We start from the raw sequence: 144,179 nt of genomic DNA, 5'->3' as shown, positions 1-144,179 counted from the left end.
ACGTGTAGCATCGGTTTAGTTTCCCTAGGTCAGTTTAGACATTCTGTGAAATAATTTTTTGTGCGTGTGTTTGGATTATTCCACCCTGTCCAAGAAATGATAAAAATGACATAGTATGAATTTTTTTTACCCTGATGCACCGTAGTAATTTGCACTTAAGCGAAAACAAAACCTGCGGGGCGAGCTAGTACTGTAATGTGCGAATGGTCATTCGTGGTATTACGGTTTTCATCAATAGTTTCTGTTTGAAAGTACTCTAATCTGTTTAAGGGAATACATCCTCAACTAGCAGGGGGAGGGGTGGTGACAGGCATGGAAAACGTAGGTTCAAGGACATGTAATATGAAAGCATATGCCGTTTTTAATCCTGGACATTTCATTCCGTAAACAAATACTGCTAAACCCACCCTCTAAATATTATCCTAAAGCTTGGTCATTTCAGCAACACATCAATAACCAAGGCGTGTTGCATTAACCTAAGTCATTTAATTTATATTCTGTTTCAGGGCGTTCCATCACCTAAGTGGTATATAAATGTGTTTCGTTTTTTGATCCACTTGGAAGACAGTATATTTTGGGTGAGGGGTCTATACAAACTGCTTGCAAAAGGGTGGTCAGAACCAAGTTTGTGAATGTGCTGCCACTGTGGGCTTGAATTAGCTGAGCAAAACGTTTTTTATTAGTGTCACTAGTATATTGCACTGCCAAATTAGGTAACTGAGATAGATGGAGTGTTTGGGATACCACAATCAAATGTTAAGATTGTACTGTGAATAAACTATTGTATCAACCAAGAGGGGAGTAATACAGTGTTGGAAATCCTGTTTTCCCATTGTTTAGATATGTGTAGTTTATATATTATTTTTGCCAAACCATGGCTCTTTCTGTAAATTATTAAATAGGTTGTTTTTGTGTTTGATTCATTTAGGGCACAAGTGCTGAGCAGGACAATCGCTTCAGCAACAAGCAGAAGAAACTGTTGAAGCAGCTGAAATTTGCAGAATGTCTGGAAAAGAAGGTACTTCATTTTAAAATCTCCACTCTTTGTATAAATTGTTTTATTTTATATAGTGTTGTAAAAGTGCAGGCCTACTAACCAATTCATATTTATTTCAGGTGGATATGACCAAGGTGAACCTGGAAGTAATCAAGCCATGGATAACCCAGAGAGTGACAGAAATCTTAGGATTCGAGGATGACGTCGTCATTGAATTTATTTTCAACCAGCTTGAGGAAAAGGTAATAACATTGAATCCAGTTTTTCAGACGCATTCTTTTTTTATTTTTTTTTATTTTTATAAAGCAAATAAAGTTGTTTGAGGGGTGGGGGGAGAGGGTGGGAGGTGTTTATTAAACATGGCAGGTCTTTTTTTATTTCTAACTTCGCACTACTTGTAAAATAATATTAAAACAAATTTAAATGATTGGCAAAGGTGCTTTTTCTTCCAACTGCTGAGGTGAAAGCAAATCAAGCTACAGCATTTGTTTGATTATATATAAAATGTTGCTATTATATGTAACAAAGTGCCTTTGACAGCAGTTTTCTAATGATGATGTGATTTATGATTTAAAAGGCTTGAACCAATATGGATGTTATTCCTTGCGTCTGAAGTATAGCACCATCACCTAATTAGGTCACACCAGAGTGAGTGTCCAAAGTCGCTCTGACCCAACTCCCTCGATGATGCAGTGTGTGTTTGGAGGTGAGTTGTGTAAAGTGACCAAAAATTCCAGTGAAGAGCACTTGGATAAGTCTTTACACTGCTCTTTAGTTAAAGAAAAAGGTTATTTGTACCTCCCTGGATAGGTTTTGAAAAAGCAGTATACCCTTTTTGAAACCATTCTTTTTCTTTGTGGGTCAGATATTTGTCTGACACGTTAAGTAGTCTTTCTTTGGTGTAAAAAGAGATACTGCTGTTGCATTGTTTCTAGTTCTGTTTTATTTTGTAGTATTTTGGCCTGAAAGAGAGGATTTTGACTTTCCCTTCCACATATCAATGAAATAAAGTAAAAATTGCATTTCTATTAAGTTTAAAATGCTGTTCAGTTCTATATTAATCAGATGTTTACATTTTGAAAGCTGTCTGTCCCACAAATTTGTATTAGCAGAGGATTAGTAAGACTTGCTCTGTTACTGTGGGCATGCATATTTTCTGTTTGACCATTGACCTTTCCTTTAAAAGGTAGACATTGATGTCTGACCCACGTACAGGTATCCATCTAAGATTACAGCTTGTATGTTAGAGTAACAGATCAGATTTATTTGATGGCTAATATATATGCTTAACATTTAGCTTAAAATCAGATTCATGTATCAGTATTGGGACCTGGGTATAATAAATGCAGAACATGTATTCCAAATGTATCGAGTTATGGGCATTATGTATTCTGTTAATTTGTTTGGCTCTCGTACTCCTGCATTACATTTACAAAAAATTAAAAGGCAATTTTTTTTAGAGCAATTAAAAAAAAAAAAAAACAAAAACTTCTTATTTCTTTGTGGCTGTGTACTCATTATTGCTTGTTCGTCTTTTGCAATTTAGATAAATGATATAACATTAAACTCAAGGTGGTTGAGTTGCAGTAGGGAGTCGGAAGCAAGCCAAGGGAACACCTCTCTCTGCAGGAGACTTGGCCGTTCCATTACCAAGGGTTCCACGGAGAAAGAAGACGTCAGGACTCTGTGCTTGCGTTGTTGATGCACTTGATTTTATGGATCTTGTTGCTTGACCAAGAATGACATTCAAGATTAACAACAAACTTTTATAGGCACTGGCTGTGAGACTCTTGGTCACTTAACCCTTTGAAGACGATATACGGCTGACCTTTTACATCCTGAATGTTTAGTTTAGGGTTTCGGTGTATTAGTGATTTGCAGTCTAATGCATGCAGGAACATCATCTTGGTGGCATTTCTTCTAGACAAAAAACACTTTAAAATTAGTTTAGCCTCAAGTTTAATTTTGGGGAATTATATAGAATGTTTAGAGAATTAGAAGTGCTCTAGCACAGTTTCAGTCAACAAAGGGTTAAAGGACACTTGGATTTTATGGTAAGGTTAGCAGGATAATGCAACCAGGTTTAGAATGAAGAAAGAGAGCTAAAATTGGTCAAGGGTTTAAAAAAAAAAAAAAAAATGAAGTTTAGTTACCATTCATTTTTCTAATAGTTGTATATTCAAAGGAAGGTTTAGTTAGACTGAGATAGGTGGATGAAGATGCGTATGACTTTTCTTTCTCTGCTAAGTTACCTGTTTTTCTTCACCTTGTGTCTGTTGCAGAATCCAGACAGTAAAATGATGCAGATTAACCTGACTGGGTTCCTGAATGGGAAGAACGCCAGAGAGTTCATGGGAGAGCTGTGGCCCCTGCTTCTGAGTGCTCAAGAAAACATTGCTGGTATCCCCTCTGCTTTCCTGGAGCAGAAGAAAGAGGAGATTAAGCAGAGACAGGTATGATTGTTAGTCTCCTAAGTGGATAGATGGAAGGATAGATGAAGACAATTGCGGCTAAAATTCTGCTTGCAGGCGTAGACCTGAAGTTTAAAGCAGAATATCAAACATGGCCGACCTTGGTCTTGCAGGGTTTTTCTCACCTTTATCCTGTGTTGTCTACTAAATATGTTCTGAAAAATTGCAGCATAAGCCAGAGCGTCTAGCAATAATGGTTTTCAATCAGGATTTATAATTGACAATCAGGATATTGTGTATAGAAAGAGTTCTAACATGTTAACAAGTATGCAGAAGATCTTCCCTTTTCAACAGATGTTTCCAGCCAGATAACTGTCTGCAGTAAACAGTAAGCATACAAAAGCATGAAAGATTTAAAATGTCTGTTGTATGGTGCTTAGATTGACCATTCTGTTAGTTAAATGTTAGACTGGAGACCTTCCATGCATCCAAATCTGAGATTTAAAAAAAAAAAAAAAAAAAAAATACAAATGATTTCTTGTGGTAGCAGATCGAACAAGAAAAGATAGCCACTTTGAAGAAACAGGACGAAGAAAAGGAGAAGAAAGATAGGGAAGATAAAGAAAATAGAGACAAGGACAAATCCAAAAGTCCAAAAAGGTAAGTGCATACTTTTAAACCTGAACATGTAATTCACATTTAAGCACTGTTATATTAGGTGCAGGTAGCTGCTAGCAACAGGGGTGTATGCAGTAAGTCAGCTTTCTGAGACACAGGTGTCTGTCTGAGGCACTAAACTTACACGTGGAATAAAAACACAGCTATCCTTGCCCCTCCTGCAGGTATATCACGCTTGCTTTTTTAACATTTGCAAATAATGGGTGAAGGCTGTAGTTTACTTTTTCGTGGTACTGATGACACCAATGTTTTTCTTACAGCCATGAGGAGGGATGAATTCTTAACATACTTTCTAGCAACAATTAATCGATGCATTTTTATTGATCATCTGTACTTGCATTTCCTGAGGTTCAGTTACATGTTGGTGAATCGATGCACCAAATTAGAACCCAGTTTTGAAGTCACCTCTTGCCGGTTTGCATTAAAACCTAAGTGTGTGAGAACACGCTGCTTCTAGTGCTAGTACGGTAGATAAACAGTGTCAGAGTGTTGCTAGGATACACCCCGTGTAAAATGAGTTGAGTTGCTTCACTGGTGAGGTATGCATTTTCTTTGCACTAGTGTCAAGAACACAGCGTACCTTTTAAGTTATGCATTATCATTTCAAAAGAATTATATCTTATTTCAAAGCATGTTGTGTTTTGATTATATGGCAATATTATATAAATTAGCTGACATCTGACCAGACGCACGCATATCCCTTTTTTTTTTTATAATCAGAGGTGTTCTAATTTGAATGTTTTGTGCCTTTTTGTTTAACTATTATGCACAACAGTGTTGTTAGTTATTGGATCTTACGTTAGTTTTTTTTTCATTTTGAAAAATAAAACATCAGTGCATCAATTCATCGTTGATAAATGCCTGTACAATAATTGAATAAGAAATGAGGTTGCCGATTGCACCACTAATACTTTGTCTTTTTTTTTTTTTTTTTTACATCAGGAAAAAATCCCGGTCCTCTTCACCAAGACGACGCTCCCCTGTTAGACGTGACAGAAAGCGCAGTCATTCCCGGTCACCTCGTCGAAGGGCGAAGAGCCCCGCTGTTACACCCCCCTCTCCACCAAAAAACACAGAGCCGCTTCTGCCAGAGCCTGATCAATCAGTGACCGTGACAAACGACTTGCTCATTCAAGAAGCTTCTTCAACAAGGTAATTTCTTTATTTAACTTCTCATTTAAGTAGCACAATTCATTGTTTGGCTGCAATTTAACACTTAATACATTCAAGAATGAAGATGTTAAATGTAGGCTGCTGTTAGTATAGCTTAATAAGGTCTCTTTTTTTTTTTTTTTTTTTTGTAGTGATCTACTGAAGGAAGTCAAACCAGACTCTGTACTTGAAACAAAAGAAGCTTCTCCAGATGGGCCCCCAAAGGAGGAAAAACCGAAACCAAAAGAAAAGGAGAAAGATAGAAGAGAAAGAAACCGGCATAGATCTCGCTCCCCGTCTAAATCCCGGTCTCGCTCCCGCTCACATTCTCGCTCCAGAAGGCGACCCAGATCCCGATCCAGGTAAAGTCTGTTGATTTTTGTTTTTTTGCCAACTTGGATGGATTTATGCACACTGTCCTATGAGCATGCATTTTAACACTCCTCCACCAAACTCGTAGTATTTACAACTGGCACAACCTTGCTTTACAGATCCTACTCTCCTAGGAGGAGACCCAGCCCTAGACGGCGTCCCTCACCCCGCAGGAGGAGTCCACCAAGGCGCATGCCTCTCCCTCCAAGGCACAGGAGAAGCAGATCCCCAGTCAGAAGGTATGTCTGAGATCAGCCTGGTGTATAACTGGAAGACGTGGTTAATTTTATTATACACTTGATTTATTTGGAAAGTGCAGTTGACGTTTTGGCAGTATAGGTGCCTTCACAAACTTGTTAGTAAGACACATTTCTCGGCCTCAAAGGCAATATAGCTAAACTTTTGACAGCTAACCTTAAGTTCAGCATGGATAAAATCTAACCTGAGTCCTTTGCATTTGGAGAATAACAGGTATTGACTCGTTGTGGAGGCTTTGCATCCAGTGGCATTGTCTGTCTGTCTGTACAAACATCTGTCACATTAAAATTTTGAACATGTGCTGGATGTAGGTCCTGGTGACTTTAAAATGTTGTATTAAAGCAGGTCTGTGGAATGTGTGTTTCTAACCTAGTTTTGTTCTACTTTCTCCAGGAGGCGTTCTCCTTCACCCACTTCAGGTAGCAGCTCTTCCTCCTCCTCATCTCGATCACGGTCTCCCCCAAAGAAGCCAGTGAAGCGCATTTCCACAAGTCCACCCCGCAAGCCTCGCCGATCGTCTCCTTCAGCTAGTCCCCCCAGGAGGAGGCACAGGTCACCCCCACCTCCCAGCCCTCCTCCCAAGGGTCGCAGATCCTCCTCGCCTCAGCAGTCCAGCAGAGCAAGGAAGGGACGTGGTTCCCCTTCCCCTTCCAGAGCATCAGGTAAAATAACTTGCACAACCGTCTGCTTCCCAAATGTTGCTGAAATGACTAGCTTGGTAACATCGGGTCAACAGTACCTTGCATTTGATTTTTAAATAAGAATCCTATGCCATAGCAGTAAGACCAGTTTGACACAGCACCTTACTGCGCACAGCACTATTACTCCATACTTACTTCCATTTTCTTTTAAAGCTCCAAAACGCAAAGCTGGTCTAAAGGATGAATCTCCTGTCCCAAAACCCAGAAAATCAGAACAATCAGAATCCGGTTAGTTGTGTTTTTTTTTTTTTTTTTAATTTATTTATTTTATTTTTTAAAAAAGTTTTATTAATGTTGCCAATATGTTGTGGTCAAATTGCAATGTTTGGCTGAAGGGTGAGATTGTGTTTCTGTTTCAATCCCTGCTATGGCCTTTCCCCCACCACTTCCATTGATAATCTTTTAATTGCGCATCAATTTCATTCCGTGTTTTGAAGTACTTAATGACTTGCCAAATTGAAACCAAAAACAAAGCAGAATATTGGAATAGTTCTCTATGCCCTGTAGTCTATAAACAATGTTAAAAGTGTTATAAATGCTCAAGGACCAAATTCCTTTACATTACAGAAGATGATAAAGGTGGGAAGGGGGCTACAGCAGATTCTGTACAACAGAGACGTCAGTATCGCAGGCAGAATCGGCAGTCTTCATCAGGTTGTTATATTTCGGTTTCTCTTTAAATGTTTACTAATCCCTCATGTGTCATGCTAGACTACCCATTTAATTAAATTCTAGATCCTGGCCTGCTTTTGTTCCTTCAGGTTTTTGTTTTTAAGTACTCATTCACATCAATGCTTTGCTTTTGGTTGTACAAAGATTGTAATAAGCTGGGGACTAATGGATCCCCACCACCACCACCACTTGTTGTATCAAATTAGATTGTCGTGGAATTTACGTGTTTACCTGTTTGTGGCCATTTATTTTTTTCTGTAGGACCTGTTAAAGTAAAGCTTCTAATTTGCCAGATCTTTGTCGCTTCTTTAGACACTGGATCTTCTTCCTCTTCTGAAGATGAAAGGCCCAAAAGGTCAGCGGCGAGGAATGGAGAGATCAAAAAGCGGCACCCACGCTCGGCTTCAAGGAGTTTGTCTCCTTCGAGGAGACGACAGAGAGATATGTCTCCCAGGTAAATAGTTCCTTTTAAACCATTCCGGGTTTCTACTGCTGGGTTTACTGACATATGGCTACCAAAGAAGCGGTGTGCATCAAGTGGCTTCTTCAAACATGGGAATAATGGTTAATCCAGTTGGTCCCATATTCACAAAATCAGTCTCCTACTCTTGGGATCTGGATTATTTAAAGATTTTAGTTAGACACTTAGAAATCTTGCAAGATTAAAAAAACCTCAAATGGCTGACAGTGTTGTGCAATGGAAGCCTCATTTCCAGTGCTGTAATGCTGATAAATTGTAGTTGTGATAGACGGTTTTTCTTCTTTCTTGCTGCCAGGATGCCGCTTGGAAAGAGATGGCAGTCACCAGTTGCTAAAAGGTTGGTTAGATTATAGTGTGCTATTTATTTTTTAGAGATTATTACATTTGAGAAGCAACTGAAGTGTTTTGTGGGGCTCCCAAGTAATCCAATTTTTATGTATAGCCTACTGGGGAAGGAAAGTGACTGAAAGCTAAGGAGATAGGATCTTCGCTTGGCCTCCGTAAAAATGATTAAACAGAGCTTGACAGGAAAAGGCATGTTACAAATGTGCTGCACAATTATTTTTTCTTCCAAATTCTATAGGAATATTTACTTCAGCAGTTTTAGCTTGTTGTGTCTGAATGTGAAAGTTCAGCCGATTAGGCGTGTTCTAGGCAAGGCATTTTCTATGAACTAATACCAAAAGTAAATATGCTATTATAGTTACACTGAATATTTATAGATGCAGGGCATGAATTTTAAATGGTATGAATGTAGTCTGAATAGATGTGTGATTGTTCACCAGGCGAAGAAGAACCCCATCTCCTCCAGGCAGACGCCGCCCCCCTTCCCTTCCTAGACGACGAAGATCTCCTTCACCTCCACCCAGACGCAGGCAAGTTCTCATTTACAAACATGTGGCTTAGTTCATCAACACATTTAGACACTGGTTGAATATGTGACTGTACTGAGTCGGGAGCAATATAGAATCACAAGATTGCCAACCTGTAGCAGCACTTTTGTACTTGCAACAAATCTGTATAAATGATTATGTAATACTAATAGTTTTCTTTGGCAGCCAAGAGACTGTGCCATCTCTGGCTGAGCAGATTAATGAAACAGATTTATTGTTGCAATTCTTGCTTTCTAGGTCTCCATCACCCCCACCACGCAGGCGCTCTCCTTCTCCAAGACGATTCTCTCCCCCAATTCAGAGACGCTACTCTCCCTCTCCCCCTCCTAAGCGAAGAGGGTCAGCATCGCCACCCCCAAAACGCAGAGCATCTCCTTCCCCAGCACCCAAGCGCAGAACCTCCAGATCCCCCCCTCCCAAACGCAGGGGCTCTCCACCACCAAAGAGACATTCCCCCTCTCCTTCACGACACAGGAGAAGTCCTCCTGCTGGCAGAGCAAACAGAGACATGCGCTCCCCTCCTCTTCAAAGCAAGTGCCTCTCGCCATCACCTGCTCCGCGAGGCAGGACTTCACGGGGGTCAGTGAGCCCACCTCCACGCAGAGGGCCTTCCAGCACACCGCCACCTCCACCACCACCACCACAGCCACAGAGGCGCCAGCAGTCTCCATCCCCGAGCACTAGACCAATTAGGAGAGTGTCCAGGACCCCAGAACCTAAGAAGACAAAGAAGTAAGAGGATTTCTTTCTTGAAGAAATGAGTGCATGATTAGTAAACCAATGTGTCCTTTTAGCAACTTAAAGGACTTGTTTCATATTTGTTTATTTTAATAAATATTGAAAACCTCAACTCTGTAGAAGCTTCCTTTTTATATTAAAAAAAAAAAAAAACACCATGGTGCTCCTCGAGGCAACAGTTTGTTTGTATGAAATGTTTTAAAATGTTGCACCAATTATTTTGTATATTTTTGTATTTTGACCTTCCAGTAGTTAATTTGTATTTGTCCTGTGTTTTCATTTTCTAGGGCCTCACCAAGCCCTCAGCCTGTAAGGAGGGTGTCTTCAAGATCGGTTTCAGGATCTCCAGACCCTGCTCCAAAGAAGCACTCAGCTGCCCCATCAGCGTCCCGATCTCCGTCTCGCTCAGCTAGCGGAAGTCCACCCCCACCGGTCAAAAAGGTCAAGAGCGCGTCGCCCAGCCCATCTCCTGCAAAGGTATGTATATAAATCCTAACTCCATTTCTGTGTACATTTTTTTGAATAATGAAAAAAAGGATGTTTTGGGTCAAATATTTTATCTTCAAATCTTTTTTTCTCTCTACCCACCCACCCCTCCACCCCTCCCCCCCCCCAGAACTCTGACCAAGAAGCTGGTGGTAAAAAGAAAAAAAAGAAGAAAGATAAGAAACACAAGAAGGAGAAAAAACACAAGAAGCACAAGAAACACAAGAAAGAAAAAGCAGCAGCAACAACGACCGCTGCAGATGCAGAAACTACTGTCCCGGAACCTGAAGCAGAAGGGGATTCAGAGCCCAAAAAGGTGAGATCCTTCAAATGAGTCCGGGTTAAGGGGAGGGGGGGTAAATAATAGTTATGGTATCTGTTTGGACATAGCTTTTTTTTTTTTTTTTTTTTTTTTTTTTTAATATGCATACCAGAGGTGATGTACAAGGCTTAATCCCTTACGGTCCATTTATTAAATGCGCGTCAGGCACGCCAGGTCTAATTTATTTTCACACGCGCAGTTAATTTTAGACGCGCTGTTTAAAAGTATTTTTTTTCAGTCAAACGGGTTTAAATGGCCCTGCATATCAACAAAGCACTCGCTAGGCATCTCCAGCCCCGCCCCACCCTTTCGTTCGCTATAGCTTTCACCTATGTATTTATTATTATTTGTTTATTTAGCAGACGCCTTTATCCAAGGCGACTTACAGAGACAAGGGTGTGTGAACTATGCATCAGCTGCAGAGTCACTTACAATTACGTCTCACCCGAAAGACGGAGCACAAGGAGGTTAAGTGACTTGCTCAGGGTCACACAGTGAGTCAGTGGCTGAGGTGGGATTTCAACCGGGGACCTCCTGGTTACAAGCCCTTTTCTTTAACCACTGGACCACACAGCCGGTAAGAAATAAATATTAATAATAATAGTCGTACATACCGATCAATCATCTCCTGATCACTCGTTTTATCACCAAACTCCTCAATAATGCGATCCAAGTTCTCTGTGCAGGGACTCGCTATCAGCCAGCTTGTTTACTTATGACAGCCCCGTTATCTGATACCAGGGCCATGTATGACTATTCATGAGATACGCCTTTTTTTTTTTTTTTTACTTGTCTCGGCTCCTGCCGTTCCCACTCGGCCATTGAATGGTTTTCTCGACTTTTTTTCTGGAGAAAAAACGACTAAAACCTGTTTTTTGCGTTGCTATAATGATGTCGGACAGGGTCCGACAATGGACCTGATAGGAATAATTCCGACAATGGACCGCAAAGGGTTAATCTACAAATTTATTTGTAAACCTGTTAAATTCATACTTGCATAATTAAACTATGCATGCATAATTAAACTATATCACTATATACCAACCCTTGACACGGCTAAAGGCAGTTCTGCAGAGCCTGTGTTTGAAGGGGCTTTGCATTAAATGTAATAAATGCTATATCTTCTTTTAAGCATTCAGACAGTGAAGCCGAAGACAACCTTGATGATTTAGAGAAGCACCTAAGGGAGAAAGCACTGCGATCCATGCGGAAGGCTCAGACGTCCCCGTCCCCATCACCATCGCCGTCGCCGTCATGAAGGCCCTGGATGTTCCAGTGTATATTGAGTTTGTTTTGTTAACATGATTGATCTTTCGAATGTACTATTGTGATGTTCACTCCCAGAATTTAAAGTTTTGTCATGTTAATCTGATGAGACCAGAAAAATGTCAGCAGTGTACTGGTGACCTCTTCCTTGTAAAAGTGAAAGGAAACTGTCTTCCATAGATGGAGGTTAACACGTTTTTAGAAAACAATATCTTTAAAACCAGGAATGCATTACGTTACTGTTTTTTAGATGACGTCTTGTGCGAGATAGCATGCATGCATTCATTCATTCATTCATTCATACATACATACATACATACATACATACATACATACATACATACATACATACATACATACATACACCACTTCAATTACAAATATTTACTCCAAACCCAGCTAGTCACAGGTAATTTACTGTTAATGTGTTGAGGTGGTTTAGTTTAAGAAGCCATGAATTGTAACTTCGGGTACTCAAAGCCGTCTAAGTGGTTACACTTCTTAAACTCTCCCATTTGTAAGACCTCCTTACGATGTCTGCTCGCAGATTTGAATTGCAGTTCAAGAATTTACAGAAGGAATTTGAAGAGCACAAGAAAATGACAGTTTTGTATCACACAGACAGATAATAGCAGAGCAGTCCTATCAATGCACTGGATTGTGTATAGATGCAGCAATTCAGATAGGTCACTTGTGTTTTTGTTTATTTGGTGCTCCTTATTCTAAAATAGTTGACCCCTGAAGCTTTTAATCTGCTCCAGTAATTACTTTGATATCTGCCTCTCTGTTTGTTACCAAATTGATAAATAAATGTGTTACTTTATTAGGTACTCTACTATTGAGACATGGTAGGCAAAGTAATGCTGGTGCAGGTTACACCTTTATTATGAAACACATTGGCTGAGAACACTGGACCTTTTTATTTTATTTAAAATGTTTATGCTGGCATTTTTATATGAGGCTTTAATTGGGAGAGGAATATTGTTCCTTGGGAACCGTTTACTTTGTATGTTTGCTTTTGTAAAAACATCAATTGATAAATGCCAGTTAAGTATTTAGTTATTGCGATTGTTCCAACATCAACATTTTATTTTCAGTGCTGTTGCCTGTGGGAGTTTAATAGACCTGTAATTGAATATAATGCTCTTGTCATCTTTTGAACTTTAAAGGTTTTTTTTTTTTTATAAACATTGTGGTTTGAATGGAAATTAAATTTCTAAATTAAATAGAATGGGTCTTGCTTGCTTCCCCCCGTGTTTTGATTTTTGCCTGTCTTGCTTTATTTTAATTGAAAATGTAAAATGTTTATTAAGCTAATGGGCATTCCAGTTGTTTGTGTTGTGTATAATGCTAAATGGACTTGTCTACATCATAAAACAACCACATTAATTCTGTGTTGATAGACTAAATGGAGAATTAACCTCTTCTCTGCTGGTTTGTAAGAGGAGCAAGTACATCATTGCATTGTAATAAGGAACCTCCCCCCCTTTATTATCAGCTCCTGGCGTTTTACTTGCTCATTTGGTGCATGTGATGTGGAGGGATTGCTCTTGTGTATTTTACTCGAAGGATCATATCACAGTTTTGCATTTATTCCAGTAGATGGTGCTGTTTTCAGAATTGCAGGGCTGTGTTCGCTAGCCAGGAATTCTAAGGTACAGTAGTTCTAAACCTTCAAAGGTTCAACAGGCAGCAATCACACACATTTTTTCGCCCTGACTGAATACTATAAATCGCATTAAATGTCACTCGCATAAGAAATTCGTTCTTTTGATTACTATAATGCATATTGCCAAAACAGAAGTTGTGTTGTTAAAGTCCATTACCAAATCGTTATACGTAGCAACTCCCCCCTCCAGCTTGTGTTATCCAGAGACAGGCATGGCAAAAAGAAAAATGTCCCAGGTTATACCGTGCGGTTTGGCTGATGCATTTTTTTTTCTTCTCCTCATATGTCCTGCTGTGTTGTACACCTTTTAACAGAGAAGTTAAATGGTTCTATGCCTGTAAATGTGCTGACTTAACAACATAGCAACAAGAATGGAACTTGATCCATCACCTTGAAACACTAGCTGCTGTGTTCACTGACCCAGATTAGCATTAATCTTGGACTACCTTACCTAAAGTAAGATTAGATAGTGCAAGATTAGCTCTAATCGGGGTCTGAAACAGTGAGTAGATGTGCAACACTACCTGCATTCTGGATCTGATTTACAGTTCCTGTGTGTTTTTTATATGATGAAGCACCGGTGCTGTTACAAATCTTGTTCTGAAGAGATATTCTGGAGCTTCTCCAGATATCTGGAATGACATCAGTTGGAATGAATGAGTGTCCTCTGTGTAAATGAGCTGTTGTATGCTGACTAGAATTGCTGTACTGTTGGAACATCTCAGTTTGCTGACAAAACAAGCCTTGCAAAAAAAAAAAAAATAATCCACATTTAAATGATTTGATATTTCAGTATTTTATAAATACCCATTTTTTTTGTCTATAGGCTATTATGCTTCCATAAATGCATTTTTTTATGTATTAGTGTTTTTCTATATATAATATATATATTTACAAGTTTTAACACTGCATTACGAATACAGCACTTTTATGTATTTCAGTCACAGTGTAACTGGCAACTGTTTCCGATACGCTAGACTGCTTAAGAACTTATTTAAAAGCTTCCTGTTGCTTTTTCAGGGCAACTTCCTCTGGAATCTTTTAATACCAAGTAAGACAATGGACCTAATGTACAAAGAAAATGTAATCAAGCAGGAAGAAAACAAAGTGAGATGGGAAAGCCACGTGCCGAGGAAAAGATCTACATAATTTCCATGTTGTTAGCACCTGCTTGTGTGCCCCAGTATTAAACATTTTTACTTCCCACAAGTGGTTAACTGTATTCAGGAATTAACGTGTTGTTAAACTGCCCTGTCAGTCAATATTAAAGGTATATAACGTCCCTAACCTCTGTAGATGAAGTGTGTCAAGCTATCGTCTGCACATGCAACCAGCGAGTTCTGTAGCTGATTGTCGGAGCCAGGAGCCTCCGCTTTCAATGTCACTTATTCTCAGTCTGTTCTTTGTGTTGATCGGGAATAAAGTGTGAGTCTCCAGCTACTCCTTAACAAATAGCTCTTAAACAAACAGCATCACCATCTGTTACCACTAAATGGTTTGTTTTTTCCCAGCTATTTGACCATTCCTGGTTTCAGTGCGGGAACATTGTTCAGTTACCAATACAAGCCCAAATAAACCACAGAGTTTTTTAGAGTGATCCTTTTGTAAGAGGTTAGGAATGCTATGATAGTTTTCATGCATATTCATCTTTAGCGGTATTGCTTATTTACAAATGGGGGTATACAGATTACTTCCTCTTGTTCTAATAATACACAATAAGCAAATCTGCAGATGTTATCCGAGGAGCACATCTCCCACAACAGCATGTTTGTTTGGTAATAACCTGCACCTTCGATTCATGAGCTCAGGCACAACAAAACACGTGTCAATTTGTATATATCAAAGCTTTCACGAAAGTAAAAACATGGTAAAGACTGAGGAGATATTTACACAGTGTTGCAGTTACGTCCTTGTGACACTAACTTTTCAGCTGCTGACTGCCTGCTATAATATACTATTTTGAAAATAATTTAACAGGTTGTTTCAATGTCTAACTAGACATCAATATATTTAAATACAGCACAGAGAATTAAAAACAAAACACAGCAAACATTCAAATACTGTATAAATAAATATAAATATATAAACTACACTTATTTGTAAAACAGGATACCATACCCCATATGGCCTGCACCATGTGGGCTATTTATACATTTTTATAAACCTTATTGTTATATCACAAATTGAAAGTGCATTACGTCAGGAGACTTTAGATAATAAAGATGGAAGCCTTACACCTTGATTATATCAATTAAAAACGATGGCTATTTTGTACAAGTCTCTTTCCCCTGTGGCTACTGGGTACATGCAATCAACCCCTTTAGTTCATATGGGAAAGCACATGCTTCTCTGTCTCAGTTCATTATTTAAACTGAATGAGTTGACTGAATGTGTCGCTGTGAAGCAGTGAATGAGGTTGCTAGGTTGTGCTGGAATAGCAGTAAGACCCCTGGGCTTTCCTCTGGCGTTTCTATTGAGCACTGGCTGCAGCTCCTCTTCCCTGTGTTTAATTGCACAGGTGTTCTGCAGTGCAGGTGGAGAAGGGGAGATGAATGCAATCATCACAGAAAGTGCCTGAATCAGCAGGCTGCAAAAAAAGCTGAGGGATGGAGAAAGGGTTGGTTTAAAAAACACATTTCAAATATAAAGACCTATTTTAAATATGTACATGTAGATACGGTTTATGAATATTGAGGACTGGGTGCCACTATAAATAATTCATAGAGCACAGTTAATTATTTTTTTTGCATACAGTAACATTTCTGACAGCGCCATTTTATCACTTAAACACAACCAAGTATGCCTCAAGTGACAACTTACATCACATAGTCTAGTTGTGGTTGCAAGATGGTACGCCATATTTTTTCAACAATTATCCCTAATTAATCCCTAAAAATAATATATGTATTTATTACAGTATACAGTATTTCAGCCTGTTTGGTATTATACAATGGGCCCAGTCACTAATCATAATTTCATCCATCTCCATTCGTCCTCATCGCTGCATCTGATGCTATTAATATATTGTGTATATTGTACTACTGCTATAGTGAAGTGCTTTTTCCACTTCATTTCACACTGGTACTTAATAATAAGTCTGAAGTAGACCCAGGTTATTAAATAGGTGGAAAGCAATTGTTAGCAGAGTATCTCTGACCATAGATAATCATTTATGTATTCAGATTTAATAACAATTTCCCTTTGTATCAGATGACTAATGCCATTACAGACAGCTGGCAGCAGCCACAAGGAAATGTGTCATTAACATGCCAACATATTCAATAGCCATAGAAAGTCGTGCTCCCTTGTTCATCACTAAAGAATGTGTAACATTATTACAGTACTGGAGTATTATCCTTGCATCCAAATAAATCCTGCTCAAACCCATTAGCACATGTACTGTGATCGACAACACAATGACCCATTACACCTTGGTGCCCGAGAACATTTAAAACAGTCACGCAATTGAGGCAAAACTAAAAATAGACCGCTGTTTCAAGGATTTTTTTTGCATCAATAGAATGCTGTTAATTAGATGTTGGCATGTTGTGTGCTAACATTTTATTACGCTGTGCATAAAAAATACTTAAGTAGTTTACTTGTTCTGTGTTTTCTAAAACAGCTGTGGGGCCCTTGAAACGTGGTGTAAACATTGCAAACAGTTGCAACTGTTTTGTTTTTTGTTTTTTTCCCCCCCTCTACTTAGGTGCCAGCTTTCTACACTGGCACAGAGTTTTTAAAAGTGCCATTTGTTTAAACCATGAAAATGATGCAATCCAGTACTCTTTAGTAGCCTTGGCAGGGCTGCGTAATATAACTCATAAAAGTTTATCTAACGGCGAGGCGCGACCTCTATATGATGCTCCGAAATCTAAAATAAAAAAGCCGCTATGACGTGGCAAACGGCAGACATTATGTATTTCTATCAGTCTCTCGTCGCGGCTACTGCTGTGTCTAAAACCAACGCTGAATAAATTATTGGCCCAGACTTGTACATTTTTTGCACTGATGCCCAAAAAGAGCTTGTCTGATTTGCTGGACTCTCTTTTTTTTTTTTTACACTAACTGACTCTGACTTAATTTAGGGCCGCCCTCTTTTTTTTTGTCTCCTCAGGGAGCATGACATCAGAGCTTTAAATAATGCCCGTTGCTTTTTTTTCTCCTCACTACTGTGAGTTGTCCGCCCCTTAGTCAAAGGTTTTGTTCCAGACAGAGAAAGAGAAAGAGGGTTTGTGTTTCAGTCTTGCTGAAAATCCACACCCATTTCATTGCACTGTTTGAGAGGCAAAGTGTCATACTCGTGCTTCAGCACCGGAGTTCAATAACCTATCGGTAATACTTTATATACAGTGAATTATCTACTTAAAAAGGCGGCTGAAAAGCATCTGGGAATCAAAAAGGAAGCAAGGAAAGTCGTTCGTTGCGTGTGAAAAAAAAGGAAGGTTTTAAACGATTTTTTGTTTTTGTGTGTTGACTGAAGACAGTTACTTCAGCATGTCGCTTTCGGTACCTCACAACGGTGTAAAGGGAGACAATGAACCCGTGATCGAGCTTTTCGTAAAGGTAAGGATTTTTTTTTTTTTTTTTTTTGCACGAACCATTTAATAGTCATAACTAAATGTATTTATCAATTTGTGCACGCAGGCTTTGTGTGTGTGTGTGTGTGTGTGTGTGTGTGTGTGTGTGTGTGTATTGTATAATCTAGGGGCTTACCTTGTTTTAGATAAATACAATGCATGGAAATGTCGTGGGAAAAAAACAAACAAACAAAAAAAAACCATGCAACCAGATGTGAACACAATAGTGTTTTGTTACAGATTAAAAGGTCTGATGAAAGTGTATACTGTGAAAAACAACTGTTACAAAGTTCTGGTTTATATATAAATAAAATAAATAATAAATAAATAAAATAGGGAGTGTGTGTGAATGGAGTATTCTCGTGACTTTGTATCATTTAACCATTTTTTAACGATCATTTTTTAACAGTTAGAATAATTACCGTTAGTTTGAAATAACAGAGCGGAGAAAACTGCGCGTTCGTGGTTTGAAATTTAAAAAGAAGTTAAATTGTTGGAATGGTCTCGTTGGATTTGAAAACGATATTGGCACGAGATAATTCCGTTACCCGAGGAACACTCCGTAGAGAGCACCATGTGGGCTTGGCAGTCGCACAGCATGGGAGGATACGATGCCATATCGCATTTTTTTCTTTTTAGACAGAAGGCGAATATAAAAGCTGTGCTTTGATTGCAAGCTCAAAAAGTTGCAGGTGTCACTACCAGTGGCATTTTTACTGGCATTAAAGCAGCTGCTAACTTTACTAACCTTAATGCGAGTAAAATATAAATATTTCTCTTTCTTTTTCAGTGTTTTGAGGTACTGGTAATAAACCCCTGAAAAAGGCTGCTGTCAGTGGTTTTCTGCGAGCCCTAGTCACTCCTAATGCAAACACATTTTTAGTGTGGTAAACTTTTCCTATCATTCCTGCTAATAACAATTTAGAGTTAAAGCCTCAGGTTATTTTCACAAAAGTATCCTTTTATAATGAAACTGGTAACAGGGGAGACACTGTTTTAGTTTAAGAATAAAATAATGCTATTAAAATGACAAGAACTGACAGTAAGTGGCCTTGATATGTGAGTGTAGCAAATAGCTGCCCTTACAAAAACCCTGGCCTAAAAAGTAATTTCAAAAAACAAAAAAAACATGGGGGTTGGGTATTCTTAATTAGCTCTCCCAGTCACCAAGCCAAGTTTGATTGAAGCAAAAGTTTACAATAATCCTGCAGTCATTCAGTTCTGTAATTTACTGAAGTTGTGTCCTAAACCACTGAACTGAAAAAAACAAAAAACAAAACAGAGTCGATCAGGATTACATTGGCTTTATATAAGTTGTAACATGGCAGGGGTTTTACATGGGTGATTCTGGAAATCTCTGGTCTCCTGGCTGTTTTGATAACAACAAAACACAACCCTGGCATAGAAAGTGTGTTTATGCTTCAGCTTGCTCTGCGAAAGCATTCGAATCCAAATGGCCACTTCCTTCCACTATCAAAAGCATGCGGTCGATCCCAGTTGTATTACAGATGTGTACTGAACGAGGATCACATTAGGGTTTAAACACACTGTGCCCATAATGAAACATGCAAAAGGACAGGGAGTGAGGGAGGGGGAGAGGGGAGTTTGTTGGCGGAGAGATCCACTTGCTGCAGGTCTCGTTTAGAACATGAAACACTGAATATAGGTACATTTTGTTCAATTTCCAGTTACAACATTTGTCATGACATAATGATGGTGTGAATAGATTGCTCTGTGCTGTAGGTTGTAAGATACTATAAAACGATCCTTGACAATGAACAAAAAAAACATTTTGAAAGGCTTAAAAACGAATATGGGTTGTGAGTTGCTCAATTAACATACCAAATAATCATGTCCAATGATAACTTTTGGTTTAATGCCTGATCATTACATTCACTTTGATGAGAATTAAACCCATATCCCCATAGATATGTGAATTAATTTTGGTTAGTTAAGCTCATATTTATTTAGTTACAAGCATGTTTCACATTGATAACGGAGACACACACACACACAATGCAAATACTTGCAGAGATGCCCGCCGTTCCTTTCCAATCATATCAATAAAGGCAGACGAACAGGTTGCTGACCCCTGAACTACATCCTGAATGCCAAGAAATCACTCGTCCTTTCTTAATTGCCCCTTTTCCTGATAGATTACGGTATCTCTCCCAAACCTACACAGCTGTCTGCCCTGGGGTTTCTGCGTTACCACAGGCAGATATTTAAAGAGACATGTGTATGTGTGTGTGTATGTGTGTGTGTGTGTGTGTAGGGTTCTGCAGAGCTGATAAAAGACAAAGGGGGATCAGGGCTACAATAGGTTGTCTTAGTGGTGGCTGCCAGCATGTACACATCCATTATTGATAACCAGGAGTAGTCTTTCATTGTTTAACCCGGATCGTTTAAACAGGACCTTGTGGCGACTCAATGCAATATTACCTTGAGGTTCAGAGCTAGTGAGATTCACTCACACACATAGCCAGTGCTGGAGAAAACTGATAGCATTGTGCTGTTTGAAAATTTGTTAAAGGCGGTAACAGCATGCTGTAAAATACACTCTAGCTGCTGATTGTGGAGATTAAGGGTTTCTTGCTGCTGTAATCTTGAATGTTTGCAGAGAATAGAATGAAATATGCATGCATACATTTTAATGTAAAAGTAATAACCAGCACGCTATCAGCTAGGCATGGGAACGCCCAGCCAGAACGTTTTTGATTTGGCGAGGCGGGTCCGGAAAGGGTTTCAGTTTTCCTGGAGTGATACATGCCCATACCTTAATGATTACCGCCCCTTTGTTCAAGGTGGGGGTGGGAAATCTGCAGCGGAATGTGTTTTCCTAAACACAGAGAAATCACCTTGGATACTATTCCATTTCATTTACTGGTACCGTCTGGCTCATCTGGGCTGAGATTGACCAGGGATGCAATATGGTCAGTCTAGCTGTGAAGGCGTTTCCATCATTTACGGTTGATGATGATACATACACCACACGCGGTGGAGAAAGGGTTGGGGGAGGGCCACGTGGGTTATGACGTGCACAAAAAAGATGGGTTCAAAGGCTTCCCAATGAATTAATGTAAATGGTCTACTTACAAGCTTTGCTATCCAACCATTTATCATTTTATTTTACAAGGGCTAGACTTTGTACAAGAAATCTCCACTTTTCTACTTTAGACTACCTCTTCCGTTTTTATTGATCTAATCATTTTCCTTTCATTGTTGTCTGCCTTTGGTATCCTAACCCCACTCTTCCCTGAGCTAAGCTGAATAAAAATGAAAATGATTCATGTTGACAGAGGGTTGTAACAAAACCCCTGCAATGTTTAGATTTTACCCACGAGCCCTGAAAGTTTGCAAGGATCCTTGCAAGGCTCAGTAACAGTGTTTAAACCTTGTTGTACAGTAGATGCTATTTTGTTAACCCCCTTTCAGGCACAAGGCAGAAAGGAGAACATACATTGCTTGTGGCTCTGTTTTTCCATTGCCGGAATTTGATTTTACAGTAAAAATAAAAGCAAGCCATTTGCAGCAGCTTGGGCTTATTGATCACAGCTAAGGAGGTAATTCATTTTGGTGTCTCTTGACTGAGTACACATAGAAGAAAGACAAGTGCTGTAAAAATACCAGTATTTATGTACATCCTGAATGTTCATTGAGTACTATCATTTTTCCACGGTCCTGGTGGGTTGTCTGAAATAACCACAGCACATTATTCTGTTTTATATAAAAGGTGCATTGTATGTTAAACAAGGTGTGTTTAAACCTAACAGCTGGATTCTCAGAATTGCTTTCCTTAGGTCGAGCTCTGGTTCTGTATACACAGTGATTCCCCCTGGTTATTCTGTTGTTGGATTTGAATAAAATGCAAAATAGATTTTAGAATGAGACCTGGTTGTTTTTGCAACTAGAAAAATCAGTCTCATATATGTGCATGTCAGCACTGGTTAAAGGCTAAAACTATAAACTCCCATTGACCTTTGATACTTAGGATAATGGGGTGGAAAATTCTTGCACTCGAGACAGTTTCGCACCAGACCATGTTTACGGCTTGATAAGATTAAAAAGTTCAGTGAAGGACGTCACGACATGGCCAAGCAGCAAGAAAAATATCTTAGTGTCTCCAGCAAAGATACAATCATCAAAGAGGAAGGTCCTTCTACCAATCCCATTTCACAAGCACACTGTAACCTTGTGGAGTTGATAAGCTCCTTTAAGAACCAAAATGTCAGTGATTCCTTGACCTGCGTAACACAGCAAAGCATTATAATAACATCACGTGGATATTTATTGAACTTCTACAAGCGGCTGTGTCACAGGAACATTTCCTGTGCCCTCAAGACTGAACGATGTTCCTTTTACTAAAGTTGACTTCCATTTAATAAGTGAGATGGAAAGAACTGTGTCACTAGCGAGTAACACAACCGCCAAGAAAAGCCTTCCTTTCAAATATCAGAGTGATTTAATACAGCTATACAGCACAGTAATGCCATTAGGTCCTGCATACATCTTCTGAACTTCAAATTCTGTTTATGCTTTCCGATGTATTCTACTGCTTTGTACTCTCTTCTCTGAGGAGTGGTGGGTTTGGCACATGTCCAGTCTCATGGTACTGCATGAGGAGTTCTGTATTATTAAGCTGGTGTAATGTAAATTAGGTAATTATTTCTTGAAATGACTGCGAAAAACAAAGGATTACGTGTGGATTACTTTTGTGTGAGTGAAAGGAAATGACTGAAACTTTATTTATTTACGACATTAAAACACCATAAATGGTATCAAGTGAGAGCTGAAGAGTTTAGGAGAGTCTAAGGTTTGACTTAGCGGTCAGTTACTGTGGAGTACAGTCTAACAGCCTGCATACTGACAGCATGAGCTAGTGTTGTGTGTATGGACGATCTGCATGGGATTTGTGTGTTCTGAGCTAGTTGGTTTGTTTTGGCACTCGCAGTGTTGTGCAAATGGGTGTGTGCAAATGTTTTTTATTAATGGTTTAAAGAATTAACTCAAGAAAGCAAAACTACAAGTGCTATTTTTAGAGCCAGCTTACCTCATTGGCAAATATATTTTCATTTAAGTGACCTACCTTGCCATTCTGAAAATAGTTATTTTATATATAAGAGACTGCTATGACTGCTAAAAGCATCTTGTACCTTTTCATATACAATGACAGTTGAACAATTGATTTGCTAACTTCTTAGTATCATGAGCATGTTATCACTGGTCCCACTGTCATTAAGATGAAAAAAAAACAGTATTTTTTTTATTTTTTTTTACTTAATTCTGGAGGATAAAATTAAGTTAATTTTATCCCAAATAAAAGTAAAAATAAATAAATAGATAAAAAAAGCAAGCTAGCAAAGATCCAAGAGGCGTTAACACAAGAACAAGGAGGGTGGGGTAAATTATAAGGTTAATAGGGCTAATAAGAAGTAGGAGATCATGGATTTTAAAGCATTGGGCAACACTTTAGTGATTGAAAACAATGACAGGTGAGGATAACAATGCATAGCTTTGATGTAGCGCTGTCATGGAAATATGGACATCTATAGCATTGCAAAGACACATGAGTAAGGACAGGGTGTATAAATAGATCCTAACCACTGCTCTGTAAGAAAACTATTTCTATTACATTGGTACATTGCACTCTTCATTACAAAGGGATCATTGGTCTGCCATTGATTTCCATTCAGTGGCACTTGCCTTTGTCACACTTGAGTGCCTGAGTGACACTTTTCAATAGACAATGACCTCACACCTGGGCTGGCCACACATAAGATGGGAGTGAAGATCAGTCAGCAAATCCTCTTAGCAGATCAAAGGTTTCTGGTTACTACGGTAATGTTGCACGGGGAAGCCAAAGTGGCAACAACAGAAGAATAGAGAGCACATGATTCCTCAAATGTGTCGTGTGCTTTGAAGAGTAACCACAGTGGGGATATTAAAGACAGACTAAGCATTCCCCTTTAGCTTGTGTAGATTTCGTTTTTATTCCCTTTGCCCCCGGACTTTGAAGTAAATCAGCTGGTCCATCACTCATGAAGAGATAAAGCTAATCAGTCAACTAAGCCATTGTTTTTGCTTAATGAAAAAGGTAATATAGCCCCTGAAATATAACATCTCATATACAGTGTCCATAAGACAAACAGAAATAACACCATGGCAATTTGTTCTGCATCAAATAATCGATATATTTGAATAGTCATTGCTTGAAAAGTGTACTTCTTTCTTTAAAAGGTAATTTGACAGGGCATAGGGTATAATGAATATTCAAACATGAACATGAAAAAAAACACTGTAAAACAGCTCCAATATATTAGCTGGGAGATCAAGATTGTTGCAATGTGTACATATACTAACATACCATGTATTATTATAAATAAGAGAAGAGAATACTGTTTAAAATCCCTGAGTTAGATCCCAGGAGTTGTGTCTCTAAGGCTGTGGAAGCTGTGACCTTTCCTGCTGTCACTGAGACTGGTGGCACCTCAGCCCCAGTTTAAATTACTGCTAATTCTTCCACATGGAATGAAGGACTCATTAGGCAGAGTGTACAGTTCCTGTGACCATTCCAGTCATGTGACTCCCTCCAGGAGATTCATTGCTGACAGCACAGTGAGCAGCAATAGGGATGCAATCCCTTGAAGGACACTGCAGTTTAAAGTGATGCTAGGCCCCTAAACTCACTGTGTATTCTGAATGTTCTGCAGTGGTTTTTTATGAAGCCTTACAAGTAAAAAATATAGTTATCATTCCAAAAGAAAAGCAATACTGAATGTATTGAATATTCTCTAATGAAATGCACAGTAATTGTTTGGAGTATACCACACACCCTGTGTATAAAGACCACAACTGACAGCATTGGGTTGCATTGCATATAACATACACCCCTTCCATACAGCCCTGTCAAGAACCCTGTTCTTTATAGTCTGAAATACAAGGGTGAAACCCCAGGCCTGCTCACTCTACTCTAGTAGCAAGCTCATTTGCATTCATCTCAACACCTGTTAGAGCCATGACACCAAGCCTTCAACAGTAAATATAATTATAGTAAAAAACTTGCTCTATACATGGAGTGTCTCCCAATAAAAATACAGGTTGCAGTAGCGTACGCATAATCCACTGAAATTAGAACACATAAAACAGTGTGATTTAATGCCCATCATTGGCGTGTTAATGGAGAAAATGATGAGTGGAGTATGTGGGACGGGACTGGCAGGTATTTGTGTTTAAATAGCTTGCATGGCAAAAGATTCTTCCACCCATTCGTTTTGTGCAGTGTGCAGATTTCCAGAACAGAATAGTAGCTCATCAAATGCATGCCTTTATGTTTGATTCTGTTTTTGATTTGGTGTTGTTTGCTGGCCTGCTGGGAATTTGTGTAACAAAGCATCCCTGTGTGATTAGCAATGGCTGTGTTTAATTACTGTAATTACTGTACTTGCTGTGATGCGAATACAATATAGAGGATAAGTATGGGCTTTAGCACGCTGATTAATTGCAGCTTGACCTTGGAGTTCTGATCCAGTATTAGAATCCAGTGATAAAGAACCAGTCCAGTCTTTAATTAACATTTTTACTGTGTCAAATGCCATATGAATTGATTCTTTACATTTCCCTTATTATATAACTATATAGAAAGAGTAGGTGAGGCCAGCAGATTCGAAAGGGGCCAGTTTCACATGATTTTCCTGACTAATGAATGAGTGATCTTTATGAAGAGGTTTATTCAGATCTCAGACGGCTAGTGTTTATTATAGTGAACATTATCCCAAATATTAGCCCAGTATAAAAAAATATGGAGGGTTCGGGTAGCAATGCACTATTTAGGAACACAACGGGTAGCAGTGTGGAGTAGTGGTTAGGGCTCTGGACTCTTGACCGGTGGGTCGTGGGTTCAATCCCAGGTGGGGGACACTGACGCTGTACCCTTGAGCAATGTACTTTACCTAGATTGCCCCAGTAAAAACCCAACTATATAAATGGGTAATTGTATGTAAAAAATAATGTAATTGTATGTAAAAATAATGTGATATCTTGTAACAATTGTAAGTCGCCCTGGATAAGGGCGTCTGCTAAGAAATAATAATAATGTCTGAAATAAATGTAACAATGATTTGGCAAGGTTACTCTCATTCATGTACTTGTTCTTTTAAGTGACCTTGGACTATTTTTCCTACCTTATAAAGACATGCCGGGCCAGTACTGTAGCTATGAAACTTTAATAGCTATTTAATAGCTCAAAGCCAGCAATTTCTAGAGCTGTTAAACTGAAGCAACAATGTGATTATATAAGGAAGTTGAAGAATGGTTATAGTGCAAGCTTCATACTGTACTGCAGCCTTCACTGCATGTTGAATACAATGTGTTTGTTGATATAGACAGAGCAAATATTGGCCATCCACTGACAGGACGCCCTTGTTTTGCATTACCGTACAGATACAGTGGGGTAATTGATCTAAATGGTGGCGATCTAAATACCGCCACTGTTGAAATCATTAAAATATGGGGGCATTGAGAAAACCAACATCTCTAGCAGTGTGTGTTTGAGTTTCTTTAGTGTACTATAGTGTTTTCTTTTTTTTATTAATAATAAAATGGTGGTGTTATTTAGATCTGCCATGGTTTTGAACAATTGATTGGACCCCAGTGTGATCACAAGCCTTTCTTCATGGCATGATCTTTCCACTACATTGACCTCTGATGAGTAATGGATACCCCTGGCCAGCATTTGCAGCATTGCTAGCATAACACTTTGTCTGTTCATCACTTCTGCTTGTGGACTATAAAGAGAAACCTGCTGTTCAGTAATAAAGGAGATTGTTTTGTAACACTGGGGGTGTGAGGCTTGTGGAATTCCAATACAATACACTTAGGCAGGTGACCCCCTGTCTTACAGATGTGTGTCAAGTTTTGAACAACAGAAACTGAAGCTGCTTCTTTTTCCAAATATGAGTAACACTTGTTTGAGAAGGCCTATGACAATTGTCATTTTTGAATTGTTTTGCAAGAAGCAATTGATTTCAGCAGGCTAAAAATGAATTATTTTGCATGATACACTGGACAACCACCAATAGGTTGCTGGAGAAAGATGCTTAGTTTGTGCCCACAATGAATTACAGACAGTGATCTGAATGGTGAGCTGGTCTTTATATGGAGTTGGTGCAGGATTCAATTTAACATTCAACTCAGGCCAGTTTCCGGGAATGCATTTTGAATATCAAATGAATCATTCTGTCATCCATTTAGAATCCAATTTAAATATATATATAAAAAATGAAAGTAGCAATTTCGAAAGCCGTAGTGTAGTGGGGTCAATGGGGCCACAGTGCAGTGTTTTTGTGTTACTGTAGCTATGTAAAGAATTACTGTATATGTGACCTTGGAAATGTCAGCAGTTCAGTGATATCATCTCAGACCAGAGCAGCTGGAGAGAGAAATAGAGAGAGAACGAACACAGGCTGTGACTGTCAAAACCAGGAGCAGTGGAGCTGGGGTGTTGAGTCATCAGTCTGGACCTGAGATTACTCAGTGTTATGGCAACTGCCAGCTAGCCTGGGTGTGTTTCTCTTCTGAAAGGAGGGGAGAGAAACACTGCCGTTTCCAATCTCCATGCACTTTATTTATTTTACTGTATCATGCATTTTTGTACTACACCCTACGCCCCTGCCCACATTGGCAAAAGCAAAGCGTTTTTAATTATTTAATAGGTCAAGAATACCAGGAACAAATAAAAATCCCATTGAAAAGTGTTCCACTGTAAATCTGCACTGCAGTTTTGCAGGTTTACCATGAGGCGCTAGTATTGTAAAATGTACTGACCAATATTGACCATGCGTATATCTCCGTGCTTTACTATACATTTACTATACCATCCTACACTTCTTTAGGGTTTATACTTATTTTCCATCTTTTCAAGAATGCTGACGTTAAATAAAAAGAAAAAAAAAATGTAAGCACTAGCTCTTAAATAAAATGAGGCGGCCCCTATTGATTTTCTGTAAAGAAAGCCCTCATGGAGACAGTGAGAGTTCAGTAGAAACACATGTTTGTGCCTCAACCTTTGTACGTGCTTCTTTTGAATTATTGATGAAAGATGCATCTCCTGTATAATGTGGAGTGAAGCGAGGAGAATAGTGGGAATGGCTCATTTTGTGGTTATTTTCACAATTCATGTCAGGTCCTGAAGTCAAGCGTGACTAAGGGTATCAAAATTGACCTTTGGTTTTGGCCAAATGGCTCTCTTGACAAATCACTCATTTTTGTATGTCAATTGAATAATAGGCAGCAATATATTATCATAGAAAATAACAATTTGCTGCTTGGCTACAGCTCTTTCCTGTAGCTCTGGTGAGGCAATCTGGCTTTAATATTGGTTCTGTGGGGAACAATGGCAGGAGGTGTTCTCTGTGGATAACAGATATTGTTTTTTCATCAGCTTGTCCTGTTCTAACATGTACTTCAACACAAAAAAGTCTTTCCCCATTTCAGTATAGTAAAGTATCCTGTTTTTCCCCCATAAAATCAATGTTAAAGTCAGGTTTAAGCAAGTAAACTCTTTGGTGTGCTGCCACTATCTCTCATTACAGTTTCCAAAGCACCAACAAGGAAAGCAGAAGACATTATCTTCATATACCGACAAACTTTTACAACTAAAGCTTTAACGTGTAGAGGAAAGCAGAGTCACAGCACAGAACATGCGTTTTAATGGGTGGTCTTGAGAGATCTTTTAAACCATTAAAGCCACTTAGCTCACTCTATACAGTACAGCCTTTGTGTGGTAAGGTCCTATTCGTTCCGATCATTTACAGCAGGTGAGATCTCAAGAAGCGTGTCATTTTCTCCTCCCTGGGCTGGGGAGGTTACATGTTAGTGACAAATCCAAGTTGACAGCTGGAAATAGCAAAGTGATTTTTGACACTGCAACTGATTATTTGCTTAAGCATTTCACATTCTATCATACATCCATCTCCGCTTCAACCTGTCCCCACCCCAAACCTAAACTAAGCACCAAACACCTTATTTAGTATTAGTCATGCTAGATAAGGATACATGTCTGTAAGGACCTATATTTATATACAAAACTACATTCAGCAGCATTTAAAGCCTAACAACATAATGATGATGATTAAAATACAATGCATTCTGTAACTATAACAAAGTGCATTATAAGTGCATTTTTTAATATCCTGAAATAATAATCATTTGTCTTCTTCACATCGGCTAATCTATAAAAAAAAAAAAAAAAAATAGATTGTAAGTTTTTTCTTTTATGATTCACCTATTGAATTAAAGCACTTACGCAGTCAGTGCCGGAAGGAGATCATATTTTAAGTATCAACCCCAACATGCCAGTCACATAGAAGTCTGCCAGGTAATTCCACACTGTTAAACCTGAGCAATACATTTGCTAAGGCAAAAACAATAAAGAATAATAATAAAGATAAAAACTCATCTCATGAACGTGTTTGGAAATACGATACAGAGTGTATCCCAACAAGCTAAACACAAGGATCCTAGGCAGTCCAAACAGGACATTTTTTAAATAGTTTTGCATCTCGTATCTTTGCAGAGGCCCACGAAAGGGGGGTGAGTCTGCAGCTCGAAATGCTAATGGAGGCAGCTTGTCGGTCCACATGTCTGCCTGTTTTCTGGGCCTGTGTCTGAATGGAATGGAAAGGAAGGAAACAGCAGTTACAGGCTCCCCAGCCTGCATTCGAAAGTTATTCCCAAAGGAAGGAATAATCAAATGGCTGTTATTGGCACTCATTATTGAGAAGGGAGAGTGACTTACCGCGGGCAGATTTAAAGTCTTACAATTAAAGAACACTAAAGCACACAACTCCTTTCTGAAATTAACACCTGCTACATACTTATGCCACAGTAACTATACAGAGAATTTGACACTGTGGGTATACCAGGGGTTGGTCAAAAAATTGGAAATACCTGCAACCTGAAGCAAATTTCATCCCAAAGCTGCTTATTAGTCAAGACCACAGATCTTATATACTTTGATAGGCGATCAGTTGGGAATGGCTCAGATATCCAAAACTGATTAATGAGTCCTCCGAGATGCTCTGGAGAACATACATGAATTCCACCCGAACACTGAGGAATTAGAGGCTGTCTCTCACCAGTCACGGGGAAATAATTGCGTTTTCCTCCAGCAAAAGTGTCTACTATGTCTTTTGAAAATTCTTATTTTTTTTAGCAATCATATTTCGGAAGTGGGCTTGTTAAAAACATAAAATAATGAGAACACTTACTCATCGCAGATGCGCCATCAGATGCGTTGCTGTTCTAAAAATAAGGAATTGATCATTCACGATAAGGAGGAAATTACATAAGTATGAAACTGGTTACGGGTTGCTAAAACACACAGGGCACCATTTTCTGAGAGGAAAACCAGCAAGAATGACTTGGCTGCAACACAAGGCAGTCCAGTTACTGTTCTCTGTGGTTTGTTGCTTATTATAGACCAGTAAAATCATTCCTCATTCCTCTATGGAGAATTGTCTGGCCTTTGAAATCGGGCCCTTATTTATGAAAACTTTTTTTTTATCAGTTATTTATTTTTAATCTACGCTGTTCTACAATAGAGGTTAGGCCTACATCTTCAAGCTCAGTAAGCAGAACAGAAACAAAGGGTTCACTGTTTTTAATAAAAGCATATATGTCAATACAATATACAAGTACTCAGACACGATTTGAGAGATCTGTATAGTTTCGAACTTGAATAATGGATTTCACTCAGGTACTACTGAATCAATAAATAACATGACTTTTTTTTTTCTTCTTCTTTTAAATAAAATAAATAACCTTGTTGAGATTGCGTGGGGTGTTTCAAGTGATGCTTGCTAACCTATGCCCTCTAGTTTCCCTCGATAAAGATTTCTTATGTTTCATTAAAGCTAATTTAAAACACATTTTCCAGGGGCATTTGAAAGGCTATTTATTATTTATTTGAATGTAAATGCTTGTTCATCTCCACTCGAAGACCCTATGGAATACATATCTGCTGCACACATTGCCATGAGAACGGCAGTTGGATTGTAACGGAGTGAACAGTTTCTGTTTTTGTTGCTATTCCCAATAGGGGTACAGCTGCTTCTTCAAACTGTAATAATGCTAAAGCCTCTCGATCCCAGGGTGCTTTAGCATTAGTTGGTTGTGCCCTTATCTACATACATGTACCTTCTCTTTGATACTGTATACAGTATCAATTCCAACAATAACTGAATTATGTGGAACTCTTTAATTAAAATGAATCCACCTTTAAGGTAAATTCCGAATATGGTATTAAAGTCTGTTACAGTGGCATGAAGTTAACATTTAAGTTAACAATTTTGAGGAGTGTTTTTTTTTTTTTTAATCCGTACTAGGCTGCTATATAAGAGCTATAAAGAGTTCTCTAATTTGTCTCGATAAGCTTCATAATATTTTGTAGTTCCCACACGTGTGTTTCTTCACAATGTACCACACTGATGCCTTGTTCACAGGAAATGAAACTGAGCGACTGTGAAGAATAATCTAATAATAAATTATACATCGTTTTCTAAGATGAAGTCATTTTTGTGGTTGTGTAGAGGCCCGGCTTTAAAATCACGTATTGCCAAGACAAAAAGAAGATGCACTCACTGTAATATTTTATTCTTCCTATGTTTTTTATATGTTATGTGCATTCTTCAATAGTTTAACTTCACCCCGTGCTGAGTAATAACCTGCAGAATCTGTCCTTCCAGATGGCAGTACATATAAAGACCCCATTTACTTACATAATACGAAGTAACAGGACGTCTTCAAATATGAACAGAATTAGATGCTCCAAATGAATCTGAGGCTTAAAGAGTTATTATGCTCATCTGTCAAGTAGCTTGAGTGGTCCATGCAACTTGCCATCTCAAACTAGACACATTTTCAGAAAGACAGACAAATGCAGATTGTGCATTTTTTCACAACGTTTAGTGTAACTTGGTTGGTAGCTATCTTTGAGCACTAATGACAATCTATAACCCATGTCCTGTCGTCGTGTTGATTGAATGTAGAAAACGACTTTTCAGATACCAAGATTTCTTGATTGTCAGACTCGAACTCATTAACAGAAGAATATATACACCACCACCACCTGCTGGATAATTTAAACATACCAACTCATGGCAAATACTCATGGATAGTGACTGTAATTTTCTATTGGAAAAATAATATGAAGGTGTTATTATCACCCTTTGGGAATGCATATATCTGCTGGGGTATATAATAGAAGGAGGCGTACGTCAGATTTGCATCTATCAAGATAATCGCTTGTCTGATTGTTGTGAGGACCTTATTTAATAGTTATTGAGAGTATCAGAAAGTATACAGTGCATGTAGGTCATGGTGATCAGTGCTTTTCATGTTACGGATAGCTCCTATTTTTTGTGTTCCTGTTATTCCATTTGAAGTTAGTGAATTTGTAGGCCCTTATCAAGGGGTCTGTGGTAGCACTAGGACTGCTTCAGCTACTGTGTGAGCCGTTTATAGAAAGCTATTACTTTTGTAAAATATTTATATGTTGACATGCCATTGATATCATACAGATATGAACCAATGCACTGTAAAAGCACAGTACCATTCAGTACCTGTGAGCTACTCTATAAGGAGCTCTGTGGTGTATTTGTTATTTGTTACATGATGGTGTTTTGGGTCTGCTTGAGTTTTAATCATGATAATGCACCACAGCCCACAGTGAACATGCCAGGAAATCATTAAGATCTTGCAGCATATTGCTGTGAATATTAAACAATATAAAGATGCTTCAGTGAGTTTCAACATAGGGCTGCCAGACAGATTCCAAGAGAAAAGATATTGGAATTGAGAAACATCTGCGAATGCTTGAGTGTAATAATAAAAAAATAATAATAATAAAGGGGCATGTTTTGGAATGTCAGCATTGGTATTGCAGGAGTTAGTTTGTCCTGTTGTGTGCTTTACGCAGTGATAACTGCATGCAGTGCTCTGCAGTACTGCAATTCTAAGAGAGGAAGCTTAAAAGTTAATGTTGTATCTCAAAGTGTAACTGTGTAATATTTTCCTTTGCAGGCTGGTAGCGATGGAGAAAGCATTGGAAACTGCCCCTTCTCACAAAGACTGTTCATGATTTTGTGGCTAAAAGGAGTGGTCTTTAACGTCACTACAGTGGACCTCAAGAGGTAAGAGGCATTTTTACATGTACAATATAGTGAATATAGTGCAGTGTTGAAGACACCAGTTAAGGGAGGTCGACTCCAAGAACTTTCTTTCAACATTCTGTAGTTTATAAAAGATACTTCAAAACAAGCTATAATAGCCTATATTAGGGGTGTACAGGAAGTGAATGCTGTGGCTAAAAGCACCTCCCCTTTAATGTGATATTGAACACAGTGGCAGCCTGTGGTACAAATGCATTAAGGGAAAAATAATTGTTATGCTTATCACAAAGATAACAGTCCAGATTGGTTAAAACTCAGAAAGGGGCAGAAGATGTTGGGTTCATACTGCCAGCTATAAAACTGCAGCAAACAGGGCTGTCTACACTAGAGTAGTGATCTGTCCGGAGTGTTCCTTCTAAGTGTCAGGGAGCCACAGAATAATATCTGTTATTTTTAGTGAGCATACAGGACAGTTGATGGTGTTTATTTCCTACAGCCCAGAGTAATTAAGGGTTTAAAACACACACTCCTTGCTAATCATATGGAACACCCCACAGCTATAGCCATCCACTCTGACCCTCCCTGAACACTCCACACAGAAGCTCCTTTCTTCTCAGTTTCAAGCCATGTCTGTGTTGGTAGGCTCCTCCAGTCAAAACAAGGCAACACCAATAAAACTGATGATGTTCGGTTTGTTTACTAGGATTCCAAAAATGTTTTGCTCTATAACCTCCAGCTGTCACATATAAAGTGATCAGCAGGTCTGCTTTCTGAAAGAAAACAAAAGTAAAATGCACAAACTAAACAGAAAGACTACTGTGCAGCACACACACAGATTGTAGTGTAGAATTCAAAGTGATTGTGGAACACTGCTACTTTATATATAGACTATATTTCTACCAGGTTTCAGACCAGGTGCAATGTATATGGCTGCTCTTGGAAACCACCTTTATACTAAATTCAGTCATGAGTTAAGTTTGAATGAAGCGATGGGAACATATTCAATTATTTACTTTAACATGTGAAGTGGAGGATTTAAGTAGGAACTCTATCCTTATCTCTCACTAGCGGATCGACACTTGATATGGGAGGGACAGGTAAATTATATTTTATTTAAGGATTTGTAGACAATACATATAGAGGCTGCCTTACAGGAATGCATGTCTACACAGAGAATCTTGGGTTAGATGCAATACAATACAGGAATGCATTAAGGATATAATACAAAAAGTTTGAAAAGGAAATGCTGTAAGCAAGATTGGTACTTTTGACAAAATGTGTAACTGTTCTGTGATACGGGCTAATGTTATCCTTCCATATCAGGAGACGGTACAGTTTGAATAATCAAACATCACAAAGGCTCGTATTCACAGCACAACATGATTAACAGCAGGACTCAGAGTGGAAGTAGCACATAACTGTTTTAACATCCAGGACCTTAAAGGAAGAAAGTTCAAAGCATAATAGTCACAAAATAACTCGGTCACATCTAGTGTGTTTAGAGACACTTCTCTTTCGCAAATACAAAAACTTGACTTTGCCTCAGATTTGATCAAAATAGTTAGTGCTTAACTCAATATGAAATTACAGAGTTACCCACTATTCTCGTGACTGAGGACTGGATCTAAGGAGGCCTGGTAGTAGAACTAAAAAGCAATTCCTGTGATGGCTTTTCGAAAATTACCGACATTCTTAGAACAAAACAAACACATTTTCACGCCAGACTTCTGTAGTAAATCACTCCTCCACACTGTGTTCCTGCCGCACTTCCCCATCTCCCTTTGGTCCAGCTTCCTTCAGCAAACAGGCTCAGTGGTAACACACAGTCCTGTAGCTCACAGCGTAGCCGTGGAAGTATTAAATGCATCTCCCCAAGAGGAATGCAGCTTCCTTCCACCCCCATCTCCAACTCCACTGCTCACCCTCCCCCAGCTTGTAAAACAAACAAGGGTTATTAGGGAGTAATGCCAAAGCTGTGAAATCATTTCCTGTGCTTATAGTATTGACTTGATCTGCAGACCTGAGCTTCAGCTACATTGTGATGTGGCTGTCAGTGTTTGCACTCTGTGCAGTTTTGTAAATACTTGACCATTGAAGTAGCAGGCAGTAGAATTGCTTGTGGAGTAATCCCCCAGTTGATTTGTAAAGAATCGTCACGATTCACACTTGCAAAATATATTTTATGGAGAAGCCCTGTTAAAAATGTAAGTGAAAAGAGTATCTCTAGATGCAAAGGTTTAGTCAAGGTTTCACACACACACACACGCACACACACACACACACACACACACACACACACACACACACACACACAGAGTTTTTAAATCCATCTCAGCTAATTAAAAGGCCATATGAAGTGTCTACCCTATGCACTGTAAACAATCAACTGGCAATGCAATCTTTCACCTGTAGGGCAGGGGGTTTATTCACTCTGCAGTCAGACTGCTGCCTTCGTCCAGCTCCCCCCTGGCTGTATAGCTGGAAGATTAAGCTGCAAAGCCTGCACCCCCATGGGTCCCAAGAGGATTTCCATACATACAGGGAGGGAACTCATTCCGGTCAGCTACACTAGACTGAGTAAACCTGCACTTGGGTTTATTACTTTATAGTATGTCCACGTGCAAGAATCTCATCCAATTTGTTATCCATGACAATGTTAACGGCAAGTTGACCATAGTCATTTTGCACAACTTACAATGGTTTGGCCTTGTTTGCCCTTGCTTTGCCATATTATAACTAAATATATTCACGACAAACGTTACTACTTTGCAATCACATTTGCACTGCATGTCACAGCAACTTTTAAATAGGGTTTTGATCTGCAGAATGGTCTCCAAGTAAGCTTGGCTAACTTTAAATAAGCCAACACAGCAACATTTCAATGTACAGTATACAATGCATCAGTACAGTACTGGCTAGTTTGTACTAGAACTCTCTCACTTGATGTTTGCATTGTTCCAGGTTGTGAGTCCTCTTTCGATCAGAGTCCAGCTCCTGGCTCACAAACAGCTGGCGTCAGTGGGAGGAGTACAATGGTCAGGCCAGCTGAGAGGGTCAGTCTCTCTGCACTGAGAGAGAGAGAGAGAGGAGAGTTACTGATATAACTCAGGGCTTTCGCATGTTTTCAACCTTTTCAGTGCCACTGTTAATAAAACACTACAATTGGAGTGCTGATTGTTCTATTAAAACAGTCATAGTGTTGTCTGAAAGGCCCAGCCCAAAGTGTTATCCTAAACCTAGTTCACACAAAGAGGGGCCTGCCACAGTACATGCACAGTATTAGCCTGATTTCAGCATTGTGTTCTGCAGTCCGGATATGTTTCTGCAGCTTTTTTTGTTTCTTCTGTTTTGCTCCAGGAAACCAGCAGACCTGCAGAACCTGGCCCCAGGGACACATCCCCCATTCATCACCTTCAACGGAGATGTGAAGACAGACGTCAACAAGATAGAAGAGTTCCTGGAAGATGTGCTCAGCCCTCCTAAGTGAGTCAGCAAGAACTGCGGGAATGAATACCTGAAATAATACGATAAAGAGGATCCGGGGGAGCGTTTTGGATAGGGAACAAGGATTAATGGATCTTGTTACATATGAAATCCCATTGAAGTAAATGTCTGTTATTAAGTACATTGGTAATAATCATAGACCTATTAGCTAACGATCGCCATTCCTTTTGATCAAGGATTCCACCCTGGCTCAATTGTACATACACTATTTCACAAATAGATAAGGAAACAACACCTGGCAAAAAAAATGTCATTCAGTTACTTGCCCTTTTAAACTGCTTATTGGAAAAGCAATCTACCCTCTTTCCCCTTGTCGAGCAAAACTGCAGTTGTGTTTGTGTCTGTGGTCTAAGAACAGTTAAGAAATGAATACATAGGGTTAGTTATCTCTAAAATCATCTTTTTGGGTAAAGCACGTTTTGAAGTCTTTCAACAATTACTGGAAATAAAATGAGGGTCTAAGTGGTTTCAAAGCCAGACGCCACAGGATGGTCCTTGTAATGCAGTGAGATGGTATGAAATGAACAGCCTGTAGGACTGATCAGGATTTGGCACTGAATAACACTATTTCAGTAATTATTTAGATTATACAGTTTAAAGATAAGCATCATACAGAACATAGGAAGTTAAACAGGTAAGGGATCGCGCTGCTATCTCGCTGCTGTGAGTGGCATCACTGTTCCTCAGATTGCAGTGTCTGGCATGGCAAGCCAGCGCAAGATCGGGTGTGGAAAGCACTGCTTAGTGAATGCTGCAGGAGACACTCGAGCTCCTGACACCACCTTGACCCGCTCAGCTGTGGAATGCAGAGCATGCAAATATTAGCGCAGGGATTTTGAAAACTGAGCTGTAGTTATGCTTGGCTGCCTTTGCTTCGTGGATATCTGTGATTATATATCTGCTAAATAGCTTGGTGTTGCTAACTGAGAAACTTGTGCAATGTGTTTTTAGGTACATGAAACTCGCTGCCAGACACCCAGAATCCAACACTGCTGGGATGGACATCTTTGCCAAGTTTTCTGCCTTCATCAAGAACTCAAAACCAGATGCAAACGAAGGTAGGTTTCTTTGAAACCCAGCTGGTCCAGAGGTCACTAAGCCTTATGATCCACACAGAATAAGGGCAAGGAAAACTTTGCTCAGACTGTTCTTTCAGAAATGGGAATTTTCACGGGGAGCTGCATATTACATGGTAATGAGTACATTTCATGGAAAATTGTGAAATCTGGGAAAACTGTGAAATAAATACAGCCGTACATGGGGCAGGGCTGAGACACACAAGCAGTGGTTATTTTCTTCCCTGTGCAGAGCCGTACAAATCCGCACAGATCTAGTTTCTCTAATCCTCTGTGGAGTTTTAATAAACCACTTTTGTTTTTTTTAGCAGAGTACTGAACTGCTGGCTTGCAGTACACCAGCAGATGCTCTAATGATGGTTATCAAGGTCTGTTGGTACAGCTGAATTATGTCAGAAATGATGAGCTCATTGTCCAAAAAAAGGGTCACGGTGGCACGCAACCTGTAGGCCCTCGGATTCAATTACTCCTTGCAGCTAAGAGAATCCTGGTTGCTAAGCAACTCCCTGGAGTCTTATTAGAGCTGCCAGAGCAATTTCTAACACTGCGCCTTTTGTTGTGATTTCATCTTCTGGCTAATCGGGCTTGAAGGCCTATAGAGTCACTCAGTCTGTTTTTGCTCTTTTATTTCTGTAGGTCGTGCTTAGTCGGAGTTGAACTTAACTATCACACAGCGTTTAGTGGTGAAGATCAAGAGTGCTTTTGTTGAAATGAATTAACATGTCAGAGCCGACACACTTGCACGTAGAAGTGAGAATGTACATGGATTTACAGCGTTCAAACGTTTAACATGGTGTCAGCAATACAGTGTCTTCACCTGTGCCTTCTACTCGCTGTAACCAATGTACCACCGATTTGGGCCTTTGATTAGTTACCAAACTATAGACATACAGTGGACAAAATGATTTCAGCCCCATTTAAAAAAAATAACAGAAACGACTTGTTGATTCAAAACTAACATTAAACTGTGTTTTGTTTTAAGTCATGAACATTTTACAACTAAACACAAACATGTATACATTTCACTAAATCATAGGATCTGCAGTCCCCAAACAGCACTAAAATACAGTACAGAGGCGCTGGTGTGGATGCAAGTTAAAACATTTCCCAATATCCTTTACACTTACGTTTTGTTTTATTCACATTTTTCTTCCCTGGGAGGGCTCCAAAATATTTAGTGCCAACATGAAATTCGTGTTAAGCAAATTTGTATTATAAGAAGTAATTTACAATAAGTGACTGCTAAATTTTGCCGGGACATGGTAGAAAATTCGTACTATCAGGTAATTTGTCTAATCCGAGTTCATTTTAGGGAGAATTCACTGTATTCACTGGATAATCTCATTTTGATAACATTTGGGAGTTCCGAATTTTTTATCATTGATAATTTAAAACAAGATGTGTTTTTTTAGTTTTAGAATGTAGTTCATTTTAATTGTGTTGATGAATGAAATACGTAACACAGTACATTAGAGGTTATTCTATATCCATCACAAGAAGAGAGAGTTGAACTGATAATAGCTTGCCAGGTTACTGGAGCCATAGTAATTAAGCGTGAAAAGAATTCAGTGACGCACGTCATGTAACGTTTTTCCATTGCTTGCTTATGTTTTTCAAATGGTTATTAAACTCTAAGCAATAGCGTTACTCATGGGATATGATGACATTTGTTTTGGGACTTTCATGTTCCTGTGTGTGATAAGACTGACATTTGGTGTGATAATTTCCTAGCTCAGGCATTGAGGACTTCAAGCACTTAGAATATCTTATCACAGAACCGGGTTGCAAATTACATATAGTGTGCCAGCACAAAGTGATGCAGTTAAGTCTATTCTCGCATTACACAAAGCTATGTTTAGTAAAGATATTGGACAAACAGACAACTTGTATTGTGTGCGTTTGGTTTGCATTTTGTAAGTGAAATACTCCCTCTATTGGCCAGCTAACTGAAGTGATTCTTTAATGCAATTTGACCTTGTTCTTTCATTTTAGTGAAAAACAAACATTTCTTTGTTTATTTTTTTATTGGAATGATGTAAACTATGACTCTTGTTTTGAGAGAGATGTTTTTGTTTGTTTGTTTCATTAAATATTTTTTAGCAATTTAGGGAAAAGTGCGTTATTTATTTATTTGTATTTATTTTAAATCTTAGCATTAGTAATGTAATTTACCAAAAACGTACTTGTAGAATACACACACACACACGGCCGAATTGGGCACTGTAGTGACGCCTGAGAATAGATTTTTATGGAAGGCCACCTGGGTCAAAAACATGTTATTTAGTACACATATTGATTTGGACCAATCAGAATACATAAAACATAAATAATATGTGTTCTAAATAAATGTAAATGAACTACGCATTTTCTTCGCTTGTTTAAAATGACATATTAGTTACAGTGGGGTTACCACTGAATTTAAAGTGATTTTTAAGGCTCTGAAACCGCCAGACTTTATCCAATGCCAAGTCCATATACCGCTGCGAATTGGGCGGGAATGGCAGATTTTTAATTGGATGATTTAATTAAATCCTCTGCTCAAGTTCGACAGATCAGGTGTGTCGGCCTCACAGTAATCCTTAGACTGTAGCGTTTCGGATGTCTGTAGTCATACACAAACTCAGAAATGGTGCCAGAATTTCCTCATCTCTTTACTGTATTTGAGGTTTAAAGTACCAAAGGAACATGCTTTGAGCTCAAGCGTCCGTCACGTACACATCTAGATCCAATGCTGTGCCACGTCACAGAGTCATGTGTATTGATGGTGTCTCCCGCCCCTCTCCCAGCCCTGGAGCGGGGTTTACTGAAGACCCTGCAGAAGCTGGATGAGTACCTGCACTCCCCTCTCCCTGACGAGATTGATGAGAACAGCATGGAGGATATCAAAGTGTCCAGCCGCAAGTTCCTCGACGGAAACGACATGACACTGGCTGACTGCAACCTGCTGCCCAAGCTGCACATCGTCAAGGTAACCACACAGTACCTGTGTCTTAATCTCTTAATCTCTTTTTTTACCTTATAATAAATACTTTATTAACACTTCTTAGATGTTTAATATATATACAGTGTGTGTATATATAAGTGTAATAGACCGGTTATAAACACATTTACATACAAAATCACACTAATACATGCTTTGAAACAAAATGTTTGTCATTTTTTTGAGGATCTTTTTGCAGCATTTAATTGATTAATCGATGATTGATCACCATGGCTTTTATTTTGCCAGCCCTAATTAAACATTCAATAATCGATCAATCACTGTGATGCCCTATTTGGAGCCCCACACCTTACGTAGCTAAAAAACAAAACGTAGACAAATATTCTATTGAGATGAATCCTATATCAGAATGCCAATACTGAAGCGCTGCATATGGTGTCTGTTAAAAATAAAATAAGAATACAAAAGAAATTGACACGGGTGTGTAATTGTTCCCGTTTGCTTGCAGGTGGTGGCAAAGAAGTACCGCGGCTTTGTAATCCCGAGGGGCATGACTGCGATCTGGAAGTACCTGGCCAACGCCTACACCCGAGAGGAGTTCACCAACACCTGCCCGAGCGACACGGAGATCGAGATCGCCTACGAAGACGTGGCCAAGCGGCTCACCAAGTAACCAGCCCCAGACAAACCCCCAGCAACAACAGGACTGTTCACAGAGCGCGCGTTTCATTTACAACATTATACGTCTTTTCATTTACAACAATAAAACTGCATGATTAGATTTTTTACTTTTGCCGTTAACCGAAGTCACAGATAAAGTGCAGTAGAGAGTGGGCAATGCAATGGTGAAGTAATATGGGAGCTGCCAGCTGTTCAGATGAAGGAAATACATTCTGAAGGAATGTTGTTGTTATATCATAAGTCTCCACATGCTATGTAACTTCACAGCAGTGTCATCATACAGTCAGTGTGTTACAAATGAGATAGGGAGCGGAGAGGTGATTTTAAGAATGTTGGAATTGGAGAGGACTAATGAAGCAAAGCTGTAGGACCTCCAGCATGTCTTTTGACAACGAGAAGTTGCACGCAGCTTTAAAATAAATGATTAAACGGGCGAGGTAGCTCTGGCAGCGTGAGCTTGTGGTACAGAACTAAGCCTACTGGTCTTTTACATCACTGTATCAGAATCTGGATTAGACAGATAGGTCTTACTGACGAGAGCTGTCACATGAAAAAGCTAAAAGACGTAAAAAAATAAAGTTGAGATCATTTCAGAATGCTCGAGGCTTATAATTAACATTGTTGACAGACTAGAGTCACCTAACAGAATGTATAAAAGGGTCCTGAACTGCAATATAATTATTGAGGGGAGAGGCTGAAAATACAGCTCTAGTGGCCCACAACAAATTATAGATGTATTCCCCAATGTTTCTGAAACCCAACTGACACAATGAAGTTAATCACACTGGCAGTACAGTATTTCTTCACCTGTAGAAGTGCGGTTCACTTCAACTGAATGACTTTCTGTGGCACGAATATTTTTAGTATTATTTTCGAACATGTAAGGTATATCATTTGGATGTTTGACTTTGTTTTCTTTACTTTTAAAAAGGTGTTGACACACTGAGACACTAAGATGTGTTCATCAAGTTACTCTAAATATATTTGTACAGGTTTTACTGAATAGTAGTGCAGTGATTATCTAATAGGGATTTGATAGTTGGTATCAATGCACTCAGTACCGGAACTCTTCAAATTTGTACTCTTCATCCAAAATCTCAATTGGACTTTTTATTTTTTATAACTTAAAAAAAAAATCTTTATTACATTTTTATTCTTTTAATGCAAAAGAATTGTAAATATTTATCTCTAAATGTTATCATTTTGTACTGCGATGCTGTCCATTCAGTTTATTTGAAGGAAGCATACTTTCTGTATGTTTGGGGTTTTTGAAGGAAGCATGTACAGTGTCCAGTCACCAGTGTTTGCTTGATTTCTTGAGTAGTTTTCAATTAATCATTGCATTACTATCAGTGTATGTGTAATACTTTTAGATGCGGATTAGGGCCTGCATTTCAATCATATTGAAATGAAACTAAATTACGATACAACTGCAGATTTGCAGAAATCTTTGAAAGTTCTTCAAAATGATTCATGTGAGCGACTGAAATTGGGACGACTGTTGCCTTCAAAGCACGTTTTACAATATCGTTATCTGCCAAGCCATGACAATATATTGAATATATTGCTTAAAACACCTGCTACTCTTCCATTTACCTGACTAGTAACTTGTTCTGCATTTGCAAAATGTTTACTTTGTCACAATTCATGCATGTATTTGTGAAAATCAAACCCTGCATTTTAATTAAAGTACCTTTTGGAATTCAGTCTGATGTTGCTTTATACGTGCCTAGCAGAGGTGCAAGCAGTTTCCTAATTGAATACCGGACAGGTAATCATCATCAGTAATCCATGCATTGAGAAGAAGCAATGAAATGTGTAGACTCTGAAATGGCATCTGATTATATAGAGTAATAGAACACAGGTAGTGAGACAATGGTATTATTAAAAAGAAAGAAGCCCTATCATTTCCTTATGAAACGGAGGAACTTCAGTGTAGCAATGAAAGCATGTGATTCTGGGTTACTCGCTGCACAAGACTCTCAGATACCTTGGCGATTTCATTCATTATTGTTGTATCTCTAATGCATGGATCTTTGAAGATCTTCAAAAATTCAACACATTGTAAGAATTTCACTTCCCGGTTTACGAAAGCATCTATTTTGTTATTTATGATATTATTGCATGTAGGTTTTATCACGAAACAAAGGAAGACGTTTAAACTTAATATTCCTACGAATATCTTTATTTAATTAGTGATTTTATGGTCACCATGGTTTTTGGTAGATCTACATGAAAACACAAAAATGATTCAAAACCATGCTCGCAGCGCTGAAAGTGGTAAGCTGTTAAAAGTAACCATACATTCATATATATCCATTTTCAGAACTTGCATGAAGAAGAAATGTTTGTTGACTAATTTTTTTTTTTTTTTTTTTTAAATATACTTAATGTTGTTATTTCATTAATTGTTTTTAAGAATATTGTTTTGAGCATAGCCAGCTTAGTTTCCTGAAACATCTTGATATGTAGGAAATATGCCCGCGTGTTAATATGTGCCTTGAAATGTAGGAAAGGCAGGTTGCATTCAGTACAGTAGGGTTTACATCTTTCACTGTATATTGAACAACTTATGCAAATATACTAACTGCTGGCAGCTATTAATAAAATACAAATGTATATTTTCACTATTATAAATGTGTTTTCATTTCTTTCTGATGGTGAATGCAGATGACAGAACGGTTGTTTTGCCAACCTCTGAAATTACGTGAACTCTCAAATTATGTACAGTCAAAGAGACCGTTCCTGTGTTTTCCACTTGGTGGCACTAAAGGAACTTTTATACTGGCATCCTGCATAAATAGAGAAGGAAAGAGAAATGCAGGCGTGTAGTATATACTGCCCTCCAGCGGATATATTAAGAAGTGACTGTTCTTTTTGAATATTTTTTCATGATGTTACGGTCTCAAAAATAATACCAAAATTGGCAATTAAAGATGAAAATCTACAAAGATTGTGTTTGAGAATTATATATATATATATATATTTATATTTTAATGAGTCATTAAGCAGACGTTTTTATCCAAAGCGACTTACAGAGACTAGGGGGTGAACTATGTATCATCAATAACTGCTGCTGCAGAGTCACTTACAAACAATAGTTGGTTGTAGATGAAAATATGAAATAAAAGGCAGCACATGAATGACTTAATGAATATTTCTATAACAAATACAATTGTAGACAACGTAAATAGATATTAATAGTCATGTTGAATTTTGGCATCAAAATAATTCTGCTTCTGTAGAAAGAGATTGACAAAGACTTCTTGTCAATAAGATATTGTAATGTTCTAAATATTATTATATTTCATCCAAAATTACATTTTGTACTTCAATATAAAAATCCTAGAGATGTATAATTATTTACATTTTGTTTATCTTAAAAAAAAATGTAAATTTGACTTCTTGAGGGGTCTAAAAAACTGAAACTTTATCATTAAGAATAGTACAGCTAAGCTTCTCAGAAAACCTTTCAAAAGCCTTGAGAATTAAAACTGGGGAGGATTTGTTCCAGTGAAGATAATGACTAAATATCTTCTTTTAACTAAACTCTGCCTGTTTACAAGATGAATGAGGTTTCAGATCTAACTTGGGCGGTTCGTCAGACTACACAGCAGACTCACTTTGCAGAAACCATTTCGCTGTGTTCAACACAATCAAGTCTGCAGAATCATTTTTAAACAATGACTAATATCTTTGTGTAACTAATTCCACCCATAAAACAAATAGACAGAGACCTGAGGTTTTAAAAGGACATTTCAACATGCTTTAAAACTGGATTGGCATCTCATTACAATGTGAATGTTTCTTGCTCCCACGTAGTCATTATAGGGCTGGTAAACATGTCATTATCATTTATCCAGTGTGCTAAACACAAGCCTGCTGTTTTGGACTCTAGGGGGCTGATGTAAGGATAGGCGTAGTACAAACAATTGCGGCTGCAAAATCTAAATTGCATAACGGATAATTATTTTGCACTGTTATGTAAGCTTAAGAGCAATGCAAATTACTCAACATGCACAAATAATGAGCTGCAATCGTGATCCTGAAGGTCTCACTGGGCGCTGTTGGTTTTAGAATTGATTGTAGGCTTTCTTAACCCACAAGGCACTATTGAGCCTTGGACCCTCTTCCCTCCCTGACCTGCTATATTTTCACGTATACAAAGAGCACACATTTTAAAACAACAATGTAATCTATGCATATTAAAACAATTGTGTAACAATTAAACTAAGCAATTCTCAAGGATATGAAGAGTTGCAGATTTATTTCCCCCTCCTCTTCAGGGATCGTCTCAGCCAATGAGGTTTGCAGCACAGCGCTGGTTATCCAATGGTCGATGCGTTCTGATCTTTAGGATTTCAAAGCTCTCTCTCAGTGTGATAACTTGCTGCTCACACGCATAGCATTACACAAAGTGGGATAACTTGCTCTCTGGCACTCAAAGACTTTTCGTTTATTGTTTTTAGAGCACATGGTGCCAAACAAATACCTTATGATTCAGATAAATCATTGGGTCTGTAATGGTTTCCATGCCTTTTATCAGCAGCTCAGATCTTCAGCAAACACATTTTTATTTATTAAAACAGGTCGGCCTCACGTAAAGTCTACACATACAATGTGCTCTTGTGAAGTCTCAATAGAAGGTTATCTTTATTGGGTAAATCTTGAGCAGCAGGATGTATTTTATTTTATTTTTTGCTGTTAATCTTCAGAGCAGGGGTATCACTAGCAAAGACAATGCGAGCTTCCCCTCATTGCCTCACATGACTCCAGTCTTCCCTGGACTGGAGGGACCATCCTTGCTATGGAGAAGGAAGCATTTTAGTTAGCTAGACTTGAAAAAGGTGTTTGTATCTCAAAGACACTCATATGTTCATATGTAACGGGCAGTGTTGTGTGATGCACTGCCATTACAGATTCTGTCCCTGTTGGTGAGATGAGATGAGGTTAAAAGCTTTAAAACCACAAATGCAGACGAGCCCGGCTCTTTTGCATTGTGGTTAAGATACACCTCTAGTGGCCATATTTATTTTCAGGCTTTCTCAGAGTCCCAAAGCAAAAATATGCTGGTGACTTCTCAAATATCCCTGAGTGCAGAAACAGTAATAAATGATGATAAGGAATACAAATCACAGGAACCGCACGTCAATTGAGGATGCAAACTCAAGACCTCCAAACTAAATCCACTTCTGATTTGAATCGAGACTCCAGGAGGTGTAAGGGTAGTGCGTGAACCAATTGCATCACCAAGCCAAGTGATGGGACTGTTTGCTGATGTAATTATCTAGTGTGTGTGTTTTAATCAGAGAACCCTGATGTTGACTTAAATATCCTACGTGTTGTTTGTGCAGCTCACACAGGGCAGAGGGGACAAGACAGGTGTCAGCATTGGGTAAGAAACAGTGGGCCAAGCGGTTTTATTATTGATGAAACACTTTATATGGGCCACTTCTCTAATGAAAATATGAGACGCTATTGTAAAGCACGGTTTTCAAACCGCTGCTGTGCCCTGTCATTTTCCTGAATGCTCTAAAAGCACTATTGTTGTCTATCTTGTACATTTTAGGAAGTGGGATGATTTCTACAATGGGTTCTTTCACCTGATGAGACATTTACGGTCCTGAAAGTAACTATAAAGTTTTAGTGAGTCTAATAACTCAATGCTTCATTTTGTGATGGTGTTGACTTGTAACAGTAAGGAGGCTAGACATACGCAGTAGAGAACCAGACAGACATGTTGAAACATAGGAATTGAGAGAGTAGCAGACATTTTAGCCTAGGGCTTGGCTCAAAAAGCACAAAAACAATTAAATCCCTTTAAAATGATTAATGTTAATAGTATTTTAAAGATGTAGTTGCCTATAAGTTTTAATTACAGCTATTCTATACAGTAAGTGTTGCCAAGGTCTGTAAAAAAAAAAATGAAACAATAGACACTCTTTTAAATTTCCATGTTGCTTCCCAAGCTATGAAAGTTTGAGATTATCAATTATAACTCCCTACAGTGGCAAACAGGTATGATGAGGTGTGTCTATAGAGCTAAAACTACCTCTGCGATAAAAAAGGGCTGTCAACAAGCTCTTGGCTCAGTTATATAGTACTGTGGGACATGTACTGCTCGCTTAAAAAAAGTGCCTTGGTGTCATCTGTTATCTGCTTTCTGTAATTTTATAATCATGCAAAGTGTGCGTTATTTTTCTCAGTAATGTCAAATCAGTACCCCTCCATCTCTAAAATGTGCTGCACAAGTGTTACACTGGTCTTTGTCAAGTGTGAGTGTGTGGTTGTGTAGGGTGGCCTGTGTACCATTGCAGGGCTGAATGAAGCCAGGCTGGATTTCCATTCAGCCCAGAGATGCAGGGAGCACTCCAGCTGTGAGGGGCTCACAGCAGGGGGTAACTTCCCTTGGTGACAGGGGTTAGAGAAGGCCTCAAAGGAGGAGGGAAGGGTAAAAAATAACCGCAGCTCCACTGCCAGTAACCACGCAGCTGGCAGCGCACCAGAGTGGGTATTGGCAGCCTCTAAAAACAAGAACCCTGGCTTCACCTCCCCCAGCAGGCTCGCCTCGAGAGGAAAACCAGCACCTCTCCATTTAAAAGAGCTTCATTTACTGACTTGTTTATTTTAGTGAATGAATTGTTCACTTCATAAAAATGTGATTTCGAATCTGGATTCCAGGTGTAATTGCAATGCATGAGAGGGTTACCTAAGGCTATCCTGTGAAATAAAAAAAAATAAAAAAATCAAGAGGGTTCCACACGGAGAGAAGTCAGAATGACGAGGTTTGACCCCTGCGGGCATCCATACATTTCCTACAGGCAATGACTGTTTACCCTGAAACCAAACTTTAAAAAACACAAGCGTTGAAATGAGGGGAAGGGGTGGGGGGTGGGGGGTGGAATCCCATCTTATAGGCACTATCTGACAATTGCAACGCAATACAGCTAGCAAGAAACAAGCTGTCCAAAAACATTATGGTTTCATCTATATTGGGCCCTTGTAGTGCTGTCTGTGGCAGGTATGTTAGAAATGGTATGTGTTTTGTAAATTGTTATGTTAGCTGAATTAGCCCAGAGTTAAGAAACAGGTTGAAGTTGCCACCTTTTATTGTGTAGGGACCAGTTTAACTTTGGTAGGCTGGCTAGGGGGCGCGCCTATTCAGGGAGCAGGCAGTAACTTTATCCTTGGCTGTGTTTTAGAGAGCTCAAGGGCAGTGGTTTGGGAATAATAGACATGCCACAGGGCTGTGATGGTCCCCATGGGTGTTTAAAAGGTTAATTTGGGAGGTATGGTGAAACTAGGGAATAGGGACGGTGGAGTAGATTATAGGGGCTTCCCTTTGGATCTGAGGTGTGGGTAAAACAGGACGTTGTTGGTTCTTGGTATGTGTGCGCTGGGGCCAGCTGTAGGGAACACGAATATAATTGCAATTTCCAAATAACAAATTACAACCTTCATTTCCTGACACCACCTTATAGTATATATGTTAAAATGAAACTATCCTTCACATTAGAATTACACTGTGTGAGTTTTATCACCATGGAAACCGAGGCCTGCTTCCTCTAAAGCAGAGCACAGGCCCGTTTTAAGAAGTGTAACACACCACGCCCACAGGATCAGGCTCTTTGAAGTTTTAGCTTGTCATCCATCTAATGTTTGCTGGCTTTCATGCCATGCCAGCTTCGGCAGAGCCAGAGCTAATAAATAGAAATTGTCTGCCATATAGTCTTTTACTGTTACACCTCCTGCAGAGAGTTTCTAATGATCTTCAGTCCATGCAAATATAACTGATGGGCTGAACATCCATCTCAAGTGCTGCAAGTTTATTTGAGATATGGGATTCTTACTTTACCCCCTGCTGCTGCTAGTTTTAGCTATGTAAATATGTGAAACATCACGATAGAATTAAACAGCTATACACAACCACGGAATGTCTTTTAGGGCATATTTTATTCTTTTGTTTGTTACAAATTCAGCAGAAGCTAAAGACTTTATTAGCAATGCTTCATTCAGAAGCATTGCTAATAAATGAAATACAGCTTTGCAAACAACTTCAGTAGTATTTGTAGCCAAAATGTCAGTTTTATAAAACACTGGTATTATAGCACTCATACAGAGCTGCCCCACAGTGACACCTTCTGGTAGACTGTAGGGGTTGCAGTCAAACACATAAGAACATAAGAACATAAGAACGTTTACAAACGAGAGGAGGCCATTCAGGCCATCTTGCTCGTTTGGTTGTTAGTAGCTTATTGATCCCAGAATCTCATCAAGCAGCTTCTTGAAGGATCCCAGGGTGTCATCTTCAACAACACATCAGCTATAGAAGTTTAAAGATATGAGTATAGCCCAGCATGGGATAAGGCTATATTCTCACTGATAGCTAAACCATGTTTCCAGTTAGTTTTCTGCGTGACACTTGGGTGAACTTGGAGGAACATTTACCAGTCTTGAATGAAGAGACACCCTTTAATACATTCTGCAATTAAGTAGTTAATTGAACTCCATCATGGACAGATTCAATATGAATAATATTGAGGTTGCAGCTCCAAATTTCCACGACATTTACTGATTTGGCTTTCCTTTTTTCCATTCCAGCAAATCTTTTATACTAATAGCATCTGCTGACTCTTCCTTTAATTGCTTGTGTCCTAAATATAGGCATGTGACATTTTCTTTCCAAGAGCTGATCTGTTTCCTGTGGCACGGAATTGCTCATTTAAGAGTGGAGTGTCAAGTACAGCTTATGTGTTGCACATCTTTAATCTCTACTTTATAAGCCCCTGTGGAAAATATCGTCTTTGTCACGTGTCTTTAAAAATGTCACCAGTGTAACAAAACACTTCACGGGGATAAATGCTCATCTTTTAATTCCTGAGCTACAACAAAAGCTTGAAAATATCATCAAGATCCTTCAACTGCCTGTTATATTATATTATTACTAGTCGGTGGGTCTATGGCAAAAATAAAACACACTTTGGTATTATACTGAACATTACAATGAGGCAGTGCAGCTTTCACAATACAATCTGAATATTGTGGCAAACCAAGATTCGAAAAGTCTATTTTCTTATAATACCTCTTATTGGCAGTGCAAATATTATCACTTTAATTCAGTTTGCTTGTATTCTATACTTCCTGTGTTGTAATTGAAATACCCTACAATGATCTGCAGCAAAGGTATCAGGATGCAGCAGTTTATCTGTAGAGTTGCAATACAAAAAAGAAAACAAGCAAGTGGAGTAAAAAAGAGGACAGTCACTACAGAGGTAAGAAGGCTTGTTTAACATTAGTTGAATAGGTAGAACCACTGGCTTACAGTATGAATTCTCACTGTATTACAGAACCTTGACTTCAAAGACCAGCACCTCCTATACAGACCCTGGCATGGGGCATTGTTCTGGCTCAGAAGGAAGACTGCCCCCTACTGATCCCCATCCAACACTACACCCCTTCTGAAGAGATCACAAGCTGAGTTAAGCTGTGCACCATCAAAGAAAAAAAATAATAATGAAGAGAACGTTCCTCAAATCCCTCAATCCTATTGTGCTTGTTCAAAGGACAGTGTCAAAAAGCACTGTCAGACGCCGTGCATGTACAGTGTGAAAAATATAGGAATTGAATTAAAAGTAACCCAATCCTTCATCTTACATACCTCTGGCAGCGAGCTTCCTGTAATTTACATACCAATGTATTTATACAGGTTCTCGAAGAAAAAAAAATACATCGTATCACCAACTTACTGTACCTGAAGGCAGTTGCTCAGAGGGCCTGTATTTACCTAGGTGCACTTGATATATTTCACGACTCTATTTCGGGAGACTGACAGGTCTGTTAATTTAAGCAGAAAGACTTTGAAGGTAAACGACCTAAATATTTTAAGCCCCACTGACACCCAATTGCAGAATGGTTGCACCTGGTGAGATGGATGAAAGCTAATACCAGTAACCACTAACCACAACTGTCGCTGTAGCCACCATGTTTGTTAAATTCAAAGAAGCCCGAAAATACCTGCTGTATAACTAACTAACTGTCAAGAGGGAGAGGAATGGCTTTTCACTGTATTTTTTTAAACAAATATTTTAGTGAGGAAAATAAACTTAAATCTAGCATTGAGCAAATCCCCTGAGTTTTTTTTTTTTTTTGTTCAAAGTTTTTGCAGGGCAACTTCTCAAACTCCATAGAGTTCACACAAACTGTTTTAAAATTTCTAAAAATGTAATTAAAAATCATGACCAAAGACGATATACTGTCAGAGATGAAGACACCTACTTCTGGTTTAATAAGGAGTGTTAGAAATGTAAATTAAAGAATTGGACTCAATGTTGAATGCATATTGAGGTCTATTTTCATGACTAACGACAGTGAGTAAAACATTATTATTCCCATAGCTAAAATCATAGGTGTGCGAGTATAATAAATTATTTTGTGAACGGAAAATGTAAACGTCACAAAAGTAGTAGTTTGTTTGGCCATTACTGTACATAACGAATCAGTCCAGGTATAATATGCAAGTTGTGTGTCATAGAGCCAAAGTCTCTGCCCATTCAGTCGTCCACACCTATTGTTCGAGAATTATAAAGTATCCTGTATATACACCAGAGACACCTGCTGGTCATTCCATATATTATAGCTCACTCGATAATATGAACTCACTGGGTGAGAGAATGACTTGAAAGCTTCAAGGATGTTTGAGACTTGTGATCAGACAGCTGAAACTAACAAACTGAACATCGAAGGGCCTAGTATTTGATGCAGTGGAGAGCACAGAGACGTGAACTTGAGAAGCACATAATAAACACACACAGAGGAATCATATTTTAGTGTAAGGATTTTGGGGGTCCCCACCTGCCTCAAAAACTCTTTATAGTGTGGAAAATCTACAAATGTTTCCATTGTTTTTTTAAAAAAACAAAACTGCTTCAAAGCAATCATTATAAAGGTTTTTTTTTTTTGTAATACTAATCCACTAAAGAGTGATCTTTTGTCGCCTGGGCAAACATGAAAAACACCCCTAGGCGCTGTCTGGGGTTTTTTTTTTTTTTCAGTGGGTGTTTTTTTTTTGTTGTGTTTTGTTTTTACTTTAAGTAATATGATATTTCATTAAGCCGGTAAACAAGACACTACAGAAAGACTCTGCTAATTGCCTTTAGGATATGCAAAACCCAATGGAACCCTGGGAGCTGGTTATTCAGTCAGACATTGCGTATGTAAATCAGCAAGAGCTGTCTGGATCGCAAGGAGATAAGAAAACCACAGACACATTTCAGATGTTAAGGTATGACTGAAATGTTCAGCTGTCTAAACAGGGATAAAAAGTTGGCTTAAGTGAGGTGTGGGCTATTTACAAACAGTCTTCAGCTCACACCTCCTTGTTACTGCAGTACTGTACTGTACACATGCATATGACCTGCCAGTAGATCTACAGCTGGTTTGAATAATCCTTTATTTAACATTGTATAGAATTTTAGCAGACACAGAAACCGTTAACAGTCGTGTGCATGAGAGAGATATTGGAAAGAGATTGATCAAGACATTCTGGAAGCAGCAGTAATCGACCACACCTGAACAGCTGATAAAGAGCTGTCTGAGTGTGCGTCATTATTTATTTATTTATTGATTTATTTATTTATTTAACCAGGAGATATACCCATTGAGACCGAGCCCATTGACAGAAGGTTCTAAGCAATTCTCAAATACGATCTTTAAAACCAGAGAAGGAACGATTATCAAATTCCATCTTCATACTGTGATGGAAACAGTTCCACATCTTCGGGAGTTGATATGCAGAAGGTAATTCTCCCAATGCGTGTTCAAGCCCTTGGAACAGCCAAATGAACAAAATCCAGAGAGGGAGCACTCATTTTGGTGACCTTAAAGAGCAACTTGGTATGGGCGTGAAATAGGACAGTTAGCTTAACTAATGTGTTCTTCTTGTTGTTTAGGATCCCATCCCAAGAAACTCATTCTTATACAAGCGATACTTACTCATAGAGCCAACTGCTAGGTGCTATAGTTGTACAGATACAGCTATACAGTAGTTTTAGGCTGATATAAACTAATTCATTCTTACATGCATTACTTGCTCTTTTATTGTAAGCACAAAAAACATATTTTCCATTCATAGAAATCGAGGTACCTGTCAAGGTATTTGAATCGTCAGCTTGCTTCCCTGACTCACAACGGTTTAATGTTCTTTCACAGCAAAGCCTGCCAAAGAGATTTTTGATTTGTGGACTCTCACAGCGCCCACGCCAACATCATCAGAGTTCACTCAGCAGCTTCGGTGAAAAAAAAAAAAATCAGGAGTGTGTTGAATTTCACAATCTGAAGCGTAGAAAAAACACCACGATTCCACCCTGTCTTAGCCAGGTCTTAACTAGTCGATTCGAATGGTCTTCTGCTTTATTGATCCAGCACCATGACCCAAAGAAGCTTTTGCTAGTCGTACACAACCCACAACACAAACCGAGGTGGGTTAGCCACTTGTTTATCAAAATTTGCGCAGGGTTTGACAATTAAAAAAAGGACCAGAACTACAGCCTTCTCCAACTAAAAGTCCTGACTTTAATTTGTCGTAGGGTACAGTTTACTTGCTTGTATTTTTTTCACATTAACTATATCAGGTCTCACATCTGCAGCTATTTGAACATGATGCTCATTTGCTGGTTGTAAAAAAGAGCTCCTGTTTTTGAACGGCTAAAGACAAACGCAAGTTTAAATATTCAGAAATGGCTCATATATTACTCTACAGGACTGTTTCACAAAAATAGAAAACAGGTGTTATTTAGTTACCATGGTAATTAGACAGAATCGGGATGATAAGGAGTCCTCTGATGGCTGATAAAACACCTGGATGAAAGATTAAAGACCGCACAGCTTCTAATTACATTCTACTTTCAAAACCGTTTCATCATTTCATCATTTTTTAAGGTGCTTTGAGCTGGCTTCAGGGCAGGTGTTCAGCTGTAACTATCTTTATTTTTCATTCCTTGATCCTAGAACAATCCCCATATAAAAAAATCAATCGCATGCACAGGGCCTGTGCCATCTAGTGCATTAGTTTTCTATTGCTGGCAATATAAATTCTACTTTCCGTGAACCACTGAGTTCACCCTCAGGGGTCAGCAATATTCGTGCGGTCAGTGTATCCATCACACAAGACTGCCTGTTAAACACTACTCTTTGGTGACCAATTACAGCTAATCTACAAGAATCTGAGTCACAGTGGCAATCTAACAGCAATCTGGGCACAATCCAGCAAACCTACAGAACCCACAGCTTTGGCCTTTCTACTTATTTTCTACTGTATTATTTACTGCTACTGTCTTTTAATTAAGTGACAGTGTTCCATTTATTCTTTTTAACTATATAAATCCCAGGCATATCTATTATGCTCTACCCTGCCTTCCATACTTTGTCAAGCATGGTGAGGCAGGGTAGAGCACAATGAAAATAACTAGCAACATTTTCCCACCGTTTCTAATTGTGGTAAAACAGTCAGAAGTTTGCCATTGGTGTACAAACTCTCAATGACAAGTAGTTTTTTTTTTCCATTGGCACCCCATTTCATCCCGTAGCGTCTTTACAAAACATGCGGAAATCAGCAGTAGAACTAAAAAACTACTAAAAGGCTATGTTTATTATTGCCATCATTCACATTAACCACTGCCACCGGTGATCTTACTAATACGAAACAGGCTTTATCTTCTATTTTGGATATTAGTATCCACTGATTGTAAAATATATATATATTTTTATGTATATGTGAACCAATATAATTGAGCGTTCACTGCTGACACAGGAAAAGACATGGTCTGCAGGGAATGTTCATCTACTTCATTCCCAGCCTGTCTCTACTGAAGAACATGTGGGTGTAGATCTGGAAGGGGTTCACTGCTTCAGAGGGAACTGACTAGAATAGGAAATGGCCTGGATCATTCTCATAGCTCAACAAGAGCTCAGTTTACTGACCAGCGGGGAAGGAAACAGTGAGTGGGACTGTGTTTCTTTTTTAAAATGTACTAATTGCTAATACTGACTGGACAGAACATTGAAAAAAAAAAATGGAAGAAAAATGAAAAACATCACAGAGCATGTTGTGTTTGTATGTGGTCACGTGACTTGTCACGTGATCCACTATTCACTTGTGGGTCGTTTAATTCCAATCAGATCCTAAATTCCTTTAAAAAAAACACCTAGAACAAGGTTCTGCGTGGCTACCTTCAATAAGGACTTGTTTGGAATACGGTTCTAGACTGGATTGGATGCAAGAGGCATTAGTGGCTGCCACAGCACTTGAGCTGTACAAGCAGTGAGTTGTGTACAACACAGAACTCTTCAGTGAAACTTGCTGCGTGAAAACAATCAGGGACAGCAGAAGGATCTCTGAGACTTCAGAAGGGGAGTGGTAGTGGTTACCCGTGCAACCAGTTCAACTCTAAACGCAATGGATGCAATTACCAACACATCTATCAAGACCGTTCCCTGAGTATTCTTGGGATGAGCAGCACTTGCAAAAACCCAACAAGATGAATATTGTTCTACCGTTCAACTGTTATAGATAAAATATAAGGTCAGATCAGCATATGTAGACATGCTGCTGCTAAAAAAATAAAACACAGCAAATATACTTTCCAGGTCAGGAGCCACATCCTCTAAATGTTTATGTTCTGTCTGATCTGTCTTTGTCCAATTTAATTCTGTCCATGGTTTATTCTTGGTCACAGGACATGACCGGGACTATCAAATCCATGCATAATCCCATTTCCAGGTCAGTATCCATGGTCTGTCAATGGACCACCATTGTTAGAAACAATGATCCCCATAGAGGAATGCTGTAGTGATCTTGGTTTGTCTATGCACTAACCTTCAGTACTTTTGCACTGGCGCCCAACATAAAATGTGAATTACAGTGCTTGCAGCATTTCAAATGGATTGTTAATGCCTGCTTATGTGCAGTATCTCTGCTGAGTTGTACCCCCCTAAGGGGGACTTTAAGTTAAGGAGACAAACAGCATAAGATAAGACAGGACAAGATCACTTTGCAGCTTATTCTAACAGACTATTCGCATTTCAGCTTTAATATTGTGGGTTCACAATCACTCCTCATGTTTCCAGAGGTGACAGGCTGATTATTTAATAAAATGCTGCACCATCCAGCCTTCCTCATTTGTTACAGTGCTATCATCGAAAAACGATGTTCCTGTATCTTTCATTCCCTAATTTCACAAGTAAAAACATCTAGTGTCTTTTTTTTTTTTTGCAGCCACACAGATAAAGTATAACTACAGTGTAATCAATGGCATTTAAATATCACTGTTATGACAAAAAATTGTGTTGATCGCTTCCATACTCCCTTTGAAATGGGATCATCTTTTTTTTCCTGGTAAATTGTAGGTAGACATCCCAGAACTGGGGACGAGGCATTGCCATTCAAACGTGGAGTTCAGCTGTGCTTTAGTGGAAAAGCATTCTCAAAGCCAAGTGAGTAAAGTTAGCAATGTTATCACCAAGAAAACCAAGAGTGTTAATCTGACACACCATCGAAATAGAAACTTCACTTCTTATCACACTAGGATGTTAAAAATATATCTGTCGCTCCACCTAAGGTGATAGGGGAACTGTACATGACACGCCTGTTTCTACAAAGAAACATTTAAAAAAAACGGAACATTTTAAGAAGTTGAAATACAGCTTTTAAATGGGAAACAACTTAAGGGTCTCTGTCACCAGCTCTCTGTTTCCTTTCTTTGGTGGGCTGAAGAGATGTCATAAACAGTATTTTACTTTTCATTCAAAAACCTAATCATAAGACACAAAAAGAGAAATCACACTTTCCAATACGTTTTCAAATCAAAGTCTTTTACAATGTCTAAAAAGACACTGGGACAATTTTCTTTCTTTCTTTTTTTTTTTTAATGATTCAATGACACGGTTTACCTTTCTTTGAAATGCTCACCATTGAAAAGACAAACATGAAGGACGCTCTCAAGTCCAGGTCGGGTCAGGTAGAATTGTCCTTGTCGCTCAGCAGCCAGAGGATGTTACCCGACTCAGTCCTTTGAGTACAGGGATCTGTCCAGCCTGTTCTATGTCTAACACCATTGTCACACAAGCGCTCACACGCTCCCAAGCTCGCTGCCCCTCACGCCCTCCTTTACTCTCAAGCCCGCATAGGCACCCAGTGAATTGATTATGTTAACACATATATTGGAAGTTACCTATAAAGTTTGGGAATAGCATTGATATCTTGGGATTTTCATAAGGATATTTCCCTATTGACTGCATATTAACATGGAACTGAAGTTCCATAAATGGTTAATTGCATATTAATTAAATACTTATTTATGCAAAACAAAGCCATGCACAGTTTGTTTTAGTATTTCTCAGGACTGAAGAACATCACGTGGGATTCAAACATCCTCACTCTTATTTTTTACTAGGTGAGACAAACTGGGGAACCCCACCCCAAAAAAACGACATACATACATTGTGCTTTTCGTGTGATTCCTGTGCCACTTGTTTCCACACACCTCATAAACAGGATTTGCAACCCAGAGTTTTAAAGTGTTTCAGTTATTATAATCAAACCCACAGAATAAAAACACTTTATAAACTGCGTTCAAGTGGAACACACTGTGGCACTGTTCCGTGTATTTTAATACACCTCACCCAGAAGGCAAGACTATGCAGCAAGTATTAAAAAGAAAGCTGGGTTTCAATATGCTCCAAAAACATTCAGAGGAATCAATGGCCCTTTGACAGCAACAGAAAAACTCACATTCATTTTTTTTTTTTTTTTTTATGAAAACCAAATTTCTCATTGGCATGTTTTCTTTGCTAGTATTTCCAAGGGAATACTGCTAAAATATACTAGTTTAAAGAACTTGGAGGCTTAGCAGCAAGACTATACTGCAAGCTAGTATTAATGTCAATAACATCACCACCAGCACCACAAAACATGTACTGTAGGTCCTATTTGTCATTGAGCTTGTTATTAACGTGAGGTTAAATGTAATAATCACTAATTGTCATTCTATTACTCGGGTATCCATTACTACTGGTATATATCATACCCAATACAGCAAATCTATATTTTATGTGGCATGAATAAGTGCTTAGTTCATATGCAACCACCCATTTATTGAAGTTCAGTTCCATGTTAATAAACAGCTAATCGATACAGGATGCAATAGTGGTTCTTGTGTGTACCCGCCATCAGACCTACGCTATATGTAAAGCGGTAGATGATTATGAGCATTTCGGTATGGGTGTGAAATATCATCATCTTGAGGAATGTATGCCATTTTTGAATCACTTTGCATACCGAAACATCCTTTTAATAAGTTAATGCATGGTCTGTAAGGTGTCTTTTTGGGTTATAAGAAATGCTAATAGATGTATTAAAAAATGAAGATTACACTCAGGAACTACATGTACTATTAAACATAAAAAGTGTTAACTGCACGGGATGACACCTGCACTGGGATTTTGACAAACCCTCGACAGTGATTGATGGGTTTCTGATACGTGGATTTATAATTAAAGGGAGGTTTTCTAGGGAATTCATGCAGCATGCTCTGAGATACTCATCTTAAAAGGGAGCGTGCATGTCAAGGCTTTTGCATGATAGTAACTGTCAGGAGCTTGTTTAAGGTCTGCACAATCAGAAGTGGCAGACTCTTATGTTTCAGCTGGATTTCGGCTCTGTTTATAGAACATTGTCATTTGGATATTTTTAACGAGATTTAGAATATAAAACAAAAACTGGCCAGCAGAGGTTTGATACTCATGCCTTACAGGCCCTTTGATGTGACTTTCATCTAAGATCACGCCCCTCTTTTTTAACAATGTATATTTACAGTGGTAAACCGAGCTTCGTGCCAGAAACACGCCACTTCAATCATTTTTATGTGTGCAGATCTAGCCAGGAACTGTAAGATCTGTGGATCAGCAGCGAGTTTTAATTTGAGCTGTCTTTTCTGTGTTCTGGGAATTGGCAACCAGGCAAAATGAAAGCAAGTCTCCAAAGATTTACACTGTATGAGAAATCACCTCAATAGTCGGCTCCCGGCTAGCGTCTCAGAGCGACACAGTTATAGTTAGCCCTGCAGTTATTGTGAGAATCACAGTTACTCACGGATGAAGACCCTTTTTTTTCACTCTGTGGGAATCTTTCTTTTGTACAACAAACTTTTCCCACCAAGATTTTAGTTAAAAAATAGATATTTTACTAAATAAATAAAGAAAACACTGCATCTCAGGACTGAAGAGAGGTTTGAGTACAGTAGTTCATTTCAGGGTCAAAAAAATATGCTAAAATATATCCTGGTTTTGTTACGCAGGTAAAATATGGAAGTGAAGTCGATTCTGTTTGTGAGAAAAGACCAGAATGCGAGAATGTGTTGCAGTTTCCCTTCAACCCACACATCCAAGAAACAGAGGCGTTCTTGTGACCAGCTTGTCATTTCTATTTTCTTTTCTTTAGATAAACTTTAGAAAGAATAATATTTCCCAGTATAAGGTCACAGGCAAGAAATTCAAACAGCCCTGCCAGTGGTTTTTAGAAAAATGAAATGAACAGGAACACAAAGCTGCAAAAATGGTTCCCTTCCCGTTATTGGGATATTGTTGCTTCCTTTGAGTAAGCACACTATTTCCATGGCCAGAAAATCCTTGTAAAAGCACATACAGATGTGGTTGTGTACAGGGAGATGAAGGGTATACTAATTAAAAACATTTCCCTTTCCTTAAGCAGCTTCAGTACTCTTTTTGTTTTTAGAGTAAGTTACAACACAATAGAGCTGCCCTCTTTGCCATGCTGGTCCACAGGTATTAGGAGTTCCCCAGTTCTCCCTGAGCTGCACATAGTGTAATTTTCTGAGGATATCAGTAACTCTGAGAAAGAAGGCATGACATGTGTTGAGCAGATTTCTGACACTGTCCAGCAAGACGAGCAAGCGGGACTCAAATCAATGCAGACCCGACACTTACAGAGTTGCACCATCAAGGGACGAGGTGAAATAATGGATGTCTCAGTCTTTCACAAACACTAGAGCACATTTAAAGGTAGCATTTCTGTATCTGCAAACAACTGGAGGTAGAGTTTCCTGCCTCCCCTGCAGGCAAAGCGCGTGAAAACAGTATCAGTGAACCAGGTTCAGGCAGTGAAATCACTTTATCACGTTGCCAATGCCTTGAGCCCTGCCAGCCTCATTACCTCACCCTCACTGTTCACACAGCGCTCGGAGCGCTGGGATAGTGACAGCGGCTCAAGGGAGAGCTGGATCATCAATTTCAGAGGACGTCAGAAATAAGGGTGTGTAACCACTAGATACGCTTGTGTTGCGGAATACAGCTGTCAAGTCAAGGTTTTGGGATGTTTTTAAAAGTAGAAGATGGTAACACATTTTGTTTACGGGTGATTCGACTGGGCTTTAATAGGCTTATTTTAAAGCTACAAAATGCATCGACGCAATGCTGTCCATTAGATGGTGCTGGCGCTCCCAAGTATAAAGAACGTTTGGCTGATCTAGCCTACATTACGTATGTCTATGGCAGGTAACTACAGAAGCCTGAAGAGCAGTGCCTTAAATTCTAATCCAAACACTTTAACACACACACACGCACGCACGCACACACACACACACACACGTTTGCATTCCTATATTTGTGGGGACTTCTCATTGACTCTCACTATATTTTTATTTACTATTTCTAACTCCAGTCAGACAAAACTCCACACAGGGTGAAAGTTGACAACAAAACTAAATATTTCGGCACTTTTATTATTTTTTTGGAAGGCATATTTAGTTCTTAAAAAAGGTGTTTTACAAAGTGGGGACGTCCCCACAACGTTTTGATAGGTAACTGTAACCTGAAATAGCCTGTCAACAGTACAAGCGCAAAAAAAGCATATGCGAGGAGATGTTGATAAGAAAGTGGAGGCTTGCAATCAGGAAACGAGAGGTATATTCGAGCGAGTCTAGTTTAAATAGAGAGGCGGACTGTAAAAGGGACTTTGTTCTTTGGGCCGGTCAGCCCACCCACCCTTGGTGTTATTAAGAGTCTCATTCCAGCTCATTACCAGAATCGTGGTGTGATTCCATTCTCAGTTTCAGGAAAACACAAAGAAAGTTCCGGTTGTGCTCCCCTGTAAACCCCCGAGCCCCTGGGATTCTAGTTCAGGTTCATTATTACCGGCCTCACATAAAAACAACAGCTCAGCTGGTCCATGGCAGTGCAGCAGCTCCATCTAAAAAGAAGTTATTTGAATAGTTTGGAGTACAAAGCCTGGGTGGGCTCAAGAGAAACAAGCGAAGCCCCAGCAAGGGAGCACTGTAACGGATTAGCACTTCAAAGAAGCAGGCAGCTTTTTATTATTGTTATTATTTATTTATTTTTCAGTTAAAAACAGAGCCACAAGACAAAATGTGCTGCCCGTGTATGTTTTCGACAGGAAATAGCATGAATGCAAAAGAATACGTGCCAGAAGAACTGGTTTTGGACGTGACTAATAAAATTAAATTATTTCAATGGTTAAAAGCAGGACATGGAAATACAATCTTTTTTTTTTTTTTTTTTTAACAAACTATTGGTAAATTAATATATTTTTACTCACCTTATTTTCATTGGGTCAACTCTCCCCTGCTATCGAGGAAACCACTGCCTGTACTTGTTTGAGTTTCCAATGCTATCCTTGCAGGACAGAGAGAGTCTCAGCTCCCTTTGAACTCCATTCAATACATCCTGCTTTACTAAAACTGCAGGGCCATGACAGTGAGTTATATATCAGCGTTGAAAAAGATTCTAATCCACGATACAGAGGTGCACACCTCCAGTCCCAAAGGGCCAATATTGTCAATTAAATAATTAACAGATTTATACCTGAATAGAGGTGTAGCTGGTTCGATCAAGTAGTTAAAGGTATGCTTATAATAAATATGTGGGCTAGAATGGCTCTTGATATGCACCACTGCTCTAGAACCTGCAGACCAGTGTAGAGGAGCAGGTTTAGAAACAGGAAGTTGAACTGAACAATGGCGACCAGTAAACAGGATAGGGGAAATGGGTTTCAAAACCCTTGTAAGAGCACCTTGTAAACCGCGTCTATCATCCCAGTATTTAAGCCCACATGTCTATGAGTAGCATTCCGGGCCTAGGCGGCCTTGGTATTTAAATATCAGTCAGCAAAATCTAGTTTCATTTTTTAAGAAGAAATAAGCTGGAAGTGGTTTGTCACTGTATACAACAGAGACGGGTTTAACAGGTGCAGCAAGGTTACAATTTTCCAAAGCTGATAAATGCGTTCACTAATGAAGAAAGTCAGTTTTGAGTTCATAATAATTTGAAGTAGGCTGTTGGCATCTACTTTAAATTCTTTTTTTTTTTTTGGCTGTTTTTTTTTTCTCACATTGATTAAGTACATTTCCACAAAACATGCAGTCATTTGCTTAATTATTCCCAGAAGTGATTCCCAATGTGTGTAAGCATGCCAGCTTTGAAACCCAGACCAGTGCAGTGTGCCGGAGCCAGATTGCAGACAACTTTGTAAAACAAAAGACACTTTTGATTATTACAACCTAGAAACAAGCCACATGTATAAAATCCACATCCAACATTTCTGTCTCAATATTGTAACTGCGATTTTAAAAATCCATCTGTGTCGTTCACCTTTCCCACGGCTACAGTTTCTGTCCAGCCAGTGTAAAGGGCAGCGTTGTGTGAAACGGTGAAATGAGATGAGGTTAAAGGCTCTAAAACCACGAATGCAGTTGAGCCTGGCTCTTTTGCATTGTGGTTGAGGCATTTGCTTGTCGCGGGTTCGCGCCTAGCCTCTGCCCTGTTACACAGGAAAGGCAATGGGATACTCTAATACATGCAGAGCAGCATGAAGACTACTCTGTCATGTGCTGAGTGCTTGTTATTGCAGTTACTCAAGTAAATGTGTTAAAGTGCTTTAACCTGAGTCACTCTTCTGTTCTTGCCATCAGCCATAGACATTTGTAACAGATAGCTAGATCCTCCAGAAGAGCGTCTTTTTTGTTAGTAAGCTCCAGCGCCATCTAGTGAGGAAACACTAGATGGCTAGATGGTGCTGCTGCTTAGAGACATTCAGGGTGACATAGCCTAAGGTATGCCTGGCAACTGGAACTGAAGAGCAGCTTCTGAACTCAGTCCAAACCTCCTTATTAAAAAAAAAAAAAAAAATGAAAACAGGATTTTTTAAATTGAAACAAGAACCGCTCCGATTGATCTTAAAAAAGTTAAAGGGACAGTAAAAACTATGAACTTGGCATTCGCTACTTACTCTTTGAAATGATAGTCCCACAGTGCATTGCTCCCCCAAGTAACACAACTTTAGCTGGGCACTGGCATTAATGAGCCTTGCTTTTCTTCAGAGCAAACACTTTTACAAAGTAACGTCTGTTTTCACTAGATTTAATTCACATGCACTGCCCCGTAGCTTAAGACTGGCATGGTGCCCTGAGTACTGAATAAAACACAGGTTTTTTTTCAAAGTCCGTGGTGATCGGAGGTCCCTAAAGAATGCCAATTCAACTTCCAGACTCAACCAGTCTCTCCTGCAATTATATAGTATGTATGTCACTGTGTGTGTGTGTGTGTGTGTATGTATATATATATATATATATATATATATACACAGTATATATACAGTATAATATATATATATATATAAACCTTAAGAGAGATTATTATTTTAACAATAAACTGTTTATCTCATTGCATGCATGGAGGACAGACTCTTCAGCTACTAAATTAGACAGACCTCAAGGGTATCTGTTTTATAGGAAAATCCATAGGAAGCTGTTTTATATCCTTACAAAAAAGGGTTTATAAATAATTTCTTATCAACAGCTTGTTTTTGTGTCTCAATTTGTTTTTATTGCATATGGATATATTCAATGAAAGCTCGCTGACTTGCTTTAACGTTTAAAGCAACGAAAATAGGCTTTAAAAAAAGTTTTAAAATCTAGCATTTATAGGCTGGGATGTCAGTACCGTGGAAAGGTAGGAAATGCATTGTTTGAATATTATTAACGTTCATAACATATCAAAAACAACACCGTGAAACAGAATACGCTATCCCCATTCTCTAGCCTAAATTACCTAGGTTTAAAAAGCATGGATGATCGTTGCATTCTCTTTTAAATGTTTAAAACGAGTACAATTCCTAAAACCAAGCACCGCTGAACTTAGCTGCATTTGTTTTTGTGCTACAACTGTTTGGTCTATTACACATTAAGCCCATTCTCTAGCCAAACTTGCCTAGGTTTAAAACGTCTGATTATTCGTTTTTCTCATTTAGCTTTACTGTACATAACGCACAGTGTGAAGCATATTTTCATGGTTCTTTTTCAGTCAATCATTTCAATTGTAGAGATTTCAGCGTGCATGCAATACTGCAAACTCTTTATTCTTCACAAAATCGTCATCGTTAGACAAGTGAGACAGTAAAGATCTTTGTTAGAGAATGCAACGATCCATGCTTTTCTTTTTTAACCTGGCATGCTTTAGGCATCCTTTATTTCGCCCGGCTCCTGTATAGCTGAGCTGAGCGCTCAGATTTTTTGTAGATGGTTTCTTTCAGAAGTTAAGCCGACATCCATGAGTTTTATAACTTTAATCCCTACAGACTAAATAGCTTCTGGGAGCTATAAAGTGTTCCACTGTTTCTATGGGATTTTAAAATTTGAACCAGAAAGTAAGCAAGTACAGTGACTCTCTTTGAATCATAACATGATCCTTTATTATTAGAGAAGGTTGGGAAAGGAAATGTTTTGTATTATAGAAAAATGACCAGGAGAGATGCAAACATGCTTAACAATTTTCAATGACGTTTATTACTTCTGAGACAAAACATGACATTTTGAAGCCATTAAAATGATCAAACATAAACAAGCAGTGTCTTACAGCGCGAGCTCGAAATCTTTTTGAATGCAATACGCTTTAACATCATTCACTCAATACTTTATGTTTGACAAGCACTTAATATCGCGATCTATGGTATTCCACCAAGGAAATAGTAAATATACACAGTTCATTGAACACATTTAAGTTAACATACATGATTTTTATGCTTTTAGCTGAAGGAACAAAAAAGAAGCAAAATATAACAAAAAAAAATCTACAAACAAATAAAATTGGGATATTTTTCTTAACAAATTCATTGTGCTTTTAACCATGTCTGACTGTATAGAAGGCATTAATTCATTTCACATTTTGCATTATTATGCTGCCTGTTACTTTTGCAGTGGGTAAAGGATTTTTACTCCCAAATCAACGTTTTCAGTTCAGCCCCTTGTAAACAGTGATCGTACAGATTTCCCTTTGTAAAACTTTACCACGGTAAATGAGTATAGTCATTTTGCAGTTCCCATGGTTACCGCACATTATGCATTTAGTTTACCATGGTTCTGAAACACATTTATGAACGAGAGGAGGTCATTCAGCCCCTCCATTTTTTAATTCGCTTTACAAACCCTCTCTGTGCTGTACCATGCTTTACTGTATTTTGCTTTACCATGGTAAATGTTTTTAAGGGTTAACAGTTACAGCCAACAATTAAAATACACACAAACTGAACAGCAAAGAGGGAATATTGCTACAAGCCACAGCAATAGTTTTTGTCGTTGGTGCTTAAGGATGGGGTTTTGTGTAGTCCACAGCGAAACTGATGATGTCCAGCTTTTGATGCTGGCACAGCTGATGGGAAACCCTAGATTGCATATCCCAATCACAGTAAAAGTTTTGCATAGTCCATTGTCAATTTCTGAGTCTGGTATCCAATGATTGCTCAGGCAGTTTAAATACTGTGATGCAAGAAGGAGGGGGCATACAGTGGCTGCCACAGCCTTTGTTAGAGTTCCGGTATTCCTGAGCTAAGAGGAAGGCTCTGGTTTTCCATGCCATCCTGCACACTGGGTTGCTGTATCTGATTGTATCTGATGTATTGCCATAAAGTGAGCTTTCCTGCCTACAGCCAGCCATAACAGAGAAACAGAAGTCACTACTCCCCCCCACCTATCCCGCCTACCCAAAATAAAAACGAGAACGATTCCTAAGCTACCACCGCTTGGTCTATTATCAATTCTCAATGGCATTTTCAATCTGTTTAACAAATTTGTAAAAATAAAACAACAAAAAAACCTTACAAGTGTGTAACCCGACACCCTTAGTTAAGTGCTACTGCATCGTCCATATATAATCTGTGCAGATATATTAATGTCTGTGGATAGCCTCCAGCAACCACTGGTAATAAATAAATTAAGAATAAAAAAGGCTTAGGCTCAAACGAGATTAAAGCAGAGTCTGACAAGTGTGGCACATCTCGTAAACTTAGTAGACGCTTGTGTAACACAACACATTAAAATTCACCTACTTTATTAATGGCAGAAAGCAACGCCTTTGAAAATGTTACCTTTCACACAACTGTAAATTCCACCTATATTCTGGAACCTTCAATGTAATCTAGGGTCATACAACACAGAAATACAGAAGCAACCAAATGCATTTAATGCTATAAATAGCATTAGAGGTTACTATAATGATGTAATAGCCTTAGCGGTCCGTGTGTAAACAAGGCTAGTGCAGCTCCCAGTAAGTCAATGGTTTCTGGGCCCCAAAAATGTCTTACTGGTGCCAAAAAAGTCCAAAAATGGGAATTGTACTTCTTATCAGGTAACATACATTGTGCGACGTGTTATAGAACGTGGTGCACTATTACCTTGAAGTAAAGCTTAGAAAGTAAACATCGATGTTGATTTGTTCTTCCCACTTTTCAATAATAGGATCGTTTCTGCGTTGCTGTCTGCGTACTAAAAATCTGGCTGAATTCCGACAGCTCAAAAATCGAGCTGGAGTATAATTGCTTACTGTTCTATCATTAATGAGTTTCTGATTTAAACACCACCTGTGTCAGACAATGCCTTTAGGATCATGTGCTAAGAAGAGACGTTTAGCAAATGATAGTGCAAAGCGAGAATTATTTTTTTGGCAATATTTGGGGCCATTTTAATAAAATACAGCGTGATAAATTACACTTTGGATTGGTACGAAATCATACTCCTCAAAATTATACACAAGAAAACTAAAAATATACAGAAATAAACTGTTCTAAACTATTCTTGAATCGTTTGTAATATTTAGCGACTCAATAGTTCTTTCAAAATACTGTACACTTACTGTACCATGGAATAGCATGTGTGATGGCTGTGAGTAGATTTTTCTTCTTTTAGTGCGTGTGAATTCAAACAGAAAATTGGAATTTCAGGAAGACTGCACATAGCTGCTAAACTTACACTAAATCATATTTAGCCTCTTACAGTGACCGAGTTATGTTATCTGCTATTGCACTGTACATTACACTAGTCCCCTTTTAAAATATCTACAATAGACCCAGCAAAAATTGGCTCAAACAAAACAAAGACATTAAAACAAAAATATACCCAGTTAAAAAAAAGGAAAAACATGTAAAATTGGGAGTTTTAAATTGCTCATGCTTTTGTATACACATACCATCTCTTTTTTCCTACACTCCAGAATGTCATTTAAATTCCATGTTCTATTCCACATTAACGTCCATTACTAAATCACAAAAAACTGCACTGCACTGGGTTCTTTTCAAAGCCCTGGGTATACACTTCATCCAAAAAGGCAAAGAGAAGCCTGAATTAAATACTGTAAGAAACAATTTGGCAGCTGCTGCTAACGTTTAGCTCTGCTGTAATTCTGATTCAATACAGTCCATAATCAGGGTGTAAAACCACATTTTCTTTTGTTGCCAATTGGTGACCTCAGACATCTGCCATGCCAGGTTCTAGACACATTGTAGATATTATAGTAGACAGCAATAGTTAGGAAACATTTTCTAATTTATCTGTGACTTCACTTACCTAGACAGGTACAGATCAAACATTATCAGTGCTAATGACAAAGCGCATTATCAGTGAAGGGTGCATTGATAAGGCACATGTCAGGGTTTCCATGAAAAAAAAGCAACATCTTGTTACCTGCAGCTATAAATAAATTCAGGTATGATACCCTGTGATGTGTTATACCCTGAACACAGTTCAAACTCTGATGGAATATACCCTGGGTCATTAATTCAGTACAACCAAATGCTTCCCATTGTATTGTGTTTCCCCAGAGGCTCAATGCTGCTGTTTAAAAAGGGTGAGATGATTTTTTTTTTTTTTTTTCCCAATCCAGTTCTGACGATTTGGTTTGCTTATATTATATAACATGCAAATGTATGTTTCAAAAAGCTCAGTATTTACATTTCAAGTCTCTATACCGGTTCGCTTACGATCAGGCAATGCTTTGGTTGTGGCTTTTTCTTTTTTTTGTTTGTTTGTTTTACTCCAACCCCAACTGAGTTTAGTGAAAACTGGCAGTAGGAGCAGGAAAAGCATCCTTGGCTTCTTTTCTAAAATACTTTATACAACTTTATCGGAAAGCCCTTATCTAAAAGTCTCGATAAAAAGATAAAATCGAGTTTTCTTTCAAATTGTAAGTTGGATATCTTTGGTCAAGATTTAGCCGATGACACCGTAGAAGGTGATAAAAGAAAAGTCACACATGCAGTTGAGTTTTTTTTGTTTTTTTTTTAACTAGTATGGCCTCCAAACAGATTCATCCATTCTCCCTGGTGTGGTCATTGTTGTGGGCGAGTTGCTGTGGCTTCCATCAGCTTCCACTCCATCACTCTGGTTTGGGTTCATTAAGCTGTTCCCTCCTGTTGTTGCGCTGTTGCAAGACGGAAGCATTCTGGTCGGCGATCGCTCCCCCCCTGCGGTGACCATGGAGAATTGGTATGATCCTGATCCTGTTCCGTAGTACAGGTGGTAGGGGGAGGAGTTGGTTTGGAATGGTCCACTCTGGTTCTGGGGGGACCCAGGGTAGGGCGGCGGCAGGTAGGTGTGGTAGCGGGAGCTGGCAGCCATGCCCGTCATGCTGATGCCCCCGATGCCAGTGCTGGCGGGGCTGGCCGAGTAGGTGAAGGCACCGGGATAGTGCATGCGAGGGTCCGAGAAACGGGGGTCCGCCAGGGACGACAATGAGGGGAACTGCCGGTCGAACTGCCGGGGGCTGGAAAAGAGGTCGGTGGTCCCGGCTGAAAAAAAAAAAAAAACACAAGAGAGCACGTAAGTAACGCTGTCTGGCTTGGATCTTAGTTTGAAGTTCTCAATATCACATACACTACAGATTGTTCATTGAGCATTGTAAATTCAGCTTGTCCATTATTTAGTGCTGCGAAATGTGAGGTACAATGGATGCAGGGATACATGTTGTAAGTGTAGCGTCATGACAGATTCCCTCTCTGAGTCCTTGACAAATGAGTGCAGAGATTCAAACACATATCAATTTATATCTACATGTGGTATGGGAGAGCCTGATTTGTAGACCAGTTTGAAAATGACTCAATCGTTTCAAAGTTCACACTAACTAGGTTATTTCAAAGAGGCAGGCACTGTGACAGGAGCACAACCCACTGGCTCCAGTTCGAAGTCATTTATTTCAGAGAGGTTGCACTGAAACTCAATATAATAGGACACAGCTGCACGGTTTTGTTTAGTCAACACTAACAGTGCACTGCGGATATTAAGGGCTGTTTCTAAATATACTGCTGAAAGGGCTGTATATTCCAAGAAAAAATGTACGTGTTTTTACAGGTTCCAAAACAACTTCCAAAGAGAAGAAAATAAAGTGGTTTATCTCAAATTATGCAATTAAATCAGCAAGCTGAGAAACTCTCCCGTTTTTTTTTTTGTTTGTTTTTTTACAGGACCGTCTCAATGGCATCATTGTCAGCCTTGCTGTGTAAACACTGACAACTTGTTTGGCTGTTGTGTAACGCTTGCAATAAATATAAAGGAAGAACCCAAACAGGAAGCCTTGCAGCCAACACGCTCAGTCACACATGCACGCAAGCGACTTTACATTAGAGAGAGCGAGAGCCAGGCCTGTGTGTGTGCGTGGGTGTTGGGCAGCACAGACTGGGGAGCTGGTGTTGATAAACACATCAGGCAAACCCGCACGCTATGAAGGTCAGGCTGGTGAGGAAATAATTAGGTCATTCACTTTTTTGTGACAACATTTTTGTATTTATCTTTAGTAATCCAGTGTATGAAGCGCGCCCCTAACTAGCCCACCCTCTCTGTGTCTGTTCTAATCCGTGTTCTCTCGCTTTTTTGAGAATGACTACACCTAGTTCAAATTATGACGAAATTGGAGGTGGCTTATTGAATTGGGATTGGGCCTCAGGACTACTGAGAGCTTTGTTCAGACCACCCAACTGTCGAAGAAAGTGGACTCAAACCCCAGCATTACATTTAAATACAGTGAGGAGGGGTGAAGTCTGGTTCTCAGAGAATCTGGTAGGAGTAGCTGTCAAAAGTGATGAATGGCCCATCTGGAGAATGACACTCATGGGCCAATATTGTTTTAAAAATCATTAGTCGCAGTTAATGTGCAGCTTTCATACATTATTGTTATTGTGAACTTGCTCTTACTTGACAAAAAAAAAAAAATGAAAACCCTACAGGCTTCTTAATGTATAATCAATGTTCTGTTATTGTTTTTGTCCAGGGCCTAGTGTAACTGTCTAATTGGGTCTCCACGGCCTTGTCATTAGAAAAACTGTTATGACAGATGAGGATAGAGGCCACTTAAAAGTGAGAAAAAAAGCAAGTTTTCAAAAGAATTGTTATTTTATAGATTTTGTTTGTAGTGGGGTTGAAGTTTTATAGGGTTTCTGATGTAGGTAAAAGCACACAATGGAGACTTTCTTATAATACATCTTTACACACTGTTAAAACTGCAAAGCTGTCCCGTTTTGATGATAACCTTTGGTGGATTTAATCTTCACCAAAACCCATCCACTGCCCTGCAACATGAGTTTGAATCTCAGTTTCAAGAATTGCCACTGAACTCCTTGCACTTTGCCCATACAGTGGGATCCTTAGCAGCAGAACGGCAAAATATTTCTACCCAAGCAACGAGGGTCTACCGTATGATTCTGATTTCACTGAGAACCCAAAGGCTATTCTGGGCTTGATTTGGGACTGGGAATCAACCCACTAATACCTGTTGGAGCTTCGTAAAGCTAGTGCAAGCTTTCCTTTCTCTCTGTTTTTGCTTAATGCTAAGGTTGCAGGAATAGTAAATCGCTAGCTAATGGTAACTTTGTTTTTTATATGGTTAGCCTTTTTATAGCAATAAACCCTCTTCATAAAAAAATAGCCTGCATTTGATTGGTTGCGTTTTCTTGCCCCTCCTGGTTTTTCCTGATTGGCTGAATAATAAAGTATTTTCCTGGGAATTCCACTGCACTGACTCCCCTCATTCATTCAGTAACTGTATGTAATGTAATCAGCCTTATTAGCACCACATCATTATGTGTTTTAAGAGCACCACAATAGCTATAACCATGATAAAAATCGAACCCTTAATCTTACAATGTAGAAGTGCTGACTGACTCAGTTGTATATATGTAATAAAATGAATGTCCAGTACCAGTATTGTGTATAATTATCTGCCTAGATTGTGTATCTTCAAGTAGCTGGGCCACACAGTTTTTACCACAGTATTGGAGAGACCATACTATGAAGCCCTGTGGTGTACTGGAAGTTAATTCATTTCTACTTCAAGCAAGTGCTCTAGTTTCAGCTACAGTCGTGCTGTTTATGCTGGTATGCTGTTTATTCTGATGATTTGCTTATGACAGAAACTGATTTGTTAGCTAACATAAGGAGACAGATTGGCTGTAACAGCATTCAAATCTGGAGCATTCACCTGCATGGTGTTTTTCTAATCCTAATGCAAAAGGCCAAGGGTTGGGTTATACATGGAAATTCCCTAATGCAAATGAAATGAAACAAAAGTACTAACCTCAGACTAAGGCTTTACAGGTACATTTCCTTAAACCTTTCCAACCATAACCACAGATTTTTGAAAAACTAACCGAGACCACAATTTTAGCGTGCAGCTGATTAGTTGCATTGGCCGATCAGGGAATTAATGGTTAGATTTTTTGATAACGGGATCGTTTTTTTTTTTTTTTTGTAAAATAATTTATGTGGGTTTTAAAATACCGGTTTTGCTGTCATACAATGCCCAGAGGCATCGAGCAGGCTGCTTTCCAGGAAGGTATCAGACTGCAATGTCACTGGTGTCCAAGTTAACACAAGAATAAACAGAAAAAAATGAACAAAAACAAAATAACGATTTCAATTTGTTAAAATTCGCTATGAAGCTCTGTAGTCATCAAATCATGCCTTCTTAATGATAAGCTGCCTGACTGAATGCACACTATACAGCCTTGCAATAACTAACCAATCACGGGTCTCAGCTCTAGTAAAGCACAGCTATTCAGGAGGCTGTGTGGTCCAGTGGTTAAAGAAACGGGCTTGTAACCAGGAGGTCCCCGGTTCAAATCCCACCTCAGCCACTGACTCATTGTGTGACCCTGAGCAAGTCACTTAACCTCCTTGTGCTCCGTCTTTCAGGTGAGACCTAATTGTAAGTGATTCTGCAGCTGATGCATAGTTCACACACCCTAGTCTCTGTAAGTCGCCTTGGATAAAGGCGCCTGCTAAATAAACAAATAATAATAATATTCACTAACAGCAATACAGTGCGTGGCTGCAATATAAGGCTATATTTCAATCATGAAGATAGAATGATATTGTTTCATAATAAATCGTGATTCAAAATCATTATACTGTCCGAATAGCAAATTGACGAGTTCTTTGCAGTTTTGTACTCTTTAGGAGTTTTGATGTGCCGTGCTGTGTAAACATCAAGCCCTTTACTTAACTTTCTTAGTTGTTTTCTGCTGCTTTTTAAACATGTCTACCACACTGAAGAAAATACATTCACTATAAATAGTGCCATAGTGCTTTGTCTATTTCTCCCTCAGTTTCTGTGGGGAGTTTTAAAATATGCAGAGTCAATTAACCCCGGAATCCCATACTAACAACGCCCCTCCTAATGTAATGTGCTTTTTTTTTTTTTTTTTTTGTTCCTCATTTTATCAAGTTACTCAACCATTATTGTTCAAGTTATCTCACACCCACGCTTCTGCCTTCTAGCCCAGACGATGCATCATCAAGTTGTTTGGCCAAAAGCAAATTCCTGATAAATTGATTTAATAAATAGCAATCTGAGACAGCCTGATGTGCATAGGGAACCCAAGATACCAAGGTGTGAGTCCTGAGTTTGCAGTTTGAGATGGCTACCGCTTTAGAAGACTGATTCAATTTTAAGGCACTTTGATACTTATCAAGAACGGTAACCAGAAAGCAAAAACTCATCAAAAACAAAAAGCCAGCGTAGATAAATTATTTAAGGCATTTCTTTGGAAACAATTCCCAAAAGACATCTAAGCATTTTAAAAGGGTGTATGCTTTTTAACATTGAAAACAGTAGAGACAGATATACAATAATAATTATACTGGCTGGAAATTTGACTGGTCTTGATCAACAGAAACTGAAAACAATTTCTGAATTACCCAACACACAGAAGAAAGAGAGGAGGCTTTAACAGCAGCATATAAATACCAAACCGTACCCTTTTAGTAGTAGCTTTTACATTGGCAGTACCCAGGATATTAAACTTGTGGGGTACTGTATTCTGAGTTGGGTATTAATGCTTAAATGCACCACAATGGGCATGTTATATTTTTTCATTGCTATTGTACTGTGACAAGTTACCATAGTAAAGTGAACTACAGTTTGATCATCCATGCAAGTTCATTTGTATTTATTATACAAGTTAAGACTAAACAGGAATTGCAAGTAACTGCAATTAGTCAAATGTCACCACACCTCCACCCTAAAATGTTGGATGCCTTCTAGGACATGTTTGTAGTAGAATCTGTCAGAAGGCTGCGTGATTAAAAAAAATATCTGATTTCACATCCATAAAATGTTGCGAAACCATAAAAAAAAACTAAAAGACAAAAGTCAGAAAGTTAGCTGTAAGCTCGCACCATTTCAACTGCTTGATCATCACACCTTATATGACACACTATGCAAGGAATGAGACAAATGATCCTAGTATCACATGGGGCCTTAATCATGGGATCGCTTACCTGACCATCTTAGATCATCCTCCACCTTGCATGTTTTTAAAGGTAAACTGGGGGTGTCAGTTTGTTCAGTCCACAGAGCTGCAAATATTAAAATATTGGGTTGATCAACTTTTTGCAATAGTTTAAGGAACTGTGTGGCTTGAGTCTAAGGACTAAGTGCTTGAGCCATTCTAACTTAATGTTACAACACTAGTAAGAACCAATGCATGTAGCCGAACGAACACAAATTGACATTCTGGGGCTGATACTGATGCAAATGCAAAGACAAAAGCTAAGAAAGAAACACGACACAAAACTATAATTGAAGGGCTCCTACCAGTGCAGCTAAGTTGTTAACCACATTAAATTATGTTATTCCTCTCTGAAAACGTGTGTACCATATTTCTACTTTTTAAAAGTGAATAGAAAACATAGTGGTGCTGTTACAATCTAAATACAGACAGTATAGTTAGTGCAGACAGTCACTCAGTGTGATATGAGGTGGAGGCCGACTCTATGCTTACGACTTATTAATTACTAGCTAAGGAGAAATGAAAAAAAATAGAGAACTTAATCTGTATATTAAACCGCTCCCCAAAGGCAGATACAAAACTGCTTACAGCAGGTCTGCTATTAGACTGCCTTAATTAGTGCTTTTAAGGAAAACAGTGCTAGCACACTGTCTGGTTCTTCAGAAAAGAATCTGTCAGGAACACATGATTGATATCTCAGTTTGAAATGTATACATAACCAATTACGGGGGCCACAATGCTTATTCACTTGCGCTGTGTGTGATTTTATTTTCCTAATCGCCCAGATCATCAGTCAAAAAGTTGCTGAACAAAAACCTCTTCCATTCGTGGTGAAAATTAAACGAGTCCACCACAGCCATCTGTCAGCTTGACATGCAAATGGAGTACTGTACGAGTTTGTCTAGGGCACAGCATTTTCTAGTTGCTAGAGGAAATATTTCAAATAGGTAGCAGTGAACAAAAGAAAACAGAGATTATACCCTGAAATCAACATCAGCTGACATCAAGAGTATATATATATACAGTATCATGTATACAGCACAGTGTGGTTCTTTATTTTTGAAAAGTGCAGCCTAATCTTCTACAGGCCTGGAAGTGCGGTATAAATAAACTGATAGACTTTAGCACTGTTGGAGCCGTATTTAATAAGGAGGCATAAAACTATTTTAATAAATCACTCGTACATTTAAAAAAGGTTTTACCGATATCATTTCTGAATATTCCTAATAACTAAGACACGCAAAAACTGTGGGCATGAAATTAGCTTCCAAACAGGGTAACTAATCCAGTTAAACATGACATGATTAACTGGATTTTTGTCCTAATGTGGAAGTGGTCAGGGTTCGGAGGTCAGCGACATATTTGTTGGGCCATGACCTTGGTGAAATCCTAGTCTTTTCATCTCAACTGCGTTCAGCAGGCTTTTAAATCTCTTTCCCAAAGCAGTGACATTTCCGCTGAAAGCTGGGGTCAGTGTTCAGGTACTTGGAAACCCACTCCTTCCCTTACAATGGCAAATTCTTACAGATAAATGGGGTTATTCACTAGGTGCAGCAGCTGGTGTGATTTCGAGAAAAAAATAAACATTTCCTTCAAATATTTTGATTGGCAAATGGACAACGACAATACTGAGCACAGATTACCAGTTTATGGAACAGCGTTGGGCGGACCTCAGCGTGGTACCTCGTTTCAAAATGAACACGTTCACTGTGCCAAACTCCTGCTCACCATATATATTTTAAAACCTGCAATAGCGCGCACAAAAAATGATGCTGCAGACCATCATTCACACCTTCTTTGGTGCTACAATACAGCCTGCGCACACTTATCAGTCTCTGGTGCAATTTAATAATTAGCATTTTGTGTGTATCACTCCTCAAAATGAACTTGGTTCCAAGAGGTGTCAAACCTCCTTATCAATATCCACATTTCAGCTGAAAATAACTATTATCGGTTTCACCCTCATGACTGTGTGAAAACCAAGTTTTAATTTACCGGTAATTATCGCTTGAAAATCTGCATGAGACAAACTTTTAATTAACCATGTCATTTAAAAAATGTGTTCAGAATGCTAAGCTGAGCATTTCCTGTTGAAGAATCTTTTCGGCATCAAATAGACTGAGAGACGTTAAGAGAACAGAGAACATATTTTAGTAGCTTTGGGTTTGCTGTGCACCGGAAATAGTAACATGGACCTAAAAAAAGTGTATGAAAAATGTAATAATACTCCAATTGCCATATATTTTCCTCTAGAGGAATTATCACTTTTTGACATCACTACTGTGGTATTATCACTTTTTTTTTTTGAATGGCTCAGGATGCAAATATTGCCTTCCTCCATGTATTTTATATATATATAAATGGTGCAGGGTGTGTTGAAGCTCACATAAACTGAGCTGTATCTGAGGAACTGAAATAAATCATTTGAATATTTCAACACACACATATATATATATATATATATATATATATATATATATATATATATATATATATATATATATATATATAACAGAATAAGTAATATTTCCCATGAATGGAATGAGTTTCTGAACACGGAATAAAAATAGTGACTCAGGGCTTCTCTTTTTACTAATAAAGTGACGCTTATTTAGTAAAGCTGAAACCAGGAAGGTTTATTTCAAAACCTCAGTACATACAGAAACTCAGTCCTGTCATTTGAAATTTGAAACAGCACTGGGCCCATATCCTTTTAACCTTGCAGCCCCACACAAATACATACTTCTTGGCAGAAACTTGCAAGCTGTAGCCAATAGGAATGCATAACGGCTGGTTCGCTGCACCTCTATCTGGCATGTTGTGGCCCCTAAACCACTCTGTGGCTTTGGCTGTGAATAGCAGACATTGCTATTGAAATGAATCAGAACGCCTATAAGTGCTTTGCGCTGTGGCTTGCTGCACTGCAGAGAACAATAAGGGTCGGGTGAACAAGGTGCTACAAATGAAACACAGTTTATACAGGACTATGGGCCCTATTCACAACTTCACAACTTCACAACTCATGAAGTTGCTGGCATCTATACGCATATATATATATATATATATATATATATATATATATATATATATATATATATAGAGAGAGAGAGAGAGAGAGAGAGAGAGAGAGAGAGAGAGAGAGAGAGAGAGAGAGAGAGAGAGAGAGAGAGAGAGAGAGAGAGAGGGATCGAGAGAGAGAGAGACCCATTTTACAAAATGACTTCTGTCATACACTATACTAATTCTAACTGTATAATCTGTTTTAAGGATATGTTATTCAAACAAGCTTGTCAGCTGAATCTAGAAAACCGTATTGTGTTAACAATCTTGGGTTGTCAACGCCAAATCTTCTAATACATTTTAAATAGCCTATGGAGTGCAGCTATTATACTGCTTATCTTTTAAGAAGTAACCCTTTAAAAAGTTTCAGGCCCGAGAGACGCCACTGACAGCTCCAGGAAATGCGTTGCAAGTGTGTTTATAAATCATGTCATTACTGTGACACTGTTTATATGGCATGTGCAGATGTCCCCAAATTTAACTCAAGAGAACAGCTGTTTCTAGCAAATGGCTTATCCCAGGTTTATCTCTTTGTGCACTGTGTATTCCGGAACAGAACCTTTCCGTAAAGATGTTACTTAGTTCGCTCGCAGTTCCAATTTGGATGCCAGCAGCCAGCAATCAAACTTGATTTGGAGTGGCTTGGGGGAAATATAACAGTCTGGCGGATAAGACAGCATTGCAAACTTCCAGAAAACAAAGACGTATGTAATATAATCAAGATGGATGGAATATACACAGGTTTTCTACGGTGTAGTAAAGCATGGTAAATCGCCCAGTTTCTCAACATCTAAAAGGCAATGTCCACAATACATGCTTAGCATTTATTGTTTTACAATACATTAGCATTTACTTCAGTTTGGCACCAGTGGAAAACACAATACAGCTTATAAGGTAATTTATTTAGGATCTCTTGCAGCTCTCTAGCTAGTTAACACAATGTTCCGTGTCGTCAGTGTCAATCAAATCCTATTCAATTTTACTTCTATATGCCCGAAAAAAACAACCCTCTAGTTCAAACCCAAATATCATCAATTTTACTCAGAACGGTTTTTATACAAAACCGGACTGGTCTGTTCCTAATTGCAGGCACATGGACTCATACAGTACTCTGGCATCCCACTTGTAGCAACAGTCTTAAAATAACAACATGAAAACCTGCAGTCAGGGCAGCACAAATTGATCTTGTCAATGCACGCTTTTGTAATGATAGCTCACGTGAGTGTTGAGACACAGCTTGCAGCATCAGCACACAACAGGCTCTATGTCAAGACAACACAATATTACACACTGTTTAATAAAGTCTGTAAATCGAATGGTAAAGGGAATGTCAAATGACTTATTGCTTATGTTAAAACTCCCATAAATTTTATTAAGTTTTTTTTTTCACTCCCTCGTTTAATAGTTTGAGCAATGAATCCCTATGGCAGTTATATAATAACTACAGTCACACCTGATCATTATGAGACTGAGGTTGGCATTGCTGAACTGTAATTAAAGAAGCTTACTGGTGGTTAAGTGTATTAAGGGCTAGATTCTCAAAGCTCTTTATTTCCAAATTGTTATCAGTGCATTTTTTTTTGCAGAAAGGAAAAAAAAAAAAGCTTCCAATAAATTTAGCAAACAGAAAAATATAAAACAACGCAGACATTTAATTTAGGAGTCTGCAAATAGCCTTAACATGTTTCTTGTTTGTTTGAGAATTGAAATTGTTATAAATACTGCAGCTTAGCCCTTAAAGCTTTCAACTTGTAATTATGAATAAAAAACACAATTTGTTTATTGGTTTCTTTAAGAAATACTAAAATAAACAAACATTCAACGACAATTGTCATAAGATATTAATTTCGGTATTGACGATATATTTAATAATACGAAAACAAACCAGTCTTTAGGCAACTTTTTTATGTTTATATAAAGTTGTGTGTACAGAACCCTTTAAGACGGGGCACCTAAATTAATTCAAGGTTCGAAGGGGTTAACAGCTGTAACCCTATCAAATACAAAATCAACCACATCGCCTCTGTCTACACAACATATAAATAGAGAAGGTGGCTAAAAAAAATGCTTGTTTATGAGGCACAGTTTTTAATGATTATTTTCTAATTGCCCATAAGTGATTTCAGGTATGTGGTTTTGGGTTTGTATTTTCCCCCCAACTAGAGCTTAATTCCTTTGCCAAACTCATACTGTACAATCCACACAAACCACAAGCTGTCTCGCTCCTGATTGCTTCAGGGGCTTATTATGGTCTAACCAACTTTGAATGTGTTTTGTCTGTTTAATAAGTATTTGTCATAATATAAGTTTTCTTTACTAATGCCTCAGCAGCCTAATAAAACATAACTTCAGAAATAATGATTTCCCTCCAGGCTCTAAAGTACTGGTGCTGATCCTACTGTTTACCTATGGGCTGGGTTTAATGAGATTATTGAAACTAGTTTCAAATTAAATGAGATTCTGTGATACCTGATTAAATTTTAGCCATACAGAATGTAGAGTTTCATGTAAATCGTTTTTTTCGGGGCTTCAGCTATGCTGCATGAAATGACTTTCATTTCCAAAATGTTTGGACGTTTTTTTTGTGTGTAAACGCTACTTGTAAAAACGCATTGAGACGTTGTTTCAAATAGGTGTGATAAATATGTTCATTTGGAGGGTGTGTAGGTAATTAACCCCCCCCCCCCCAGCCCCCAAAACGACGAGCCTGGGAGTTTATTACTGTCAGCAGGAACAGAGGTGTTTAGCTGGAGTTTAACAGCGAGACGTCTCGTCAGAGTAAATCTGTCTGAAAGTGTGTGTCTGAGGACATTTCATCCAGCGTTACATCATCAAACTCGGCAGGCTGGTGCTGTATTGAGAAATCCTTTTTCCATGAAAGTGTGAGATGAAAATGAGAACCACAAGTGAATCAGATACGTGTATGATCAGAGAAAAGCAGTTCATGTTGACGATTGTGCTTGGGTGAAAGAAAAGCCTGTGTAAGTGACAGCGACACCACACAGGCCGAGTAGGATGCGACATTTACACACACACGACTTACTGAGAAAAGTGATGACTATGGAGAACCAATCGATACTGGCTGATAGTGGGTTATATGCATGGGTTGTAAGTTATCTTCAGACACTTTACTACAATGCTGGATTTACAGTACACAGAACATCTGCATCCCATCCAATCAGACAGAAGAGTGAATTCACCATATCTAATACAATTGAGAATTCTTAATGAACAATTAATCAATCACTAATCAAGATCTTTCTACCTTTTATCCTAGATCCCTCATACAATACTTATGTGACTTGGAATATTATTAAAAAAAATAATAATAACAATAATAGTTAAAGATCTATACAGTATATGTGATGTGCTCCAAATGGAAACACAGCCCATTCAGTCCTGAACCAGCCCGATTCCTTAGTAACACCATGTACCTTGTATCTGGGACTGTGCCTGAGCGCTATAGTGGCCCGCAGGGTTGAGGGAGGGTCTGGGGTTGGTGTTGCTGGGTCCGACTCGCATGGCTGTCCTCTGGTATCGCTCCAGCTCGCTGAGCCTGTCTGAGAACAGCGTGGGCTTCTGCTGCTCTTCCAGCTTCTGCCGGTGCCCTGCGAGACAAGATCCACAACGTGAGCTCATGTGCAGCGTGAAGGCTGTCTCTTACTGTTATGAGAGATGTCATCTACTAAATTATTTCTGCTATGATAACAAACACCCTACATTCGCTGTATTAACTTAATGTAAACCCCCCAGAACATGAAGACTGTATAGGTATGGCCAAAAGTTTTGCATCACCTAGAATTCTAGAGTTAATTCATAAGGTGACGTAAAACTTTTGGCCATAGCTGTACTATTAAACATAAAAAGTGCTGCTGTTTTAACTTTATTATTGGGTCAGATGTTTTATGCCTGGGGTGACATCTATACGCGGGATAATATGGAACTTTGACTAATCGGTAACAGTGATTGGTTGATTTCTCATACAGTATGTGACTTATAATACACATTACGGAAATACTGCTAATATGAAAACTTAAATCTTCCCAAAAAGCAAAAGTTGAAACCTGAGTGCTGTGTTTCTGAGAATTCTTCTGTATCATTAAAGGATCACGTCACAGCACCGTGCATTGATGACATACATGTGTACTCTGTAGTACATCTTTTTCCTGGGTGTCTGAAGTGTGTGTGTGCAAAGTGGTAGCTCTGGAACAGCACAGATATATTGTGTGTTTTTTTTCATTGTGCAGGCCTGATCGTAAGCCACAGATCTGTGTAGTGCGATTACAGTTCCACATTTACCACTGAGAACAATTTCTGGAAGATTTGGGGATTTCCAACCACTGCCTGAATGGTTAGTCTGAGATGTTGCAGGCCTTTGATGTTTGCTACTTTAACTGTCTGAAGTGGGTTTCATTCATCTTAATTAACCTAAAGGACTTTTTTTTTTTTACAAAACTTTTAAATTTACTTTGATTTAAATCTCTCCAATTTAAATGGATCTGTGTTCAAAGTGAACTTCGTAAAGGTAAAAAGTGTTTGAAAATTCCAATGTGGATGATCCTTAGCCCCTTTTCTTTTTTAAATGCACAGTTTTATCTAGACTACTGTATATATTTTTTGAAGATTAACTCTAGGGTCTACTAAATAGATCCTCCCTGGCATGTTTAATACTTTCACAGACAACAATACATTTCAGAGACAGGTATTGTAAAGGGTGTTAGTTTTCATAACCCTGCTACACAAACAGCCATGTTTTAATGACTTAAATGCTGTAGGTATTTAAACCTGCTTTAGATCAATGGGGGTTTGGGCAAGTTAAAATGCATGGGATTTTCTTCTGGGATAACACTGGATAAAGTGAGACGTATTCAAAAAACATTCTTTTTTAGGTACTTGTATTGCATGCCTGTGCATTTAATGGTATGTTGAGTTTTAGGAAAAAAAAAAAAAAAAGTCTGTTCAAGCAATCATTCCTAGGCAGGTTTTGACAGTAGCACATGCCTGCAGGATTTTAATATCTTGGCATTGTCTTAATCAGAAAGGTTACTGCGGGTTAGTGTTGAGGACTCAGGATCTGCTGACAGCTCAGCGCAAACCAGTGTAGAATTAAACCTGTTTGTTTAAATTCAGCTTTTATAGCCTACCGCTTTTCAATGTACAAACAGCCTTGAATAAAATACAATAGACTATGTTTAAGATAAGGCGTCCTATACTTAGCCTGATTCTCCTGATGCTGTATAGATCCTTTAGAAAACCTCTTGATTTTTAGCAAATGTATTTGAGAAGGCTTTATAAAGGCAACTATTGTACTAGAAACACATCCTAATTTCGAGGAAAGCCCCTGACCCAGCAGAGACATGAATGGGACAGAGCCCAGTGGTGTCAGAAATGTGAGTCCCTAGGCATTTTTACTCATCTGATTATTGAAGCAAACCAATTCTGCTAGCTAAATAAAGAAAGAAAGAAATGATACAGTGCTACCAAATGCATGAAGACACTGATAAAGACGTCTCGTCAGATTTGATCAAGATTCTTTTTGGTACTGATACTTTATAACGCTGCAGTCGGGAGCCATAGTTAAGGCACTTTTTTTATTTTACAAGACTGCAAGCGGAATGGAATTATGGGGCAAACGAGAGCAATGACCATTCTGGGTACTCTAGCACTGTACGGTCTCCAGTTCATTCTAGTTAGAACCCACACAGTTTAACTCTTCTTTGCAAATGTGTACAGGGAGACCAGAACAACGAAGCACGATTAAAGTCTCTGCTGCTGTTATGTCTCAGCGATCAAGTGATCCTGCGACAGGCTGAAGGAAGCTTTCTTATACCTTGGGCTCATTAATCTGGCTGTCAAAAATGGAAAAACTGGAAAGTGTTTTAAACTACAAACCAGAAGAATGCATCTGAGTTTAAAAGAGCATACGGTATGCCTAAAGGATTTCTGCATTTCCTGTGTAAGATTTTATTTTTTTTTACTCCCCAGTCCAAAGCCATTCCAAGACTAACTTGAACATAAAGAGCAAGTAGCTGTTTTTTTTTTTTTTAATTAATCTGTTAAAGTGCATTGACAAGGCGTTCAGGAGCTGCTCTTCAGTTCTAGTAGGCTAGATCAGTCAAGGTTTCTTTACATTAGTACCTGCCAGCACTTTTTAGTGCACAGCAGTTTGCTGCCAGCAACTGGCTGATCTACTGACAACTAGAACTGAATAGCAGCTCCTGAACTCACAGTCAAAGCAACTTAACACAGCATGTGTAATTGTAATAGGAACCGCTCGGAACGATTGCAAACATCAGAAAATGGTAAAGAAACACTAAAAAAAAAATCAAAGAAAATCTCATTTGAATCTACGCACTCTTCCAGACTTGTCAGCACATATAACAATCTCTTTAGCTAGAATGAAACCTGACTGGATCTTGGATTATTCTGAACTTTATTAAGTGCTGCTTTATCTTGTGCTCTTGGAGTTAATGCAGAACCAGAAGCCACAAGATTCAGTAAAAATAGCCAAATACTTTTTTTTTTTTTTTCGAAAGGGAACAGTCTCTTCTAGCACCTAACAAAGTCGGCCACAGATAGCTCATTATTCAAATGTTTGAAGTTGGCTTGCTTACGCCATTCGGAAAGAGAGCCAGTCACGCCAAGTCTTGGCGTTGGCTCCCTCCACAGCTCCTTAAGACACTGCCGCTACTGTCTTTCCCTGCAACCTTAAAGAGAAAAGGAAACTGCTGAGAAGCCTCTAAGCTTGTGCTTTCTGTCAAAAGATTTATGCTCTCCCAAACAACTGGAGGAAAATAATATTCCGGAAAAAAAGAAAAGTTGATAATTTATATAGTTTTTTAGCCCGTGGTGGTCTGTGATGAATTGGCTGCCTCAAAAGGGATGAAAGTAAATATCCCTCTAGTAGGAAATAGGCTGGACAGCAGCCAATTGGCAGAATGGGGGAGACATGCTGCACTTACAGTGGATTTGGATTGCCTTAAGTCAGAACAGTGGGAGAAATGTTCATTATGTGAGTCTGGTGTTCATTATCGAGATTGAAGTTACTATTACACCAGTAATCAGAAATCTTTTTTTTTTCAAAATATTTTGTAACTATTTCCCTTCTGGTTCCTCCCCCTCCCCCCTCCCCATCCTCTGCTTGCTCCACTTTAACACCCACAGCAGAGGACTGACTGACAGTAATTCATGGCTTCTTTTATTCAGCCTATGAGCTATAAATATTTCCGTCTGGTCATCATTTAAACTGGCTCGGCAACATAACTATCTATGTCTGCGTAATCAAAACACAAAAGTATTTGTGCTGCTTTTATCCTGTGACAGTTTAAAAATGAACCTGATCTTCCTATTAAACTCGCCCTTTGAAGTGAAGGCACTGGGGCTCTCCATAGACATATCTTTGGATCTGCTCAATGCACCAACCGTTTTACATCGCTGGACAGTTGGCAATTGCTTTGCCTGGTACCAATTTTTATTTCCACTGCTTACAAAAGTGGAATAAGGCATATTGTGTTACAGACTTGGTAGGCAACATTGCAGATGACTATTGCAGCCCTTATAAAAGTTTACCATGGTAAAAGAAAAGGCATAGTGAAAGCAGGGTAAAGCATAGGTAAAGAATAGCGAGGTATGGTAAAGCCTATTAACCAACATGGAAAACCAGAGTAAACAATGTTAAATGCATATTACAACCATGGGAAAAGCATTGTAAAATTGCAAAGTACTGCGGTAAACTTTTATAAAGGAGCTGATGCAGCTTCTAGTAGGGTTGGCCCATAATGACATTTTCAGTTATTCATTATTTTTAAATTGTCTTCCCCCTCTGGTTAGCGCACACTGTACACATACAAGAATGAAAGCAAGTGGGGAAAATTGTGTACCCTACAAACTTGTGTCATAAAATAAGCCAATAGAAATACAGTGCAAGTGAACACAACATATAGGGTAACAAAATCTAAGACAGGTATGACACACCAGATCACAGCACCCAGGGTTGACATAGATCCAAATTTTGGCCAAGGAGCTGTTGACATAAGCAGATCTGATGATATTGGTATAAAGCACGGGCTAAGTTTAGCTCAGCCATGGTTTTGTATTGGAATGTTTCCAGTTGTCCCCTATGACTGTAATTGCATGCATTTATTACATCCTTAAAATGCTAAAGTGCCTTTTCTCAAGCCTCACGTTCAGCCTTCAGTGTTTACTGTACTGCCTGTCTTCTTTAAACATTCTGGTGAAGTCGCAGCGAATGTTTCTGTGAATGATTTTGGGAATGTTGTCCTTCCTTTCCGACACGCACGCAAACACCCAAACAATTCACATTTAGCCTGCTTTTGCTAATTCAGTTTGTGCTCATTTTTGGGGAAATTCCTGTGGTCGCTGTAGCTAAATTCGTCTGTTTGACATTAAAAAAAAACACGCTGTTTTCTCCACATTAATGGCTAATAACCACGTTTTATACAGCTACTGACAGCAATCCGAGTCAGTCACGTGTCCTCCAGTGAAAAGACAGCCTGTGCTCGAGATAAGTTGGCAGCTTTCAGGATGCATGAGTTTACTTTTTATACATACGTTACAGGGCAGGAAGTGGGTTTTTAGCAGCAGTTTATATAGCAAGGCACAAACTGACAAGGGAGGCTGACAAAGGAGACTGACTGCACCAAAAATACCTCATAACTTTAAAATGTGTGAGAAACACACCTCCCTTCCTGTGAAGAACAATTAATATGCCTAAGATGAAGGCACGTAGGTTAGTGGTTAAAGGTTAGGACTGAAAGACTAGGGGTCTGGCCTTACAATAGTGTAGTACAGTGTTCAGCAAACATCTCAGCAGCAATAGTAGCAAGGCTGTGGAAAACATGTTCTACTTTTGAGACCCATGCATTAAATAGCCACCTGGTGGCACTGTGTGCATTGTTCAAACACATGTAAGCATGTCTGTAAAGTTTTATTTTAAATAGATTTTGTTCTTTAAAATATACAAGCTAAGATAGTGGGCAAACAATGTTCTTCAGTGCTTAACATCCAAACTGACTACATCTCCATATTCCTATTACAGTAAAACAAAAGTAGGGTTAACTCTGCCTGCTATAGTTTCCAAGGTTTGCATACAAAATCAAGACTGTTGCAAACTTTAATAAAGCAGAACTTTTGTTACAAAATACAGCCATTGACATGCTGTTATCACTTCATACAGAACTGTTACTGACCGCTGTGTGTGTGTGTGTGCGTGTGCATGTGTGTGCGTGTGCATGTGTGTGTGCGTGCGTGTGTGCGCGTGCGTGTGTGTGCGTGCGTGTGTGTGTGCGCGCGTGTGTGTGTGTGTGTATGTGAGATGAATCAGACGGTTTAGCTTCACCCGTCGCTATAGGTTAATTGTGTAGCTACAGAAAAAATACAGATAGGAGATGACATTTTAAAAGACTGTTTTCTTTTTCTTTGTAATTTTCTTTCCTATAAGACAGTTTGCAATGGAAGCCAGATAATTGTCCTCACATCCACTTTCACAGCAGACTATGGAAACCTGACTATTGCTTTGTATTTCCACCCACGATCATTTGGATACGCCCCCCCCGTCCCGCCCCCCCCCCCCCCCCCCACTCACTGCTTTACAGAGCTCTGGCTTTCAAACTAGGCTGTACAGAAGTCTGCTATCTCACATGCCCAGCAAAGTAGCGCTAGAAGTGGCAAGGATCTAATGAATGGGTCCATGGGCATTTGGACAGCGAACAAAGAAATGCTAATAAAAAACTGGTTTTCATGTAGTTAATTATACAGAAGAATGGTTAGGCAGGCCATCTAATAAAATGCACCTGTGTATACTGCTCCCTGTTTGATTCTTTCTTCTGTAGCTTCTTAATGCAGAGTAAGCCATGCAAAGAGCTTATTTATTCAGTAGGTGGCAATGACAGCTTCTCACTAAAGCAAGACTGGTTCTGATTGATGACTGGTCGTTACGCAAGACTTCCCTTCTTTGAATTTTTTTAACTTTACAAAAACGGCACATATTCCCTAAAAAAAAGTTTTTTTATTTTTTATTTTTAAAGGTGCATTATACCTTTTATTTCCAGTCAAAGTTTAATTTTCATTATCAGCGGACCAGGTGAGTACACAGCAGCCACTAGGAAGATGTAGTTAAAATTCTTGAGCACAATTTTATCTGTCAGCTCTTTCAACGCTGCAGTCCTTTATACAGATCTAGGAAAGATAACACCACACTATTTCCGTTTGTATTTATTCATAAAGCATTAGTTCTCCTAGGATAGTCTTTTTGTAACCCTCCTCTTATCCACCACAAACAATGGCACCAGTCCATTACAAACTCCCAGGATCCAGTCCTTCAAGGGTTAAAATAATTTTTCTTTGTCTACGATACTCTATATAGGGGTGCTAGATTTGGAAGACACTACAAAATATATATATATATATTTTTTATCTTACCTGCTAAGCAGACTTGTAAGTACTGTACAGTAATAATTGTACACAAAAAAAAAAAAAAACATCTCGATAAAAGGACTTGACTGAACAAGTCTGATATCTTTTTTTTCTTTTTGTCTAGCACTGACGTCAATTAATTTTTATTGTAAGTGAAATCAAAGAGTAAAGGTGTAATCATCGTATATTATTCAGAAGATTAGAAAATAAACACCACAGTGCGGTAAAACGCTTGTTAATGAATGAGCTGCAGACTATTCTTGTTCCTTTTGTCATCTATTGGTGTAGGAGCACAAACATGTTTCCCTGGAGGGTGGCAGAGTGGGGTGGGAGGGGGGGGGAGGACGGACAAGATTGTTTTTCAGTGTGTCTTGGCTCGAGTGCAGAAGACATACTATTGCAAAGTCTCCAAGACAGCTGACTTGGCTCCAAACAGAGACAGCCTGTTTCACTAAAGTGACAGATTATATTAAAGAAATAACCTGCACTCTAAATGTTATGGTAACACAGAGGAACGTGGTTTGAGGTGCTCAGGTTAGCTTTGCAAGGTTTAGGGCACATAACCTAAAGAGAGAGGCATGTTTAATGTTGTTACGGTGCAGTAGTGCTGCACTTCAGACCATCTCCTACCAAGTCAATTGCAATGATTACTTCTGACAACAACTGCAGTAATAGCTTTTCACACGGCTTTTCAAAAGTGTCAAAGACGCCAACCTTGCATAGTCAGCTGGCAGTTGCTTCTCTCGCAGCTGTTGTTTGTTTTGTCTTTTTTTTTTTTTTTTAAACAATAATAAAGATGGAATCCTCGGGTAAATCATGCATTCAGAGGTAAAGCTATAAGCGACATCATTGACTAGTTTCTTCTAATCTGATCTTTTTCATAGCTAACTACAAAGATGGCTTTTGGAGCTGCTTCTATGCACCTCTACCAAACTGATTTGACAATTCTTCCTTCTGAAGCTGCTTGTCAAAACTTCAAGGTACGTACAACCACTGCCACAGACGCACTTGCAAATCTTTAGGTTACTAACAAGGCCTCCAAGCATGCCGGCACAGCTACGTTCCACCCTTACACGGCTGCAGAATTAAAACCCATTCCAAATGGCACCCTTCCTCTGTTGCTCTTTTTCTCCTTGCAAAATCCAGAGTTTATTATCAGAGCCCCGCTCCGGAGAAAAAAAAAACTCACGCACCATTTATTTTTCTAAAACGGGATCGCAGAGTTTATTAAATTACTTTAAAACAGCTTAATAGGTTCCTTTTCTCAGAGACCGTGTAAATAAGGAAGTACATAAGTATACAAAGCATGCATTTAGTGCCTTCAATTGTTGAGTAAACAGGAAAAAAGTTTAGTAATGTAGGGCTTAAATTGACCATGCTTTTGTTTTTAAGAAAAACATTCTGATCTGATTAATCCAAACTTGATGTAAAAACATGGTTATCTATCACAATGGGCCTACTGTATGCATTTTCATAGCTGTAAACAAGAGCGCTTTGAGTATCCCAAACTGTAAATATCCAAGCTTGGTAATGCAGTAATGTACACATAAAGATCTACTAATCTTCACCACTGTCAAACAACATTCTGCGTAAGTTCTATGTAAAAAGACGGTTTCCGGGCCAATTTACGAATGGAGTGTTTTAGGACCCTGTCATAAAATCTCCGATCTATACAAAGATGTGTTTATTTAAAAGCATTTGATCAGAAATATGTGAGCTTTTTTGCGATCGTTTTAGAGAGAGCGCATTTACAGACCTTAACAACGGTGGAGCGTTTACAGTAACTCAATGCCTTCACCACAAAGTATTCTCATATGACTACATTTTCAGATAATAATCTTATTTATTATCTATATGCCTTCATTCAGTTGCTCTGTTAAACTGTTTGTTTCTATCTATACATTATCTCTATCTATCTATCTATCTATCTATCTATCTATCTATCTATCTATCTATCTATATATACATATAGAGAGAGAGAGAGAGAGAGAGAGAGAGAGAGAGAGAGAGAGAGAGAGAGAGAGAGAGAGGTAGATAGATAGATAGATATAGATAGATTGGTAGATAGATAGATAGATATGAACCTACATGTTAAAGCTTTCTGATCTAGGCCTTGGGTTATTTTTATATTTACTGAAGCTTTAAGATGTATACTAAATATTTCAGCACCCACAGTAATGTTTCCCCTAAACAAGCACCACACCATACTTCCTTTGCATACTTTTAAAATATAAGGCTACGGCTATTAATGCCCTACAAAGCAAAGCCCACAGTACTTATAGCTGGTTGTTGTTAGTCAGCTGTAGAGTGAGTGCTCATTTTCACAGAGCTGTTCATCTGAAGTAACACATTAACGCTCCAACATTTTCAAATAAGATGATAAGATGTTTGCATTTTGTTTAAGTTGCCTCAATCATTCCATTAATGCCCTGACGGGGCTGGAAATGACAGAGAAAGAGACAGCGCTGTCACGTAATCCTTGGGATTTGAGACACTCTCTGTTTTTCTGCCTTTTTTTTCTGTCTAATTTGCTGTGTTTTTACAAGGGCTTAGTTCAGGACTACGACCTCAATAACTGAGCTGACACAAAGGGGGCTCTGCCAGCACTCCTGTTTGCTGTCTGGATTGAACAGACCTAGGCCCGGGGCACAGACTCCCCAGGTAGATCATCTGGTATGAAGCCTGCGTTCGAAAGAAAACTCGCACAATACAGTGGGGGCCTGACAAGGAGCTGTGTGCACTGTCAACATGACAGAAGCAGCAGAACTAGCACATCGACTTCAGAGGAGGCTTATGAACGCAAACATAAATGCTGTTTGTGGGGTGTGTTCAAGTGTTCTAAACAGTGACGAACTGTAAATGGAATTACTTTATTATTAACTATCTGAGCCTCTTGACCACATTTCTGTCTTTAAAAGTAAGTAAAGTGACAGGTTTGGTCCTGCCTTAAAGTTATTTTTAAAAGGGGGGGGGGGGGGGGCGGTATTTAGAACCAGCATGGGTTAGGACCCTGTATATTTAAATTTTGATTTCTTATTGCGTTTTAAATTGCATGCTTGGAAAGGCCAACAGAGACCAAGAGATAAATTATACAATAAGCAGGTTGCCAAACTCAAAGTGTGTGTGCTAGAGCCATGTGAGAGCAGAAACTTAAAAAAGAAAATCAAAACACTCAGATCCTGCCGAAGGAGTATGAAAGCATTATTTGTCACGTGCTCTTATTGTTTCTGTCTTAATATTACAAAGAGTATCAGCGTTGGTATAACGTTTATTTTGGATACCATTGTAATCTGCCTATCTTGGAATCTGTCCTCCACAGGGGCTCACCAGATATACTGTACTTTTGTGCATTCCTGTGTTTATCAAATGCCAATATTTGCTCGGTTTCTAATCAGAGAAATGAAGCATGACCGAGAAGTTGGCTGCCCAGGGTTTACTTTTTCCATTTTTCATTTTTCATAAAGTATCCTGTGAAATGTCAACGTCTCAATTACCGTTCTTAGAAAAGACTGGAAAGCGAAGCACAAAGAGTATTTCTTTACTGTTTTTTTGTTTGTTTGTTTGTTTTTGCTAATAGTTAATATCAGTCATATTGTTGGGTTTCAAATTGTTGAAATAGGTTAAATAGTTGTAAATATTATATTATATCCTCTTCGGTTACAGATTTTATATGTATTTTCAGACATTTTAAAACAGTTTGTGTAAACTCTATGGAGTTTGAGAAGTTGTCCTGCCATAACTTATAAAATAGATACATAGATAGGAAACTTAACAAGGTGCAATTGTGCACACAGTGACTAAAGTGGATATATTAACTCATCATTTATACAAAATAAAACCCATTTGTTAATATGAAATGCAACTTCTTGTTTTGTGTGTGTGTGTGTATATATATATATATATATATGTATATATATATATATATATATATATATTTGAGCTCAATATATATATATATATATATATATATATATATATATATATATATATATATATATATATATATATATATATATATATATAGTTTACTTTGGTAAGGCAATCAGCGTCATTAAAAAAAAACCTGAAATTTCTTTGTGCAGTTATTTGCATAAAAGGTACAGCCAGCTTGGTACATGCAAATTAAACAAACCAAGCAATTTCTATGGCAGACAACTGGATAGAAAAGAATAAAATGATTCTGAACACAGTGGTTAATAAAAAAAAAATAAAAAAGGGTCCTGTTTTTTATATTGTATGTCAAACTGGCTATTACAGACTCGAAGAACAAGAAAATTAATAATACAGTATCTGTGCAAGTTACTCCCTGAGTTGAATGAATTGCCACGATTTGTCAGCGTAAGCATGAGAGACGTCTTTTTAATTGTTTCTATGCAAGCTTGTGAGGCTTATAACTTCTTAAAATCCTCTGGATTGATCAATCAGTGGAGAGGGAAGGAAAGAGATGTTTATAACAAACCCCCTCCCGCTGGGCTATGAATCAATCTAGAAGCATCTGTGTTATTTTGCCACGGAAGTTGCACCTTTCCAGATTTTCTTTTTGCGGTTTTATATACTACGTTGTGTGTTATGTTAGTGCTTCTCTATGAAAATATCTTGCACGCATTATTTATTCTTTACTTGCATTCTCCAAACTGGTTTGCATTTCCTATGGCAGTGTTTGCAATGTGGTTTCCAATGCCTTGACTGGCTACAGCTGGAGGTGAGATACACTCCAGCTCTTACTTTCAACAAACATACAGCACACACTGTATACATATTTTTAAAAAAGGGGCATTCATTATCATATTCCAACATTGACATTTTAGGTTTTGGAAGTGATTTCCAATGAGCAGTAAGATTTCACAATAATATATATATATATATTTTAAAACAACTCAGAGTTACAGTATAGAGCTCGCCTCCAAAGCCTGCTTCCATTCCCTGGATCAAGCTCCACTGGTAGCCCGAATTACACAGCCCGAACCTCCATTGAACTGCAAGTCTCACCAGACATACACTCTACAGAACAGTACTGCTTAAATTCCTCTACAATTTCTAGAAGACTAAACAAATACATAAACAGGCTGGGTTTTCCATTTCTTGTTGTAAATGCCCCCTCATTTAAGTTAAATTACTGATTTTTATGGACAAGCGACGTGTAGTTTTATTATCACTTAATAGTAAAATATGAACACTATATTTGGGAAACCACTTCTCTTTTGGTTCTATTCCAATATGCTTTCAAATCAGTACCACAAATCTTGTGTTTAAACTTCTTTTCGCTACAAGGGACAAGTTAGTCAGGTTTTCCAACTGTACCTGTAAACTTTTCTTTGCCAAAACTGACTTTGCAATTATGCAAATCAGTGCCTGAGGAAAATAAAGCTTGGATCAATAATATTTTGAAATATTACCAGTAATAGGGAGAAACCTGACGTCCCTGTTATATATGAGTCTGTTGAGAATATATGCAAATATATAATAATGTTTTCCACGTAAATGACTCATTTAATTGTCAGGATTTAATTGTTCAACTGTGCTATATGTTATAAGTCGTTTAGTATTCAAGGTTTTCTTCCACAATTGTTTGTGAGAATAAACCAACATAAAAGTTACTCACCCTACTTTAACAAACAGACCGGTCAACCGAACACAACACTTGGAATTGGAAACAGAAGTCCTGACTCATGTTCCTTATATTCCTATGTGTTGGTGTCATCCGAATAGCTTTTAAACCTCCAAGGACTTTTTTGAACTGTCATCAACATTCTGTCATAAAATAAATGAATAAACGGAAGACCAAAAAACTGTATTTAAACAACAATGTATAAAATATATAATAAAAATAAAGTGAGCATTTTACTCTAAGCCTGGGTGAATTAGTGTTAGCTATAGAGTTTGGGATAGGATTTCACAGTAATTAGCATGGAAATCGCTAGGTATACATTAAGGCTCATCAGACATGCAGAGGGACAGCATGTTTAATTCATGCTGCCTTCCATGGTTATTTAAAAGGAAGGCACTTATTACAAAGTGTTTGCATGAATGTTTTGTCAGTCAGGTGTTGTAAACATGAGAGTGTTCAGAACGACGGTACTGGGATTAATAAACCTTGTCTTCATAAATCAAATAAGTTAAATACTGACAAAAGACCAAACTCACTGCATTTAATCAGGAAATGTGAGTCGACGCTTATGGCTTCCTGTTTGCACAAGATGTCAGCTCTCTGCACAGAGAGTAATGTTTACTTGAGTCCCAAACGACAGAAAGAGAATCACTCACAAGCGATTACAGATCTGTAAGCGTTAAATGAGTCTTTTAGATACAAACAAACAAACATAACTGTGTTGCTGATTTGTAATTATAATAAATCAGTCTTGAAAATAGCGCAGTTAAAAAATATTTGTGTTTTTATATCTCTATATAGTTTACTGATAAGTGGAAATGGCAGAGGTCAGTTACAAGCCCTCAAGTGAGGTTTATCTTGAAAAGATATACAAATGATTCTGATTCTTGATTTGAGTGTTTGCTTATAGTCTTGAACCTGACAATGTTGTACTAGTACTATCTTCTAAGCTTGTGAAACATTTCATTATTTTACATGTTGCTAAAGGCATAACTCTGGGGGTCTCAAACACCCACTTCTAGCAGTATGTAGTTTTATTTACTATTTGTCAAACAGATTCCTTATAGCTAGTTTATCTCCCTTCTTTTTCAAAGGTATACATTGCTTTCAGAATCCAGCCCAGAAATACAATCGCACAAAGATTATACAACTTATGCTGGCTAGAGAATATATTCAATAACTTTCAAGCAAAAAAAAAAAAAGAACAGCTTTTTCACCTTCACAGTATGCTTTTCCTTTAACATGGAGAAACCTCCCTGGGGATCAATGCACCTCCTCTTTGATGCAGTAAGTTAGTGAACTGTGGACTGTAACTACACTTCTAAAAGTTTCCCATAGTAAAAGCACAGCAAAGTGTAATAAGGCATAGTGAAAGCCGGTAAAGGTGGAGCCCAGAGAGGTATGGTAAAGCATTTTGGCAAATCATAATAAGGTATGGTAAGTCCACAGTGTTACAATGGAGAAAAAGCATGCAAAATAACCATGGTAAACTTTTATAAGGGTACCTATTTAATACACTTTTCACAGGCATCCCCACATGTCAGTGTTTTACAAAGGCAATGTAGTAAATGCTGGTACTTACGTCTTGGCTCTCTCGGCCCATCAACTGTCACTTTTATGGCCCTGTGATACGTAGCGACCTGAGGGGGGCTTGTGAACACTGTGATCGTGAGAGAGAAGCTTTTACCTGAATAAAAGAAATGTAGACTTCTTTTAATAAACTAGGCAACTTCTTACTGCTTCATTCTATGCATATATATATATATATATATATATATATATATATATATATATATATATATACATACTTACACATACACACACAAACACACACACACACACGCAATTACATAGAGAAGGTTTCTTCAGCTAACCACAACTTTCCACATTTCCATTTGATCTATCTCTTGTATCTATCTCATGTTTATTTGTAAATCAGAAACGAGAGCAAGGAATTAGAAACTGTATTTTAGGTACACATTAAGTACCCCAAGGGCTAAATTATCAAATTATATTTACTCCAAATCGTCATTAGCACTTTTTTTTGGTCTGAAAGAATAAAAAAAAACAAAAAACATTATTTGTATTTCTAAAACGAGTAATAAACTATTTTGGACTCATCCCTAAATCCATTAAATTAAATGTCAGGGTTGTTTTATTTCTGGATTGGTGGCTTTATTGGGTGTGTTTCCACTACATACAAAACTCATGCTAATCACAATTTGGAGTCAATGGTTATGAGAATCTAGCCCCAAATGTCTCAGAACAGACTGAAATGCAAAAAGCAACACTTCAGGTGTTAAATATTTTAGGGCAGTTTTGATGGAGACATAAATATTAAACAAAACATTTCCCAGAAACATCATCTGAAACAAATAAAATAAACAAAGAGTTTAAACTAACTAAACATCTGCTTTCAGGAATAGATTGGCAGGCTGAATATAAAAAGTGTCAGTTAAAAAATTAAAATGCAGACCATGGGTTAATATAAAATAACTAATCTAATATTTTTCAAGATCTAATATTGCATTTTTGCAAAAGGAATGTCCTGGAGGAAGTTGAAAAAAAAATATCCTAACAGGATAATTAAGTACAGAAATGAAAGGTAATTTTAATTCATCGAGGAATCCATTTTCCATTCATCAACCTGCAACTAGTTAAGCGTGACATTTAAAAGAAATATTTAACTTGGGATGCAGGCCAAGGTGGGGGGGGGGGGTAAAGGAAAATAAAGGAGCAAAAGGAATGTAAACTATTTGAGTTTGCATGAAGAGATGAGCCAGTAAACATGCATTGCCTAATATTTGAACCCTGAATATTCAGGATTTAAATCAATAGAACAAAAATACAAATAAATATGTTTTTTTTTTAAAAGACAACAAACTATGCAATGACTTTCTGGACACCCACTTCCTATACACAGATATCATTCAATGCTTTTAGACAGTTCTTTGATGTGTGGGGGGGAAGGCATAGCTCCTGGTTTTGATATCTCCTATATTTTGCTAAATGTGCTTTGGAATTCTACGATTTGATTATACATATGTATTAATTTGTTTTTTGTTTTTCTAGGCCCAATAAGAGTGTGCTTTGTACTGTTCACACATATCCACCACAAACCGGCGCTGAGCGAGGCATTTGGTGTCTGTTTATGCAAAAGAAAGATGTCAACCCAATATTTTGTTGTTATTTATTTGGACCATTTCAACAACTTTCAGGCATTTGACTTCCAATGATGCTTGTAATAAGCTTAGGTTAGAGAGTCGTGCAAATAAATCACGCAAATGCTTCAAGCTCAACTGCAAACATTTTTTTCCACCCCAATTTACATCACGCAGACAGCATTTAAAAACATTTATGGTAAAGCCTGTCATTCGGTATTTGGAAATGCTCAGTTGAAGCTTTTTTGACTTTACAGGTATTTCCATATACGGGGTTTAAACTGTCATTAAAGAAGTATTATTATTATTATAGCAGTTTCCTGACAATGTGTTCAATCAATCAATCAATCAATCAATCTATATAAAGACTGATTGATTTATTGAACACATTGTCAAGAAACCGTTATCATAATAATAATACTTCTTTTTTATTTTCATTTTCTTACCCACTAGATTTTTAAATAGCTATTTAATATCCATTCATAAAAATGTAAATATGCTTAATTATGTGATATGTGTTTAAGTGGCTGGTTTCACAGAGCCCGATTAGCACTAATCTTACCTAAATTAACTTCAATTGAAGTAGCTCAAGATTAGTTCTAATCGGGATCCGTGAAACCAACAGTACAGCGTGCAGGTGCCTGTATATATATATATATATATATATATATATATATATATATATATATATATATATATATATATATATATATATATAGAGTTTTGAAGGCGGGCACCACAACGTATGCAATGCGTGCTTATACAGACACAGGTGTCGCTGTCTACTGTACTTACCTTGAACGCTTATTTAAGACATCAATCGAAATTTCATACGCATGTAGAGTCAGATATTGAGGCGCGCCACACTTAGCGACAGCACCGGTGGTTATATATATATATATATATATATATATATATATATATATATATATATATATATATATATATATTTTTTTTTTTAACCTTCACCTACCTCTTCCACTCCGTCCAACGAATCTGAGGTCGTTGAACCGAGCCACTTGGTTTTTCATGACGGCTGAAGCGTTTCTGAGTTCTCCGGAATAATTCTCATCATTTCCTGCCATGACTGTGACCAGACTTCCATCAGGGACTTCTCCGAGAGCTACCACCTGCGGGCACATATTCACACGCGCGAAGTCAGCAAACCACGACATCATACTCCGTCTTTAACGAGGCCCCCTTATCAATGCACCACTGCTCTCAAAGCATAAATAAGAATACAAGTCGGGAAACGTTTTATTATTATTATTATTATTATTATTATTATTATTATTATTATTATTATTAAGCCTAATATTTGTCACAAAGTGGCACACTTGCTTTGACCATTTTTAAATACCTGTGCATTACTGTGCCAGGTTGACAACGCGTTGCGCCATTAACTTTCGATATATTACATATTTAAGAAAATAAAAACTGTAATGATGGACCATAAGGTTATAAATATACAAATGGTGAAAAAAGAATAGCAACTACAGGCATATAATGACCTAGAATATCCCATAACATTTTTTTGTTTTACTTTGTCAGAGTCAAATAAATGTACTAAATGTTGGGAATTTAAAATCGTCTTATACTAAACACCTATTGCCCACAATGAAAAAGTCACTGTTCACTTTATAGTTTTTATTTTAATTAGTTAGATGTTTGTGTCAACTGAATAAAATAAATACTGGAATACTGTTTTTTTTGTTTGTTTTTTTTTCGAACCTGGTAAACTATACTTTTTGTGAGCCACGTTAATTCTGCAGGCATTACCAGCAAAGACGATATTAATCCGTATATATAAATATTATTACATACACTGTGCTGTGTTGTATAATAAAGGGAAGCATTCTATCGCCAGGACGTTCTATAAATATAACAAAGGCCCCTTTATCATTACAAGTTGATGTCTAGCGCGAGACCGCAGTCAAAGTTTTAACGCTAATTTTACCCACACACCATAATCCACATTGACCAACACCGCTGCCCGCATAATACATGATACCCACTTGTCCATAACGTAAACAATGATTAATACGGGTTAAAAATGCATACCTGCAACGTTTCTTATAAAATAGCAAAAGGAACACGATAATAATGATGTAAAGTGAATTGCATTGTTACATTTTATATTTTCTTAAAGCACTTGCGGTATTTCTGTTGAATGCCAACCAACCTTAATGCCAATTACGTGGGAGCATAAGTAATGGATTCAAATGGTTGGTTACAAGTTTTAAATAGCCAAATAATTCAAATGAAGCCTTTGACCACTGCTGCTTCTTTTTTAATACAGTATTAGAACTGATATTTTGAGTAGTAGGTCTACTCTATTATATTACATAGAGTGACAGTCTAACACATTTTCATCTTAGTAGAATCTAATTTCATCTTAACAGAAATTTTTGCTTAGCCTTTGCTAATTAACTAATAATTTAGAAGAACGAAAACCCCAGTCCTTTATTTCTTAAAGACATTAAATATAATACATATTCTTAATATTTATAACTAGATTAGATAATTTCTAAACCGAACCATGCACTCTTAGAACACATGTGGTAAATGTAACACAGTTCTGAGTTCATACAGGGACAACACAATTTTGTGTTGGAATTAACAAACCACAACACAATAAGGTGTCTTTTTGTCTGTGTGGCTAAATACAGTATTGTGTAAGAAAAGCACATTTTTTGTGTTGTCCCTGTATGAACTTAGAACTGTGTTACGTTTAACACATTTGTTCTACTAGGAGTGTGTGTACTACAAAAATAGACGGGTTTTTTCTGCATGTCCATCGTATTGTTTTATATCACACACACACACACACACACACACACACACACACACACACACACACACACACACACACACACACACACATATATACATATATATATATATATATATATATATATGATATTATAATATTATATAATACCATACATAATATTATAATAATTGTCCTTCAGTATATTACACAAAAACGCAATACCCATTACATTATTTTATGCAAATCTATATCTAAAGATGCACCACGCATAAGCACCGTGCTCATAAAATGCACATGTTAAGTGAAAATATTATTAATATACATACATGGTATTATGTGTAAATGATATATTTCTTCAAAATACCAACTGCACACCAATGCATCAATTACATAACTTTGTATTTCAAATCATGCAAACGCATGGCTAGGTTTCTTATACATAGCCTGTAATAACAATCGACTTTTTATGGAACTTTAAAGACACATAACCGCACATAAAAATACTGTAACCCTTAAAAGATTAATTCCTTACCTTGAAAGCCACGGGCAGAGTTTTGTTACATCTCCAGTGCGAAGGAAGCACAGAACAAAGGAAGTTTGGGCTGTCTGTCCGAACCAATTCACCGGCGTGATCTGACAAAACATCCACGACAGACCGTGTCTCAAGTCGAGTCCTGCCCGGGCCGGAGGTGCCCATCGGCCCGGTACTTTCTCCCATCTTGCTGCACGGGAACGAAGTCGAAGGTGGTGTGAACCTTCTGCTGGTAGTCGGGTCTACGGGAATACGCATCACAACACCCGGGTCAGAGTTGCACAACAACACGGTTATGTTTTTGGTGGGGGTTGTTTCTTGTTTAAAATACAAAAAATTTTCTTGTTTTGTTTTGTTTTTTAAAGTACAACCAGTTTTTTCCCCCCCAAAAAAGATTATTTACATAAAGGTCTTGCAGTGGATCAATGTACCGCAGTCAACTTGTGATCAATGCAGTCCTGAGCCGTTTGCGCTCTCCCTCTCTCACCAGATGTCCTCTGCGTGACAAAGTGTTAATAGCAGAAATGCTTCCTTTAAAAATTAAAAAAAAAAATTAAAAAAAAAAAGTATGCTTGCGGGTGCTACACTGCAACACAGAGTTCAGGATGTAACTGCAAGCTACGTGACGCTTTTGGAGTTTTGCTTCAGCTAGCAAAACCACAAAAGTCACAGAGTCTTTTATTCTCACAAGCTTGCTATGCAAAACAGTTGGCCACTTTCGATACTGCACCTGATGGCTTACTCACTGTAACGTTACCATTTTTTTTTTTTAAATTCAGGAGTTAATTTTATCCGACTTTTACAATTAACCAGACTACCAATAACCGGATTACTAATTTTCAGTTCTATTAAAAAACACGAATTCCTGTATCAAACCAATATACTGTTATACTAGTAGCATAGATTGAGCTGCATAATAAATTATCTAACTTCTTTTTTTTAACATAATGTACAATTGATTGTATTGTCTATAATATTTCTATTCACGAATTCAACAATGGCGTAAAGATGCCGCGGTAGCTCAGGTGGGTGAATCTTGATTATTCTAGTGTGGCCAAGTGCAAACGTCCCGACTTCCAGCACAGCACGCTTTGGATGAGTATCAAGTCCATCCAGCCTCGTCTAGATTGCCGTTTTCAAGCAGTAGTTGTGCAACACGTATCTCTGAATAGGAACCGCGGAAGAATCATGTTGCAAATATAAGTTTTTTTCTTCTTCTGTATACAAATGTTGGCAGCCGCTGGTAGCTTTCTTATCAGATTGTGGCGAGATACGCACAAAAATAACTAGACGTGTTCCGTCTTTTTTTATCCGAAGATAAAGCCTTTAAAAAAAACCATACGTGTTCCTTAATCTTGTAGTAGGCAGTGCAATCCCCCTAAGTTTAACCACGGGAGTTAAGGACCAACGTGCTCCTCTTTCAAAACAGCACAACTCTGCTACAAGGAAAAGTGCAGCAATATTATTTACTCAAGTCGGTTTGGAGACTGGAGGATGAATGACTCTAATTTGCACCAATGAACAAAATGGGTAGGGCCTAAGACGACCAATCAATCGCAGCGGAACACGTCCTGGTGGCAGAACGTCTGATAATGCGCTTCATAAAGCGGTATGCGCATAACGTTTTTAAAAGTTTATGTTTTTGTATGAGATCCCCCCCTAGCCTTTTAGAATACATTTAAAATGAAGCGACATTCTCTCGTGATTGTGCTACGTAAGCACTCGCATGTAAAAAAAAGCACTTAGAAGGAAGAACTACGCATGTTTCTGCACAAAAAGCAGAACTAACATTTAAACTAAGTAGCCCACTGATATGCCATTAGTTTCATTGTATGCTTATCACACGTCACACTTTTTATGATTGTATTTTCAGAATACCAGGGAAGACCACACTATTTAAAGAAGTGAAAGTGCTACTGCAAAAGGCCTATATTAGACATTTTATTTAACTTCTTTATTTTCTTGGGTTTTGTCCGCAGTCTGATACTAAAACCAATATCGTTTAATGTATATTCGCAGTATGCATTTGTTGTGTGTTTTAATGTATGGCAAACGACGAAGCAGCGAGAGCCTCGTCTATGGAAATGCGTTTATTGAACTGATGAAAACAATTGCATTTATCATTTTATTGTGACGATTATTATCGTTTATTTAACGAAATTAAACCCGGAAACTAGGTTAAATGGTCTTTGCATGGCGGAAGAGGAAATTAATTATTAAAACCACAATTTCCATCATTTATTTATGAAAAAATGAAAAGTTGTCATGTGGTATTTTGAGCCGATATGCAGAATTCTAGAAGCGACTTGAGTATGAGGGTTAATAATAAACAACGCATACAAACGGCTAATGTTATGCTCACCTGTTCTTAGTTAAATAAATATTATACAACTATTAAGAATCGACTTCTACACAATCAATGCGTAAAATTAAGTTGACATAAAAAAAAATACATTTCAATTATTCGGTTTAAAATAAAGGCCGTTTAAAAAAATATATAGGGTTAATATTAATAAAAGTAACCGTTTTTTAAGAGCTAAAAAAATAACATGTGCATGGATCTGATCGATGTTAAAAATAGTGTAATTGTTAGTGGTTGGTCTATAAAAAATATCATATTTCCTTACTGCGGATGTGGAATCGATTACATACTGTTTATTCTTTCTAGACATGTAAAATAAATTCTGAAGTGATGAAATAATTGGATTAGAATAAAACCCACGTGCAAATGAAGAATCGCAGCCCACTCTGAGCTCAATTCGGCTGTGAGAACATTTAAAACGAGTTAGAACCGCAAGTAACGTTGTGCACATTCTACACTTCGCTTCTTCACTGGAGATGTGTTTATAGATAGTTAGATAGATAGATAGTTAGATAGATAGATAGATAGATAGATAGATAGATAGATAGATAGATAGATATGTATTTGATAAATGCGAGATCGCTATATAGGCTATTGCTCAACAGTGGTATCTGTTATTTAGCCTGCAGCTAAACAACACATTGTAAATGAAAGCTCAGATTTTGAATATATACAGTAACGTTATCGTGGCTTATTATTATTATTATTATTATTATTATTATTATTATTATTATTATTATTATTATTATTATTATTAAATACAACAGTAGTAGTAGTAGTAGCAGTAGTATCAAAGATGCATGCAACGTTGTGTGCAACATTTTATATAGCAATAATGTACGACCCACATAACGTTATTTTCTGTTTTTTTTAATTATTTTTTTCATTTCATTAATAATAATGTGTGAAGACTGCTGCCGCACTGCATGCATTTTCAGTAGACCTACTTTGTTGTGTCTGGTGTGAAACTGTCAGAAACCCAAACCAGATAAAGACCGACACAAATTCAACACTAACCACCCTGTGTGCGTGCGTGTTTACAAGTCAATACAAGGAAGACTGTCTTTCAGTGCTGGTTTTTAGTGCAGCATCGAAGTAGACAACACAAGACAAAGCCACGTCCAGGTGTTCTTGAATTAGAAAACAAGCCAAACTAAATACAATGTGCATGGATTTATTTTGAAAATTAAAATAGCTGTTCTTTTTATTTAATTTTTTTTTTTTTTTTGATGAAATGATAAGTACCTACCCGTTAATGTTCAGGAACGAACCGGCACTAACAATTTTACTGAAAAGACATTGCTGGAAGATATATAAACGAGTCTAATAATACAAAACCGACCCAATCCTGAATTAAGAAGCATGTCAGTCAATCACGAAGTATGGTGTATGTACAGTGTATACTTGAGTGATATGCCCGAAATTGTTTGAATGTGTTTTATTTTGCCTACACCTTTCATGAGTGCATTTCTGCACTTTCCACTTTAAAAAAAAAAAAAACAGTTCCAGTGATATTACATCCTATTTGTAAATTAACCTAGAACAAAATACACTTTCAATTAGAATTGATCCTTTTTAAAAATATGATTGACATTTATACAAAATGTATTTGTATATGTGGGGTTTCATTAAAATACATTTTAATAATGTTCCAAAATAAATGTCATGCTCGAGTTACATTTATTATTAGTACATTACAGGCTATTACACTAGATTATATATATATATATATATATATATATATATATATATATATATATATATATATATATATATATATATATATATATATATATATATATTAAGCAGTTGCAAAAATGAATGATATTAATCGAGATAGGGTTATTTATAAACAGACCTATTGCCACACCCTGCACTTAAGAATTTCAAAGTCAATGGTAATACAATTATTTATCCACTAGTTGGCGCGTTTGTCGTTTCAAAGAGGAGAGCTCAGGATTGCGAACGGCTTCCGGCTATTCATTAGTTTTTTTCAGTTCTGGGGTAACAACAGGATACATGAAGCATACGTTATTTGAAACAATTCACACTTATCCAAATACCATAAGATATATTTTATGTTTTTATTTTGTTTTTATTTATTTATTTTTTTAAATCATATACGTGTGTTCCACTGCGTCACTCTGTAAAAGTAGAATAACCAACCATTATTAGTTAAGATATTAAAAAAATATGTTAATTATATAGATTACTTGAACAATTTGTGGGGATGGTTTTTGGTAACATGCAGTGAAAACGCGGAATAATACCAAATTAAAAGCATCTTACAACAGCCTGTAAATTTGGAAAGCTGATCGGTAATTGATAACATTGGTAACAAAAATAAACGTTCATTAAATCATCCCCAAATACAAACAATGTAGACGCTTGCCTGTTTATTTAGTTGAGTTTTAAAATATAGGCTATATTCTATGAAACACGTGTGCCACTTTTTCTAATGTTATAAACTAAAAACATCAATGAATTAATAATCGTAGGCTACTCATTAATTTCAAATGCCCAAGTACATTAAATATAAAGCCACAATTTTGTAAAAATAATTAATGATAAGTAACTTTTTTTTAAATGTGATATGTTACTGAAACCGACAAATGTGTTCGTCTTATATAATAATAATAATAATAATAATAATAATAATAATAATAATAATAATAATAATAATAATAATAATAATAATAATAATGTTTTTTTTTTCAAAAATCCAAATAATGTGCAAATTAGAAATCTACTCTAAAACTCCCATATTTTTGTAACGCACGAAACAAAATCATAATAGTTGCAAATAAAAACGAGTGTTTTCAAATGAATTATAGCGATTGTTTGACTTTCTAGATATTCTTTAAAAATCACTGTTCGACACAGTTGAGATACTTGCATACTGCAGTCGGCTCGCCACCCACTTCGACGTGAATAGTCTGGCCGCGACTCTATTGAAAACGTCAATTCGATAATACATGATAGAAATATCAAAATCAGATTTTATTGCGCAAAGCTTTAATATTAATTAATGAAAACAAAAACACACAGTGTAGTATCCTTAATCTGACAATGTTTACATGCAAAAATCTATATCTTATAAAAGCCCTGCTGCGTTTCTCTGTTGTCACGTATAGCATTTCTGCTTGGGTCCTGCCTGAAATCTACCCCGACTCCCAGTCTGAGGACCACTGCTGTCAGCAACAATTAGGCACAGTAGTATAAAGTGAATACAACGTATACACCAGGTGCAACCACATAAAAGAAAATAGCATTCTCCCCAGATAACTTTAAACCAATCAATAGCTACAGAACTGAGATACAGCCAGACCTTCTGATATGCGGCTGCTCATGCAGCGGTCTCTGTTAATGAGGTGTACAGCCTCCCAGTGAAGCCAGTTGGTACATCCACTCCTGGTCTTTGTTCCAATCCTGTTCTAAATGGTTTAACCAACTAAACCTCCATCCAGACCCTGGCGTTTAGTCTCTAAAGTTACCTGTTAAACCTGGAGTGGAATAGCCCTCCAGGACCGTGATTGGCACTCCTGTTATGGACCGCAACTTGAAAAACTTCAGTCATTTTTACAGTTCTGGGTATGGAACCACCTGCCAACCGAGCAGCCAGTACCAAGCCCCCTGTCAAAGTGTGTCCAAACGTCCTTGTCTCCCATTGTTACTGAAATCCCTGATGCTTATTACACAACACAAGCCAGGAATGCTACATCCATTACAAAGGAATTCATCCTCTAATGGAATTTATATTAAAAAAGTATGTGCTACATATTGCATGCTTCTTTTTTTAGTTCTGAGGGACAGAGGCATTTCTACCACCTCCATTGCCATCACTTTCTGGTAGTTTTGTTGTTCATTTTTTGAATGCATGCATTGGGTGGTTTATCTAGTCTAAATTCGATACTAAATAAACTGAGTGTTGTGAGCAGCTCAGTGGTTTGAATCTGAAGTGAATTGGTCATTCAGTTTGTGATATTTGAGGTGGGGAGGCTATGATAATGCATAGTGGTTTGTGAAAAGTTAGTGGGGAAGACTTTTTTTAGTTTTTTTTTTTTTCCCATGCTAATTACAGTCATTTTCTTTAATCCAACGTAATCGTTCGCCAAACAAGTTCCAAACAAAGGTTTGACTGGAAAAGCATTTTTTTTTATATATATAGAATAAAATGAGGTTACGTTGCACAGACAGAAAGTAAACAGTAATCGTCTGTATAAAGATCAAACAATCACATGGATAACATATATTTGAACAGTACAATTCAGTATGACAGTCATTTGATATGTGTGGTGGGCCCTGCTTGGTTAAAGCTCTCACCAAAGACTGACTCATAGAAAAACAACTTGCTTGTTACTTCAGCACACAGCACATGTATTTTAACTGCTCATTATTGCACCCCACATGACATCCATTTTTTTACTGTGTTTATTAAAAATTGTTGTTAGTGTTGGTGTTAGTGTTGGAGGAAAAACCCAAGCAGCAATAACAACAACAATAATAATAATAATAATAATAATAATAATAATAATAATAATAATAATAATAATAATAATAATAATTTAGAGTTATATAGTGCCCTAATTTCAAAGGATCCCATTCACTTAACAGTATTTGAAGATATTAAAAAAGGCTTCTCGACGAAACCTTTGTCAATGAACTTCAGTTTCTTGTAGCATTTTTCACTTCACAATAAAACCACAACGTTTAAAAAAACTAAAATCATGATGGGAACCAACCAATAGATTTAATACCAAAGCAAATAAAAAAAGGAACTGAAGGAAAATAACCCAACCCCAACCCAATCCGTCTAGTCATGAGCACATGACATACACCGCAATTTGGATGTTTTTTAATGTGGACTTACACATAGAAATAGAACAGCTATCTCACGTATCTTTAGGGAGCGAATTCAAAAGGGACTGTGCCACACAGCCAAAGAACAGCTTGTTTAACCCTTGGATGAGCAGCGTAGGGTACGGTCAGTATGCAGGTCCCTACAAATGCAGTACTGGAAAAACAGAAAGAACTCATCTATCCCCCCAGCAGTGATGGGGTTAAATGGCACAAGAATGAGAAAGAAAGTTTTGGCAAAGAAAAGGGTAATCATTTCTTATATATATATATATATATATATATATATATATATATATAGGAGCCACTCAGTTATATAAATAAATACGCCTTCCATTTCAGCACATGCAGAGACTGGAAACTGAATCCAGACTGCCCTGATTGGTGTATCAGTTAGCATAAACAAACAATTGTTGTGAAGTTAATTACGCCTATCGTCTTAGAATTAGCATCAAGTGATTGCGTGGAGTGTGGGATAATGGATGCATAGAAAGAGTCTGTCTACTCTGTGTTGCAACAGGCATTCATCCCCCACTTATTGGGTGATGATACGGGAGGTTCATTTTGTCAATGCTATTGATTGACACAGTGAAATGGGCGGGTAGATTTCAGTTCAGCCGTCTTTATTATTCTTTATTACTCTCAAGTAGAGTAGACACAAGGCCAAAGGGCTGGGTAATCAGCGGTGAGACAAAAATTAGAAGATTATCCTTAGAGCCTTAGAGGAAGTAGGAATCTTCCACTAGCTTCAGAAGAATAATTCCTTTTAAAGGGAGGAAAGGCTGATTTATTTTCATGATTCCTGCATTTGCAACATGAATACAAATACCAATACTAAAACTAATACTAATTAACTTTTTATATTAATAATAATAATAATAATAATAATAATAATAATAATAATAATAATAATAATAATAATAATAATAATAATAATAATAATAATAATAAAGAAATCCACTGTATAACAGTTGGAAAGTACTGCATTGGAAAACAAACCAAAAAAAAATGAAATAAAAACAAAATAATAACACCCAAAGGTACTGTGTTACAGTGTGCCAAGCAGATTTTATAAGGAGATTGTGGACCCTGTGGCTATTTCTTTAAGTGAGGATACAAGTGCTTGGTCTGCCGCAGACAAACCTAAGAGAATTGTTTAACGGAACAGATCGACCCCTAGCCCTCAAGGCCTTAATCCTATAAACAATAAGCAATTCAGAAAAACAGGGAGGATTATCTCATGAACAGTCTTTTTGTCGTAAGTGTTGTGGGCTGATTTCCTTCACAAGAGCTTAGTATTGGTTTCCTTCAGACCACCCTTAAGGAGATACACTACGAACGCTGCTGTGCTGTATGTGCTGTGAGTATGCGTGAAGTCGCTTCTTTTTATGGTTGCATGGTTTAGAAAAATCATGTACAGCTATGGACAAAAGTTTTACATCACCCTATAAAATGAAAGCATTTTGCTCCACTGAAACCTGCTGAATAATGTTACATTGAAATGGCTTCCGGTAGACTTTTGCAATACAATTTTGTAGTTTATTTGATACATGGTGTTAAATAAGAGATCTAAATTATGTTTATATAGTTTTTATATATATATATATATAATTATGTCTCAATCCTAAAATTCTAGGTGATGCAAAACTTTTTGGCCATAGCTGTAGTTTAATAAATACTTGCACAATTTTCCATAGTGGTCTTAAATTGCTTTGATGTTGCTTTCCCTAAAAAATCTAGCTACACGTTGTTGCCTTTATGTACAAACCTCAAAGACCTATAATTCAATGCTTAACAAAATTATATTAAGGACATTTTTACTAATATTGAATCTACTATAAAAACAAGAATTTGTGTTCATATGTCTGACCCATTCTTATTTATTTGTTCATAAACCTATTCTTTATATCCTGTTGTCACCTCAGGTGCCTATATAACCTATTTTATTTTGTACAGTGTACTGCACTGGGTGTGGAAGAGGATGTTCTATGGCACAAACTGTATGCTGTTTAGCCTAACTTGACCCACATGTGAATGCACGCAGAAAACCTGAGCCACCGGTCTGGGCATTTCTAACCTTGAAACAGCATCCAAAAAATGAACGGCTCTTTATGAACTCAAGACCATTTACTCTGGTCTCAGCCTTGGCCTTTGGTGTTGGTCTCCATTCAATTTGCACGTTTGTTTTCTATGCTGATGGAATAAAATTTGTTTTCTGATCCCCCCTTTACCAGTTTACAATTGTCTGAATGTGTCCATATTCATCTCCAGCCTAACCTAATAAATATAACTCAATGTTTATCTTATATAAGTTCATGACAATAACTTTAGCTTAGAGGGTCCCAGCCTTGACACACAGCCTCTGCCTAGACTATCATGGCTTTGACACTGGCCTCGACCTTAAAAGCCCCCAGCCTTCGCCTCAATTTGGCTACTAGGGTTTTGGGCCTAGAAAACTACTAAACACTTAACATTGTAATAAACATTGATACCTATTAAAATATACACATATATATTTAGAATGCTAGTGCGTTCCAGTCGACTGGCTCAGAGTTCTGCACTTCTTTATTCCATGTCTGAACTGACATGAACGGAAGGCAGACAGTTTATAGCAGACTTAATGTAGGACTGAATTGCCTTCTTGCTCAATACCACTTTGATAAAGCCGCTCGTCTAAAGAGCATAAAGTAAGCTGAAACAAAACACACAGCTATTAGATACATTTATCATACAGCAATTTTTGAAGTATGCATTTCAATACAGTCAAGGTTTCCTTTAAGCTGTGCAGACATACCAGGACACAATGGGTGCTTTTAGAAAAAAAATAAATAAATAAAGCGAGGAAACTTTAATAACGCTGCACCTTGGATGGCTGTGTGACAACTATTAATGATACTGAAGAGTGAGTGAACAGCTCCAAAACCTAATCCCCAGGATAGCAGAATCATTAACTGCTTATGGACCAGATCTTTTTTGGTGGAAAGTCGTCTCAATTATTTGGATGCTAAAAAAAGTGAAGTGATCTGTGTTTCCCAAGATTCTAAAAAGCGTAAGAGGTGTATAAAAACATATCTTTTTTGTAAGCTGTTTGCTGTAATTCTGATATTAAAAAGACACCAAAGCAAATTATTTTTATAGTTGTGTATTTGATACCAACATTCCCAGCAGTAATAACTACAGTAGAGTCTGGACGTTATATTGGTTCTTGGAGGCGTACTACACATGACTAAGACAGTTTGCCTCAAGCGCATCAGAACACCGCATTGACTGTGGAGCATATTCATCCTGGTCTTACTGTAAGCTTCATTAATTTGTTATACATTGATCCATTTTGAGTTGTAAACAGATGCCACTGAAAGCAAACCATTAATTTCACCAAATATGAGTGCAATTAAAGCATAGTTTGAAGTTAATGCCTGACATAAGACCCAGATTGCTGTCCTTAGCAAAAGGCAGTAACATTGTTCTTTTGCATTTACAAATTACACAGGGGATTTTGCTCTAAACCAGTGGAATGTATTTTTCCACCAAAATTATTATATTTTGGTCTTTTTACCCATTGATGGCATCTTTTAATACAACGTGGAAAAAAAATCAAAGCAGTTTGTAAATGACTTTCTGGCATGAAAGGGAGGGGTTGTTTTAATTGTTATGTAATTAAATGTATTTTCACCATTTTCTATTGTGGTGCCTATATAAACTGAATGTGCGTTTAAAGCCCAGCGTACATGAGGAAACATGTTTCCAGGTGCAATGCTTCCTCATCTATGCTGGCTGTTTCCGTGTGTCCGTGTGTCCCGGAGCAGACCTGGGTTCTACTTTGAGAAACATTTTTAGGAAACATTTTGCCTTTGGCCAATCAGGAAAGACTCTGTTCATCGGTCATGTGACTTTGCAAAATGGCGACTTCTACAGACTTCTGCCGTCTACGGATGTCTACATTAGTGCAATGTTTACGTTGTAGTAATTTCTGTTTAGCTTAGCAGTAGTTGTGGTTTATTTAAAAAATTTAAGTTATACTTAATGATACATTTCATTCGTGCTGTATTTACCTGTCACGCATAACTGAAACATCCATAAGACTTTGCATAGCAAAATAAGACAGTACTACTGGTGTTAACCAGATGACAGGAGCATGCATTAATAATTACGTGAGCACTTCTCAAAGAACTTGCTCTAGATTAATGTTTATAACTGTTTAACAGAAACAATGATGTAAACTGGGATTTTAAGGCGATTAAGTGAACTAAAGTTTTGAAAAACTCCAGCGGCTGATGAGTCCGGTGCTATTTGTTTAAGTTTGGTTAATAAAACCTGTATTTTTCTTCTGAACCAGCCACACCTTCTACGAAGTGTTAATGCAATTATAAGTGCAGCACCACTCAGTGTAATAAGGCTTTCATCCATTTTGAAGTGTGCTGCAGGAATGACCACGTGCTGCTTGAACAAGTTTCCCGACAATGCTTCCTGATAATGTTTCCTTGACAATGTTTGAAGAAACATGTTTCCTCATGTATGCTGGGCTTAATTAATAAACTATTTGGCCTTAGCACTTCAGATCACAAGGCAGGAATATCTATGTAATTACATAGTAATAACTCAGTAATTACCAATGGATGCTGCTCTTATCATGGTAACAACTGTGCAATAAGCTTAAAGATGGAGCACAGTGAAAAGCATGCTTTAAGGGGGTCTTTATCTAAGAATTTAAATTTCAATCAAGGCACTATAGTGTATACTGGTATTTTTCAGTTCCTGAACTCACAATACGACACAACCAGCAGATTAAACATTTTGAATGAATCCTTTAAAACCCCAGCGCTACAGGTTTTTTGTTTCAACCAGAAACTAAATATTTGTTTTAAACATGCATTGTTTCCCCAGTGCACATAAGACATCACTTACAGGCTGCCACTGAAACTTTAAACAGCGCGGAGCTGCAGTGATTGCTCTGGAGTCTGTGAGACTGCAACAGAAATATTACTTGAAACCAAAACCTGGACTGTTATGGGTACTTGAGGACCAAAAACCCACTGTGTAATTGTGTGCAGTTTAAACTTTGTTGGAATCACACAAAGAGAAATAATTGCAAAATGTGATTTTATTAGGGTTAAAACCTTAATAGTTTTTATCAGTAAAGCAGTTAGTTTTATAGTATGGTGTGCTTTAATGTTTTATGATTTTAGCAAAGGGCTAAGTTTATATGCTATTATATGGTGTGAGTGAGTGTGTGTGTGTGTGTGTGTGTGTGTGTGTGTGAATATGTGTGTGTGTTTTAACAAAGTTGTGAGAATCACGAGTCTCGTAGCAGCCTTAAAAATACGTATAAATCACATTTTGAAAGAAAGTATCCATTTAACATTCCAGATAACCAACTACAAAGATACATTACCAATTGAGTCTGCATAAACAGTGCAAAACAAATTAAACAAAGTGGACTCACGAACAATTCAGACAAAATGGAGCCACAGAAAGATTATTCACAGAAATGCAAAATACTGCGTTTCCATCAAACGCTTGCTGCTTATAAATGTGCACATTCATTTGTCTTTAGAAGTCCAGGAACTGAAGTAAATCAACAGTTGCGTTAGGGGAAAAAAAAGCTAATTGTTGTGGTTGAATACTATAAGGTCATGTCGTCACGTCATCACTGAGCTAGTGTTTCACAATTAGCCCTTCTGTATCTGCCTTATTACAATGTCATATGATTTTAGCTGCAGATGGCTTGCAGGTTTATATTTTTTCTCACAAAGGATTAAATTCAGAAGAAACACTGATGCATGTTGGATAACTTAATTTGTTTTATGAGATCTCAACCTGGTGGTCAGTCTGCACTGACCCCCATAGTGCTGGACAGTCAAGTACAACCAGAAAGGTGACATTAACCCATTAAAGGTCTTAAAATCTCCTTTATTCGTCTGATTATCATATCCATTGCTGATCTTATCATTGTGCATTTTCTCTTTGAAAAGTCTCTAAAGATACAGCACAACAGTGCAGACCCATAGGACCCCACTTAATGCATGCTGTGCCATCTGGCTTCACTGTCCAGTATAGGGAGCATTAATATGAGGGACTCTAGTATAAAGATGCTCTTTTGTGTTTAACAGTAACTTAAAATGCTGGCCTAAGCAAGCTTGTAAAGGGAAGGCTTTCACATGTGTGCCTGTGGATAGGGCTGTGGATTATAAAGGGTTGATGCTTTGCTTTTCTAAAGCTTTTGATCAGATAGAAATGTACTTTGGCGTTTTGTGTCAGCAAACGATTCTCTCCAATTTAACAATGGTGAATTTCCGATTCACAAATTTACCAGATTACTTTTTTTTTTTTTTTTACAGCAGCAACTGAAGCTGTTGGTATTACTTACTAACTTACTTATTCATAAACCGTCTTACTCATTTTAATTTTTTTTTTTATCTAGGCAGCCACGGTTTTTCCTTGCCAGCTATTAGTGCCCTACCTCCATAAAAACCACAGGCATTGTGCAATAAGCAAAGGGGTTACTGTAGCGAGTCGTAATGATTAATAAATACCCCTAACATACACACACACACACACACACACACACACACACACACACACCCACAAACACACACGCACGCGCACGCACGCACGCGCGCGCACACACACACACACACACACACACACACACACACACACACACACACCCACAAACACGCACGCATGCACGCGCGCACGCACACACACACACACACACTCAGCTACTTAAAGCCACTCTGCCTGCTTGTCCGGCTCTTCACAGCAGTTAGCTCCTGGAGATTGCATGGCTGCGGTGAGGACTGAGACAAGGGGGCTTAAATCTGACTGACCCCTGATCTCGAGGTCAGGTTTGAATCCCTGACCCGGCTTGGCTTAGCGTCCCATGTTATTTTCCATGCAAAAGCACTGATTCACACTTATTGACTTCTGGTGGCTAAATGTGGCTTTAAGCTCTTATGGATAAAGCTCATTTACAATGGACCCCTGTAAAAGCACTGCCCTCTGGATGGGGTTAATAGAGACAGAGTCCTGGCTAGGCTGCATCTGTCTGCAAGAATTTTAAAACAAATTCTGCATAGCTTATTTGTACATGTAAATTTCTATTTTTCACCATTGTGTAAGTCAATGTTTTGTTATTATGGAATTTAAGTACAGTTTGCCCAATGCTTTTCCTTGCAAAAGCTTTTCACGTTACATATTGTAACGTTTGTTGTACTGTCGCTCTGGCTTGCTGTGATGTGATTGGCTGTCAAAAATGTCTGTTCTGATTGGGTCAACACAATATATGCCATGTAGATACTTGAGGGAATGAAACAAATGAAAGCCAAGTCATCTTAAGAGATGTGTGAAAAAAAAACTAAAATATAAGTTTTTTCATTGCCATGGGTCATTCCTCTTAAAGAAGTTCCCAGATATTATGTGCACTCTTACACAAGCCTAAGCCTAACATCTGTTCTCATTACAACTTTTTTTCTTTTCTTCAAAGTGCTCATTCTTATAACCGGATGATCTCGTGTAGGAGTACGTGTTCTCACGGTCAACTGCATATGACAACCCCCCCCCCCCCCCCATTACTACCACCTCCATATAATAGCCACAAACAATTCAAGAAACTCTGCTGATCCACCAGCCCACGCATTGCACATCATGTTACTCAGACTAGCTCAGTGCCTGTCTGACAAGAGAATGCAGAAGTGAACACAGAATAACCAGACAGATTTCTGATATACACAAACACATACAGCAATGCTCATCATCTAGCAACAGAAAGCAAAGTGCAGGAGCAGAAGTGTGGAGTAGTGGTTAGGGCTCTGGACTCCTGACCGGCGGGTTGTGGGTTCAATCCCCAGTGGGGGACACTGCTACTGTACCCTTGAGCAATGTAGATTGCTCCAGTAAAAACCCAACTGTATAAATGGGTAATTGTATGTAAAAAATAATGTGATATCTTGTAACAATTGTAAGTCTGCTAAGAAATAAATAATAATAACAATACAGAGCATCATGGTACGGGTGTGAAATGTATTGTTCTTATTGTTTAGATACACTAAAGCACCCCTCTCGCCTCTATAGTGCTCTTAGAATCATGTCTAATCTACACCAGAGTGTAACCCTTAACCTGCTCCCCCTCCCCCAACACTCATTCCTAGTGGAACTTACTTAAAATAAGCTGGAAGATCAACACATTGTAATGGAATTGGCTTTTAACATGTGTTAGTGCTAGTATTTTAAATGCACACACTAAATGGTTAACCATTTTCAATTGGCTGATATGCCTCACATTCTCATCTTTTAAAAATATTGTATATCTATCTATCTATATCTATCTATCTATATATATATATATATATATATATATATATATATATATATAGAGAGAGAGAGAGAGAGAGAGAGAGAGAGAGAGAGAGAGAGAGAGAGAGAGAGAGTTTGCTGAAAACATTTAAAGTCACATTATGAAGTGACTATCTGACGCTGCAGATTATTTTTGTGTGTATAAGCTTTTTAGCTTTTTCTATGTCACCAGCTAGAAAGCTTGTGACTGCAGGAGGTTAAAGTTCATTCTCATTTCTTGCTTTACACCTGTCATTGAACAGGTGCTCTACAGTATATAAAATACAAACCAAAAACAGAAACATTATTTCACAGTTCTGCCCAGTTCACATTCTCTGAAGCATCCTTACAACAGAGAGCTTAAAACAATTTCACAACAGCCAATATATCCTGGCTGGTTCAGCCATGTATTAAAAACACAAGGCCACACTTTCAAAGCAGAGTAATGAAACTCTTTATTAAACTGGAACCCTGCTTGTATCTTTTTAATGTAGCCAACTTAATAATATAAGCGCTCTTTGTGTCTGTCTATTCCAAAAGAAACCAGAAATGTCTCCACAATTCCTTGGGGGGGCTGCAGCCACTCTAATGAAGCTAGTTGTCATGATTATTATTTTTTTTTTAACAGAGACTACAAGTCTGAATTTGAATAATAAACTGATACAAAACTTCCCCGCTGCCCTGCGCTCCATTTATCGTAGCATTTGTGATTTTGCCCATTTGACCTAATGGTTAAAGTTACTCAGTCATCCGGGATTGTGGGTTATTGATTTACCCTTGTAAAAATGTACCATTCTTTTCCCAATCTTATGCAATGCAATTACCTTGCTTTACTAATTACAATGCTTTATCATACTTATCTTTCATTAATCATACTTTCACTATGCTTTCCTACAGAATGCTCTGCTTTCATAAAGACCAAGTATAAAAAAACAGAAGATTTCATGACTCAAATACCATTTCACTTATTCCTACATAGCATAATAATAATAATAATAATAATAATAATAATAATAATAATAATAATGACAGGTTTAGCATAGTAATTTCTCAGTCAGAATTCCCTTTTTTGTCTGTAATCTGTAGTAATTACATGTTCCAAAAATACATTTTGCTCTTACTCTTCATTAAGCAGTACAGCATGTTCCGAATCAGGCAGCAATGTTCCATTCTAAACCCTAAATTTAGGATATTATCAAAGCACTTTGCACAGTCGCTCTGACGTCAGTATGCACTGAAATAGAGAGTGATGGCCAACTCTGTTGGCTTGTCAAGTCTAACCTATGTATTTTCATTAAGATCTTCAGCTGGTGGGTTTGAAAGTCCTTTACCTGAGTAATCGCAGGGTGGATTTTAAAGTCAAACTCCCTAATTAAATAACCTCTGACTCAACATGTGGTTGGTTCGAGGCCCAAGTGATTTGCTCAGTGACAAAAGGTAATCCATTGGTTGATCATAGACTTAAACCTCCTGACTCCTGGTCCTTATTCTTGACCACTACACTGCCCTGTCGTTACGTACAGCATGTGCTGATTTGTGACATCGTCTTTTGTGGCAGAGCATGTGCCTGTTCATAAAAGCACATGGTGAGCTCAGGCATGACGTTTAAGACTTTATTAGCACCTGCTCCGATGCAGGATTCTCCCATATAGGGCTTGCTTAAATACTGACAATAGCTGAGTGCTCAATTGAGCAAGCAATGTTCAACAGAAAGCCTTTGACAAGGAAACAAAGCCTTTTCCTGTGCTTATCTGTCAGCAGTTATGATTGTTAGTGTGTGTTATGTACACATACATTTGAAAGCATTTGCCAGTATGACTGTGTATTAAATCTGTTACGTTTAGATGTACCAATGTTGAGTGCTGTTTCTCCGAACCGTATACCGTAAGTGAAGAGTACCAGAGAACTGTTCTTCTTATGATAAAAAAAAAAAAAAGTAATTATAAGAATTTCAAACTACTTGAAAAAATTGGCTGGAGCATCTTGGGAGCTGTAGTTTTACTGAACTGTGTTTTCCTGTCATTGGACTACAACTCCCACAAATCCCTTGAATAGCAATTTCTTGGGCTTAATAACATTGCCATGGAGATTCCCTGACACACTGACACATTGCCATCCACAAGCCCCAATTGGGAATAAAATCCATAGCCTAGAACCAGTCTTGTGCTAAAGTTAAATCGCATGTGAATCAAGTATTAGGAAGCCACTTCTTACTTCTGCCAATAACCACTGGGCCATTAAATATTTAAACCACATTTAAACTCAGAGACAATGGTCTATTGTGTTTGTGTGGCTGTCCTTCAGACTCAAACGAAGCTTTACACAATTATATACTGAGAAAAAAAAGCTTGGAAAACTGGCAGTTGTTTTCCAGTTTTAATTTGTTGCAGAGTCCTATCAAAAATAGGAAACAAGGCGGCTTGCCCTTACGCAGTTCAATATTGCTCTGACTTTTATGTGGTTGGGCGTGGAATGCTGTTGTTCATTCTTGCTTACAACAAAAGCCACATGTTTTTAAAAACATTGCACTCCAGAGAGAACAATCAAATATGCTATGTATGTGTGGTATGATTTACAAAGGCCTCCATCAGTCCACAGGGAACTTACAAACGTGTGGAGCTATATTTATATGTATTTATTTGTTTTTGGAGGTCTCATAAATATTTCTTTTTCACATACCTAAATCCTCCAGGAAACGGTCTGATTTTACAGGACTTTATTGGTATAAATGTTCAATAGTTTCTGTTTAATGTGCTCTAAACCCAGGAAATGGTTAAGGTGCCTTGTTTAAAATATTTCATTTCCATGTGAGAATGGAGAAACTGTGGACCATGCTTGGTGGTCCAGTTCATCAATTATTTAATTTAGTTTAAACGAGGCAGGTGTGTATAAAAGGCTGCAACTAGCCTGGATGTTCTTGTAGCAGCTGGGGCTTAGGAAGGAGGGCCAGTGGGGTGCTGCCTTAAACCATCCAAAAGTGTGACTGTATATTGATATTATTTTTTTAAAAATCACCTGTTTTTAATTTTTGTTACATAAAAGTGTACAGTAGCACCACTAGATCAACAACTGCCTGATATCCTGCCTTTGCCCGATCGATTCTGCCTAACCGGCTTTTGCAGAAAAAAATATGTCTCCTTGAGACAAATACAGTCAATTTTCTTAGTTCCAGGTCTCTGTTTGTTTGTAAAGGTGCAGTTAAAAAAAAAATAAAATAGAAGTGCTTTGGCTTTTAGTGGGGGAAAAAAAGCATGAAAGTGATGATTCTGTTTCTAACACAGCTACCTTTTCATATTGCTGTTTAATTGAGTTTTGTTCTGAATCATACTGAAAGTTTGTAATAATCTTGTGATTCATGTCTGTGTGTAAATAACCCACTGCTTCCCATTCATAGTGGGAAGTGTTAACCAATGCAGGTGTTGTACAACCATGTGACCAGTACAAGAGTTTTCACGCTGTCTCAAACTTTGCTGGTTTCCATGCAGTGGAACTTAATAAATCCTGAAAGCCATTGCAGTTACCATTCATCAGATCCTTAAGCTGTAGGTCCAAAAATATGAAGATATTGAGGGACAAAAAGAGCCTTGAATTCCCAAGATATAAGAGTAGAAAGAGGTGTTGACATGAATTCATATGGCGTCGTTTTACCTAAAAATGTGTTTGGGTGTCATTGAAGACAATGGGGTCTATAGAATTGATATAAACAGCGGAAGATCTAAGCCCAGCCAGTAAAAGATATGTATCTACTTCTGCCTATATCTACTTTGATATTTAATTGAAGAGACTCCACTGTATGTGACCAAGAGCAAACCCTCATAAACTGAAAATGGCCCTTCAGTTATGCTTCGCTGAAGTAGTCAATCTTTAGAATACTGTATACATAAAGTTTACACTGCTTTTTCACCAGAAATGAATATAACCTCCTCAGTCCTGAGACCCGGTTTGTTAAGAGAAAATGTAATTTGGCCGTGAAACGTGTTATTTACACGAGACCACAAAAACATACAAAATATGAATTGGAACATTGCTGCCTGAAATGTTGAACGTTCAGTATTCTTAACGTCCGGGAGCAATATTAAAATTGAAAAATGTTCGGAATACAGAACAAAAGGGGAACCCATATTCTGTCTTAATTTACAACAAATGATGAATTGCAGACCAAGATGAGCAAACTAATCTGGAAGCAATCTGGTTCCTAAACAGGCGCATATTTTGTGGAGGAGCAATTACACAGGGGCAGAGAAAATAGCAAGCAGAGATTAGTTTACACTGAACTCCAGTTCAAAGCTGCATACAGAAATGAGTGTTGCTTCTTTGATCTTTATTTTCTCACACATGATCTGTAACTGAACAGTCATTTCAGGGGAAACCTTAAGCTTTTAATTTCACAAACTTTTTGAAAACAATTTTGAAAAATATAGATCTCCGGCATCGCCTCTCAGTGGAGGTAATTAGTCTTTGAAATAACCTTTTCGTAGCCAGATTATCATGAAGCCAGGTACCTCTCTGTGTGCAAAAGAAGGGAGTGAGTAGGAGGGGGTTAGGAGAAACCAAAGAAGCTCTTCTCTGTTAGATCACATACTAGACAAACAACATGAAAGGGAACTGAATAATTGAGGGACGTGGTTTAACTCCCTTCCTCAAATGACAGCCTTAATTTATAAGCAGAGTTCAGAACAGCATGCACCGTGCTGGTTTATCTATAAAATACACCACATGGGTTTGTGTAAAACCATTAGAAGTGAACTATTGGAACCATTAGAACCATTTGTGGACTGACAAGCTCATTACAATAAATGATGCATTGCACAGTTCTGATTTTTTAGACACTGCTTTCAAACTAAATGCATCATTTACATACCATTACAAAACAAGCTACAGCTAGCATCTCCTGGTGTGCTTTTTTAAGAAACCCCAAACTGTAGAAGCTTTGCAACATGCATGACTTTAATATTTTGCAAGCAATGAATTCATACTACACAAAGTACAGACGCCCCTCTTTATAGAAGCAAATTCTTTAACTACAAACAAATAAGTCGACTTTAACTACAAGTATTTGGAGGGTTAAAAAAAGATAAAGTAGTATCTCGATTTGACTAATCACACATGCAGATATTACTGTCACATTTTGACAACTTGAGTATTAAGATGTTGTTTCCTAACTAGGGTTCTTAAAATGACTGTCTGCACAACTCATAATGGGGCTTAATGTATCCGCACGCCTGTAGAACAACTGTGGTTTTTGCCCTGCAATCTTTCTTTGGTTCAGCAGTTTTAAAAAACAAGCCCAAGGAGGCAAACATGAAGGGAGGTGGTGAGAGTGAGAATGCCACACTGATTTTGCAGATGGTATGTGTGATTTGCCTGATTTGTATCTTTCCTTTCTCAGCTACCCACCACAGTTTTTAAGTGTCTTTTAATGCGCAAAGCAACAACATGTATACAGGACATAGCCTACATTGAACCCATGCAATTTGAACAACTTTGTCACTGTTTACAGAAATATTTATTAAGATGCCCTGGGTCATCAATTATTTGGGCATATTTCAACCAAAATAATCTTATTGCCCTGCACTTGCACCAACGACTGATCATAATATTGCTACGAAATGTTGCCTAAATAAAAGTCCTCCTTAACATCTCTTTGCTGCAGTGTATAAGCTATTGAAAATAAAATGTGATATAAAAGCCTATAGGGCATTGTGTAGTGACTCATTATGAATGTCATTGCCCATCACAGGAAGAGAGATTTTAGGTTTTAACCGATACACACAAAATTACAAACTAGTGTTCATCCTATAAACGCACAAAGAACACCAGAGACTACTTGTGCTGTTTGTTGTTTGTTGCAATATAATTTCACCGCGCACAGTGCTGTTATTTGATATGGGTATTCAGTATGCCAAAACAAAACTTCAAAACAGAACTGTTCACTTCGTTTTTTCCATCAGCATCGAAATAAAATCCCAGATGGACACATTTACAATCATCTACAACATCCTGAATAGCCCTAAAAAAACAACACAAGAGCTAATAAATGAACACTGAAAAGCCCTTATTATATGGAACGCGATAAAGAACAGCTTCCTTTCGTAACGCTGCACTTGTGCGCCGTCACTTTAATAGAGGTTTCTTCACCAGTTCCTTGTAAAGGACTCTGTGGCCATGCAGAGGATGTCTGTCTGGTGCAGTCAGCTACTTGTCTGTGTAAAGCTAGACAACAGCCCTCAGACCAGACAGTGAACAAACAGCCAGGGCAGAGAGCTGCTTTGATGCCTGCTGAGAAATAGAGAACTGGTCAGAATGACCACAGTGCAGGCCAGCCTGAGGAACGTCACAAGCTCTTCCCGGATACAGTAACTGTCTGTCTTGAAAACCCTTTTCCATGCATCTCTTTTATGTATCATGCTTTAACTGGGCTGTATCTTACGTTAAAGGCTTTTAATGCTACATTAAACTTTAATAAAAACCAATCCTGGAACAAGGTGTAAGGTAATGTTTCATATACACGTACAGTACCTGTGCGGGTATACAGATTACATATAAAAAGAAGATGGTTGCCTACAGAGCAGTAATAAACTGATATAATGTACTGCATCCTTTTGCATAGTTTATTATCATCTGGCCTGCATCTCTGTCAAACATATAGGTCATTTATGAGTCATACTGTCTGTGTCTATCTATCTACTTTATGAAAGTTTACTGCAGTACATTTGCATAGTAATTTTGCAGTTTTTCCCATGGTTATACGATGCAGTTACTATAGTTTCCCATGATTTTTTTATGAGTTTTACCATACTACTATGGGCTGTACAACGCTTTCACTATGCTTTATTACACTGTTCTATGGTAAACTTCTATAATGGACAGACCGAATAAATCATTGATATGCAATAAGGCAAGCCCAATGGAAAATGCTTGGTTTCATGCCTGTTAAAGGATTTTCAATCCATTACCTCTTATTAGCACTAGGAATATAATCACTATTGACCCTCCGTGCATAACCCAGGATCAGTTTAGTTCAACCACTGCTCATAACTACAAGAGGAACTGCACATTGCATAGAAAATCTCTCGTCCCAGCGGAACCTGAGGTCTGGTTTTGTCCCGTGAGTGTGTGTGTGTGTGTGTGTGTGTGTGTGCTGGGGTGGGACTGCTTAAGGGAAGGCAAATAAGGGGTTGCGGCATTAGGGTAAGGATTATCTTTATTGTATCAGTTACTGATCATTTTTACAGCGCTACCTTTACTGTTCACTTGAACAGTGGGTTGCTGCCTGGACTGCCCCAGAATCCTACACCCAGGATCAGGGTGGGTGAAGTTAATCAGCACTGTATCGCTACAAATAAGCTTTCACTGTAGACCTATATTACAGTGCTCCATCATAATCTCTTGATTCAATTGTTCATGACCAAGTTTAGTTGCTATATTTAGTGGTGCATTTTTTAGTTAACTTTTAATAGAATTCAGCAGATGAAGCCTGGAAATGCAAATGGTTCTGTGGGACTCTGGCTGCCTGCAGGCTGGGGAATGGGCTGGGATTTGCTGAAATTTGTCTTTTAAACTTACCCACTAACCATCTGTCGAGGTTTTCCCCCTTCAGAAGATGGCAGCTCTACTCTGAAACCCTCAATGCGTTACTGTCTCATAAAAGCACGCTTGATATAGCACATGGGGCTCTGCTTATAGACCTCTAGCATGTGGCTATTAAAAAGCAAAGGACTGCAGTGCACTTAAAGACACGCTATTGATTTAGCCAGCAGACAGGGTTTGAACTTGCAACAAGAAAACCGTTATGATACAAAACGTAAAGTTGCAGCAGTGAAAATGAAACTAAAGCAACAGAAAAAAAACCAAACAAGTAAGGAGAATACTACCATTTATAGCTCTGAGCCTTATTATTAATGCAGATATTTAATTGGTTAATTGGTACAGGGACGTGTTATTATGTATCGTGCTTTACTTTTTTCTACAGAAAGGCATTTGATCTTAAAAGTTTATTTTAGGACAGTGTGTTAACACCCTCTTTACTGTATGTTTACTTATTAGGCGTTGTGACTGGGACATGAACATGTTTGCTCCACACTGAGGCACACATTTTACCTACCGGTTCCAGATCAATACCAGCATGCTTCAGAACCTTCAGAGTTACACATATAATAACATGCCAATGATATTTTTGTCATAGTTTTATAGGTTATATTTTTTACATGTGACTCAGCATGCGATGACTTTATAAGCCCTATTTTTTCTTTTTTTTTTATAGGAGTCTTTCTTACTTTCTTTCCTAAATAGGTGTAATCTGGTGTGTTATGTATAAACATGTCAATAACTGGAGTATAGATATACCAGTTGGCCTCCTCTGTGTGCATTTGTGACAGCTATTGAGTACTGGTAGTAGCAATTGTAAAGACAGAGTTAAAAATATATATTATATTTGAACTTTTCATACATTAAATATCGAAAAAACCTGAAAAAAAAAAAAAGTTTTGGACACATAATAAATATATTTTTAATTGAAACTGTTTTCAATTTTTTTTCTATTGCTTTCTTTATATGAGAAAAAATGCATCTTTCTGAGGTCATCCTGCATTTGTGTCTTTCATATGTCCCCATATAAAGACCAGATGAGGTTTCCGCCTGTGCTCATATAAGGCTGCATGAAAGGGTTAAGGAAAGTTTAGAAAAGTAAACCTATTTGGGAGCTATGTAAGGTTTTTGAAAAGGTTCCAAAGTAGGGTTATTTTTCTTAACTTTTCCTAAATATCAGGCATGACAATTTAATGACATTTTGGGGAGTTTTTTTAAAAAGTGAACCTATTACAATTCACCGTGAGGAAACCCAAAACCCAGAAAGAAAACTGCTTTCCTTCTTTCTGAAACTCTGATTACTAAGATATTACAGAAGATTGTTGTTTTTTAGTCATTTAGCAGGCGCTTTTATCCAAAGTGACTTACAGAGACTTGGGGGTGAACTATGCATCATAACACTTGAAATGTATTTGCTTACGATTGTAAGTCGCCCTGGATAAGGGCGTCTGCTAAGAAATAAATAATAATAATAATAATCACAACAATGTACTGGACTAAACTACTGTCATGTCTAATTGTCACTTAGAAATCAAGTAAAATAAACATTTTCGGAAACTAAATCTGCTATGTATTATCTTATTGCAGTAGGTTTTATATTGTAACTTTTTTTTGTAGTGTTTTGTAAAAGAATTATAAAATATATACAAAAAAAATTAAATAAAACAAAACAAAATAAATCTTCACAGGGTATAACAATAGGTCATTTACCAGTGATAACATCATTATTGTAATTAAATTACTCAATGGTGTTTATAACACTGCAACCAAGCCAATAAATAAAATAAATAAACAGGATAAAAATGATTTGTAGTAATAAATAAATAAATACTTGAATAACCAATACTCTAAATACATCGCTAACCAAGTTAGTGTTTTAATTTGGTTTTAATATAATAATATATATATATATATATATATATATATATATATATATATATGATTTTTAAGTGATATTAAAGCATTTTTTTATTTTTTATTATAGTGCTGTTACTGTTCTGAAAGTAAAGGAAGGAAAGGAAGGGCTGTTTCTTCAGATCGCAGATAATTTAACTCTGGGTGGGACCAAATCACTTTCAATTAGCACAAGTTCAAAAATACTCAAGCCATCTTGTAGGCATCATGCTCTAACTTCGATGGTAGGTACATTTAGATCGGAGATGTTTTAACCCTTTGTCGATAGTACGACCATATGGTATGGCAACAGTTCATTTCATCAGTATTTCAGTTGGGCCATAGCTGTGTAAATGGTTAAAAATGTACAAATGCTGCAGAAATGCAATTTTACATCAGATGACTTCTGATTTATAATGTGCAATTAAAAAAAAAACTCAAGACTTAATATAAAGAGCATGGTATCTATGACGGGTTACCATATTATGGTGGTTGACTCGTCAGAATTTAAGCACTGCCAATTTTTCCTATTAAATTGTTCAGAGTCTGTGATTACACACTATAAATTGGGATCGTCCATGCAATGACAGGATCTGAATTGCGCAACGTTTTTGAAATCTTGTAATAAATGTGATGAGCCGTTCTGTGATACATGCAACTTAAAAAAAAAGTATGTGAACTGCAACAGCAGCTCGCTGAGAATGGAACCCACCTGTCATTAATTCTCTGAAACTCTCCACCCTAACCACATTGTTACAGTTCACAAATTGCTTGGAAGTTATTGTTGTCGAAAGCACCCTTCAATGTTTTTCCTTTAAGCTACTTGTATTTCAGCTACCTGCACTTGCTTGTTAAAATATCTCTGTATAACCCAGGCGTACGTGACAGACTGCATTCTGTGCAGATTAAATAAACCGGTAGGCCACATACACACACACTGTAACAAAAAAAAACATTTGAAGTACACAGCATATATTAAAAACAGCAAAAGACTGTGATACAACCTGGGTAAAATGCAGCAGTGTAACCGTAACCTGCAGACACTTTTACAGATGTTTACAGAGGGGAAAAAATATGGGACAAAGCATTCTTTTTTAAAGGCATGCATTTCAAAATCTTTCTTTTTTTTACTGATCCAATAGATGGCAGTGTTAGAGATGTTAAATTGGTGGTCAATAAGTAACTTAATAAACACCAATGGCGTAAATGAAAAGATGCACAATTCGCTTTTGGGTTATTTTCATGTTGCCAGGGTATTTTTCATCCGATTGTTTTGATTAGTTTAAGCAACGGACAGCCTATCTGCGCATGAGTAATGTATTATGAAGGTGTAATTACACTTTTAAAACCAATACCAGTTTCCATTATGACCTTCCATTTCAATTACTCTCACACACACACGCACACAACACTGAAATGTTCTTAATATACGTGTTTGTGTCTACTGCTACAGTACATATCAAAGTTGATTGCTTTATACACAGTCACTAAGGAACACACGTTACACTTAGAATGATACAGAGCTTGGTTACATCATACATGACCTGCAGTATCTAATACAATGCAACATGGTACTGTCTGATCGGTTAGGATTCATACCTCTTCATGAAATGCCTTTGAAAGGCAAATGGTTTCTGGTCAGTTCTGGATCAAATTAAATGATCAAAACAGGCAGCTTCCACTTTTTATAGGCTTGAAAAAGTATACCAGTATTTTGGTAATAGGAATATTGAAGTCGTCATGCCAGATTTTCTATACAGACATCCCCTTTCATTACAGTTAGAATTTCCTTTTAATTATCCTACAAGTTAAATGCTGTACAGTACTTTCAATATCCACATCATATTTTCCGTAACTGTTTCTATTCAGAACTCCTTATCCTTTGGCATGTTACAAATGATAACTCATCATGTCTTGCCTTTTCTCATTATTTTACTCTCTTATCAAATCATTTATTGGCTAAGCGCTTAGGGGTTGATCCAACTGGATCAAAATAATTTCTCAAATTTCTTTTAGAAACAGAAATCAACTGAAGACACGTTTATATTAATTCTTGGATATTTCAATTCCAGAATTGATAATTATAGCTGTTTTTGGATCTGCTTCTGATATCTCCCAGTAGTTTTTTTTTTAAAACCAGTACAACATACACTGGATAAGTTTGGAAATTTGAGCTGTAAACTGCCTGTAAGTTGTTGTGCATAAATGGTACTATAAAAATATATATTCCATACAGGGGAATTTTAAGTGTGGGGTTGTAAGTTCCAGAAACCCAACAGTAAAATCCATAATCCTGCAGATGATAAAATCATGTATCAGCAACATCAAGAGTCAAGATAAAAGTCTACTGAGTTCAATCAAAAGATTCAAATTAATTTGAATTGAAACAGCATACTGGTTTGACACCTTGGTTTAAGTCCAACTAATTGTAAAGACCACACAGTATACATCATAATTGATAAGAGCCTATATGAAAGGCTGTCTAACCACAGTCACATCAGGTGTTTTTACACCTCAGAGAAAGGAGCTGCTGTTACTATTGCAAATGCATTTTTATATATATATATATATATATATATATATATATATATATATATATATATATATATATATATAAAACAATGGAAAAAGAAGTTACATGGTTTTGATACCTGCAAATGAATGTGGTTCTAAATGAAATATTCCAACATAGGGAAAATACACTGTGCATGATCAGCTACGAACCATCATATATAATGCTCATCCAACTAGTATTTAAACAAAATTATAGAGAATACAGTGTGTTTAAAAGAAAAATGTTGTTCTTTCTTACATAACCCATAGTAAAGGAATTTATTATTATTTATTTCTTAGCTGACGCCCTTATCCAGGGCGACTTACAAGATATCACAGTATTATTTTATTTTATTTTTTAACATACAATTACCCATTTATACAGATGGGTATTGGTTTTATTGGAGCAATCTAGGTAAAGTACCTTGCTCAAGGGTACAGCAGCAGTGTAGCCCACTGGGGATTGAACCCGTGACCCTCCAGTCAAGAGTCCAGAGCCCTAACCACTACTCCACACTGCTCCACACTGTATTTAGATGAATACATTAATTGTTGATTATGTCACAGTAATTTCGTTAATGTTAAACGACATACATTTAGATAAAAATGTGTAAAGAGATTTGGTGACAGAATGACTATAAATATGACTCATTGCTGCCATTTTCTATAAGTTCATGTTTTTCCCTTAATAGAGAGAAAAGGATTATACAGAATGTTTTACTATTTTAATTCTGCCTTTTCAAGAACGTTTTTAACATTTTTATTTGGTAAATGAGTGCATTCAGTTATGATACCACTGCAATGGGCTTATCACTTATTTTCAGTACTTTGGGGTTGTTTGATCTTTTACCATCTGCAAACGCTGTAGCACCAGATTGGCCTTTGCTTTTCTCTTATACAGCAGATCTTTGTCAAATCGAAGGCATCTTCTAATTACACATGTCTGCTCTTTGGCGAAAGCCCTCCAATCCCACTGACTGGACACACAGCATAACAGAGCTTTCTCAATGGCCCAAGGACTCACTTTCCTGAACTTTACTGAACTTTGAAGAACAACAAAGCTGTGTTTAGCACTATTTTAACGATATAAACAGCGGTGGATCTAATTACCGCCACTTTTTAACGCTGTTTTACTTCTGCAGGGGTTGTCCCAGGAAGGACAGTTGACTGGCCCACTTATTACCAGTCCTACATACAAGAAAAAACACAGAGAAATGAGGCCTGCAACAAATGGAGATTATACAGTACAGAGTGGTGTAATTTAGATCAGCTACTCTTTAGATCATTATAATAGAGCCTTATGAGCCTTTTTTCAGATCCTAATGGTTTACAATTCACTTAGAGGGATGCGGTTTGAGAGATGTTTGCTCCCACACATTGACATCACCAGTTGCTTGTAACTGAAACTGGCTGCAGAATGGGGAACTTTTTATCTTCAATCCTGAAAGAAACTCCGGTTAACCTGACTCTTTTTTTAAAATCTCAATTTCAAGCTTCTACTGACCAGTCATAGTTAGAAGTATCTGTTGTACCTTGTGTGACAGTGGCAGTAGATTAATAGTAGGAACATTCTAATCATTTCAACATTCCAATTCCAGCCTGGAACTCTGGAACGATGGCTGAGGGATGAGGGAAAATATACTGAGACGGAAATGGATCATGTTTGAATAGCCTTCCAAAATGAAGATGAAAAATAAGTATAATACCATAGGCGTCTGTTTAAACCCTGTCCCCATCCAAATGACTTTACAAAAACAAGAGAGAGAGAGAGAGAGAGAGAGAGAGAGAGAGAGAGAGAGAGAGAGAGAGAGAGAAACATGATTCCATGCTATTCTTTATTTATTTCAGATGTCACTTATTAGATTACATATAATTCCTGGTGGCTGAAAATACTTTCTTTAAAAAAAAAAAAGCAGGATATTGATATGTTTTTGGTATATTAATGCATATAAATTATGATTGATACTTCTGGCAAATACGGTCATTTTTAAATCCGAATCATTTCAAGAAACGCTTGTTCAGCTTTGTAAGTAGTTGTTCCAGCACTAGAGGGATGCATGATCCAGTAGCGTACACGGCTGTTGCAATATATAAAAAGTGTTAAGGGTCTCATCACAGCGGACATGCTCCATACGCAATATGGGGCAGCATTGAACCCGTTGAGGGAAAACTCTCCACCCTGTCTCCTATCATAGATGTGATTTGCACTAGTTTATAGAGGTTAAGAAGAATTTCGAATGATTGCTGATATATGTGTTGTTGTTTTTGTGCATGTTTCTAATGTGTCGATGAATTTAGCGCTGTGTTCAACAGAGATAGCGAGCAGTTTGATTTTCATCCAGTTGACTGTTTTCTTGTCCTTAAACCGCTCTTGATTAGCGAGCAAGCAATTTCAAACCATCCTACAAAAACAACTGAACACCCCAAACACAATCTATCCGACTACACATACTGTTTTGCTTTTCATATTTTTGTTTTGTATTAAATCTAACCTTGTTTGCAACTTGCACGCCAATTCATCAGTACAATCGCACATCCATGTCCTTTTTTTAAATTGAAATGTTCAGTTTTCTGTTAGCTATTAAAATAAAAGCATTAACCTCTGAAGCTTGAAAACATTACGATTTCAACAGCTGCAAACAGATCTGCAACAATGTTCTCCACAAAAGAATACACTGTAATAGTGATCACAATGAAAACGCTCCTGCCTTTTTACAATCATTCAGATGATTTTAATAATAAAAATAATCACAATTAAACACAATACAGAAACAATATCCCATGAAAAAAATGAAACAAGGCTAACATCTGGATTTACAGTAATGTTTAATTAATTATTCATTCATAGGAAATCTTTCTTTTTCCACCCAAACACTATATCAAACCTACCCATCAGCTGAGGTACGTCAAAAACACAATATGAAAAGTATTGATTTTTTTCCTGTGGCTTGGTGCACTGATATTTTCTGATAATACATTCTAAGTCAAAGAATACATGAGCCTGTTCACCTGGTGCAATACATTTTTAATGGCATACTGATCTCTGTTATCTGTATAATATTGATACTAATGCACAAAGTCCATACATAGAGCTCCCTATGTACTATGGGTGATTTAAGTTGTAATAATAAAGGTCATAATATTTTGCATCCTTGGTAGTCTCAAATATCAATAATAGAAACACAGTGGGGGAATTTACTCATTTAAAATGACCTGTATAATAACGTTAACTGACAGAATAGAGCTACAGTGTCCTTCCGTAGGTAATACAGTGCAGTCCACCTGCAAGACAATGGACAGCAGTACTATTGTTCAGGTTATACATTCAAAATGACTACAATGAATGGAACAGAAACACATCAGAGTAATCTGAGACACATAAACTGGACATTTCAGTTTAATATTAATAGACCCATGTATATTACATAGAGATTTATGATTTGAAAATGAACTGCAGCACACCATCTGAGTGACTATATACTGGTTTCTTCACTTCTTACCGTCCCGAACTCTGTGTAGCTCTTGTTAGTACGGTACATTGGCTGGGGGCACTATCCTTAAATCCAGAAAACCGAAATGCGGTATTATCTAGCATAGCGGGAGGAGATAGACCTAGACAATGACTGAAATGCTGGACACAGAGACAGTGCTGGAAACAGAGACTGTAAAAAGAAAAAGGACAGCGCTTAAAGAAAACAGCGAGGAGAGTCTGGAGTTGAAAACGCACTTACAAAACAAAGTAAAACAATGTATTTATTTTTGGCCTCGTCTTCCCAATTGGGATTTGAAACCAATGTTTCCCAGGAACCCCCTAATGAGCTCTCATCTGGATGATAGAAGGGGGCACAAAGAGTTTGAAATGCATTCTGCAAATGTTTTTTATAATGCTGTCTCGGAAGAACTGCCTTTAATTAACTGAGCACAATGACCACATTTAGAAGAACACAAATGTTTTGAAGCTGCGGAGAGTTCAGCAGAGCCCTTGCATGCAGGTTGTGTAAGAGTCAGGACAGAACATTCATTTCAACTTCATTGCAATTATTAAACATGCCAAACAAGGGTAGCTCAGTCCAACGGCTGTGAATCTTACTTGAAAAAAAGAAACCATTTGGTGTCCAAACATGAGCAATGCAGCTCAATACATTAAAAAATCACTATGCTATTAAATAATATACCAAGTTAGCACTATAAAGACCCAAACCTTCCTTCTAAAAAACTCTGTACAACCACATTTTACAACACTGCTACGAACTTCCACAGATAACAACCAAATCCCATCAATCACATCTTTCTTTTACACCCCAAACTAGCAACTCTTTGTGCCTCTATGAAGAAGGGTTAACTTCAGTGTCTTCATACCAGTAGCAGACGTTACAGTTCCCTTCCTGTTATGCTGTATGTTTTGTTAGTGCGGCTACAACAGTTTAAGATGTGTCAGAACCTTATAGCAGTTAGGTTATTATTTTTGAATGTTGTCTTTACACAATCATCATCTTGGTTCTTTTAATTTGGTCGTTGATAAGAAGATAAAGTAATGAGGCAAGTACAAACTAATAACATGTTTGTCTTCAGATTTCTTGTTAGTATTGCTTTACATAAGATACTGCATATGATTAACATAGCGCATGTGTGTTTAAAAAAGCAATTTTGTTGTCTACCTTACAAATGTATTGATTAGTACATCCATGCAGCTTAGGGAAACACTATTCTAGATGGAAAGAGGATAATTCAGTTTTTTCTTTTTCAGTAATAAAAATGAAAAACGTATGCATTTGAAAAATTACTCTTCCCTTAATAAATATATTAAATATTTCACCATCTAACATCCGTAGTGGATTTTTTGAAGCACATGTAATTGACTATTATCTGCTTATTGTTTCTCTCAATTTGCCATTGCAGAACTGATTGGCTCATGACAGGTAATAATATATTCTTCGTTTATTTGTGTGGAATTTCAGTGCATTCTGAATTTGAATTATTATTATTTTTGTATATATATAAATGAATAATGCCAGACGTATATGTGCCTTTCATAATGTGAAACATGACAATATTAGTCTGTTATACTGAAAGGCTAAAACGACAGTTTGTCTTCCTTCACAGGCAATGACACATTATGTAGCTAGCCACACTATCCCCACCTCCCACTTTTAAATGTGTTAAACACAACTTGCAAGCAGTTGATATCAGTTGAACTATTTTAAATTTGCCAGCCCCATAGTAAGAGCTAGCTAGCGTAACGGAACACTTGCCAACAGAATTTGTAGACTGGTCTGCTTTCTTCTTTCTATCATGATCTTCAGATAAAGACAGTGGATTGTTACTCTGAGGTTTCCTGCCTTGAAAGACCCAAGCAAAGTAAAAATACATTTTAAAAAAGTACTCACCACGCATGAAGTTTGGTGTGAAGGCTGGGAAGGAGTCAAATATGCTGTTGGACGCCATGGCTTTTTTGAGCAAGACGATGCTTCAACCTTTTTGTGGTTTGCGCCAGTCTTGGAGAATGTTGCACTGAAACAGAAATAAGAGAAAGAAAAATCCCAGAGGAAACTAAGTGCTTGTTTGTTACCAAGAATTTGGGTTTGCACTGCCACAGGAATGCTCAGCCACAAGTCTGCAGGAGAAGCATATGTTTGCAGCATCAGAAGCAAAAAAAGAAAGTAGCCACAGTAGAAGCTTGTGCAAGGCACTCCGGGATCAGAAAACAAACATAGGATGGACTTACCGAATATGGCCGGGTGCACGTCTGGTGGCAAGCTGTGAAAAAAAACTGTCCGCTGAGGTTCAGGTGCTCGTCTAAAATGTAGGTTGCACCACGCTTGTGGTTCTGTGGTGGTGTGTGGGGCCTGGAAAGAGTGTTAACTCAGAATCCAGCAGCACGGCTGCAAAGTCTCCAACTTGTGCCTTGCTGACTGGAGGAGGCGGAGGTCACGTGACGCGTGATGTCACCAGGCCGCCTCTGTTTCCGTGGATCCCGTTGTGATTGGTTTATGGGGTTTGGGGGGTTTAAAGTAGAGAGGCCTACTTTAGTCACAGTTACTTTCAAGTGGCAACAAAAAATATAAGAACTAGAAATAGTTTCACTTGTAGAAAGTTGAGGCTAAAAAACCAGCACTGGTGCAAAAGCAGCGATACTTCTCTGTCTATGGCTGCCTCCTAATTAGTGGTGTGACTCAAAGAGTCTCGGTATTTGTTAGCAATAGTGGTTTCATCCTGCAAACCAACTCCCCACCCTCACTTACCACTTGATAGTATCATAATCTTAGCCTCATTGGGAAAGCAATGCCCGCCCTTACTTTGCTTTTTGCTTTGTTTTTTTTGTTTAGTTTTGTAAATTTTGCCATATGTCAGGTGGGAGGTACTGTATGCAAAAATAGCTTCCAGACCCCAGATGATGTTTGGTTGGGAGGCGTCCTCACTCAAAGGGTAGCTTTATTGTGTACCTTTAACATTAAACACTGAGGTATCCTGGTTACCATCAGAGGGATCAAAAATCTGACATGGTCTTTTTCTTGTTCAACTTTTTCTTTTTTATTGATGTATTTCCAATGCCTGAAAAAAAACAAAAAACAGTATGCTGCAGTAACAAACATTGTACACATATATCTAAAGTACAACTGTGTAGCATTGTTTTCATATAAGTTAACACACATATCATTAACTCACTAGCTCTCATTATTTTCCCTCTATGGAGACTTTGAATCCAGCTCGTCACAATTGAAATGCTTGGTGGTCCTGCTAAGCCCCTAGTGGACATTAGTGCACATTACAAAACCACCACCCAATTCAGTACTAGTCATGCGCTGGGCAGTGCTTGAGAGAGGCCAAGGACTGAATGCCAGTGGGTGTTCTGTTCAGGGCAGGACTGTGAGGAAGCAAAGGAACATGCCTGGCTATAGCCAGTGCCACTGTCCCTTAATTCCCATCAACACAAAACTGCAACAAATTAAAAACAAAAGCCTTACTATATGCAACCAAGCCTGCAGCTATACTGTACTTGTCTGCAACAGTGGTTTAAATAAAAGATACTTGCCGTAACACCAGAAAAAAAAGTTTTTTCCTTTTTTAACTGTTTAGTGCCTAGTATTGCTCAATCGAAGAAGCATGTTTTTAATACTTTCAAATGATGAGTATTAAATTGGTGCTGTACAATGAACCAATGTACTAGACCGTTGCATCGTCATTTAGAGGGACTTTTGAATGTGTCAGTGCTGTACAACAATAATAAACATTTCCTGTAGAAAATCAGAACCTCAAACTTGTAAAAAAAAAAAAAAAACTATGAATAAGCTTGTATTTTATATTTCCCAGTTTGCAATTGTGTGTCCACACAAGAAAAACAAAAATCAGCTTTTTTAAATTTAAACCTCAAATGCCATATATGGCATTTATTTTTTCAGTTAGGCAGCCATTTGGGGCTGGGGCGGGGGCGGGGAGATTCATGGTGACTTCGAGAAGCTGTTGCAGCCACAATGACAAATTAAGAGGTGTCTTTGACAGGAGCTACACTTTGAGGTTACATAATACTACGTTGTGTACGGTTAGCCATTCGACAAATGTCAACGTCGTTGGAAGAATTCAGTGCGGCATTAGTCAGAGCCTGCATATTCTTTAGAAACTGAACCCTGCTTTTCTGGTCATTGTGCACTTCTTTAACCTCATACAATGTTGGCCAGTAGGTTGCCCATGGTCTAAGTGGGATCTATAAACATTCTGGCATTTAAATACTGAGCCGCACGAATTACAGTGTCTACGGGGATACAAGGAAAATGATGGAAAGTGTTACAGAATTTGCCCCTGGGAAACTATAAAGAAGCATTCCTCAAAATATCACAGTTCATAAACAGAACTTTAAAACTGTCCTTTGGCAGTAACTGTGCAAATGCTTGTACAGAATTATTTTATGGTCTTAAAGCACATTGTTTTTCAATGATTGTTTCAGAATAGATGAAAGGCGTCTGTTTTTTTTGTTGGCTAGGTGCGTAGTCACAATATATCCATACACTTTTGTTAAAAAAAATATATGCGGCTATAAAAAAAAGGAACTTGGGTCTGCCTTGAAAAAAAAAAAAGCCATTACTGTTATATTATCGAGAAACTATTAAATATAGATTGTTATAGCATAGACATGGAAGTCTTGACTAAGTTATTATTCTCTAATACGGCTTTCAGAACTTTTCAACAGACCTACTGTTATGCATTGACTCTCGTCATCCATACTGGTGTCTAAGTTGCAATGAACAAGCACTATTATTTTCAAACCGTTATTTTTCGAGATCACAAGATAATTTATCTCAGGAACTGGACATTTCAAACCATTACGTCGAGATAATTTATCTCATGATCTTGAAAAAAGAAATTTCTATTTTCATTTTTTTCCACATCCTGAAAAAAAGCCACTGTAAAAAAATGAGTAAGAGCACCAGAAGCATAATATATGAATTCTGTGAAAGAAACATAACGTACAGCATCTTAACTGTGTTCACGTGTTTGGGTCTTTGCACACAATACCGCCTTCGTATAATGCGACATTAGTTGTTGGTTAGTATCCATTAAAATGTTTATGAACTCATTTTTTAAAAGCAAAAGACTATAGTAAAAACGAAGGTGCCAACACAATAATGACATCTGGTGTTTTTTGTTTTTTTAATGTGTAAACCAAAAATAAGCAGAAATTAGCTGAAAGGTCATTTGGTAAATGATACAATTCAAAGGGGTTTGAACAGAGTGAGGCGGTCAACGTTTGGCAATTTACTGAAATCAAGACCGTGGAACGCATAAACAGTCATTTGTCGTTGCTGGACTAAATGTCATTTTCTGTTATTTTATTATCATCAGCATTTCAAAATAAAATAATCGAACCTCCATACTTTCATCATTGTACAATATTCTTTATGAAAACAAAATGTACAATGATTAAAACCATCGCTGTGGTCATTTTTAAACTTTCTTTATCAACCCTCTATATTTAAGTTGAATATAGCATATATTTTACTGAGAAACTATTGGGCTTAATGACCAAGAATAAGACTCCTCCTAGGGTGTGCCTTCAAAGCCTAACTATGCTAAATGTGGTTGTGCATTTAACTGTAAGGGTCTTATTTTGTGGTTTATAAATTGATGGGTTGTCCATATGTTATCCATATACAAAGAATGGAATGTACTGTGTGATTGTAGAGGCTCTTGTGATGAACTATCATTGCATCACATGTATTTAAATAGGTCTCGTCGTACAACACCAGATATAATGTTTTATTCTATTGGGTTTTGTGTTTCAGTGTCTGTGAATAGAGCAGAACGTTTTTTGCAGTATTTTCTTCTCAAGCTGTAGTGTCACAAAAATGGGCAAACTGTGAATTAATTAATAGTTATTTTACAGGGTGCTTTTACAGTGGTAAGTATCTAAAACTATGCTTTGGAGTGGTCCCCGTGTAGCTCTCCTGGTAAAGGCATGACCGCATGGTGTGCAGGTTGAGTCATGTGATCAGGGGAGCATGGGTTTTTGTTTTGTCTTTGAAGTTGCCCTGTGAAGCTGCCAGTCCTCGTTGGGTATTTCACAGGGAGCGTTGCTCTCGTGGGTTAGCGAAGGGTAATCTACAGAATTTTCCTCCTCATCCTACAGTGGACTTATACTGGACCTGAAGCCCAGTGAGCTGTATGGCTTTAGGGCTGGCCTTTGTCCTCCAGAGGCTGGCAACTGGCCGACACCCTATTTCGAACCCTGGGGTGTAAAGAGGCAATTGGCTTGATCGTGGGATAGGAGGACGCCTACTGACCTTCAGTTTTCCTAAGCTGTTGTGGGGAATTGCAATTTGACCTTCTAAATTAGAGAGAAAAAACGGTTTTCCTCTACATCTCTTTGCCAGCCAAATTACCATGCTCCTGCCAGTCCTTAAGGAATGGGAGGTTATAAATGACATCATTAAGATGCTCTGTTATAACTTAGGAAGCAGAACAGAAATTTAAAAAAGGGGACCTGCTTTACAACAGTAAAAACTTTGCAAAGTGTAGTAAAGCAAGTTAAATCCCTGCTAAGTTAGAGCCGATTAATCCTTCCACACAGCAAGCATTGGCTGACACTAAACCCCTTAAAGAACACAAATCAGCTATTACCAAGGGTGAAAAAACAATGCTTGCCAATATTGCAGGGATGTTGCCACGCATTTTTCAAATGTATTGTTCCCTGCAGAAAACAAGACTAATTGTAGTAAGTGATGGGTGGGTGCAGTGTGTGGGCGGTGTGAATATAATGTACCTGTGTTTTGTTGATAGCTGATAGACGTCACATTAAAGTTGTGGGACATCTGACTCGAAGTGAGAAGGTCAGAAGTTCAGACTACGCAGAAACAGATTGAGCAGTATCCAGGGGAATATATAGTAGTGCAATACTGTATTAAATACTATATCAAGCACTGGTCTTATACATATGGTTCCCCTTCATTTACTGTGCAATAGATTCTCCATGCTTTTAATATCCTTTACTATATTTTGCTATGTTTTTATCATTGTTTTCCTTTGTACAAAAATGTCAGGATGCGGAAAACGTGTACAATACACAACGCTCCGACAAGTGAATAAATGCATAAAGACTGGGGGTGCTTCCTGGTTACCCCAATCAGACTGCCAATAACATATCTTGCTATCCCTAAATAAATCATCTTCCAATACATGCAAAAGATTTTCATGAGCAATATGCGGTAAAGCAGTACCCCAAATACCAGTAATTTACTACCACTGCTGAACAAAAAAAAAATAGAAAATTGTCAAAAAATGTGTTTCTCCAATGATGACTGCCAAGACTGGAACCATATCTCCTGCAAAAGTGTTGAAAAGTTTTTCACTGTCTCTAGTAGGGAATGCGTGCTGCTATTGCTGAAGCACTGGTGTAGTATTGCTGCTTCCTACAAGTGTAGCCTGCAAGCTATCCCAAGGTACCCCTACACAGATGCATGACAATATAAAACAAAGCCCATTTAGGATCATTGGGAGTCAGTCCAGCAGGTTCTAACTGCATAAAGATTATCGTTGATTTCTGTTCTCAATTGCTTAAAAGAGTACTGTAGCACGATGATGAAAGAGCCACTGTAACCCAGGGCCTTTCCTAATGAACTGTTAGTATAACTCCACGCTCACATTTCATCATAATGGCCCACAGTAAGTGGCTGCGCTGTACTGAACTGTACTGTACATTACACTAATTGCCCTATGTGGGTGTAGTCTAAGGTGATTGACAGTGTTCATGGAGTTCTGATTCTCTGTCCCCAGGGGGTGTTAGCCCTGTAAGGTTGCCAAATTCCAGGCGTAAAACCAAAGAAAGAAATTATAGAACTAGACTCAGATATAGTGGGTCTATTTAGACTGAAACAAAAACGTAGTCGGCCAGATTTACAGTGCAAGCTTTTTCCTCCAAACTTCTTTTCATTGTACAGTACCTGTTTGGTTATTTTTATGTATTTGTTTAATTGTTTTTGCAGTATGGCTGCAAAGTTTTTGCATCAAAATGTATTGCAGGATAAACATTTTTTGCAACATTTACATTGGAGATACCATTACCTAAGCAAGCCCATGCAAAACACAAAACTACAAGCAAGGTTTTGCAAGCACACTGTTTAAACACCACCCACAGAACAGTTTCATACTTTTTTTTTAACTCGTGTAAAACCTTGAAGAGTCACGTTTCTCTAAATCAAATTTGTACACGCAACTAATTGTTTTAAGATCACAATTTGCTACAAATAAAGGTTCGATATAGGAGGAATTCAGGGCTGTCTCGGAAGAAATGTATGTTTTATATAAAAATTCTAAATGTTGACATGCTGTGTGTCCACAGAGAGACGGTGTGGTTGTTGTGCTTTCACATTTGCAGAAGTGTGCGTCCACAGATTCCTACATGCTCTAGCTTTTCACAACAATGTGGAACTTCAACCTCTGTATCTGAACAATTGGTACGAGGTTCATCTGCAAAGTGTGCATTTAAAACAAGAAGAAAACCTTACATAAGGCGAAGTGAGAAATCAACCATGATCTTTGTGGAGTTAGAATTCGCTTCCATAAAGCCTGAACATGGTCTTTCTTATTTTATCATGCATCTGTGTAAGAGTGTCTTCAGATAGGAGGCTACACTTACAGGAAGCAGCAAAACTACATCAGCACTCTAGCAGTTTTGAGCTTTCCAACACTTTTGCAGGAGATATGGTTCCAGTCTTGGCAGTCATCATTGGAGAAACACTTTTCTTTTTTTTTTTGTTCAATGGTAGCAAATTACTAGTATTTAGGCTACCGCTTTACCCCATATTGCTCATTAAAATATCTTGAAAGGTGATTAATTATTTAGGGATTTTATTGGGATAACCAAGCATCCCCAGTCTTTCTGCATGTATTAATCTGAAACATTACTTGTTGGAGGTACCACAATTTATTAGTATTTTAATATTTACACATCCTGAATTAAAGTAAAAAAATGTTTTACTCATTATCCTCTGTTTATCTATAGAAATTAGTTTTATTGCTAACCTAAAGTTATTGCTTGTTTTCTACTGAGTTCAACTAGCCAGTTACATATGCCTGTCTATCTGCCTGTGTCTCTAAAACAGAAATGGTCACACAGTAACTATAAAAATGACTAACACTTTACAGAGGAGAATGCATGAATAACAAAAGGAAATTCACTGCTTGTGCTTAGTTATTTAATATGTACTTAGAGGGAAACCTCCTCAATGATATTTTCAGAAATGGAAATGAAATGTTTCCCCCGAGAGCGGGTGAATGTGAGCTCTGAAAGACCACCTGAGTTGGCTAGTAGTATCATATGGGCGATGTGGTGATTCTTTGTATGACAAATACAGAGGCTGGCAAGAACTTCTGGCAACACTAGGGTTGTTTGAGGTGACCATGTAAAAAGTGTAGAAATTCTGGTGGAGAGTAATGTTAACTATTGTATTGTGGTCTATTTTTTTTTTACTACACACAGTAAAAAATACAGTGAAATGAGGTCTAGACATTTAGATCCACCAGTTCATTAAAGACCTCCATAGACCCCCATATTTCTAATTCCTTCATGGAAGTGGGGGTGGAAATCCTGGGAGGTCTGTTCTCCATAGTGGTCCATGTTTGTGCTGTCATGGATACGAACCTGCCAACTGAACACCCACTCTGTCAGACTAGAACCTTTTGTTTTGATGCATATGAGAAGGAGGTTGGTGTAGCTGCAAGTAAACTGTGGCATTGGGTTGTTTGGCTGTTCCATGGCACAAGGTGCACGTTCTTGTTTTGCAACCTTCAACCCAAATAAACCCCTGATACTTAGGGACTGTGCGATGAATACAACTCAATTCGGTATGTTTTGGGATTCAGGTTTCATCTCCATTCACGTACCTAGTGTAAAAATACCGTCATGTAACATGAGACAGAATCATTTGAAGTTTGTATACTGTAACAGCTTAAAACATTAGGATGTTGTGTGCCTTATAGATTTTAACATGCTCAGTCTATGCCCAGTGTTTTTTAGGTGTTACCTGTACATTATTTAAATAACGCTTTCTCACATGCAGCCTTTCTCTTGTGTGTGGCTGAAAAGCAAAGAATGAGTTCTTGTTTCTTGTATTCGTTTTCACTATCAGTGCTTGTTACAGGTGGCAGCCAGGCTGTGCTGGAGACCATAGCCTTATTTTTAACAAGCAGCCCAAATTCAACATACTGTAGATAGCCTGCCAATGTATCTATATCTGCTGCCCTGGAGGGACCACCCTCAGTGAGGGTGTCTCTGTGAGCACGCCAGTACAGCCATGAACAGATGACATCCATTCATGAGAATGGGGAGACAGTTGTGCTCAGTGCCCACCATACTACAAGGACATGGCAAGTGAACTGTTCTGATACTGCATCTATCAGTAAACACAAGCCTAATTGCAGGTTCTTTATAATTATTTCTCAATGACTATTGACCCCATTCACAAAGCTTTTGCTCGTGAGTTATTGAAGGAATGTTTATTTTTTCCTTTCCTGAGTTTGTAAATAAAGTTTGATTTTCATGAAACTGAGCTAGGCTGTCGTTGTTTTCTGTAACAGCAAATCTAGAAATGTTGCATACACACAAAACTTTACTTAATCCAACAAAACAGACAGATTTCTGTCCACTTTTAAAAACATTGTACAGTATTTTCTTCAGTGAATTATCAACCAAAATAAATATAAGCATAACAACAGGCATCTAAAATGTCCCTTTCTTGTACTGATCTTTGATGCAGCTGGTGTCTTTCTCGTTGGAGACATTTTAAAGAAATCGTGCAGCTCTATGCAGTGTGTGTTCAATCATTTACCAGGAAGGAAGCAAACTAAAGCCACTGCCAGGTTCCTGAATGCAGTGTAACAAGTAACAAGTCAATAAGGCAAACATTTGCTGTATTTATTTTTAAGTGATCATATGTATATTTACACTATTTTTTCAGAAATGGGAATTTTCACGGGGAGCTACATATTACGTGGAAATTGTGAAATCCGTGATAACCATGATGGCTGTACAAGAGCTAACAAACCTAGTACCAGGAGCTATTCATATCTGCCGTGTACTTTACAAACCACAGAAAACCAAACTTTGTGTTGTGCTGACCTGTTCGGTTCAATTTTGTGGCAAGCTGAGAGTATATAGGTAATATCCTTTTTTATATCTTTGATGTGTCAAGTCTCAAAAACAGCTCTTAACATTAAAAAAAAACAATAAAGTTTCGAGGGTGCTGAAATGCTTGACAACGAAAATGTTATGAAAAAAAAAAATCTCTGGACTCTCAGAATCTAAATCCGAGTGTGCCGCCAGTCTTGTTCAGTATATGCAATTCAGTGGAAAGTCATGTAGTGCAAACTGTCCATAAGACTTTATCTTTAGTAATCCACTTTCTTGAGCACCTTTTGTAGTTTCGATTTTCTTCTCTAGTTGCCTTGTGCTTGTTTGATGGGTAGAGGTGGGTGTTTTCTGTGGGAGCAGACTGCCTGCAGGGTTTCCCAACCCTAGTATCTATCAGCACAAATGGCCAAGCCACTTAAAACTCAAGATCTCAAATGTACCAACACAAACTCAGAAACCGAGCCCAGACTATTGGTCTACCATCAAGGCATTAGCTTGCAGAAACCTCAAGAGTCAGCTTCTCATCCTCGGTGTGGTAGTAATGTTTGCACGCTCGTGTCTTTGCACTTTCTGCTCATGCTCTGGGTGTTAAATTGCAAGGCAATGTATTAAAACTATGCAAGATGCAATGCGTCTGAGTATTTTTATCGATAGTTTTTTTTTAATGTAAAATCGCCAAGACTTTTGTTGCATTAGCATTCAACCAAAAACAACAGCAAAAAAAGCTACACCTTTTCTTTTTTCTTTACTTTTTTTTCTTTCCTGTGGTTCGACTTGGTTTGACATGTGAGAGCCGCATAGTTACACATTTGTATCTCTGTTTGTGTTATCTGTATCAGTATGATCATTGCAGAAAAGCGTGAAAATAAATCTTGATAAAGAAGTTGAAACACGGACAGTATACATTTTAGAAGATTAGTCTGTTTAGAACTTTGCATAGAGTTCCCATAGAGTGCTTATTACCAAACTGTCTAATGTTGGATCATGTCAAGCCTTCTTTGCAGGCACATGTTATCTTGGGTTGTTCTTGTAATTCATTGTAGACATGGACTGATAGTTTAATGATCAAACCAGCAAACGGCTTACTTTATAATGAACTGGTGTTTTCAAACTTTAAATTTTTTTCTACTCAATTAACATATGCTTTCTAATTTTCTATTTAATAGAAAATAACGAGTATTACCGTGATTTACTATTTATCATTTGAAGGGTTATTATTATTATTATTATTTATTTCTTAGCAGACGTCCTTATCCAGGGCGACTTACAATTGTTAGCAGATATCACATTATTTTTACATACAATACCCATTATTACAGTTGGGTTTTTACTGGAGCAATGTAGGTAAAGTACCTTGCTCAAGGGTACAGCAGCAGTGTCCCCACCGGGGATTGAACCCACAACCCTCCAGTCATGAGTCCGGAGCCCTAACCACTACTCCACACTGCTGTTATGTTTAGGTATCACAGAATATGTGGGAAAGATAAAGCAGCAACATTATAGGTAGTATGCTCAAAAATGTCTTGTTTCTCTGGGGTGCTCACACTCAATAACTAGAAGAAAAATGATATGTAGCAACAAAGCCATTTATTATACAGTACATACATCGCATTGGTGCTGTACCTTTTTACATTATTCACAAGCTGCATGTTATAGTCTGAACATTACGGTAATGCAGAAGACTTCATTTTTAATCTACAGACGTTAAAACTAAGGATAACCGCCTGAATGATTATGATTGTTGCACTGGGACCTTGACATATTGCACACTTATTCATATTGCATATACACTTACAACTGTGTTGTATAATTGTATGCTAATTTTAAAGGTATTATGGTAGATAATTGTTAATAAACATTTACCAGGTAAACACTAAATATTAGGACCCATTACAAACCATTACTAATGTAATATATAACTAATCCATAAATGTTTTAGAAATTAAATTATAAACAAAGATACAAGATTGTAAGTTGCTATTTATTTATTTTGGCTATCAACCCATAGTTTCTATCTAAATGACTTTGAAATACAACCAAAATACACAAATGGGCATTATTTGTTTTCTGATAGGATTGGCATTTAATATGCAATGCAGCAGGTATTCTTCCACGGCATTCTAGGGACATTAAGTGGCTCTAATTGCTGTGTATTTACATAGTAGTTACTTAGTAAATACATTTATTATTATTATTTTATTTCTTAGCAGATGCCCTTATCCAGAGCGAC

The 144,179-nt window shown here is 37.8% G+C and overlaps 3 protein-coding genes across 11 annotated transcripts in view; 2 read left to right on the top strand and 1 right to left on the bottom strand.

Moving 5' to 3' along the window:
- The window catches only part of LOC131699702 (serine/arginine repetitive matrix protein 1-like), a 13,474-nt gene extending 807 nt beyond the window's left edge, over window positions 1-12,667 (top strand). The window contains exons 2-18 of one of the 6 annotated variants that reach the window (XM_058997423.1): window positions 929-1,018; window positions 1,117-1,239; window positions 3,280-3,450; window positions 3,959-4,068; window positions 5,029-5,238; window positions 5,391-5,600; window positions 5,730-5,849; window positions 6,262-6,530; window positions 6,723-6,797; window positions 7,137-7,223; window positions 7,554-7,695; window positions 8,018-8,059; window positions 8,508-8,597; window positions 8,853-9,347; window positions 9,641-9,830; window positions 9,970-10,155; window positions 11,294-12,667. In XM_058997423.1, coding sequence (XP_058853406.1) covers window positions 929-1,018; window positions 1,117-1,239; window positions 3,280-3,450; window positions 3,959-4,068; window positions 5,029-5,238; window positions 5,391-5,600; window positions 5,730-5,849; window positions 6,262-6,530; window positions 6,723-6,797; window positions 7,137-7,223; window positions 7,554-7,695; window positions 8,018-8,059; window positions 8,508-8,597; window positions 8,853-9,347; window positions 9,641-9,830; window positions 9,970-10,155; window positions 11,294-11,419 — 2,736 coding nt within the window. In that variant the 3' untranslated portion in view covers window positions 11,420-12,667. Of the gene's footprint in view, window positions 1-928; window positions 1,019-1,116; window positions 1,240-1,569; window positions 1,704-2,543; window positions 3,451-3,955; window positions 4,069-5,028; window positions 5,239-5,390; window positions 5,601-5,729; window positions 5,850-6,261; window positions 6,531-6,722; window positions 6,798-7,136; window positions 7,224-7,553; window positions 7,696-8,017; window positions 8,060-8,507; window positions 8,598-8,852; window positions 9,348-9,640; window positions 9,831-9,969; window positions 10,156-11,293 lie in introns of those variants that run through there. The other 5 variants (XM_058997425.1, XM_058997422.1, XM_058997424.1 and 2 more) reach the window with 5 other exon arrangements.
- Window positions 12,668-17,254: 4,587 nt separating this feature from the next.
- LOC117413400 (chloride intracellular channel protein 4) lies at window positions 17,255-43,679 on the top strand. Its single transcript, XM_034022547.3, has 6 exons — window positions 17,255-17,659; window positions 32,752-32,861; window positions 36,198-36,323; window positions 37,296-37,402; window positions 40,207-40,388; window positions 40,870-43,679. Exons 1-6 carry the CDS (start codon window positions 17,591-17,593, stop codon window positions 41,032-41,034), a joined length of 759 nt encoding a protein of 252 aa, XP_033878438.3. The 5' UTR covers window positions 17,255-17,590; the 3' UTR covers window positions 41,035-43,679.
- A 21,210-nt stretch (window positions 43,680-64,889) lies between these two features.
- On the bottom strand, window positions 64,890-133,332 carry LOC117413234 (runt-related transcription factor 3-like). Of its 4 annotated transcripts, none has more exons than XM_058997417.1 (8): window positions 133,055-133,328; window positions 132,717-132,840; window positions 99,744-99,985; window positions 97,412-97,568; window positions 94,860-94,964; window positions 80,670-80,843; window positions 74,165-74,242; window positions 64,890-69,183 (listed from the first exon to the last, which is right to left on the bottom strand). In XM_058997417.1, exons 2-8 carry the CDS (start codon window positions 132,772-132,774, stop codon window positions 68,681-68,683), a joined length of 1,317 nt encoding a protein of 438 aa, XP_058853400.1. In that variant the 5' UTR covers window positions 132,775-132,840; window positions 133,055-133,328; the 3' UTR covers window positions 64,890-68,680. The 4 variants fall into 4 exon arrangements, with proteins under 4 accessions (XP_058853400.1, XP_058853402.1, XP_058853403.1 ...); XM_058997419.1 differs by having other exon boundaries at window positions 133,074-133,328; XM_058997420.1 differs by lacking the exon at window positions 74,165-74,242 and having other exon boundaries at window positions 133,055-133,332.
- Window positions 133,333-144,179: the final 10,847 nt, after the last annotated feature.

This window comes from Acipenser ruthenus, chromosome 23 (assembly GCF_902713425.1).
Source record: "Acipenser ruthenus chromosome 23, fAciRut3.2 maternal haplotype, whole genome shotgun sequence".
Taxonomy (NCBI): domain Eukaryota; kingdom Metazoa; phylum Chordata; class Actinopteri; order Acipenseriformes; family Acipenseridae; genus Acipenser; species Acipenser ruthenus.
This window is presented reverse-complemented; position numbering and strand designations above follow the sequence as displayed.

Coding starts and splice junctions, on each gene's coding strand:
- LOC117413400 (XM_034022547.3), top strand. CDS start 17,591: ATGTCGCTTTCGGTACCTCACAACGGTGTAAAGGGAGACAATGAACCC. Junction 36,324..37,295: donor GATGTGCTCAGCCCTCCTAA/GTGAGTCAGCAA, acceptor ATGTGTTTTTAG/GTACATGAAACTCGCTGCCA. Junction 37,403..40,206: donor AAAACCAGATGCAAACGAAG/GTAGGTTTCTTT, acceptor CCCCTCTCCCAG/CCCTGGAGCGGGGTTTACTG.
- LOC117413234 (XM_058997417.1), bottom strand. CDS start 132,774: ATGGCGTCCAACAGCATATTTGACTCCTTCCCAGCCTTCACACCAAAC. Junction 74,243..80,669: donor GGCACAGTCCCAGATACAAG/GTACATGGTGTT, acceptor TAATATTTGCAG/CTCTGTGGACTGAACAAACT. Junction 69,184..74,164: donor GGATGATCTAAGATGGTCAG/GTAAGCGATCCC, acceptor TTTTTTTTTCAG/CCGGGACCACCGACCTCTTT.